The 144179-nt window shown below is 37.9% G+C and overlaps 2 protein-coding genes across 12 annotated transcripts; one reads left to right on the top strand and one right to left on the bottom strand.

The window, feature by feature from the left end:
* Window positions 1–23359: 23359 nt before the first annotated feature.
* MKX (mohawk homeobox) lies at window positions 23360–82144 on the bottom strand. Of its 3 annotated transcripts, none has more exons than XM_088789391.1 (7): window positions 81957–82144; window positions 81378–81524; window positions 80010–80169; window positions 72145–72298; window positions 71378–71713; window positions 26036–26069; window positions 23360–25930 (listed from the first exon to the last, which is right to left on the bottom strand). In XM_088789391.1, the coding sequence occupies exons 1-7, from the start codon at window positions 82142–82144 to the stop codon at window positions 25744–25746; spliced, it is 1206 nt and encodes a 401-aa protein (XP_088645517.1). In that variant the 3' UTR covers window positions 23360–25743. The 3 variants fall into 3 exon arrangements, with proteins under 3 accessions (XP_088645517.1, XP_019587104.2, XP_088645527.1); XM_088789401.1 differs by having other exon boundaries at window positions 25789–25925; XM_019731545.3 differs by lacking the exon at window positions 81378–81524.
* Window positions 82145–83154: 1010 nt separating this feature from the next.
* On the top strand, window positions 83155–113282 carry LOC109447310 (uncharacterized). Of its 9 annotated transcripts, none has more exons than XM_088789406.1 (5): window positions 83155–83629; window positions 92975–93264; window positions 94254–94343; window positions 98849–98890; window positions 104314–113282. In XM_088789406.1, the coding sequence occupies exons 1-2, from the start codon at window positions 83155–83157 to the stop codon at window positions 93154–93156; spliced, it is 657 nt and encodes a 218-aa protein (XP_088645532.1). In that variant the 3' UTR covers window positions 93157–93264; window positions 94254–94343; window positions 98849–98890; window positions 104314–113282. The 9 variants fall into 9 exon arrangements, with proteins under 9 accessions (XP_088645532.1, XP_088645539.1, XP_088645548.1 ...); XM_088789413.1 differs by having other exon boundaries at window positions 94260–94343; XM_088789422.1 differs by lacking the exons at window positions 98849–98890; window positions 104314–113282 and adding exons at window positions 83872–84231; window positions 96311–98775.
* Window positions 113283–144179: the final 30897 nt, after the last annotated feature.

Genomic DNA, 144179 nt, shown 5'->3' on the forward strand with positions numbered 1-144179 from the left:
TATATATATATATATATATATATACTAATTATAATATACTATAATATACAATAGTTTATATATTAATAGAGCATTATATATTATATACTATATTATAGCATAGTATTATAGTGTTAGTACAGCTATATAGTATCTATCTATTAGTATATATGCTAATTAGGATGATAGGCAGTAGTGAATGCTAAGACTTAACACTGGAGCAGGGATAAGAAAAGAAACATCAGGATGGATGGAGATACAGTGGGACCTCGGTTTTCGAACGTAATCCATTCTGGAAGACCATTTGAGTTCTGAAAAATTGGAAAACAGCCGACAGCTCGGCCTCAGGATCTTGCATTCAGCGGAAGCCGCCTGACATGTTTGACTTCCGAGGTGTGTTTGAAAACTGAAGCATTTACTTCTGGGTTTACGGTGTTCGTAAACTGAAATGTTCCTCAACGGAGACGTTCGAAAACCAAGGTACTACTGTAGTTGAAATTTTAGATAGGGTGGCCAGAAACATTTTTACTGAGAAGGTAATGTTTGAATAAAGACAAGGACATGAGAAGGGGAGCATTTTAATAGAGGGAACCATTAGGGGAAAGATATGAGGCAGGAAGATGCCTGTCAGAGTCATTGGAGAAGACTTAGCAATGGGGAGAGCAGGATGAGATGATTTCAGAGAGTTTATGGGGAAAGATCATGTAGGGCCACTAGGTCATAGTGAGGACTCAGGCGTTTACTTTATGTGAGCTGGGAAGCCATTGGAGGAATTTTGGGAAGAGAAGGGACATGATGGGACTTAGCTTTTAACAGGATCATTTTGGCTTCTGTTTTGAGAATAGACTGAAGAAAAGGGAAGAAGCAAGGAGACCAGCTATGAAGCTGTTGTAACAATCTAGATGAGAGAGGATGGATGTTTCCATTAATTAGGATGGTAGCAGTGGATGTGGTGAGAGACTAAATTCTGATTTATTTTTAAGGAAAAGCTGATGTGATTTGCTGACCATTTGGATACAGGATGTATGTTGAGGTAGTTTACTTTCATTCCTAGTTTGTTGAGTGTTTTTATCCTTTAAAGGGTTGCATGTTTTCCAAAATTTTTGTCCACATCAATGGAGATGATCATGGGGATTTTTTCCTCCATTCTGTTAATGTGGTGATTACATTGATTGATATTTTTGTGTTTAACCAGCTTTATATCCCAGGAATAAATCCCACTTGGTGATGGTGTATCATCATTCTAATATGTTACTGGATTTGGTTTGCTAGTATATTTGGGGGGATTTTTGCATCAATAGTCATCAGGGATATAGGTCTGTAGGTTTCTTTTTCTTGTAGTGTCTTTGGTATCAGAGTATTACTGGCCTTATATAATAGAATGAATTAGGAAGTGTTCCCTCTTCTTCAATTTTTTGGAAACATTTGAGAAGGATTGACATTATTTCTTCTTTAAATGTTTGGTATAATTCACTAGTGAAGCCATCTGGTGCAGGGCTTTTCTTTGTTGAGAATTTTTTATTACTGATTCTATTTCCATACTAGTTATAGGTTTCTTCAGATTTTCTATTTCTCATGAGTTAGTCTTGGTAGGCTTTGTGTTTCTAAGAATTTGTCCATTGATATGTGGGATATAAAATTAAAAGCAACAAAGGAACAAGACAAACAAATAAAGAAATAAAAACTCATAGACACAGACAATAATGTAGTGGTTACCAGAGGGTAATGGGGGAAGAGGTGGGTAAATGAGGGTAAAAGGGGTCAAAGATATGGTGATCAAAGGAGAACTGACTCTGGGTGGTGAACACACAATGTGATATACGATGATGTATTACAGAATTGTACACCTGAAATCTATGTAACTTGACTAACAATCATCACCCCAATAAATTTTAATTAAAAAAAAAGAATTTGTCCATTTCATCTAGTTTATCCAATTTGTTGGCAGTTAATTTGTTGTAATAGTTTCTTAAAATCCTTTCTATTTCTGTAGAACCAGAAGTAATGGCCTCACTTTCATTTTAGATTTTAGTAATTTCAGCCTTATTTCTTTTTTTCTTAGTCATCTAGTAAAATTCTGTCATTTTTTTTTATCTTTTCAAAAAGGTACAACATTTGTTTTTTTTTTATTTACTTTATTGTTTTTCTAATCTCTATTTTACTTATCTCTGCTCTAACCTTTATTATTGTTTTTTCCTTCCACAAGCTTTGGGTTTATTTTATTCTTCTTTTCTGGTTGCTTACGGTATAAAGTTAGGTCATTGATTTGAGACCTTTCTTCTTTTTAATGTAAGTGGTTACAGCTATGTATTTCCCTCTTAGCAGTGCTTTTACCATATCTAATAAGTTTTGTTATCTTGTGCTTTTGTTTTCATTGTTCTCTAAATATTTTCTAATTTCCATGGTGATTTCTTATTTAACCCATTGGTTGTTTAAGAATGTGTTGTTTAATATCCACATATTTGTGGATTTTCTAGTTTTCCTTCTGTTATTGATTTCTAACTTCCTCTTGTTGTGGTTAGAGAAGAACATTTGTATAATATCTATCTTTTTAAAAGTCCATTGAGACTTTTTTGTGGAGTAACATGTGGTCTACCTTGAAGAATGTCCCATGTGCACTTGAGAGAATGCACATTCAGTTATTGGGTGAATTATTCTGCGTATATTTGTTAGGTCTAGTTAGTTTATTGTGTTAAGTCCTCTATTTTCTTGCTTATCTTCTGTTTGATTGTTCTAACTATTATTGAGAGTGGGCTATTTTCCACCTGTTATTGTAGAACTGTCTACTTCTCCCTTCAATTCTATCAATTTTTGTTTCATATATTTTGAGGATCTATTATTAGGTACATAAATGTTTATAATTCTTATGTATTCTTATTTTATTAAAACTTTTATTAACATATAATTTCTTCCTTTGTCTTTTGTAACCTTTTTTGATATAAATTCTATTTTGTCTGATGTTAGTATAATCACCCCAGCTCCCTTTTAGTTACTATTTGCATGGAATATGTTTTTTTATCACTCACATCATGAATGTCAGTTGATACTTTTGTTTGATTAAGAAGAAAGTGAGGCAACATAAAATTATGCCAGAACTTTACTTGTTTAGTAATAATGTGAGAGATTTCTTTGTTGAATTGGAAAATAGTTTTAAAATACTGGAGAATATTTCCCCATATATATTTGCTATTCATAATGTAACACTAAAAGACACAACACTGTTAATGTTAACATTAAGAATCTGCATTCATAACATTTTTCTTCCCATTTTCTTAAATCGAGGCCAGATCAGAAAACTATTTTTGTAGTGAACCACATAGTAAATATCTCGGCTTTGCAGGCCATACTGTCTCTGTTGCAATGTCTCCAGTTTGCCATGATAGTACAAAGTAGCAAAAGACAATACAGACACACTTCTATGTTCCAATAAAACTTTATTTATGGATGCTAAAATTTGGATTTTATATAATTTTCACATGTCATGGAATATCATTCTCTGCAGTGAAATGTTTGAACTAAACATTACTGACCACTCTTCTAACAGCACACTGCCCCAACTATTCACATTCTTTAGTACCCCTCCCAACCAATTTGTAGTTCTTCATACAACTTAGCACAAGATGAAATTATTTTGTTCACTTTTGTTTTCTTGTTTACTCTCTTTCTTTTCATATTAGAATGTGAGCTTGATGAAAACAGAGAGACCTTATAATTTAGCTTCTTATCGCCAGCACCTACAATAGTACCTGGCATCTAGTAAGTGCTCATAATTATTTTTTTTAAAGAAAGAATGAAATTTCAATAGTAAATCCATATTCACTTTACCATGACTCTCATTCTAGTCTGTGTTTTTATGAAATAGAGCCAAAGAACATTTCACATTACAAATGATGTGGAGACTTCTCACTCCATTTTGTTCCTAGAAAAGCTGCAAAGAGCCATGCCCTGAGAGCGTACTCATGGCTGCAGGAGGTCCTATGGCTCCTTATAGAACGAAAGCAGTGTTTCAGCCAGGGCAGCTGTATAAGGCAACGCTCTGTTGGAAGTTGGTTAAAAAATATTTGCGAGAAATGTTTTCCTTAGTGTTCACAGATTAATGGAAAGTTGTTAGTTTAAAGGTGCTGTACAAGGCCAGTCATGTTCCTCGAATGGGTCCTCTATGAAACAGCTCTAAATGAGTTTCAGTCTCTCTGGGGACTTTTTTGATAGAGACCAAATTTCACAGTTCCTGACGTGGCCATGTTTGCTCAGGGAGACAGTCTTGTTTGTCCTGCTCAGCAATTGTGAGGCACAACTTCCTGAGGAACCAGCCAGTTCCATGAAGAACTCCTGTGTGTTCAGGCTGATGCTTCTGCTGCCCTCTTAATGTGTTTTAAATCTGTCTTCTAACTAGGTGGATCAGCTGACCTGTTAAACTGAATAGGTATCACTATAATACACACTCTAATAAAAATTGTCATCTTTAAAACTAACCTGTGTCAGCTCTAGGAAACCTGCGGGCCTGAGATGGCTGGTGGCTCGTCATGGTGTTCTCGGAGCATTTTTGTAGGGTGGTCACAGGCCCAGTATGAGTGTGGGAGATGACACGACACTGACTTTGTACAGACCACCAACATACCTCTTAGTTCCCTGGAACCCTGTCCCACCTACCTAGAGCTGCATTGTCACGGGCACTCTGGGCGCCTCGGTTGCCAGCCCTGCCCCACAAGTCGTGGAGGCCTTTTGCAGCAGTGGACAGCTCATGATGGCCTGGGGAGAATTTGATAGTGAACAGTGGCCCAAAACCTGCACTGTAGCCACTCTTGGGCAGCTCTCGGGGATTTGCGAACCTGAGGTAAGTGGTGGCTGGCTGCGATGTTCTAAGGATATTTTGTGAAGTGGTCACAGTCCGGGCACTGACATAAGAACTGAGTCTGCTTTAACTTTGTAAAAACCACCGGCCACATCTCCTGACTGCCTGGGACTCCACCCTACCTTCCTAGTGCTGCATCACTGAGGGTATTCTCAACACCAGGTCAACCAGCCTGGCCCACATATCTAAGGAAACTCTTTCAACGGCTGGACCTTATGGGCAGCTGGTGGGTGGCAATAGGCCTAGGGGGCCCTGGACCTTTTGATAAGCTGCCTCAGGCCCACTACTGGTGGCAATCAGCCTTGCTTCACAGTGAGGTCACCCACACAGGCCTTCAGGTCCAGCAAAGGCAGCAACTAACCATATACAGCGTTGTGGCTCCTACCACATTCCGAGGGCCAGTAACAGGCAAGGCTAAAAGTGACCTGCATGGGAGCCCCTCCCAAGAGACACCAGAAACAACACACCCAGAGGCCAGCTTAAGACCACAAAAGAGCACCACCTGGTTAGTGCACAAGCAGCACACTCCAAGGGGGTCTCAACAGGCACAAGAGCCCACAGGGGTGAAGCCTCCTCTGAGGGTTCAGCCCCCATACAGCAGCTCATACAAAGTGTGCACAGCCAATCTTCACAGTAGGTCAGCCTGGGAGTCAAGCCCACCACTGACATGCGAAAAACAATCAAGGCTCAACTACAAAAGGGGAACACACACAACACACTCAAGGGACACACCTGGAACACATGCATCGGAGATCAGGGAGACTGCGCCATTAGACCACATAGGACACATACTATACAAGGCCACCCAGCAAAGACTGAGAGACATAGGAAATCTACCTAATACATATTAGGTTGGTGCAAAAGTAATTGCAGTTTAAAAGGTTAAAAATAATTGCAAAAACCACAATTATCTTTGCACCAACCTAATAGAAGCAAACACAGAGAGACAGCCAGAATGAGAAAAAAAAGAAATATGTCCCAGGTAAAAGAATAGGAGAAACCTCCAGAAATAGAACTAAATGAAATGAAGGCAACCAACCTACCAGAGACGGAGTTTAAAACACTGATTATAAAAATGCTTAAGGAACTTAGTGAGAATTTCAACAGAGATAGCAAGCATAAAGAAGGACATAGGAACCATAAAGAACCAGTCAGAAATAAAAAATACAATAACTGAAATGAAGAATGCACTAGAAGGAATCAATAGCAGATTATATGAAGCAGAGGATCAAATCAGTGATTTGGAAGATAAGGTAGCATAAAACACCCAATTGGGACAACAAAAAGAGAAAAGAATTTAAAAAATGAAGATAAATTAAGGGACATGTGGGACAACATCAAGTGTAACCACATTTGCATCATAGCACCAGAAGGAGAAGAAAGGGATCAAGGGATTGAGAACCTATTTGAAGAAATAATGACTGAAAATTCCCCTAACCTGTTGAAGAAATAGACAGACAAGCCTAGGAAGCACAGAGAGTCTCAAACAAGAAGGACGCAAACAGGCCCACACTAAGACACATCACAGTTAAAATGGCAAAGGTTAAAGACAAAGACAGAATCCTAAAAGCTGCAAGAGAAAGATAATTAGTTACTTAAAAGGGAGCCCCCATGAGACTATGAGCTGATTTCTCAACAGAAATGTTGCAGGCCAGAAGGGATTGGCACAGAATATTCCAAGTAATGAAAAACAATGGCCTACAACCAAGACTACTCTACTCAGCAAGGCTATCATTTAAAATTGATGGAAAGATAGAGCTTCCCAGATAAGAAGAAGCTAAAAGAGTTCATCACCACCAAACCAGTGTTACAAGGAATGTTAGAGGGACGTCTTTAAGCAGAAGAAAATAGAAAATAAAGATAAAAAATATGAATAATAAAATGGCAATAACTATGTACTTATCAATAATCACTTTAGATATAATTGATTAAAGGCTCCAATCAAAAGACAATAAAAAACTGAGTGGATAAAAAAACAAGACCCATGCATATGCTGTCCATAAGAGACCCACCTCAGATTCAAAAACATACACAGACTGAAAGTAAAGGGATGGAGAAAGATATTTCATGTAAATGGAAATGAGAAAAAAGCTGGGATAGTAATACTTACATAAAACAAAACAGACTTTAAAATAAAACTATAATAAGAGACAAAGAAGGACATTGCATAATAATAAAGGGATCGATCCAACAAGAGGACATCACTCTAGTAAACATTTATGCATTTAATACAGGAGCACCTAAATATATGAAGCAAATATTGACTGACATAATAAAGGCAGAGATCAACAGTAACACATAGTAGGGGACTTTAACACCCCACAGACACCAATGCACAGATCATCCAGACAGAAAACTAACATGGAAAGAGTGACCTTAAATGACACATTAGACCATATGGATTTAATTGATATTTTTTAGAGCATTTCACCCCAAAGCAGCAGAATATACATTCTTTTCAAGCGCACATGGAACATTTTCCAAGATAGACCATACAAGTTCTGATAACTAAGTTCGCGAACTCATCCTAGAAAAAGTGCTACATACTTCATTGCTGAATATCACTATGGTCACCTTCGAAGTACTCCCCTTGAGAAGCTATGCACAGAGGCCAGCGCCTAGTCCGCCCTTCAAAACAATTTTGGAACTCTTTTTCTGGAATGGCCATCAAAGCTGTCGTCATATTACACTTGATGTCCTGAATGTCATCAAAATATTTTCCTTTTAATATTTCCTTTATCTTTGGGTAAAGAAAGAAGTCATTGGGGCCAGATCAGGTGAGTAGGGAGGGTGTTTCAATACAGTTATTTGTTTACTGGCTAAAAACTCCCTCCCAGACAGTGCTGTGTGAGCTGGTGCATTGTCGTGATGCAAGAGCCATGAATAGTTGGCAAAAACTTCAGGTCATCTAACTTTTTCATGCAGCCTTTTCAACAGTTGCAAGTAGTAAACTTGGTTAACTGTTTGTCCAGTTGGTACAAATTCATAATGAAAAATCCCTCTGATATCAAAAAAGGTTAGCAATATTATTTTGACTCTTAATTTGAACTGAAGGAACATTTTTGGTCATGGAGAATTGGCTGCCTTCCCTTGTGCACTTTGACGCTTTGTTTCAAAGTCATATTGGTACACCCATGTTTCATCACCAGTGATAACATGGCCCCAAACATCATCTTGCCTGTCCAAAATATCTTGGCAAACTTAGACTCTTCTTTGCTTTTGTTCATCGGTGAGCTCCTTTGGGACCATTTTTGCACACACCTTTCTCATGCCAAGATTTTTAGTTAAGGTTTTCTTAACCGTTTCTCTATTGATGTTTACTTGGTCTGTTATGCTTCTCACAGTCAGCCGACAGTTTTGATGCACGATTCGACAAATTTTTGCAATGTTTTCATCAGTTCTGCTCATTACTGGCTGCCCTGACCTCTCTTCATCAGTGATGCGTTCTCTCCCCTCAGAAAAATGTTTAATCCATTTGTACACTGATGTTTTCTTCATGGCATTATCCCCATAAACTTGGACTAACATGTCCCTGATTTCACTTCCATTGTTGCCAAGTTTAACAAGAAATTTAACGTTTGTTCATTGCTGTAATTCAAGCTCAGGCATTCTTGTGATGGCACACAAAAACACGCAACAACAGTAATGAACACCACTCAGCAAGACACCACCACACGTCGACACGAACACAGCTCTGAGACACTGATATACCAAAGTTACGAAACCTTACTGAGCTGTTTGTACAGTGCTGCCAATGTAAGTGCACGGTGGTAAGTTTGCGAACTTAATTGTCAGACCCTCTTTTAGCGAGAAGGTTTTCTTGCTAAAACATATGTCATGCTGGCTGGCATGCATGTTTACTGGATGGCCATTTCCATCAGCCTAAGGTCTGAACATGTTGGCAAGTAATGCCCTCCACAATCTGGTGCCACACTTCTCAGATCTTTCAAAATGCCCCTATCCCTGCTCTTCAATTCTCCACCCTCTCCTCCTGCCACGCAGGCCCATGGTTACACCTGGATTTCTTGCACTTTAGGCCTCTGGTCATGCTCTTCCCTCTACCTTACAGCCTCTCTTTCCCTTATGCCTCCCATATCCAATAGTAGCTTGACTTATTTCTGTTATTTCCCCCAGGTCTCCCTTCAGGGATGCCCACACAGGAAGCCTTCCTAGGCCACCACCACCCCACGGTAGACAGGGTGCCTTTCCTACTTGCGTCCTCTGCAAATTCTGCCCTTCCCTGTCAGGGCCTTCCTTTGTCCTCTCTATTTGTCTATCTTCCTGGGGGGCAGGGACTGTATCCTCTTCAGTTTGTGTCCTTTGAGCCTCACAGAGTCTCTGGTTTTGGTGGCTTAGCAGCAAGTAAATAGAAAAAATCTCAAAGTCCGTGAATATCCTGTGTGCAAGGTCAAGGATAGATGGCCAGACAGAGAAGAAACACCCCCTTCGGAGTCATTTTGGCCAGTATAAGGGAGACTTAGCCCACAGCTCCAGACATAAGCAGGCATAATAAGGGCTTGGGAACCTGGACAGCAGCATTGGGGGGTTGGGGGGGGAGGTCTCTGCAGAAGTGCTAAGGGTCTTCTGGCAACGTATTATCTTTTAGGATCTGGGTTAAGGGGGAGTGTGTGGCTTGGGGAGCCCCTCCAGGCTATGGTCAGTGGTGGGCATTATACAGCTTCTCAGGCAGCAACATCAAGTAGAAAGCCAAGCTACAAGAGGCTGGCTGGGCTGAGAGGCTGACAAGGTGGCCATGCCATGTAGCAGTCAGTGCAGCCGTGAGGCGAAGCTGCTCCCAAAGAGCCAGAGCTGCACCCTGATGAAGTGGCTGGGGACCCAGGAGGAGGCTCAGATTGGAGCCTGGTAGGGCAGAGTCACCAAAAGCAGACAGGAGTTCCACTGCCAGGAGAGCCCCAAATCCTTTCCTCATTTCCCTAGTTAGTAGATCGTGCCAGCTTAGGATGTAAGAAGCCTTCCATGAAGAATCCTTTTGGCAACAATACTAGGCCTATATAGAACCCTCATTGTTCAAAAAAGAGTAGAAAGGAAACAAAAGCAGCCAACAACATGAGGTCGTTTTTTTCTGTTTGCTCTCAGATCCTCACACTATGATACTGCTCTGTATCAAAGGCTTTTTTGCTCTCTGGAGGGTGGGAGGAAGGGGAAAGCCAGGATGTTCTCTCTCTGCTTTAGAAGGCCCCTTGGCATGGCCACGTCTCCCCTGTGGCTCCAGCTCCACAGGACAGGACAGCCTCCTCCCCTTAAGGTCCCAACCCGGCAAACTGGCTGCTGAGGTGCAGCGTCTGCCAGGTAGCCTGGCTCTGGGGCTCTACCAGTACCATTTTTCTCATGTCTCCAGTCTCGGAGGCTGCCTCAGCATCCCTGTTTAACCTCTCATCTCCACCATCTCTATAGCCAATTCTCTGAATATAACTTCCCTGTTTAAAATATCCAGAGTGTTTATGTTTTCCTATTTGAACTCTAACACTTATGAGCCTAGGAAGACATTCTCTAATATATAAAGGAAAACATACTCAGAAGGCAGAGGAACATAATTTTATAAAAGATTGCAGAAGAAGGAAGTCAATTTTAGATAGCATCGGCTATGGACTTAATAAAATTTAAAAAAACATGGACTCTATGAAATAGATTAAAACTAGTCATCAAGATTTTTCTTAAAAAAGCTAAATGAGTCAAGGAAGGAGTGCTATAAAATGCAAGATAAAATAAAATATTTGAATTGCTATCTTGCTTAATATCAAATTAGTAATATGAAAGATAAGCTTAAGAAAGTTTGAGAATGCAAAATGAAGAGAAAAGGAGGAAAAATATTCTCAGACAGTTTTGGAGGCCAACTTTGTAAACTTAGTAGGGTTCTGTATTTTGGTAAATACAAGGTAGAACATTTTTTTACCAAGTCAAGGGACCTTTGGTTAAATTTTTTTTAAATTGGATTTTAAGCAAAATATAAATGTGCATTATAATTTGTAGCATGCCAACAAATTATATGGGGAACCACAGGCAAGTCCAGAGAACGAAAGAGGAAATTTCTTTTATAGAGGAAAAGGGGGAGTTGGGAGGGGTTGCTTTGAATGAAAGTCCATTACAGAAAAGCTGGAGTTCAGGGTTTTGGCCACTTCTCATTGGCTGAGATGTGGTAGCTTCTCATTGGCTGGCTTGTTGCTAGGCAAGGAGAAAATCTTCCTCTTGCAGGGGTATGTAAAGTCAGCTTTTTCCTGCTAGGGTTTGTAAAGCAAGCTGCTGCAGTTACGTGGGTGAGAACTCCTCCTCAGGGCTTCCAACTCAATTTGAACGACATTTTCCTTTATTTATTTTCACTTGTTCTAGTCTAGCCAACAACCACGCCTCACCTCTCCCCTGCACCCTCCTCCACCCCCTTACCCCAGCCAGAATCTGCAATTAGGGTATGCTGCCACAAGGTGGTGCAGTACTGCAAAATCCTTCTGATTAAAGACTGCCAGAGCTCCTCTCCCTCTGCAGCTCCTCACGAGAAAGGGAAGGACCCTCAGACAGAATATTCGGTTTACTGAGTGACCATGGCCATGAAGAGCAACAGTCTTGTCTCTGCTCTCTGCTCAGGAAGCAGGTCAGATCACTGACACTGGGGTTCCAAATCACCAAGTGGGCGCGTGACCAGTTTGACTTCTACCCCTGCCCTAATTCTCAAACCAGGTGGGCTGGTTTACAAGGGTTTCACTGCTAGAAGCAGGGAGCAGGTACAGGCACATAGCAAGATCAGGGCCACCAGAGCTGCTGCGTGGCACAAATCAACAAAAATGAAGTCCCTAAACAAGGTTTAAATTTAATTCTATTGAGCGAAAAGTTAGTAATTGGCTGCAAATGTTTTGGGAAGGAAGAAGGAGATCATTAAGTGAATTGGCCAGGAAAAGGCAAGAGAAATACCAACTTCCATGATGAATTAAGGCCAAGACACTCAAATTAGTGTTAGAAGGGGACTTTCATTTTCTGAGAGAAACTCCAGGTCTGTCCCTGCCTTAGGCCCTCCTTTGTCATGCTGGCCTCAGGAACTCATTGTACCTTTAAGACATTCAAACCTAAACATTGGCAAAAGCTGTTTTCCTTGACTCCCTGAAAAAAATTATTTAATCATGGATGGGGATAACCAAAGGGAAATAAAAGTAGAAAACACTGAGAACAGAGGCAGTCTGCCTTGCAAGGTAGAGCTTGCAGCCCAAAGATTATAGCCCCATGTGGGATGCCTGAGTATCAAATCTAGCCTTGTTCTGAGACTTTCTTTTCTCAGTCTCAGTTTGAAAATGCCATATTTAACAACCACCGTTCCGGAGCAGTGTCTTAGACACTGGACCTTGTGCTATCCAGACCAAGAAAAGCTGAACCTTCTTTCACACCTAGCTTGGTCCATGCTCTTGGTTCCAATTTCCTTTTCGAGGCTCACAGTTCTTTGTCAAAGAAGTTGGCCCAAGAATCATTCCATCTTTCCAGGGAGACTCCACCTACTAATGGAGGAGCAATCCAACCCTTGTAGATTCAACAGTAAAACCGTACTGACACACATGATCCTGTCATTTTCATTGTGTAAGATACCCAAATATGGTAAAGAGGAGTTTCCAGAAAGAAGTTTTCAAGCTTGAGGCATTGGATGTGTGTGTGTGTGTGTGTGTGTGTGTGTGTGTGTGGTTTGTTTTTACCACCAGAACACTGACTTCGACTCAGAGACAAATTGCCAAGTAGCTACATAAAGAGGAAAAAGGAGAGAGAAAAGGAGGGAAAGGAGGAGGCGGGTGGGCAAAGAATTGAAGAGAAATAAGGAAGTAAAACAAAAGTGTGAGGCCCCGTTGGAGAAATTGTGTGCTTGTGTAGGATATTTCTGAGAAAAACAGCGGTAGAAAAAGAGTGAATGTAATTCCAGATACTTTAGTGCAGCTATACTTTGAACTAAGAGTGCAGTGCAGGAAGCAGTCAGCTCCATTCTGGTTTAATGTGATCAGGAGCCTTCCCTCTGGGATGAGATGCTAAGTCCACTGGCTCCTTTCTGAAAGGCCTTAATGAGCCAGCCTGATGCTGAGGCTGTTTCTCCATTGGTCAATGGCAAAAGTATGGAAAATTCCAGACAGTGGATAAACAAAAACCTTCCAGTGTATTTGGCTTTGGGGTGCATGATATACGATGGCAGAGTTTTCAGTAGCACATTTCCTTCCTAATGATGTTTTTCTTAGGCTAATAGGCAGTCCCCTTCATGCTCCCGCACATTTGTGGCTCCACTGGCCCACACAGCCTCAGAAATTCTGACGCACTGTTTCTTGCCACCTTCACCTGCTCATGAGAAGTTTCCTTGGATGATTCTGAACAAATTTAAACAGATAAATGCAATTAAACTCTACTTCCTCTGTTTCTTGGAACCTGGAATTATTTGTCATGTCTAAGTAAAATAACATATTTAATACATTCGAGTATATTGGCATGTTATCTCTCTCCCTGTGTCTATGTGACAAATGCTATTTTCTGAAAAATCTGAAAATAAGCTTTATATGAACCAGGGGCAGTTCTAACTGGGAGTCACAGGGTTACACATTCCGATTACCTGAAAGCAGATTCACTAAACATCAATTCACTTAATGACCAATTTCCTGAAATAACGAGGATTTCTCCCAAATTTTAGTTTTGCCTTAGCTTCTGCACAGGTCTCCAACCCTGCCCACCTCTCCTGTCACTACTATTTTGTATACAATTGTTTCCAGGACCCCCGCAGATACCAAAATCCAGGAATGCTCAAGTCCCTTAGTCAGCCCTCTGTATCTTTGGATGCCTCATCCGCGGATTCGATCAACCCTGGATCAAACCACTGTGGGGTGAATCTGCGGATGTGAACCCGAAGCTACAGAGGGGAGACTGTACAAATGGGAGGCTTTCCTATAACTACACAAGCTGGCTTACTTTCTTTTCTACTCTAGCAGATTTAGCCCCTGGCCTGGTATTAGTTTTTTTTTTTTTCCTCCCCCAGTAGTATCTGACCCTGCCTCTATAGTGTTTTAGAAAGAGGAGCAATCCTTCTTTAAACCCTGTTCACGGCCTTCATTATTGTTGATTTGTGCCATGCAGCTGCTCTGGTGGCCCTCCTCTTGCCACGTGCCTGTACCTCCCCCCCCCCCCCCCCCCCCCCCCCGCTTCTGGCAGTGAAACCCTAGCTCGTTTGAGGATTTAGAGCAGGGGTAGAAGTCAAACTGGTCACCTGCCCACTTGGTGATTTGGACCCTAGTCTCAGTGATCTGACCTGCTTTCTGAGCAGAGAGCAGAGACCAGGCTGTTGCTCTTCATGGCCATAGTCACTAGGTAAGCCGAATACTCCGTCTGAGGGTCCTTCCGCTTCTCATGAGGGACTGCAGAAGGAGAGGAGCCATGGTGGTCTGTGCCCAGAAAGGTTCTGTGCCAGCATGGAATTGGGTGAGTTTTTTTGTTAAATCTCAGCTTGTATTGGTTGGCACTATCACACCCACCTTCTCACTGCTGGGAGGACCGTTGAAGGGAGTGTCACTCAGCGGGGTGACTTGGGGTTGGAGTGTTCACAGAGGGGGAGGACGGGAGAGAGGAGGAAGGACCAGGAATGGAGAAACTTTGGAGGGTGAAGGAGAGAGATCCACCAAGATACAGGCAAAAGGCCTCAGCATCCTGAGTGAGGAGAATGGACCCCAGGCAGGACCCTAAGGGTATGCTTTTACTTGCAGTTCCCTCAGAAGAGGTGTGTGGAGGAAATGAAAATCCTGATTTTACTTCTGGATTATATATATATATATATATATATATATATATATATATATATATATATATATATAAAATCTCTTTAAAAAAAAAACACAAAACCAACAACCATGCAGACAATTTTAAAGTCACAATTAACCGGCATTAATTACATTCACAATGTTGTACAACCATCACCACTATCTATTTTCAAAACTTCATTACCCCTAATGAAACTCTGTACCCATTAAGCAATAACTGCCTATTGCCCCTTCCCCAACACCTGGTGACCTGTAATTTACTTTCTGTCTCTATGAATTTACCTATTCTAGGTACCTCACTTAGGTGGAATCACATAATATTTGTCCTTTAGTGTTTGGCTTATGTTACTTAGCAGCATAATGTCTTCAAGGTTCATCCATGTTGTAGCATGTATCAGAATTTCATTCCTTCTTATGGCTGAAACACACTTGCTGTCTCTTTTTAACCACTAGATTTCTCCCACTTTGGGTATCTTTGAAAAAACACAGAGTACTTGATGAGATGCATGAAGTCATTTTCCACGGAGGTCTCCTCCCCATAGAACTGACCACATTCGACTTTTCGAGTTGGGTGAACTTGGGAGAATGATCTGGCAAGGAGCTAAATAGATGGAGAAAGATAATTCGGTACTCAGTTAAATCTTTGCCTACACCTGAAAGGGAAAGTAATGTCCCTAATTTGTGGTTATTTACAGTAAGCACTGTAAATCAAGCAAATGCCATGAAGTGCCAATAAAAATTTTTAAAAATCAGCCTTAAATAGCTAAACTCTCAACAGCAGCTCATAAAGTGAGGCTTGGCAGTTGTTAGGTAGTTATGGTTAAATTGACAGTCCTTTGGGGAGTTTAGATATCCAAAAAGCAGAGGTAGTTAAGACTACAGTGATAAATGGCTGGGCTTGTTGGTTGAAGAGATTTTATAGCACACATTTAAGCTTAACCGCCTGTGAGAAAGTGAACAGGAAATAGAGGTTATCACTTCTTCATAGCCACTGCATTCATTATTGACTTCAGGGGGTCTTGTGACTCACTGGGAAAAGCAAGAGTGAGGCTATTTAAAGGAGGAAATCATTTCTAGGTAACATGATATTGTCAAGCAGAGAGAGAGAGAAGGAAAGGTGAAGAGAGTTGTGAAAATCTAGGAAAACTACAAAAAGGAAAGTAAAAAAATGAAATAGAACAGAAAAATTTAAGACCACAATAAAGAAAGATATTAAGAATATAATTTCCCCTGACACTATTGGTAGAAGATGGTAGTACAAAATTATAGTATCTTCTCTAGTACCTCCCACCAGTATCAACAAAGAGGCAAACAGAGGGCAAAGGTCCATCTTTGATAAAACTTGGCTTGGACACAACCACAAAATATGAAGAATGTCTGTTGTGTGCAATGACATTTTGACCAAATTGAGGGATAATGTAAAAGTTGATGCATACCTCTCCAAATGTCAAGCAAGGTATAAATTGTTCTAAAAGTAGGGGAACAAAATTCTAAAATAGCCAACTAATAATCTCTTTCTTAGAAAGACAAGCACTTACACCATGAGCAGACCACAGGAAAGGGGGGGTCAATCCCAGTGGGAGTCGAAGGGGAGTGGAGCTGTGAGATTGAATCTGTCCTATCAAGAAATGGACTAGAAGTGAGCCAGGCCTGGAAAAGGGGACAAAACAATGATCTGGTTTATAACTGCAGACCTGAGTCAGTTGAACAAAGAAGTAATCTGTGAGAGTGACCATATTTCACTATGAGCCTCTTCAGGAGACCTGCCCATCCTGGAGACGGAACTTCTGCCCTCACACAGACACAAAGCAGATTTAGGAAGAAATACGAGCATGGTGTTGTTCTTAAGCACATACCTGGACTGGAGCTGCCAGGGACACTGTGCCCTCCCTGCTCCCACACCCATTCTTAAGCAAAGAGGAAGTAAAAATGAAAAACAAACAAACAAACAAACAAACAAAAAACGGGACCTGAATGCAAGTCTCAAAAAGGAGGAAACCAAGCATAACAAGGAAAAGCAAACGAAGAACCTGCATGGAAAGAAATTTTCCAGGAAAAGAAGAACATTTCTGACAAATATTACTCTACATACTCAAAAAAGCTAAAGAAGAAATACAGTTTGAAAAGCAAGTTCAAAGAGGATATAAATGATATGACAGAGGATGTGAAAAGGGAGCCTCCTGAGGGCAGGAAAGAAGTAGAAGATAATTTAACAAAACAAAGCAGAGCTGTGAAACAACAAAAAGGAAATTTGTTAGTGCTAAAAGTAGGTATGAAAGACTGACACAGGAGCTATAACCAGAATTCTGTTATGCTCTATTAGTACATCTTATACCCAACACCTAGAAAGTGCCTGGTATATAGTATAGGGACATAGTAAGTAAAAATTGAATTAGTGAATATGGCAAATGGGCAATATTGAGGATGAGAACAGAAAAAGGGAACTTAAATAATTTGGATATAAGAAATTTTTTCCTGAGATAAAGTAGGTTTCGATCTGTAGATGCAGAAGACACGGTATGCTCCAGAATAACCCTTAGACACATCTGGCTAAATTACTGAACTTTAAGCATAAATAAAGAAGTTTATGCAATTCAGGCAAAAATATTACTAATGTTTCGGTGGGAAGATAAGGCTGGCACCAGAGTTTTCCCCAACATTATCCAACCAGTCAATTAGTAGTGCAGCAGTAACAAGAATTCTGTGGGCGAAAACAAGACCCCAAACCTGTACCTATCTAGGCTATCATGAATGTATAAAGGAACAGAAGACAGCTTCAACCTGAGGGAACACAGCCTGTATGAGCTCATCTTTTTTTCTAAAACAACAACAACAACAATAAAAACAAATAATGACAGCATCCACCCAATCAAAAGATAAATCAAAATAGATAAACTCAGGAAGGGGACATAGAATATGAAAGGATTCACACTAAGTATTAAACCCATTTCAGTGACTGCGGGAATAATGGTTTCAGAGAATCATTTAAGTAGCATAAATACTGACAATGTAAAATTAAAAAGAAAATTCTTAAAAACAACATGTGGCAGTGAGAGGAAGTATAAGAGTTCTAGTCATGTCCTCATTCATACTGAGGATTCAACAGATAGTACTTGTGTATAACTCAAGTGTGTAACTCAAGAAACAGAGATTGGGAAAATGGCAGCCCACATGTGCATCACAGCTGCCCTGCCCTTCACTGCTTCAATTCAACTCCTCAGGGAAGCGGCTGTTGAGCTGTCAGGCAGAGCCTGTGGAGTTGAGGAAAGACTTGGTCCTGTGACTGAAAGAGAGCAAGGGAGAGGGAGGAGGAGAGTGAGGGGGAGAGGGGGAGTAGAAAAGGAGGAGGAGGAGGAGGAGGAGGAGGAGGAGCAGGAGGAGGAGGAGGAGGAAGAGGAGGAGGAGGAGGGGGAGGGAGGACAGGAGATCATTTGTTTGTTTCCCTCTGTCTAGACTAGAACTTGGAGAGTGGTAAAGGAGAGCCCCCAAGGTTAGCATGAAGCTTGAAGTTTTTAGAGAAAGTCTGGCTTGTGAAAATACAGAAATCTCTGAGAAGAAGGCAGCAGAGACAGGGTGAGGTCCTGACCCTTGGAGTGCTGTAGGATGGCTGAGCAGTCGGCAGAGAGTTCTTTCTACTTTTTGCAGTTATGCAGCTTGGAGAGGATGCCTTCAGGCATGCTGATGGTCTGCCTCCTGGTCACAGGGGCTGAAAGTGTCTTCCCCGCCCCCCTACTCAAAGGCTTTCCACTGCTGAAGATGGATTTGGGCCTCAAATGAAGAAAGTCTTGAGTATGCAATGAAAATTGGTGTCATTCAGCCAGAGGGAAATAACAAACATGATATTCAGAAGAGGAGTTTCTACTGAGACAACTGTTGGAAGAGAATTATTATAACTTAATAATCAACAAACAGACAAACAAATGCATTCAAAGAGATTCAAAATATTTAGAAAACACTTTCATGAAAGATACTTGCTACACACGCAAGTGCATATACATCTGATAAAAGACTCATATCCATAAAGTATTAAGGAATACTTCAAAATCAATAAGAAAAAAACAGAGAACCCGATACAAAACTGAGCAAAAAGCTTAAATGGGCACTCCACAATATCTAAATATTCAATACATATTAAAACCACAAATTAAATGATAATTAAATATTAATATTAAATAATATGAATATAAGGAATTTTAATATTAAAAACAAAAATTCAAACCACAATGAGAAGCCCCTGCAAATCTACCATAATGGCTAAGACATTAAAAACTGGCAATTTTGTGAAGCAGCTAGATCTTTCATACAGTTCTTGTAGAGATGTTACATCTCTACATATGATATGGAACATATTTTCCTATGCTTATTTGCCATCTGTATATCTTCTCTGGTGAGGTTGTCTCTGAAGGTCTCTGGCCCATTTTAAAAATCAGGTTATTTTGTTATTGCTGAGTTTTAGGAGTTCTTTGTACACTTTGGATAACAGTCCTTTATCAGATGTGTCTTTTGCAAATATTTTCTCCCAGTCTATGGCTTGTCTTCTTATTCTCTTGGCATTGTGTGTCAGACATTTTTATAATTTTAATGAAGTATAGTTATCAATTGTTTCATGTATCTTGCCTTTGATAAGGTATCTAAAAAGTCATTTCTATACCCCAAATCACTTAGGTTTCCCCCTATGTAATCTTCTAAGAGTTTCATAGTTCTGTGTTTTACATTTAGATCTGTAATCCATTTTGAATTAATTTTTGAAGGATGTGTCTAGATTCATTTTTTCTTTTTTCATGTGAATGTCCAGTTGTTCCAGCACCATTTTTTGAATAAAAAACAAACTATCTTTTCTCCATTGTATTGTCTTTGCTATTTTGTCAAATATCAGTTGACTGTATTTGCATGGACCTATTTTTGGGCTATCTGTTCTAATCCATTGCTGAAATTGGGTATTCTTTTGGTAATACCATACTGCCTTGATTACTGTAGCTTTACGATAAGTCTTGAAGTTGGGAGTGTCAGTTCTCCAACTTTGTTCTTCAATATTGGATTGGCTATTCTGGGTCTTTTGTTTCTCCACATAACTTTAGATTCAGTGTGTTGATATCCACAGAAAAACTTGCTGGGATTTTGTTTGGGATTGCATTGAATCTATAGCTCAAGTTGGGAAGAACTGACATCTTTGACCATATTGAGTCTTTCCATCCATGAACATGAAATATCTCTCTCTATATATTTAGTTCTTTGATTTTTTTAATCAGTTTTGCAGATTGTCGATATGGATCTTGTACATATTTCTTTAGATTTATACATGTCTTTCTTTGGGTGGGGGGGTGACTAGCTTGTTTTTAGGCCAAAATATAATTTTAGTCCAGTGGATATAAGATTTAAGCACACAAAACTACTAAAAGCAGAATAATACCATAATACTAATAGCAGAAGAGATGGATGAATCTCCTTACAATCTTTGCACTATCTCTGTACCAGGTACTATTATTACAAGTGCTTTGTACATAATAAGGAATTTAATCTTCACAACAACACTAAGAAATAGGTATTATTATGATCAGTATTTTACAGATGACAAAACTGAGGTTAGATAGGTTAAGTGTCTTGTCCAAGATCGTGGAACTAGTAAGCAGAAGAGAGAAGATTGGAACCTCAGCAGTCTGGCTCCCGAGTTTGTGCTCTGAAATACTATACTACACTTTTTCTATGATGGCCAAATATATGCAGCACCCTCCCATTCACCCTGTGTATATGCACAGATGATGTTTAAGCTTCTGAATTTAAAAAATATAATGCAAAAAATATATTTAAAAACACAGGAAGATATTGGTAACATATTATAGACAAGATACTGAATTTTAAAATGTACAAATAGATCATACTAATTAATAACAAATAGAAGAAAGGAAGGAAAAAAGAACGAAAGAAGGAAAGACATTAACAAGCAGTTCACTGAAAAGAAATACTAATGGCCAATAACCTTATGTACAATTTCACTCATCTTAAAAAGTATAAGTTAAAACACTGATGAGATATCATTTCTTACTTACCACATTGTCAAGTATGGAAAAGTTTAATAATTCTCAATGTTTTGACCAAGTTGTGGAAAGACAGACACTCACACCCTACTGCTGGAAGTATATAAATTGGTAGAAATTTTAAATGTTAATTTGGCATTGTCCATCAAAATATTTCAGGTACTTATCATTTGGGCCATTAATGCCACTCATCGCTAATTAAATACCTAGGTATTTATTCCACAGAGGTATAAATGGCCTAAGACATATATGCACAGGATGTTCACTGCATCAGTAATTACAGCAGTGCTATTCAACATGATTTGCCTGGTGATGTTACTAGTCTGTGAGGAGATTAAGGGGTCAGAATGTAAATCAATTATACTTCTAAGAGCACTGTGAGTTCAGGTGAAGATTTTTTTTCATAGAAAGATTTTCCTGATTAAGAAGTTTGTTGATTTATATTCTGGTGCAAGCTCCTTATCTCATTGTGAAACAGCACTTTGAATAGCATTAGTTTATAGTAACTAAAAATGGGAAATAACCCAAAAGTCCATTAAGGGGGTATTTGCTACATAAATTATAAAAAGATCCCAAAATAAAATTCTATCTAAGTCATTTAAAATAATGAAAGCTACCTATATAGAGCTCTGATACATACATGTACATGAGGGAATGGAAAAACTGTTGCAGAGCAGTCTGATGAATATAGTAAGAAGTGCAAGATGAACAAGTACAAGTTTGGATATGCATAGCGTTTCCGTCAGCATACACACGACATTGTTAACCATGGTTATCTTTGGGATGTGGGATTGGAATCATGGAGAGATGGGCCATGGGGCTTTTTATCTTGTACTCTTCTATACTGCTTCCCTTTTTCCACAGATAGCATAAGTTACATTTATACTTTTTGAAAACATGAATTAAAATGTGAAATTTTTTAAAAGTCATGAATACAAGTCAGATTAGACTCATCGCTAATTAAATTTCCAGAAACTGGCTTTGGGCTGAAATTCATTTCAGAAGACTTACTGAGACAACCTTTACGTGAATTTCCATGGCGTCATTTTTACATAAAGATGTAAAAACACATCAGTTTGTTTTTCTAAACTCAGAAATCTTTTTTCTCACCTTAAAAAAAAAAAAGTTTGTTACGGGCAATGCACACACCTCTCAAACCAAATTTTCAGTCCACCTCTAAGATGTGTCTCAAAGCTAGGAGGTAGTGCAGTCAGGATTCTTTCCCTGCAGTGTGACAATCAGTCACCTAATTCTGATCATACCTGTTTCAAAGAAGTACAGGACCAAAGATCCTTTGTACTTAAAAAGGCCAAAGATGGTATATCATAACATGCATTGGACAAAATCTAGGGGTCCTATATGCTTCATGGAAACCACAATGTATATTGCCAAAATTATGGGATATTAGAACTTTTAGAGTCATCTGGAACACATTAATAATCGTTAACATTTGTACAGTACCATGCAGTGTGCAAAGCACTTTTGTATCCACTGTCTTACTTAATCCACACACCAGATCTTTGGAGTAAATTTCACAGATCAGATTTTATAGATGCAAACTCTGGGTATTGAAGGCTTATATGTTTATTCCCAAAGTCACTAAAGAGTGAAGAGACACAGCCAGGCTGTGCCAGCCCAGTTCTGACCACCACTCCACACTGCCCTCCAAGGCATGGCCAACCTAAGCCGCCCCAGACAGAAGAGTCTGGACAGCTTGCTCGTATTCTCTGTGTTTATTTGCATGATGTTGTGCCATTGAGCTGGATGAGTTTAAAAGCAGACCATGGCTGTTGCCACTGTTTGCTAAACATTGCTACTTGGAATAGGCAGAGAATACATACACTGACTTGAGCTCTTAGTCATCTTGACCAGTTTCAAGCAGGACGAAGAGAGGGAAAAGCGATTCTTGTTGATTTGAATGAAGGAAGCTCTCGCACATGCTGTGTTTTCTACTGGCGTGCCTGTTCGTCTCTGTCTTTGTTTTACTTTATGCTTTTCTCCACGAAGTTCAAACTAATAATAAAATGATCTTCCTTGAAGATCTTTCTAACGCTGATACCAACTTTCACCCTTTCATTGCAGTCTTTCATGTCAGATATTTGTTTCTTTCCCAAGGCTCCTCATTAACGTACCCATATCTCATATTCTACTGCATTTCTACTTTCTTGCACATAAACCCTATATAGAGGAATTATAATTATATCTATTTCAAAAATGCTAGGCACTCTGGTAGTCACCTTATAAACTGTATATCATCTGTAAACCTTATAGCAAACTCTACAAGGTTTAACACATTCCTCTCACTTCACAGATGAAGAAACAGGAGCCCACAGTGTCTGGATCTTACAGCAGTGAGTGGCAGAGCTGGGGTGCAAACATCGATCTGTCTAGCTTCAAAGCCAAGGTTCTCTCCAGTACATAGCACACAGAAATAATGCTTATTGTCCTAGTTACTGAAAGAATGAATGTATTTTGTGAAAATGTACATTTTAAAGTTATATATTTTAACAGTTAGAATCACACTCTCTTTTTCTCAGCTCTTAAAAGATGGGTTGGTGGTCTGAGGTGATGAAATCAAACCTAACACAAATGCAGCACTCTCATATCATACCCCTTACCAAACTAAGGAGAATTATGGCATATAATGGGCCCCTCTGTTCTGCTTCTTTCTCCACCTGGTCAACTCTCAAAGGAAAATAAAATTCATATGATCATTGAGGTCTAGAAATTAACTTTTATTTTAAATCTGTCAAGAACTCCTGGAAGTTATTAATTTTATTGAAATGATTACATATGGCAAAACAAAGCATAGAGGTAATTCTATTTCTCTACAACATAAATTATGAGTTAGATTCTCAGCTGCTGGCTCAGCATTGTTCAAGATTCTTTTAAAGGATGACTTCAATTTCCAGAAAATGTTAAAGCAGCAAAAGAAAAAATAAATTAAAATTAATTGCAATTGGAGATATTGCCAAGGATGTGTTAATTATAAAATCTTCTTGATGTGTTTCTAGGCCAGACTCCAAGCTTTGGTATTTAAAAAAAAAAAAAAAAAAAAATCATGTGAGTAACTGTCCTATATTGGCTTGTCATCCATAGTTTACAACATAGAACAAATTTGCTGATTCTTTTAAAAAGATGGCAAAAGTGAATTATGACTAATTCAAATAAAAAACCAGCATCCATTCATCTAACCAAAATAGTCAAAAAAACAAACAAACCAATTTTATTAAAATATTTCATACCAGAATAACTTATAATAGTATGAAAAAGAATGAAGTACTTGTCTTTAGTTCTCATTGACATGTTACCATTTTGGCAAAACTATTTTATAAAGATTCAAAAGTTTTTTTTATCATGGATCTGTAACTACTTAAGGATGTAAACCAAAGGAACTCATACTTCATCTGATCATACAGTCATAACTTACATATCTTGCTTTGCACTTACTGTTACTGCAAACAGCAATTTAGAAAACAAAGTAAAAATATATATATATATACAAAATATTTTATATCAAATTCTCTTCATTACACTAAATAAACCCAATCCCCAAATGCTTTGTTACATGAAAAAGTGTCCTACAATTTATATCAAGATTGGTAATGTCCATATATCAACTAGAGCAGCCTTTGGTTTTAAAAGCATTTTGCAAAATAAAGAAAAATGTCACCACATGGCTGCACTACTGGCTCTCATTCACACTCACAAAAATGCTTTCCAGTTTAAAAAAAAAAAATTACAAAATAGATTACATACTCAGAAAAAAACATCCCACCATAAAAGAGTCAAATCCTTTTTACTTCTCTGCAGCACATATACGCTGTTATGCTTGGCGTCTCTACTGTTTATCCAAGTTTCAAGTCTCCCCAAGCTGATTAGAATATTATTGTTTGATTGAAAAACATATTCTTCTTTCTCGATATTGATTATTTTCACTCAGTGATAGTCTAATTTAGAAACAAAATGTTCTTTCTTTTAATGCACGGTTTCACTTAATTTTTACTTTAATGTCCTACTTGGCAAAATTCAGAGACTGTTCAATGTTTTGTTTTCCATATGTTTTAAATTTAGAAATCAATTTTACGTGTGTATATGCATATTCACAGAGATACATTTCTTTCCTTGTCTTGTTCTCATTGCAATATAAATTGCCCATCAGCAATTGTAATTTGAAATGAACCAAGTAAAAGGTTTTTAGCCATTCCATATGAAAAACAACTTCCATCACAAAAAAATACCAAACAGGATTATGTTTTAAAACTAAACTATGGATTTAGTTCTATAAAGAAAAATTTCGAATTACCTATATAATAAATATTTTAGAAGTTCAGCAAAACTTGAGAAAAAGAAAATCCAAATTAATTCTAAAGAGCACTGCAGTGTTTTGCAGCAGTGCTTGGAAAAAGTTTTTCTGATCACATTGTGTTCATTGTGATTTTTCTTAAATATACACATCATGTGATCACTACACCTTTCATTTTGGAAATTTGTAACATATCAGATATGCAGGCAAGATACATGCATAAAATTCTCACTGTCACTCTATAAAGCACACCGAACAATTTTAAATACAGAAATAGTTTTTTTTTTGTTTTTTTTTGGGGGGTTTTTTTAAAGAAACGTTTCATTTGGGCTGAATAGATTTCCAAGTTTTAACATGTGAATTGTTGAATACATTTCAAGGGCTTTCGGCAATTATGGTTTCAGTCCTGGAATGGACAAGTCCATCTGGAATGACAAACACAGACTAATAAGCCTTACGGGCACTGTCATTTTGAGGCATAGCTGCTCTGCTGTGCCCACGTTGTAGCTTATTTTCGGGAAGCAAGGCACTTACTGTAATGGCAATGCAGACACTGTATGCATAGTTTGAGTAACATAAAATAAGTTAATACTTTTGATTAAAGTGAGTTTTTTTTTTTTATAATTTATATGTCTTTTACAGAAGCAATTAAGTGATATATTTAGGATATTTAAAAATAAGAAGAGGTTTGAAAGGGAGTCATTTTCACTCCTGCTTTGGCTCTTAAGATGAAAATTTATGAAAAAACACACCAACGTGAAGAATAGCCATTGATCTGAAAAGCGACAACTCTTAAAATTGTTGAACCAGTGGCACTTTGACTGTCTTTACTTCTGCTATATGTGACGACTTCTGGATGATGCAGCTGGTAGTTCCCTGCAGTTTGTCTTTTCCCTGTGCAAGATTTGTTAAGGCCATAGCTGCATTGATCTCCTTCCAGTATGTGTCATCCTTGTTTGGTCCCTTTCTATTAGCTGCACTGGATTTAAGCAAAACAGAGAGAAAATGATCAAACTCACTGCAGTGTATGTAGAAAATGCTACCACTGAAAAGCATAAAAGGCAAATAAAATCCTATTGCTCACCTGTCACCCTTATTGGATCCATTTTCCAGAGTGTCTGTAAAGAAAAGCAGAAATTCAATTACTTTTCTTTTTCTCTTTTTTCAACCTCAGGAATTTCATCATTAATTATCTGAAATAAAAGTTCATCAGAAAATATAGTTGAAAATTAGGTTTGTTTTCTTTTTTGTTGCAAAGGTAGTTAAAATTAAGGTACAAAAACAAATCTCTTTGCAAAGAACCAGTAATATGATGAGAACAGGAAATAAAGAAGGAAAAGTAGCTTTCATAGATATACAAAAATCTGAGCTCAATTTTTCTGAGAAATTGGGCCTTTTCATGAGGAAGCGAATGGTATAGGGAAAAGAGTGCTAACTGTACCTGGGGCCAGGTTCTGGTTTCTCCCCACCAGTCCTGTGTCCCTTTGGGCAGATTACAGTGCTACAATGTTTGGGGTGCAATTTCCCCAACTATAAAGTAAGGGAATTCCTAGACGATCTTCAGGGTACCTCTGTCTCAGTAGTCTATGATTTCATAGGAATCAAACCTCCATCTCAGAAACAAGGCTGGCAAACAGTTCCATCTCGCTAGTGAGCAAATGAGTAACAGACCCAATGCTGACAGCAACACAGGGCTTCCTGGCATAGTACAGCAAGTACGCACCAGTCTTCAAGCTCCAAATGAACTCCTTAGCCTGCTGCTGCAGGAAATGAAAGTTAGGGTGCAAGCTTTTGCTTACGCACTCTCACCTTTGGTTTAGATTTGTTCCCTCACTCAGAACACTAATGTTTACCAATACCACATCAATATACAGAAAGATGAAACGGGTTACTGATCTTGATTAACTCTTTGACGGAAAGAATATGGCATTGGGAACACAAAAACAGACAGGCGGAGGGAAAGAGGGGCTACCAGCATGGCAGGGGAGTGGGGACAAAGGAGAGGGGTTGGGAGTCCCCATCGGCCTATGACACTCCAAAACTATGTATCGGTTAAGTCACCATCATCACCACCATCATTGTCAACAACCACCGTTACTTGAACAGCTATAGGAAGAGGTGCTGTGCCGCGTGCAGGAAACATGAAAAACGCAGTGTTTGCCCAGACCATTTTCTAATTCTGTGGCCTTTGGAAAGCTGTCTTTTCCTGCACTCAGTCTTCTCCCTTTCTTTTACCACCCCCAAACTCAATATTTCTGAAGGCATGTTTTTTTCTCTCTGTAGTGCTCAAGGCTAGGTAGGCCATGCAGCATAATGTCTAGCTCTGGGCTCTACGAGAGTCATGCAACTGGAAGAGACTTGAAAAGAACATCAACATGATCATAATATAGTCCAACCATGGCAAAATTTCCCAGGGAAGACATGGTCAAGAGAAAATATCTACATAACGTGTAGATTAGGCAGCTAAACTGCGATGCCCTCTGTGAAGGAAAAGAATCAGGAGTCAGGCCTTACAGCGTAGGCCAGAAGACAATAATGGGTTATTACAAGCTCTTTGCACAACCTTTCACCCAGGGACCCAGGGACCCAGGGAGCTTAAAAAAAATTTAAAAAATAAAAATAAAAAAATAAAGCAAGCAAAAACAAAAACACTTAGTAAAAAATGACAAGGTTGTTAGGAAGAATAAATGAGATGATGTATGTCTGGCCCCAAATGGAACAACAAATGTTAGTTCCTCCTTTCATTTTAGGAATCCTTTGGGGAAATATTAATAATTGGATCTGTGAGTGTTGGCTGGTCAGCCTCTGGATTTTCTGGCTCCTACTAGGTGGACCTGGATAGTTAGCTACACCTCTGCTGCTTTCAATAATTTTGGAATTATAAAAGTACTCATGCAAAGGGAGGAAAAGAATGACAGCTTGTAATTTACAGAACTCTGATAATCCTAGTTTACAGATCACTTCCTATGTGCCAGGCACTATTCTAAGCACTTTGTGTCTTAACTTATTTAGTATTAGTGACTCTGTGTGTGGACAGCATGTCTCTGTGATGTCCATTTAATCATTCTTTGTTTAGTGCTGTTATCTGTAAATCTTTACTCAGTAATGACAGAGACAAGGCGCTACCAGAACACAAAACAAGTCAAGGCCTTTGTTTAGGAGGAAGAAAGCCAGAAACATTGGACATTTTACAGAGAAAAAAAATAAAAATAAAAGAGTTAGGCCTTTGCTCAATTTTGCCCACAAATTGCAACAATTCTGTTGCCAGAGTGAAGCAATAGGTTATGGAGATATTTATTCAATGGAAAGACTTGGCAAAAGCAGAATAAGTTCCATGAAGCTTAAATAACATTAGGGAAATAACGAAACATAATTTAGAAAAGACCATGTAACTGATGCTCTGGCTCCCAAACAAGCAGTCTCACAGGCACGGGGGGCCAGAATCAGACTCCCTACCTGAATGGTCAACCTGAGAGTGATTAGTGCACAGGCGACAAGACGGAAGCCGGTGGCTACCAAATAAGTGATGGGTTACAGAGCCCAGAGATGCCAGAATGAATGGAGCCTGCCTGTGGAAGGAGAACGTGTCATTCACCGTTAAGGTCCACGGAGAGCTTCTATTTGAGACGAAGAGTGAACTTGGAGGTCCTGCACCCCCATGAAAGGCTGGATACCGCTAGTGTCCCCCGTGGATGCCTCCCTGAACTCCTTCCACCAAGAAACAAGTTTACTGCAGCCAACTGTGAGATTATAAAATTCTGCTTACTCGTTGGGTGTCTGTGTTTTACAGTTTGGTGCCTATGAAAATACCTTTGAAGTGTAAAAACACAGACTCCAATCCCTGATCGGGTATTCCTAATTAGTTTCACAAATTTCAACAGTGTATTCGGCAGTCTTCAAAAGACTGAATCCTGTATTTTAAATCTAAGGCAGACAAATACATGCAGTGTCATCAGGTATAGATTCAGGTTCCTTTCCCAGCAACAGAAGAAAAGTCCTCGCAAAAAGTAAGGAACAGAAGAAACATTTTGCTTCTTCATCAATCGTCAATGCTAAAACAGCGTTTAACAAAGATTTGTCAAAGATTTCAAACGAACAAGAAAAAGCTGACTACTACTGCTTTTGGGGAATCTCTGTGTCCAGGGCAGTTTTGGTTCGAAACGTAAATTGGTGTTAGGAGGGCATGCTTTCCTGTTGCTGTTATTGGGGGGCTGCCCAGTGTCACTAGGACATTATGCGTCCAAGAGCCACCTCCTGCAGTGTAGTGTGTTCTAGTTCCCAGAAGAACAAGTAGAAGGAAGAGAGCAAACAGGGGCCCTTTTACTCAGAAATATTTGTGCTTTTGTAGGAAAGCAAAGGGCTATGGAGATCTGGCAGTTTGGGGAGAGTTTTTTCTATTTGTTGTGCTGAGATGAAATTTGGGAAAATGCCCCAGTTATTTTAGAGAACTGGTATCATTTGAGGGGAACTCAGAAAATTTACAATCTACTCATATTAAATAACTGTATTAAATGAGAAGATTTTTGTTTTTTCTTATGCTCTTTTCCTTTGAAGTATAAGCTTGCTGGCCCTTATCTGGATCTGTATTTTGTGCCTTTTCAGCCTATAGACTGTGTTCAAGGAGCAGTGTGTATTCACCCATCACCAGGGCTCAGGGGCTTACTTCTGCCCACCTCAGACAGGTGGTCTCCCCAGCCCCCTCCAGAATGGGCACCCAGTAAGTAGCTCAAGAAACAATCTGACAGGAGAAGGAAGGATTCTGAATGTTGCCGAAGAGAGGGAAATCTTAAGTCTGAGCTAGAGCAGACGTTTCACTGCCACTAATTAACATGCACAGACTTAGGGTATGACTGCCCTACGTTCTGCTCAGCTGTGGCTCTTACTCTGCGAGTAGCTTGGCTCAGCGTCTCCGGAGTCTGAGCTGAAATGCGTTTTTACATTCTAAGGTTCCAAAAATCAGCTACACTGTCAATTACCATAAAAGCAACTGGTTGGCAGGAACAACTTATTGAACCAGCCAAAAGAGCGTGTTTTAAGACCAAAAAAGAAAAGGAAAGAAAAAAAAAAAAAAGAGGTGCGTAGTTAGGAAAATCTTGAACGCTGTAAAACCCAAACCATGTTGAAACCTAAAGTGGGGCTATCCTCGGTTGGGACATGTGTTTTCTTATAAAGTTAAGTAGAGAAACAATTATACAGAAAATTTCAGTTCTACTGCAACTCGAGATGGGTAAGCTCAAAACTCTATGGGCAATGTGTCCGGTCAACTTTGGCAAATGCAATTTACAAATACATTAATTTTGGTAAATATTCCTGAAATAAAAGTTATTGTCATAAAAGAGACAAAAATATGGCCAAATCTTTTGCTCTGAGATTTTTTCCCCAAAAATTTAATTAATAAGCCCTAAAGTTAGGAATGTTTTTAAATGTTCCACAAAATATTACTCACACCACTGAAATATAAATAAAATTAAGTATGATTAAGAATATGAATATTTTTAAATTAAATAATCTAAAAATCGTACACTATATGTTTCCCTAAGTTAAAATAAAGTCAGAGCTCCAGATGCTTGACAACTGTGTTTCCTCACCCTTGGTCAGTTTGGGGGCCATGACTGGTGACAGCAGGTGTGGACAGCCAGGGTTTAGTTCCAAGAGCCTCTCAGACACCCGATCAGTTGCTGGAGGCATTTACATACTTGGAACAAGTGAGATATAGAACAAGACTCTGGTGATTTGGGCAAATAGAAAACCTCACTGAAGATTCTGAAATACCGAATGCTCCCAATTTGCAGGATCTTACACCAAATGGATGGAGTGATCTCCGGGGCTCCCTGCTCCCATCACCATGGTTTCTCTCTACTTCTGCACGCACTAGATGCAGCCTGAACTTGCACTCCTACAGATTGGATCCACTGTGACTTTATGTTTCTTTTCTTATAAAATTAGCATTTGTTGTTTTTCTCTAATAAGAAAATACAGGTTCACTGCAGAAAATCTGGCAAAAAGTATAAAAGAGAAAATAAAGGGCATTTAGGATTAACTCATGTTAATATTTGGATATATGGCCTCCTAAGCAAGTTTATATACATTTTTTAAAAATGAGGTCATTCTGTATATGTTTTATAACTTGCTTTGCTCACTGAACTTTCACTTTAGCCTTTCCCTTTGTTAATCAATAATAATCTACCATTTGGCATTCCTGATGGGACAGTGGATTTCGTCTATGAAATAGAAACAGGTTGAAAGAATTCAAAATCCAGCTCCACCCAGTGTAAATGTGAATATTGAGAGACCCCAATGTTGCAAGAAGGGGTTATCTTTAAAACAATTACTAAAATTGATCGAATGCTTCTTCTCATGCCAGGGATTCTACAAATGTTATCTAGTTAAATGCTTACAACATCCCTGTGAGAGAGCACCCATGGCCCTTATTTACAAAAATGACAGTGTAGGTTAGAGCAGTCCAGGAACTCGCAAAGGACTCAGTTAGGCAGTGGGGGCTATGAGGCTCGGCTCCCTGTCAGCGGACTCTGAAGGTCGTATTTTTAACTGCTGTATTCCATTATCCAAGTGATTTCTGTTGCTAAAGCCACCTTCAAGGACCCTGGCAAGGTCAAATGCATTGTTTATATATAGAAAGCCTGTGGAATGATAACCTATCAAAAATCTGTTAAACACTTTTTCTGTTCTTTTTGCTAGTGTTTTAGACCATAGAGATACAAAGAGACATTTTTTTCTCCTTATGATTTAATTTGTAATATCAAAACATCTGTCCAAATCACAGAATAGGGAATCTAAATAAGGTCTCTTGAGCTCTTCCTCACACTTTAATTAGAATGTCATTTTCATAGACGTGATATCTGTATAATCACTCTTCAATTGCCTGAAGTGAATTACTGCTAAATGACTCCTAGACAGCTGTTGCTGCATCACTTTTAGAGAAAATTTTTGTGGTCATTTTCTCCTTAGGGTAGTTAGAGTTTTTGAATGAGTAAAGATAAATCATTCTAATTTTTCTCAAAAAGGAAGGGGAAAGAAAAACCACCCAATAAATAACCCATACCACTTATCTGCTGATGACTAAACTGCTTCTTCTAGTTTCACCAATCAAAGCAGTGAGTTCCACTTTAAAATTTCACATGACAGGATGAGACTGCAACTAACGCTTGGTGAGTATCCAGGTTACTGCTCTCAGAAGCGTTACTGGAGCTTCAAGCTTTCTGAGTAGTGAGAATTATACAATGAAACCCACCTCATCTTAATAGATGGATCTAGTATTTTTGTGCGTTTTTTTGCAATATACTAGCTAAATTATTTATTCTGGGGCCTTAAAGAATGAGTGGTTTCCAAGATCATTTCAGAGTTTGAAGGAAAATCTTTTCCAAAAATGAAGCCAGTGTTTCCTCCAGCCATGACGTCCAGCCCCCGGCCAAAGACTCTTTTCCTTCCTGCTACCTCTCACACGGGCTGGCCCCTCCATGGTGAATGATGCCGCCCAGATATCCTGATCTCCAGGATTGCTACCTTCAGCAGCCTTTCTGTCAATGCCTTATCCTCTCCATCTGCCAGGAAATAAAAATTAGAAACCATGCTCTTCTATTTTGGACCAATAGTGACGAGTTCCCTGGTCAGGATGGGGGTAAGTTGACATCCCAAAGCTTTCAGGACAGGCTATATTTCAACTAATACCACCACCAACAGCACATCTCTACTGTGCCTGGAGTAGCCATGTCTGTGGATAAACCTGTAAAAGTGCTCTTTGGTTCCTTATCAGTTAGAGAGCTATAGCTTTGATGGCTTTCCTTATTATGCGGAGCTTGAGGCTGGTGGATCCTTATTAATTCCTAGCTGTATCTTTGTTCTGGAAAAATGCAAAGCTATTCTGACTTCATCAGTCTGAACTGGAGGACTAAAGGTATAGAAAGTGGAATTTGTAACTTGAAAGAAACTTTTCAAATAAGCAGAGTACAACCCAGTTATAACGTCTCACCTTCACTTTCAATCTTTTTCACTGAATATATTAAATAGTCTTAATGCTACGTTATTCTGCATAGTCTCGTCTACCAGGATTGCGCCACTGTGATCTCAAAGGCTCCACCGTCCCAAAGTCTAAAACTTTCAGTCTGAAACTTCACTTTGAAGATTAGAATGTGGTCTACGGGGAGGAAGTTGTTGGTGAGTGACCAAAAGGAGGTTTGGAAATATTGAAGATTCACATTTCTATTATTAGCTTGTAGTTATGAACTATGAGTGTGGTCTGGTGTGAGGCACGAGGCAGCATAGTGCAGTGGTTGGGCCCCAGATCTTGGAACCAGACAGCAGTTGAACCCATATACTATCTGTGTGACAGCTGGCCGGCTGCTTGCCTTTTCTGTGCTTCAACTTTCTCACCTATAAAATGGGGCTAATAGTACTAGATGCATAGGCTTGTTATGAGCACCACATGATTTAATATTTTGTAAAGATAGTTTGAGCACATATATCAAGCTTTACGTAAATCCTTGTGAAATAAAAAAAATTAACCTTCTCTCTTACTTTTGTTTTACATCTAGAATACGGGGTTGAATGCAGTCACCAGAAAAATAAGTATTGTTCAGAGACTTAATATGAAAACCATTATGTAAGGATGAAATATTTTTACCCTGGGCACAGCCCATCAGCTCAGATTAAAGGATTAAGTGTGCAGAATCTATCATCTTCAAAGACAAAATGGCTTTTCTGACGCTATGCTGTGCCAAAGTACCGCAACATGCCAAGACAAACAGCACTGGAGCCACATTAAAGAATATCTACTCACTTTAAGTGTCTGATGGGTTTTGTGACTTCATTTTCTCAAGGGGAATTTTGGAGATGTTACCCAAAATGTTTCATCCATGAAAGGTAGGTTTCCAGCCAAAGTCTCAGAAAGTGACTTCCTAACCATGCACGAATAACTGCTGTGTGTGCCTGTGTGTTGCAAGGAGCATTAATTGTTATAAAGGCTTTCCTTTTTACATACAAGTTGGGCTACTAGTTCTGAAACTGGATGGACTTTGATTCTTAGCTGAAGCTTCATGAGGGCGATTTCTCCCGAGATCAACATAATAATAGCTGCCACACTGTAGTTCTAGAAGGTCAACTTGTTTAATAAATATAGAACTGAGTAGTATTAAATTACAAAATATTAATAGGACTTTCTTCAGCAGAAGGCCTTTCAAATGAAAAATATGTATTTGTAATAATCTAGAAATTGGCTGGAAAGTCTGGCTCCATCCATGTGTTTTCAAGCTCTTCAGTATCTCTGAAAAACCATCAAAAAGTATTTTTCCTTTGATATATGAACTGGCTGACATTATTGCCATGCTTTTCAAATTCTTCAAATTACCATCTCTAGAAATGACATTTCAGACTTGGGAATCTTGGTGTTAAACCTGTCTGACTGCATTAACACCAGAAATGACACAGTGAAAGAGGATGTTCACAAACTTCTTGGATCTTTCAGAACAGTAGCAAATGACAATCTCCCTACTCACAGCTCATCTGCTGTATTCATTAATAGAAAAACACATATTTTAGACACAAGATGAACAGTATTACCCATCCTTCTACATTTCAAATACATTTCAATGTTCTTAACACACTTAAACTGTTTTAACTGTTACTTGGCATGTCAGTGTTCTGTGTTCACACATGTCTACATTTAAAGGTTCTGAGATTTTCTGCTTTTAATTTCAGAAACCGTCATTTAAAGTCTAAACCGGGGTGGGGAGGGACTTTGAAATAAAAATTGGGAAGATTTTTGTTGATAGCAATTGGATGGCATTCTCCTCCAGCAGCTCAGGGCATAAGTGGCATCCACCCTGGACGGGGCGGCCTTCCATTGCAGGGCACACTCCACCCACACGCTGAACTCAGACTGGGACAATTTAGACATGACAATTCCCCTAACTGTCCATCTTTGGGAGGTGGGAGGAAACTGGAGTCCTTGGAGAAAACCCACACTGACAAGGGGAGAACGCGTGAGCTCCACACTAACAGTGGCCTCAGCTGGGAATCAATTTCTTTTTTATGCTCTGTTTTGTTTTTCTTTGTCATCAGCACTATAACAAAATAACGTTGAATGAAAAACAATGTTATTCGAGGACCGGCTGTACTAAGTGTAAAGCTCTCGGAACTGTGCTTGGCACATAGTAAGTGCTATAGAGTTATGATTCTTGAAGTGAAGACGTGACACTCAGTCATTCGTCACTAGTCATGGATCCACTCCAAATTCCATGGAGGTGCTAAGCCCCACACAGGATTTCTACTATCGCACCCTAGCCTCCAACCCATCTTCTGAGGATGCTGCAGAGAAGAAGGATACAATTCACAGGGGAACGTCTCAGAAGGACAGATTCCTCTCTCATCTCTGAGATTGTGATTATGTAGGTCACAGAGATGGTGAAGAATAAGCTCCCAGGTGATCTGATGCAGATGGTAAAGGGGCTGCTCCATGAACAGAACTGTGGTGGAGCATTAGAAGTAGACTGCTCTCAGTAAAGAATTCCAGCATGCTGGAATTCCTGGGTGTTCATTCAAGGGTAGCTGCACAAGACAGTATTTCTATGCTACTTATCAAAAACCATTATGGATTTCTAATATTCCCAAAGGGTCTAATCACAGTCTTAAGACTGTATTTAATGAATCACATTACTGATTCTCCCTTCGTGTGAATAGCAAATACATTTATACATTTCCATAGGGAAATATTCTTCAGAAATGGGAGACTCCAGGTTCAATAATACTTTGTATTGTGTATGTTTGCTTAAATATAATACCACTAAAAACACATTTTTTGGGGGGATAAAACACTTCACTTTACTTGCATTACTTTCCCCAGTTATTACCATTTTTACTATGCTATGACATGTAATTCAGAGACAGTCATTACAAACACAAAGTTGAAAATGAAAAAAAAAACCACACACACCAAGATTTTCATTGTAATACATTACAGACTACTTCAGAATAATCAAACCACCCTCCTTCTTCTAATTGGAACAGCAACAGTAATAATATACTGTTATAAGATCTGTTTTCTGTTTTGAAAATAAACACGTTGGCCCAGCTCTATATTGCTATGATGGTGGGGCCTTTTATTTTTGTAAGTCTTGTATTTTTTTTATCTTTCCTTTGGGAAAATAGGGTGACATATATTAATCCACACGGGGTCATCAAAAACTAATTATTCAACCTAACATAGAATTTTTTCTTTCTAGGGTAGCATAATAAGCTTTTATAAACTAAAGTAAACTTAGTTTCTGCTGCCCTTAGTAGAATATTTTATTCAGGCCTGCTTCAGAAAGAACAGAGCATTGTTTTATTATACATCGACAGAGTGATGAGGTTTTACAAACAGTTTTTTAGTTATTTTTAATCTGTTATTTTTACAGCAGCCATGAGAGGTGGCTGGAGCTATATGATCTCTAAAGAGGAACAGGAATACGGGGTGCAGAACCACCATGCAAACAACGTGGCCACCACCAATACCAAAATCACCAAAACAGAGTGCACTGGTCATGATGTTGAATCGAGCTGTGAAGGAGGATTGAGGGGGTCCTGTCTAGGCCTGCTGATGGCTTTGCTCTTGAACAACAACGGAATGTCAGAAAATCTGGGACCGAAGGGCTAACAAGAACCCAAACGCTAAGGTAGTAGTCTCGAAGCCACCTAAATAAAGGTCCAGGGACAGGCTGAGAACTGAGAATGACTCTTGGCCGGGTGTCTGCTGGAGGGTGAGCCGAGCTGGTCATTCCCTTGAGTACTCGGGGTCACCCTGTGCTGCGACCTCCATTGCCAATGGCCACGCAAAGTAGACATAGCAAGTCTAAAATAATAAGGCTCCAGAACTACAGCCTTAAGAAAAGTAATATTCAGGACAGGTATTTCTGTGGGCGTCATACGCTATTAAAAATATAGCGCTTAAACACAAATCAAAGAAATTATAAAAGAGAAAGCAAGCACCCTTATGATCTTAGATTTACAAAAATACCTGAGCTCACTGACTACCAGGAAAGAAGAACAAGTATAATATAGAGAAAAGATTTTGCAAAGCCATTTCATGGAAATTTAGACATAAAAGAATGGCATTCTTACATGATTTAAATATATTTAAATGGCAAGCGGCTACTACACATATGAGTATTGTCTTATAAATGTCATATGCTATTATAAGTAAATAAGATACCTTAACGGCAAAAGAGAAAATATATTTATTTTAGTCATTAAAAATTATTGATTTAGAGAGAGGGACAATGAACCTAATAATTTGTTTTGAACTAAAGCAATCCTCTGCTAGTTCTTATATTTTCTATCCTTTCCCATAGATTTTTATGACTCTAGAGAGAAATTTAATATTTTAACAATCAATAATAAAAAACACTTTTAAAATAAATGGGGGCTGGGGGGCAGAAAGCTGTGCAAAACAGAAAAGAAGCAAAAATGGCATTTCCAGAACAAACCAGATCCATTTATCAACACGCTTGGTTTTGGTGATATACTATACATACTCAAAAATGACTTAAGAATCACATCCTCCAATTTAAATTCTCTCCAGATGCCCAGAAATAGATGGTGAATGAACAATGAGAAGATAGTAGTTACTGCCTTGAATCAAAATATTAAACAAAACAGCCTGGCTCTCATAGATAAGAGTAAACAAACTACGTATTTTCATCATGGAGGCACAAAAAGTTGCCTTTTCTTTCTTTCTTTTTTTGGGGGGCTGGGGCTGAGGGTGGGTAATAACAGCCAGGAAAATCATACATTCCTTGTAAGATTCCCAAGCTCTTGTAGGCATGTGGCTTTCTCCCCGTCCCTAATAAGATGTGGTCGTTCTGGTGACTTTTCCACACTCAGGACGTAGAAGCAAGAAGGGTTGATATAGGCCATCTGTGGATTCATGGGCAGAATAGTTTCTCACAAGAAACCAAGAGCTGTGAAGGTCCCCGAGCCTAGGAACCTGCCACAGCACCACGTGACATCCTCTAATACTTCAGCTGTCTATGCACTTAGACACGTACCCAGGTCATGCCCAGTACGAGGGAGCCAATCTCTACTATGCATACGGTTTGCACATGGGTCCAAGGCCAAGGGAACCAAAGGCATCTACCTACCATAGGAGGAGAAACATCCTTCCCAGGCCATCCACAATGGGAGCCGAACACAAGACATTATGAAACACACATGAAGAAGTGAGCCATTGTTTCAGGCCTCGGTGCAGCATTTAATTATCCAGCCCTTAGCATAAGACAAGAATAAGAGGTTGGGAAGGCAGAGTTGGTTGGGAAGGCTTTTTAGAAAAAGTGTTGCTTCTGTTTTACAAACTCTGAGTAGCTGGATACATTTTCCAGCTGATTTTCAGCTAATTTAAGAGATTTATAAAAATCATCGTATAAGATAGATAGTTTATTAGACAATGTAATATGCAAACTCTTAGCTGGACAAGAACATGCAGGAAAACTACTTTTAAAGTGAAAGGAGCAAGGAATCTGTATTTGTGCTGACTTATAAGAGCTTGTAGGAGAAGAGTAAAGAAATGAAAGATGAGTGATGATGAAAAGACTGAAAGGTGAAAATACAGTAATTAATTATTCACATGACTAATTATCATAATAAAAATACTTGGAAGGGATAGGAGAAGATACAAATAGGCTCAGAAATGGCAAAACAGAAGATTATTTTTATACTAAAGAAAAGAGACAGTAATGGGAGTTCTGCAGGGTAAGTGTTGGAAGTATCTATCCAAAGGCTGCTTTTAGAAACAGGAGTCAGAGTTTATGATTAATTGAAGAATTATTCAAATGGAATTCCACAATAACTTTAGTAGTCTTTACGGCACAGAGAAAGAGAATAACCAATTAGTTACTCAAATTCCTACAGCTGCTTCTAATGGGATTTGTGCCCCTTTTGGTTTCTCTTGAATTGAGAAATGAAGCACACCTGTTCACTGCAAATCAGCGCAAACTGTGAAGGGTGGGTTTACTTCATCACAGTTTATTCCTCCAACTGTAAGGTACACTGGATAGAGGCCAGAGCGCTTGGGGTCTGAATCCCAGTTCTGCTGCTAATTAGCATGTGGTTTGGGGCAGGTTACTTTATCTCTTTGAGTTTCTTTCTTTCTTTTTTTTTTTTCCTAATCTGTAAAATAGATACACGAACACAATGCACAAGAAGGACTGTTGTAGAAATTAGCAATAATTGCTGTAAAACACCAGGCACCCAGTAATACTCAACAAATGGCAGCTACAATCATTCCACGATTGCACATACTCTTTTTTGTAGTAGGAGCAAACTTTGATGAACTTTGAAGATTGACCTTGGAATGGAACAGATAACGAGTAACACAACAATTAAAAACAGTTTTTGTATTGAATTGTCTTAAGTTAGGTCAGGGGCAATCATGTTATGTCTATGATGCTCGGGTGTGGAAAATTCTCAAAAGAGCAAGACGGCGTATTATGGAGGCTTCAATTTTGCAATGGCTTGAAGAAGGTCACTGAAATTGCTTAGTAGCCATAACATGAAATGGAATTTCGATGAGAGTGAGAATAACATGCATTCTCGTCTTCGATGAGTGAGAATGAGCGTACCAACGCAAATTCCAGGTTTATGTCAGCAGCAGGTCTTTTGCTGTTCATTTTTGGGGTTGGCACATGCAACCGCTATTGGACTGGCAGCTTACGCATGTTACCCATACAATCATATAGGTATGTTAGAGTGTTTTCTCTTAATTGCTTGGAGCAAGCTTTAAATGTGAAGGTCCTTTCTCAAAATAGAATATAGCACTTGGATCTAGGGGAACAGCTTTGGAAATTCTCGTTCTTAAAAGCTACTTGTTTAACCCTTGTTATCAAGAATTTTCTAGGAAGATCTAACTAGCTGGTATACCTATGCTTTTCATAAGGAGTAAAATAACTACTTAGGACATATATTACTTAAAACACCTTCATTGTATCACTGCTTTATCCTAAACAACTGCACTTGGTATCCTTAAATTCTCAGATTGACTGAAGCAAGAATATGTAGATTATTTCAAATACTCCTGATATCTTACAAAGAAACGGACAATTATGAAAAAGTTCTTTCCACTGCATACAGAATGGTAAGAATAGTCAATTTCCCTTGGAATATTTTTTGACATGTTTGAATTCCTGGCATTTTTATAATGAACAACCACATTACAGTGAATCTGAACTTATCCAAGTGAAAACCAAATCATCTTTTTGTAAGTATCAAAAGGAAAATTACACTTTGTACAGAGCATTTTTATCACCCTTGCTTTTTGGGGCATAATTAAGGGCCAGGTCAACTTAACACAATTCATGGTGACGATAACAATATTTGTTGAGCACTTTGCAAGTTCATAAATGCGCAATTAATCTCATTTCCTTTTTGTGCTCATTTATTTAATTTCCCCATTTTATAATGTGGAAATTGAGACTCAGAAAAGCGTCCAAGGCCAAATTGTTAGTAAACAATAGGGCTAGTACTAGAAACCAGAGCTCCTAATTTTAAGAGCAATAGAATTTGCTCTTCTCCATGTTGTCTGCATTGACTTATTCATGGGTTCATGGGTTCATTCAGCAAACCTTTATTGAACACATCTTACATAGCAGGCACTGTGATAGGCACTAGAAATACAAATGGACTTCATCACCAAGCAACTGTTGGTTTGGTAAATAAATAACAACAGTGTGGTAAGTCCTGGGCGAGCGTAGACAGGAGCGCAATGGCAGGGGGAGGGGGTAGTGGTCCCTGGGGGCAGCAGAGAAGAGGCCCTGGCAATTGCTTCCAGCAGCAAGCAGCCTCTCCCATTCATGCCAGCATGCCCAACTAATGATATCCTTCTCGGAATGCCAAGACCTGGAAAAGATGGGAAAGCACGGGCCTGAGGTAAAGACAAGCAGGAGTTACCAAGGTGAAGGTGGGGAAAGCATTCCAAGGAAAGAAAACAGCTGTATGAAAGCCAATGTCATGCCATTGCACGATTCCTCTGGAAAACTCTTTTTGGCGAAGCTGAAATGAATGAGATGTGTGAGGGGGCCGTTGGAAAATGAACCAAGAGATATTAGCCGAGGCCAGACATTGAGGGGTTTATGGTTTGGGCTGTCAAGCGAAGGAATGTGAACTCTATTTTGAAAGGTATGGTCAATGTCTAAAGGATGCTTAACAGGGATACGATCAAATTCGGATTTTAGAAAGATATCTCTTGTCTTAGTGGAAGATTAGATTGGAGGAAGCAGGCAGGATCATGGTAAGAACCTAAGAGAGAAGTGAGGGGGGTGGTGGGTGGGAGGTGGGAGATGAGGGTAAGGGGGATCGAATATATGGTGATGGAAGGAGAACTGACTCTGGGTGATGAACACACAATGGGATTTATAGATGATGTAATACAGAATTGTACACCTGAAATCTATGTAATTTTACTAACAATTGTCACCCCAATAAATTTAATAAAAAAGAAAAAAAAGAAAAAAAAAAGAAAGTAGCAGTAGGGATAGGAAGACAAGCTTCGAGAGATATTAAGAGGGCAGACTTGTTGAACGACTACATGGGGTTTGGGAGTGGGAGGCAGGAGTTTGTAAGATCTCTCAGATTTCTGCCGTGGATGATTGAGTGGATGGAAATGGCATTCTCGGAGTTAGGGAAGAAAGCAGGAAGGGCAAGTTTCACTCTCGAGGAGGCGGCCCATAATGAGATCGATTTTGATATGTTGAGAGTAGGGGGGCTTTGAGGACCTTCAAGAATGGATGTTGACCTATTCTTACAGATGTGCGATGTTGCCCTTAACAGAAAAGAGAAAGCTGCGTCACCGGATTATTTAGCAACATACTTAGAAATATTTTCATGTTTTCTCCTCATTCATTTTTATGTGGAAATGCATCAGATACAGAAAAAGGAGGTATACAAAGAAATACTTCAGGAAGAAAGGGTCTTATAGGAATCTAACTACAGAATAATACTTAGCACATAGATCTACATAGTTTCCCATATGCTCAGCTAATATTATTCAACATGTAATTTAAAAAAAAGTGTAAAATACCAAAGTCTTGAAAGATGAATTACTTAAAAACCTTTATTAGTTACACACCCTGAATACATACTGCATTTACTCTCAGAAGGAAATGTACACCCAAAGGGTGAAGGGGAAAGAAATAGTTTCCTTAAGTGAAGAAACGACAGAGTGGAGGACCTATCTGGCTATTAGCCAGTCAGAGGATACTGAGAAGCTAGCAGTTTCAAGGCAAATCTTTCCTAATCCACCTTTTACCAAAGTTCTCACTTCAAGTCCACCTTTTGACATGAAATATTTATTTAACAGGAACTTCATCTGAACTACGAAGTGCCCTTAAGAAATTTTTAATATTGGATTCCATATGAGGCTAAAAGAAGATGGTATTAGGTGACTGAAAAGAAACATGTATTTTTAAAAAAAGAAGAAGGAAAAAAGGCCTTGTGGAAAGCATAAAGCGGTTAATGAGAATTTCTATTGAAAACTGAAAGTTAGTGACCACACAAAGTTTCCTTCCGATTGAGGACAGATGCCTCTTCAACAACGGATAAATCAATAAAGTTCATTTTCTAGTGGCATTTGGAACCACAATTTTAATCTGTTGAAATGGCAGGAAGACAAAAAACAAAACACAAATAAACAGAAAATGGTTTTCTTTTAGAAAGAAACTGCATTTAATTGGCTTCTACCCTCGAAGTTTATATTCAGCTTCCTGACAGGGGGGAATAACTCCCTCAGGAAGGTGGCCTTTTGTTGGGTGCGTGCATGACGTTCATTTGCCTTGCATCTAAAAATTAGAACATAACAAGCTTCTAATCATCAGTTGTTAATGTGAAACAAAAAGAATTCTTTTTTCCATTGAAAGCAGATTGTAGTAAAAAAAAAAGCAACGTTCTCCAAGGCCATATGCTGTTGGCAAAGCTCAAAAAAACCTTGTAGTCCAACGTGCTCATGTTCAGCTGTGTTTACTTAGACTTAACTTGACAAAGTCTGCCTCTGATTACACTGAGCAGTCATCTGCCCACAGATAAATAGATACTACACAAACTTGGAGAAAATGACATTTGGCCTCCATAATTTTGGAATAATTTACTCTGTACCCTCAACTTGAAACACAAAAATGATCCACAATATGTTTTTGGGATTGAAACATAAATATTTCATTTAACAAAGGGAACAGCCTCCCTGACCTTCATGGATTTTAGGTGATTTACTAACAAAGTATGGTACTACTTTGGAAGGTGTGGAGTAGCTCGGCAACAGGCAGTTTCAGGCAACATTTATTTCAGTCTTTTCAATAACCATCAAGATTTCAAGGAATTTCTGTAAATAAACTGTCACTTAAAGAAAATAACTTTCCATCAATTTTTGCAACAAGTCTCCAGAACAGAACATGCATATAAAAATAAGAGTTAGCTAAATTATTTCCAGAGACTACATCTTGGAGTAATGTTTACACTATCGGTAGAGAGCAAAAGCTCAATGTTTTACCACTATATCTTACACTAAATGCAAAATTTTGCTTTTGGAGTAATATAAACCATTTCCATGGCACAGAGTCTGTTCCCGATTACCCAAGAATTGATTCTGGCCCATCGTATTTACTTTACTTGCTGTTATATTTACATAACAAAAGATATACATACTTTCCAAACTAAGATTGTTTCAAAGGTGTAAGTACTTATATTCCCCAGTGATCGACCTATAAACCAATCAATCAACAAAACTTTACTGCACTGCGCTAACAGCTGGTAATACAGTAGTGAACAAGAGAAAGATGGTCTCTGGCCTCTGAAGTTTATCTAATGAGAAAAATAATAAGTGAACACATACTGTCATTTTCTAGGTTGCTCATTTTACTTTATACAATTATGAGGAGTTTTCCCCCACTGAAAGTAACATATGTTCTTCCCTGACTCCTGTTTTATTATTGAATGTACTTAGGAATGGAGCCCTTCGTTTGGAATGGTGGGGTGTGAAGGGAGCCGTGAATATTCTTCTCGGCGCTCCCTCTAGCTGTTCAAGTTCTGTCTGTAAAGTGGTTAGTTTTTATTGATTCATTTAATGCCTTCTATTCTAATTTACTAAATTTGCTTTGATAAGAGCTCTGTAAAATGAACTAATGTAAACGATGGTACTGCTACTTGTGGAGCAACTGCTGCTTAACTTTTAATAAGCGAGGGTTTCCAAGAGCCTTTCCCTCAAAAGAATTGAATCTATTGATGTACCTTATGCCACATTCTCCCATAGTTTTCTCTTATTATGCATTTACTTTGAGATTCACAAAAGATGATTATACATATATAAAAGAAGGAATATGTTTTCCAGTGTGCGTGCCTTTAAGGTCAGCAATCAAATCCATCACATGGGCTGGAGAACATTGTGGCCTCGTCATGCCCGTCTCCACGAGAGAAGACATTATGCCCTCATTAGCTTTTAATGCAAAACTGCATCTGCAATCTAGACAGGGCAGATTCCTCACATTTGATGTGTAGTTAGAGAACTGAATCCAGGAAAATGAGTTTCAACCATTTCTCCTGAAGCCCAGCCACATGACAAAGCCAGAGGCATTTCCAGAGCCACTGATGTAACAGCAGGCCAAGTGAAGAAGGCTGCTGCTGCTCGAAAGTTAACTTTCACAGCTTAATACCGAGGTCCTATGACAGCTGTCTAAAAGAGGAAGGTAAGCGGTGTTAGAAAACATAGGGGACAAATGACCATACATCTTACTTTTCAAGCATGGAGTGAGAGGGCAGTTGATAGATCAAACTTCAAGTAATGCAAACCCTTTAAGAAGCAAAGCCACTTGTGGGTGGCTTCTTACAAAGGAAAAGTCAATTTGTAAACCGTGTCAGATTGGGTCAAAACATAACTCTGCACAGAAACTAGTACGGAAGCTCATCTTTAAAAGGGACTACAAAAATCCTACATGCACTAATCATGTCACATTCAGTCAAGGCTATCGGGAGGCCGTGTTATGTCTAAGAAAGTCAGAAGAGGCATCTGTATCTCAAAACACGCAATTTATTCTCCCCAACACAGAATTTAACACAGAAGAAAATGTTAGTTAAGGATCACTGACCATAATTCGTTTACAGGAGATCCGCGGTTGAATCAAACTTATATCTCCCTCTCAATGTTAACCAAAGTAGGAAAAAGCAAAAAAAAAAAAAAAAAAGAAGAAGAAAGAAAAGCCTTAAAAACCCCAAATCTTAAAAAATTTCCTGGTTTCATTTTTCCCAGAATTGAAACACCACAAAATAACACCACCTCAGTGCACTCACTTCCAGCTCAGTCAGGAAGTGCTGAGGTACATAAACATTTTTTATTTCACTTTTTTACAAGAAGGTGACCAACATTTTCACAGCATTCCAAAAAGCTCCAGGTTTGGAATACATTTTGGTTAAATGTCAGCAGAGGAATTTGCTCATCGTTCAAAAAGCACTTTTTCTTTCCAGCCTTGGAATATATGTAGAAACTGTATTGTGAATGGAATTACAAAACGGCTCAGAGCCACAAAGGGAAATCCATTTTATAATCCCTAAAAGAGTTCTGTAGGAAAGCATTTTGTACAGAAGGAAATAGGAATAAGATGGGACATTTATATAGCACAGCTTATCAAGTGCTTTCACAGTCATTATCAATAGCTCTGTGAGGTAGGTAGTTTTCTTTCCCTCATTTTATAGATACAGAAATAAACCAAAAAAGTTAGATGGTTTATCTAATGTTTCTCAGTTAAGTCAGTGGTAGAGAAAAAAAACCTGAACACACATCTTCAAAGTCTAAAACCATAAACTGAAGGCACTGATTTAAACCCAAAAGCCAGCATCATAGGTAATGGGAAAATACTAGGTCCGAAACAAGATAAAAATGTGCCCTATTGTCACTGTTATTTAACACTATACTGGAGGTACAATTCAATGCAATAAGCTGGAGAAAGAAACCCATGGCAAAAATTTCAGAAAGGAGGTAAAATCATCACTATTTGCAAATAATGTAATTGTATTACTAGAAAACACAAGAAAGTCAACTGAAAAACTACCAAAAATGACAAGCAAATTTATGGTGGTAGCAGAATACAATATTAATATATGGAAATTAATGGCTTTCTCAGATAAAAAACAACCAGTTAGAAATATGCGATGGAAGAAGGGACTCAACCAAACAACAAGCAGATAAAATGCTGAGGCATACATTGAACAAGAAGTGTGCAAGACCTATTTTGAACATTTGAAAACAGTACTAATGGTCACAAAAAGAGATATAAACAGATATACAAAGTTTTTGGATAAGATGGATCTACAGCCTAAAAAATACTGGTTTTCTATGGTAATCATAAATATAACAATCCCAATACATAAATGTAACACAATCCCAATAAAAATAACAAAAGAGGCTTTTTTAGTAGATAAGTTGATCCTTAAGTTAACATGGAAAAATAAACAAGCACTAATAGCTAGAAAATTATGAAAAAGGAAGAAGCACAGCCAGAGAGTAAACATATTCTAAAGCTTCAATAATTAAAACTGTGGGACTAGAACATGAGTAGAAAGACAAATCAATAGAGGAGGACAGAGAGATAAGATAGATTCAACTTAAAATGTGGTATTTCCAACCAGGGAGGGAGGAGAAATACAGATTGATAAATAACTGGTATTAGATAAAAAATTTAAGGGAAAATAGATACAAGATTTAAGGGAAAAACTGAGACCCATAGAAATACTAGAAGAAAACTTGGGACACTCCTTTAAAGTTTTAAAGTGACTAAGTTCTATCACTTAAAATCTAGAAGCCATTAAAAAAAAAGATTGATAAATGTTATTGCATTTTTTAAAATGCTATGTGGGGAAAACTCAAAAGAAAAAAATCAAAGCATGTATAATCAATTAAATGGGAGAAAATATTTGTTACTCATAAATATCAAAGGCTAATCTCTCTACTCCATAAAGTGCTCTTCAAATTAATAAAATATTATCAACAAGAGAGTCCATAGCAAAAAGAATATGAATATATATACACAGAAAAAATGGAATTTTGTGACTGGCTTGTTCCCCTTAGAATAATGTCTTCGAGATTCATCTATTTTGTAGCATGTGCTAGAATTTCCTTCCTTTTTAAGGTTGAATATCATTCCTTTTTATGTACATACCAAATTTTGCTTATTCATTCAACTGTCGACAGATAAGTTGGGTTGCTTCCACCTTTTGGCTATTGTGAATAATGCTGCTATGAATGTTAAGTGTGCAAATATCTGTTCCAGTCCCTGTTTTCAGATATTTTGGGTATGTACACATAAGTGGAACTGCTGGATCATGTGGTGATTCTATTTTTAATTTTCTGAGGAACTGCCATACTGTTTTTCATAGCAGCTACGATATTTTATATTATCAGCAGTGGGCAAGGGCAAGGACAATTTTCCTACAACCTCACCAATACTTAATTTCTTTTTTTTTTTTTCTTTAATAATAGCTATCCTAATGGATGTGAAGTGGTATCTCATTGTGGTTTTGATTTGTATTCTCTGATGATTAATGATGCTGAGCATTTTTTCATGTGCTTATTGGACATTTGTATATCTTCTTGGAAAAATGTTTATTCAAGTCCTTTGTCCATTTTTTAAATTGAGTTGTTTTTTTGTTGTTGAGTTAAATAGTTTACCCTTTATATAAAATGGGGGAAAATAAGAATTTACATTCATATTTGGTCTAAAATATATAAAGAATCTCTGTAAGGATATTTTAAAAGTCAAATATTTTAAAAATGTGCACTATTGGATAAGTCACTTCTGGTCCTTATCACCTTAGTGTTGTAAAATAAATAGGTTGGACTAAAATATTTTTATAGCTCTAAAATTGTTATGAATGTTGTTCATTATAGCCTTATTATACCTAAAGAATAGAGCAACACAGAATTTGAAGTAACATTATTTTATCAGCAGGTATATCATATGTCTCCACAGATTCCTTCAAGAGCCCATTCAGGCCTAACTTGACAATAATTCTTGGCATTTAAAGATTCTCTGATCCTTAACATGCACAACCTGATCCAGAAAAAAAGAGTTACCCCCCTTTATATTCTGGATTTTCCCTTCTTCCTCAGCTCTCTCCTTTCTCAATCCAGTCAACTTTTCCAATATCCTTTCCCCCACACCACAATCAAATGTTTTTCGCTATTTCTCCTCTAGATTTTCTTTCCTGTTACTCAGTGTTTCTTCTGTCTTTCTGTCTCTGACATAATTATATTTCTTATACCTGGATGTTACCATATTTGCACTTTCTGTCTTTCTTCTGGATTACTGTCTCTCAAAAGCAAATTCTCTCTTGATCAAAATAGATTTATCTGATACATCATCAAATATTAAGACAGCCCTTCCTTCCCAGGAGAGAAATTTACATATAATTTGCTTCAAGTACCCAAATTTAAAAGGTTGTGGTTAAAATAAAGAGGTGAATCAAGAGCCTTTTGACCTTGGCTGATTCTTTTTATAAAGGCAGAAAGGACTTGAAGAGACCAGTCTAATCATGAGAAGCTGGTTAGAGAAGACACAAAACGTGTCCGAAATTGCTCCTTTGATTTAACATTCTGGTACTGCGTCCTCCACTTGATCAATCGGAGAGTAAGCTTAGGCATCAGGGAGCATAGGAGGTACTCCAACGCTGGAGAGCAGCGTGGGCAGGGCCCAATTTCCAGTTTGAGGATTTCTACCTCTTCAACAAACTTCAGAACTCTGGTGGGTATAATGACATTTCTGGTCTATCCCTAATGCCCTATCTCTGCCAGTTTCTTAATGCTTGTGTTTACCAGTGATACATGTAAATCTCATCGTGGGGCTGAATAGGGCGTTTCCTTCACTGGGCTGAATAGTGATAAATTCTGGCCCAATATCACTGCTTTCAAGTAAGATTAGAATCTTTTTTTGTACTGCCTGATCACAAGTAAGAAGAAAACAACATAGGCTAGAATACCCTGGAAACAGAGGTAGACCTTAAGCAGCAGAGCTTTGAAATCACAGACCATCACCGAAGAGGAAAGTTCCATCATTGGGAAAGAGAATTCATCTCTTAGAATAACATAGTTTCAAATTTAAATCAAATGGAAGAAATCATTTAAAAGATTCCTTTTCTAAAATCACCATCCACTTTTTCATACCATTTTATGCCACTTTCTAGTCCTACATCATGTTCTTCACTTTTCCTAATAATAATCATTTTCTCTAAAAAGAACATAAGCATGAACCAAAGTGTTTTTTGATGGACTGATTTTTTTCCCCCTGAAGCTTTGATACCACTCTCAGTTTCTAGACTGGTCATATGAGTGGAATGGGCTCCTGAGCCCAGACATCACCTCCACACCAGCCATCCTGCCCTGGATGCAATCCTGCAGTGGTCATAAGAGTGCCCGGTGCCTAATTGCCAACTCTGCTCCAAAGAAGAACTCCAAGAAAGTTCTAAACTCAGTCCCTAGAAGATTAGAAACTTCAGAAGCTATCTCCAAATGGGCTTCCAAACCTGGCAGGGATGATGGTTGGGTTTTAGGAAATCGTTGAGACCCCAAAAATTATAAACTGAAGAAAATACACTGCCATCGAACATCACAAATGCCGTATAAGAAAGGAGAAGGTTCTGAACTACAAGGCTCCTTCAATCTGCTTAGCATCTTGGTGGGTGGGGTAGTGCACGAAACGTGGGCCTGAACAAAGTTTGAGATTACACTGTGATTATCTTACACTGTGAAAGAACTTGGAGATTTGGAGGCAACTGGGGATCTAGGAGGTGAGTAGGAAAGGGTGGGAGGGGGAAGTGTGGAGCCAGTGAGATGCTGTGAGACTGGGGACCACGTAGGGCACAGCAGGCAGGGCAGAGTCCCATGTGCAGTAGCTAAAGGACACTTAGGAACAAGGAAATGTAGTGCTCTGTATGAAGTTATGTGAACTGCGTGATGTATGGTTCTCCTTTTATCCCCTCCAAAAATTTCCACGTAGTCTGCTACATGTACACGCCTTCTGAGAGTGGGGGAAGCTTCTGGCATTTGAGGAAGGGAGTACATTTCATATCTGAATCAACATGATGAAGAACAGGATCCACATGTGTGGGATGGCGATGTGACTGAACGCACTGTAGAAAGTACACGGTGATGTATGCTTTGAAAACAGAACCGTCAGGCATCAACAGAAATCTTCTGAAGGGTTCAACCTTCCATACTATGAATCAAGTGCCCAAGAGAATCCTATTTAGACCTTGTTAACCCCAAGAAGGAGTATACTTGCCAAAAAGGACTCTGTGATTAATTGGGTCCAAATTCATAATCAGAGTCTACCAGCCATTGTTTACAGGGTGACTCATACACACTACATTTCAGGGAAAATCCACAGACAGAACTCCCAAGTCTCTTGCACTGCATTCCTGCCCTCTAAGCCAAAATTTATACGGGATTTCCTAGAATTCTATTTTGACCAATGAGCTGAGACCTGCCCCACCCAATAGGAGCTGCTAAACTATAGCCTCATTTGCATCTTTACTGACCAATCAGTACAGTTCCATAATGACCAATCAGAACTCAAGATTTAGATCAATCAGAACAGTTTATTGAACCAATCAGATTGTGCAAATTTGAACCCTTCATTTGCATAAAAATGGACCCATTGGACTAGAACAGGCATTTTCTCTATATAAGTGTACCTTCCCTTTGTCTCTGTAGAAGGCACTTAATGTTTGCACCAGCACAAAGGCTGTGTTTCCCAGTTTGCAAACTGCTCACCTGAATAAATTTTCTCCTTTTACTGCACCCAGACTGGGGCCTCCTGCTGGCACTGGATTCCTGCCAGTGACTTTTTGTTAACAATCTAAAGGATCAGAGATACCGCTGCTGTCATCTGGGTTCCACAAAAGTGTGGCAGTGAGGGGAGGTTTCTCTGGAGAAAGATCCAAAGCTTTTCATCCAATTTTCAAAGCAGTCCATGCAGAAAAGGAGGAGCAGCTCCAAATAAGTTAAGAGTCACTGTTTTGGAGAGTTCTACTCCATAAATGATTTTTTTTTTTTGAGTACACTTAACCAAGATGGAAAACACAGTAAAATCGAGTGGAAAGAACCTGAATGAGGAGCTGAGACACTCAACTTCTCTTTCTGGCTCTGCCACTAAGGAGCTGGGCATCAGTGGGTCACTCCCTCCTAATCGCGAGAAAGTGGGAATAATTATTATTTTTTACCTCACGGAGTCATAATCAAGATCAAAGAAAATAACAGATGTTCATGTACTGTCTACAGTATGCAGAGCAACACAATGTATTATTAGATCTAATGTGGCATGAGATTTGCTAACCTAATACCAGAATAGTAAGTACAAAAATGATCTTAGTAAAAATATTTTTACAATTCAATCATGGATATTATCCCTTTTCTTGCCATAATAAACAAAGACCTTCCACTTTAAGGGTTATTTTTATCAGTCATCCCACTTTTGGAGTTTCCCTTTGTTCTAACCTCCCTTGACAATGTCTATTTTGTGTCTTTCCTACTGCCTCCCTCCTCTGTAGGCCAGCGTAACAAATTTGTGCGAAGGCAGAAGAGTATTCGCTGGCTTTTTCTATGCATGGCAACGGGTATGACATTTGATCTCACCCAGGGATTAAGTCATTCATGAGCAGAGCCCAAAGGGAGGAACAGCTCCAAAAAAACAACCATCCTTGCTGGTACTACAACATCCAAAAACTCAGTCGCTTCTGCTACAGTTATAATTTGTAGTTTGTCTGGCACTGAGAAATCTCACTGCAGTCTCTGTGGTTTAAATAAAATGCATCTACAGCAGCTTGGAGCCATGTTTTAAAATGTTCCATGTTATTTTAGTTCAAGGACAAGCTTTTAAAATTAAAAGAAAACTGTGGCTTTAATTACTGATTAAAAGCGAAAGTTTGTGTGTGTGTGTGTGTGTGTGTGTGTGTGTGTGTGTGTGTGTTTAAGGAACGCTATTAAGTCCCACTTTTGGGGAAAGCATTTGAAATTTTAAAAAAATTTAATTCTTCTCCTGAAGTAACAATCTTCATTAATATAGGAAGATCAAACTGAGAGCATACACTCATACATAAAGACAACATTTTTGTGGTTTTAAAACTATTATAGTCACAGTTCACCCACTCAGTATTATATTTTCCAGTGAGTTCAGTTACATTTTATGACCAGGATGCAATATTTTAATAGGCATTACTGTCAACACAACGACGGACTTTAAAAAAGGCAGTTGATATTGTTGTTTAAGAAAAACCCAATATCTTAGAATCTAAACTTATGAAACACAGAAGTTCAGTTACATTGTTCATACAACAAAATAGTTCACTGCAAGATTAAAATACCAAGCGTCTGCACTGTCCTTAATATGTGATTCAATTTAAATGTAAAGTTTCTGGAATGTATCTGTTCTGAAATCCAAGGCACCATTTTATTTTCTGTGGATTTACATAGAGTGGCCCAAAATAGAAGTCTTAAGTCAAATACACCACCGGGGCAATAAATGAAGGCCTAGACCCTCGGCTCCAAACAAGTGCCACCTCCTCTTCCGTCCTCAGCATTCCGGGGCCACTCGGGAAGCTACAGGAAGGAATCTGTGATCCTACTTGTTTTCTCCACTCATCTGCTTCCCCCTATGAGTGGAGAAGAAGGGCCCCACCACCCTTGTTCTGTGCGATTGCTTAATCTACCTTTACCACATTTTTGGACTCCATAACTCTCAGAAGGATTGCTTTAGGCAGATACTCATCTCCCTCTGGCCACTGTGATGTCCCTGGATTCCTCTCCTCTCTACAGATATGCTCCATGCTCCCTCCTGGAAGTCTGAGACCGGAATGCCATTGCCTGTCCTACAGAAAAGGTTCCGTGCTAATGGCATCATCGCCAGCCTCAAATGCCCACACTGGGACTCAGAAAGACAGGATCTGCAGTAAGATGAAGGAGGCGAGGAAGTACATTCTGGACAGAAGGCTGTAATCCAAGATGAAGGAGCCACAGGGCTGATCCTAATCTGGAATGAGGAAAGGATTACGACGGCCCAGAGGAGTCCAGGAGGCTCCCTTCAACCCTCTCGCACATTCCATCACAGAGAGATTGACAAGTTCTGCTTTCAAAATACCCTGTCAGTAATGGGGACAATCATGGTACTGACTTTATGCGGTTATTATGAGGCTTGAGTAAAAAAACGCAAGTCAAGTGCTTGGCACAGTACCTGGTACTTGATAAGTGCTCAAATGGCGACTAGCTATTATTGTCATTATTACGCTCTCGCGTCAAGTATTTTGACCATGCATCTTTTTATCACCTCACAGGTATCAGCTGTCCCGAGACAAAGGCCTGCAGTTTTTGACTGAGACATGGCTAACCATTATAATGCTCTGGAAGACTGAAGGACAGACAGAGTACCAATTGGGATGGCTGGGGACTGAGCACAGAGTAAGGTAAGTATACCGTATTTCCCTGAAAATAAGACCGAGTCTTATATTAATTTTTGCCCCAAAAGACGCATTAGGGAGTATTTTCAGGGGATGTCTTATTTTCTCATGTACAACAGTCTACATTGTCATAACATACTAAATGCATCGGTCTGGCTGACGATCTTAACTGGGGCTTATTTTCGGGATCAAAAAATATATATACAAAAAAAATGTGTACTAATTACATAATCACTTGTACCCAGTTTGCACCTCACTTTCCTAAGAAAATTACTGCTTTTAAGTAATTATCACAAAGCATTACAAACCACTTTCACTTTGTCCCCCGTGTTAGTGATTTGAAAACATGTGCTGCTCTTTCCTTTCTCTTAGTTGCCCAGCAAATTAAATGCATCCATCTGGCTGATGACCTTAACTGGGGCTTATTTTCGGCGTAGGTCTTATTTTCAGGGAAACCTGGTAGGTGCCTTTGAAGGGAGATAAAAAGAAGCCAGCAGGCAGAAGACTTAGAAAAGGAGATGGAAGGATGATCTCTCAAAGGTAAACTACCATCGATGTGAATTTCCCCATGTTTGATAAAAGTAAAAGATAGTGGCCACGAACAAGGTTTTAGAGTCAAATGAGTCTGAGTTTGAATGGTTCTGCAACATCACAGCTTATGTGGGTGAATTCTGCTACTGCAGTTTGTTCTCTCATTCTCAAAACAAGGATAGTAATACATACATCACAGAGTTCTTATGGGGAGTCAATAAAATAATACACGCAGGTAAAGCACAACGCCAGGCACATACTGAGTGCTCAGTGAAAGGCAGCTGTTGTTACTATGTGTGGTAAACCTCCATCAAACCACTGGGAACCTTCTAGCCATCTACCTTAGAAATACATTGCCTGGTGCTGGCCTGCATGTTAAGATTCCTGCCTCACAATGTGATAAAATGTATGTAGCTTAAGGAAAGTAAGATTAACCAAATGTACAAAGAGAACATGTATATATGGAGTTGGGTTTTTTTGTTAATTATGTAAATAATTATGTAAATATCAACTTATCAAAATATTTGGATAAGGTTTGATGACTCAGTTTATGGATTACCCATATCAAAAGCATTTAAAGCAGTATAGTTTTTATACTTTATAAGTAAAATATCACACAAATGATGATACTTATTCTTTAAACATTTGAGGTTGAACAGGCCAAAGTTCATCTAAAAATTCCCCTGCTAAGTGACGTCTGCTGGGATAGGGAGAATTTTGGCCCCATGGCATTTACCCCTAGTGTCACATCTGTGAATATTACGTTACATGTTAAAAGTGACTTTGCAGATGTAATTAAGATTACCAATCAGTGGTCTTTAACCTAGGGAGATTATCCTGGATTATCTGGGTAGGCCCAATGTAATCACATGAATCCTTAAATGCTAAGCTTTCTCCTGGCTGGGGGCTCAGGGAGAAGGCAGAGAGATTCAAGTGTGCGAAGGACTCAATGTGATGGTGCGAGTTTAAAATGCAGGGGACCAGAGAAAAGGAATGGGGCACCTCCAGAAGCTGAGAGGCAAGAAAATGGGGACCTCGGTCCTGCAACCACAAGGAAATGAATTATGCCACCAGCCTAAGTAAAATTGTGAGTGGGTTCTTTCCCAGGGCCACCCTGTAAGAACCCAGTGTGACTGACACCTTGATGTCAGCCTAGTGAGACTCTGAGCAGAGAATCCAGTCATGCTGTGCCAGCCTTCTGACCTGAGATAATAAATGGTGTTGTTTAAAGTTGCTAAATTTGTGGTAATTTGTTATGTACCCATAGAAAACCAACACACAGGCATAAAAACTATCCTTTGATTTATAACCACAGTCATCAGTTTTGAATCTGTCACGGTTAATTAATTAGAAAACAACACACTCCATTCCTGACTGTGGCATACAAACTGTCCATTCCTGGCAACATATGTGCCATGATTTCAAGCTCGCCTTCTGGCACTTCTCTCGTTCTTCTAAGTTTCAGGGGCTTCACTTAATATTTTCTTAAAATAAGTGCTTGGATATGCTGCTGCTTATTAGCATCTCCAACGAGGGTGTACAAGATCGTCAGAAAAGAAAACCTTTCAAATTCGTATATTCCAGAAACAGCCTTGTGAAGAAATATGCAGCAATGATTGGCTAAGAATTAGGTCTGGATATCTGCTGTTCAGCTGTCTGCTCAACGGCGAGATCAACTTGTGATAATATGAAAAGCTCTTGACCTCATCAGGATGATTTTAATTCAAAGGTGTAGCGAAGCATTCGCTATATAATCAAGGGAAAGACCCACCCAGGATAACAGGTACTGCCTAATACGATGACAATGAAGTCACTGTAAGCCAAGGGCTCTGGAAATGTTAGATGCAATAAAAGGGGTGCAATATCTAGGAAAGATATTGGGAATAGTGGCCCATTTTAAATTCATTACTGTAGAAACAGCACAATTTCCACATGTTGACAGCTGGACAATCAAGCCTATCCCTGAGGGAAGAAAGAAAAGTCATAGAAAAGTACTCTGTGGTCAGTCCACCACTTCCAGAGACACAGAAATGCAGCAAAATATTCAGTTAGCTCAGCTGCAGTCAAACAAACCAAAGAAGAATCTGGACAGCAGAGCCCTGAACAAAGACAATGCACTTTATTGTTTAAAAATGAAAATAGAGAGAAAAAGAGAAGAGGGAGAGAGGCAGGGAAGAAGGCAGGAAAGGAGGGAGGGGAGAGAGGGAGGAAGGAAGGAAAAAAAGAGGGAGAGAGAGAGAGAGAGAAAGAAGAGAAAAAAAGAGATTAGTTAATTAGGAGATAGCCAAGATATTTTGATATTTTTGAAATAAATTGAATATGCAATTTTAATGTGTATTAACGTTTTGAACCATGATAACCCTTTCACTCCCACGATATATTTTATTTTGATGTATAACTTCAATTAAGTATATTTGTAGCAGTAGCTAAAAATTATTAAAGTAATCTAAGTATGGAAGGGTAATAAAAAATGAAGCATATGATTATTTAATGCTCCATTAATTGATAATTTTGCTTGAAGGAAAGATTGGCAAAAAGAAATGGAATTCTTAACTCCTTGTTTTTACTTAAAAATTCCCAACACTATTCACTCAAACTAAGAATTTAAGTTTTCCACTGGAAGGAAGAAGAAGAAAGGTTACTTCTAGCATGCCCTGCCACATGCTTAACTACAGAGTAAAACAGTACTAATTTGGATTCCAAGCACATTTCTAAAGTGTAGTATTTATTAGGTACACAACTGTCAACTGCCACTAATTACTATATTATATTATATTATATTATATTATATTATATTATATTATACTATACTATACTATATTATATTATATTATATTATATTAATTAAAGGCATTTTTATTTAAATTATATTTAGCTTTTCATATCAAGCACTGTAGTTCATAACGTGTCATGTTTATGTAGAGGAAACCTATTAGGAATTTTCCAGGCGCTCCCATGTTCCAGTCTGTACACAATTACTCTAAATGTATTATTCTGCTATTCAGAATCCTTTTATAATTCTGAATGTGTGCAAATTCCCACCAATAACTATTGGAAAAAAAGGGAAAATTTTTATAATAAAATCATTTACTAAAAGTCTATATTACAGAGTTCCTTTAAGATGATGCACTGAATAAGCTTTATTTATTTCTCTCTCAAAATCCCATTAAAATTACAGAATGAAAATTTAAAAGCAAATAAATAGCTAGCAATGCTTGAAAGCAATAAAGGGTACCATTGCCAAATCAGAAAAGTTGAGAAATTCATGAAAGATGAAATGCATATGGCACCAAGTCGGTGGGGAAATCAAAATAGAATGATAACTCAAAATAGGTGGACAGCAAGACCATGGCACAGTGTGAGCTGCTTCTCCCAACAGGGCACATAAGATAGTCCAACTCAGTAGTTCACAGATGACGAGTGGGCCATGAAGGGAATCATAAAGGTTACAGTTAAAGGACAAACATCAGGAGAGCTAGGTCACGCCTTTGGTTCTGAGTTTATAGAATGCCTCTGGGTCAGCTGACCCCACGTCACAGCTGTTACAAATATTCTTTGAGCAAGTTAGGGACCTGTCTAAGGAGGGATCCTAGCAAAGGCAGTGAGGCCATTAAGTGGTGCAGAGTAGATTCAGGTAACTTCTGATCTATACAGATGTCATGGCTGCTATGAAAAAATGGAGCAATAAGAAAACAAAGATGGTTTTGGAAAATAAAAACAAGATACCAAAACTACAATGGAAGGCGCAAAGTTGAGGACTAAATTAGTAATCTGGAAAGATAAAGTTAAGGGAAGTATTTATAATATAGAGAAGAAAAATGGAAAATGTGAGAGGAAAAGTAGAGAACCAAGAAATCCCAGGCCAAGATTATTTCACAGGTGAATTCTTTCAAACCTTCATGATATCAGGAAGAGCTAATCCATACTTCATTTAAACTTGTCTGGAGTAGAAAAAAATGAAATAGTTTCCAATTCATTCTTCAGGACTAATGTCAAAATTGTGGAAGGAGAACATTTGGAAAAAAGTAAATAATAGAAAAATCTCACTTGAGAACTTTGATAAAAAATTACTAAAATAAAATGTTAATAAATTGAATCCAGAAATATATTAAATGAATAATATATCATGATAGAATAGAATTTCCCCCCCAAAATTCAAGGACAGTTAAACACTAGGAAATTTACTCTATATAAATAGATTAAAAGAGGACAACTAGATGATGGTCTTAAAAACTGTAGAAAAAGCACTTGATAAGTGCAATGGACTTTTTAGTTATGTGGGTGTTTGTGGGTAGGGGGAATCTCTTGTTAAACAATCGAGGAACGGAAGGCGAATCCCTTAACTTGATAAAGTGATTATACCAGAAACCTTCTACAAACATTATACTTAATAGTGAAATATAAGAAAAATTCCCTTTAATGCCTGCCATCATTTCTATTACTCAACATTGTTTTGGAAAACTTGCATTGTAAGAACTGGAGGGAGAGAAGAAGTGAAAGAGAGGGGAGGAGAATAAATACATAAAACTGTTACTATTTGGAGGTTATACGCTTGCATATACTTTGACAATCCAACTAGACATAAGAAAAATAAACAAAACCTAACAGATTTCCTATATATCAGTGATAACTATTATAAAATATAACAGACAAGAAGCCATCCACAATAGAAACAATAAGGATAACAAAATAAAATATCTAGTAATTAACTTAATGAGAAATATGTAAACCCAATGTAAAGAAAACTATAAAACTTCATTGTGTCATGAAAGACGATCAGAATAAATGGATAAATATACTATGTTCCTGAGTGGCAAGACTTGATATAATAAGGACAAAAAGTATTCCCCAAATTAATATATACATTCAATGCAATCCCAAATTAATTTCCACGGGAATTTTTAAAATAGAACTTGTCAAACTTACTCCAAAGTTCAACTGGAAAATTAAATTCAAGAGCCTAGATGAGAATATTTTTTAAAAACTGAAAGTAGACATACCCTGCCATATGCCAAAATGTACCATAAAGCTACAGTCATGAAAACAGTGTGCTATTGATATAGGAATATTTTTTAAGTTTGATAGAATACATTAGTGTCTAGAAGTAGACACACATATGAAGGAAGTTAGTATGTAATAAAGGCAGCATTTCAAGTCAGTAAGGAAAGGTGGAAGTACTCAGTAAATTGTGTTGGGATAACTGGCTATCAATTTGGAGGAAAAATAGAAGTCAGATCATTACCTCACACAATTTACAAAAAAATTTTTAGGTAGATTATGAGTATATAAATGTACAACTGAAATAATAAAAGTTTAAAAAAATGTAGACGCAAGCTTTTAACATCTTGGGAAAGGTCTCCCTAAAAATGACACAAGACATAAAGAATCTATTGAAGATTGAACCAGGTGCCCTCTCCCTTCTAGGCCTCCTAACCCAGGAACTTCATCTGCCACCAAGGGAGCTTAACTGTTGCCATGCTCCCCAATGCTCCTTTGAAATGCTCTTTGTCTTGCTGCCCAGAGCCCAAGTTCTGTTTCTAACAGCGATAATAAGGTATGCATTTAACTATGACTTTCTGTAAACTGTGGGCTTCCTTCTCTCTCTACGCAATTCACAGAATCTCAGATTATTCAGAGGTAATAAGGTCTTTATGGTTTACCTTGTCACAAACCCTCATTCTACAGCTAAAGGAACCGAGCCATTGGTTAATAAAGGGACTTGCCTTAGAACACATACCCAATTGCTAGGAATTCTGGCTGAATCTAGAGCTCCTGATTTCTAAGAGCTTCCTGCTATTTCCACATTATAACTTCCTGTGGCCTAATCTACATATGGGCAATTTCAGGTGAGACGAGGAGGCTGACTGGAGAGAAAATTTGGGCCCAGCAAGGCCATTTTCCAAACCACAGATGAAGCAGCAAAAATTTAATTAAATGTAATTAAATTACAGTCAAAACATAGATTATATTTGTATTCCTTCAACTAAGCCTCTACCCAGACCTTTATACTATCTTTTTAATTAAAGCATGTTAGAGACAGGCTGAGGTCAAACAGAACATAGATTATTTGCCTTTATGTTTCTTCTCTGAGCTTCCTAATAACATTTCACTGAGTGTGTGTGTTAGGGGGTGGGGATTAATATGTCATGAAATCATAAAGTTGAGCTTTTTTATATTTTCCTAATGAAAGGAAAGTTATTGTAACTATAAACTAAATTTTATTGCTTCAATCATAGTAACCATGAAATAGCCCTCAAACACCTTTCAAGATAGTTGAGAATTACTATTCCAGATGATTTATGTTTATACTTTTTAAAGTCCATTTTAAGGAAAAAAAAATAAAAATAATTTTTTGAAAGAAAAAAGTACACAGGTTAGATAAACTGGAGACCCCGTGGGTTATGAGTAAATCTGAAGTGGTGCCATATTTCTGCAAAGGTCTAAAGTAAAGGAACCCAGGAGACACAATAAAAGTTAAAACAAGACCAGTGCACTACTGACAGGTTGTGAAAAAATTCTTTGATCCAGCTGCAAAGATTTAGCAGCTCAGAAGAGAATTAAAGGAGAAACAATACAGCGATAAGAAATGCAACCAAGACAACAATAAAAGGAAATGCGAAACACTAATAGCGCTCAACCTCAGCTGCAAACAAGTGAAGGATGTGTGGATTCTCAAGCAGCCCCATTACCGAAACCATCTAGCTTTGTGCTGGGCAAAGACATCACAGCAAAGGCACTTGGCACGGAGCAACTCCTGGCCACGGATTTTGCGTTTAGAAATGTAAGACCCAGTAACATTTAAGGAATTCTCACTCTTGCCAGATAGCCATCCTCTTGCCCTGAAGCCATGTGACAAATGATCCTGAATACCACTTGGCCTTTTCTGCATCTGTTGTCTAAATTAGTGTAGAAACTGGAAGGAGAGACTGAATTTTGGCCCTTAGCAAAAGGGTACATTTTAGTGTCGTAATGACAGTCTTGGCAGAACAGGGCATTCTTACTTGAAATGTCTCTGCCATACTGAGAGCTTTGTCCACCGTAACCTGAATCTGGCTCCATTGAAGGGACTATCAGTTCTAAATTTTAAATGTACAGGCAGTGATGTAAAAACTTAAAGAGCAAACTGTTTCTTGGAAATCACACTTGATGAACAGTTGTCTCTGACCACCTTTCAGTGCTTTTAAAAGGCTTTATTTCCATTTGCTTTTTTTTTTCATTTTCATTTTAAATTGCCAAAATATTCCTCTCAAAATTACTACTTAAAAAAATTTATTGTCTTTATTTAAAGCCTGATCAAAGGAAAAATTTCTTTTGTGTACTATATACTGGGGGTGCCCCAAAGAATGTATACAAATGGACACTTTGGTCAACGTTGCTCAAGCAGTAGTTCGCCATCATCATAAGTGTTTAGACGCTGATGGTAACCACTCTAAGCACCTCTTGTAATTGCAGAAGTCAAACGGGACTTGTGTTCATCTTTTGTTATTGGTATATATTTAGTATTACAATTTTAATAGTTTTGTCCTTTCTTAAAATGTGTATACATTTTTTGGCACCCTCTGTGCAATATATATTATACTATAATGGTATCAAAAAGGGAACACATTCTTTCTGTCAAAGAAAGAATATAATATATTATACGTGCAATATATATTATATTATAATGGTATCAAAAAGGGAACACATTCTTTCTGTCAAAGATATCCACCTTAGTCACTGTATCAAAGATGCTCCAAAGCACTGCAGCCAGTGGGCAAGAGGCAGTTTTTAATCCTCTCTGCAGTCCAGTGATTGCAGAAGACACAACATGCAGTTGAGAGCATCCTGGCCATAGTGCCATCACTCAGGTGCTCCCGAAATCTGTGAAACAGTAAAGTCTAAACCTCAATTTAGTTTTTTCTTGGTACATTTACTGAAGTGCCTCACCTGAGGAAATGCTCAAGATAAATTCGACATGGAAACACATCAATGTATCTTGCACCAGAATGCCCTACTGGGCATGACAAATAGTTCAGGACTAGCTCTTCTGACTGGGAAAACTCAAAATTGTTCGAAGTGGATGAGTGATGCTGTTTAAAGCTGTGTCTTATCTATCTTCCCAACACCACTTTCTAATTGGGTTGTTATCATCACTCATCTTTTCTGTTCACTTTCAGGTTCACTCAATGTCTCCAGTGTGCACAAGGTAGAGGGAAGATACCACAAAGTAGTTATTTTCAAAAGCTACTTTGTTTACTCAATTATGTTCAATTTCTATTACTTATTACTATTATGCAACCACACACACACACACACACACACACACACACACACACCATGAGTATTAACTGTTTGGCATTTTCTGCAAACCATTCCTATATCCCTAGGACTGTAGGATACCAAGATGATCCCGAGGTACTGTAGGCCTATTACAACCTGTAATCTATCAATGTGTGTGAAGACCTTTCCACTGCAGCCATGAAAACAGAAACTTTTTAAAAATGTACACACACCTAGCCTAAATTCTCAAAAGCTCAACACTAATGACTTAAGTATGTTTTAAGTAAAAGTCAAGTAAGTACCTAAAGTTGCCCAAAGCAATTATACTTACTGTACCGGAGATCAGTATTACATCTACAAGCAAATCAAGCAACTCATATCCAAAACTCCCAAAATTTCGATGCCTAGTAAAGAGCCTAAAACAACTTCCTAATCTGCAAATTAAGGGACTAAAGTAGAGGATCCCTTAAAGTTTACTACTGGATTTATAAAACTCTTGACGATTTCCCTCTTTAGTACAATGAAAATGAGAGAAATTGGGTAACAAACCTGTCAAAGAATAAAAGGAGAAAAGAGTTGTTATGCAGCTGCTATTTAAACATGCCATTCTTCGCCTAAACTGAAAACCAAAAAACGTTCAAATTTTGTGAAAGAAATTGGGCAAAGTGAACTAAATTATTATTTTTTTGCTTCCTCAAACCTCACAATTATAAGTGACATAATTTCTAACAAAAAAACAAGAACACAAACTTCCCAAATTGAACAGTACCAAAATTCTGGACTAGAAGTAAACACATATTTATCCTGAGTAAAAAGTCTGTTACATCAACAAGACAAATTTTGACATAGAAAAATACCTTTTTAATTTTAGAAACAAAGTAGGGAGGCAGAAGGGAAAAACTAACTGTGATGAACCAAAAAAGAAAGAAAAGAAACCACTTCCATGTTCATTAAATAGACTGTCTTGTTATTTTCACAGACAGTCAAACCTTTTGACATCCTTTTCAGCACCAGACTGGAGAGGTGTCAACAGATGTTATTTAGCCTTGACAGTGTGTAAAGAGTTTACAAACCTAACTAAATTTAGAATTAGAGGGAGTTAGGCACTTATATTCTTCATACATAGGAGAAGGGGGGAAAAAGGCCCTTTTATGCCAGCTTTGAGTTTGGCTTGAATTTTTATGACTTATTTAGAAGCCCTAGGGAATGAAAAGTCTCTGAATGGAAATACTGACACAGTTTTAAATATAGTGACATGAACAGGCACTTCTATGAGATTGCACCAGGATGTGACTGACCACTGTCGCAAATTTGAAATGCACCGGGTATCAGAAAATCAGTTACAATTGATTGAATTGTAGAAAGTGATGCTGAAATATAGAAAATGCCCCTGCAGAATAAAAATTTCATGTTGATAAACTTGTTTTTTTACAGGAAAATATGTAAAATGTATGGGTTCTTTATTCTCACATGAGGAGGAGAGAAAATGAAACATTTCTGCATAAACTTTCTCCAATTCTATCATATGATTAAAAATAGTCATTCTTAAAAAGTCAAAGCTGCCGTGTAAACCGGAAAGTGAATGCAGCAGAAGAGTTTAAATTAATGGGTCTAAATCTATGCTTTGTTTCTTATGTCTCACCTACAAGGTAACGTGCTAAATAAAGATAGACAAAAAGTATCATTACTTAAGCGAAATCAAAGTCATTAAAGCTCCATTTGTTTTTGTCTGTCAGCTATACTCTTTATTCTTTGTTGGATTTTCTTTAAACTAGCTGTTTCCATTTCTCACCCTTGCATGTTCTTGAAAGTCACTCTTTTACTTGAAAATCTGTTTCGTTTCACTTAATACTAAGTTTTTATTTTGAATATCTTAAATGTCTCATAATTTTAAGCTTCATTTTGTTTAATTTTTTTCCTCTGGTTTTAACTTTTTTGTATTTGCCTTTTCTTTTTGACCCATTTAAAGTTATTTAGGACCATTTTCTTTCTTTTATCATGTCGACAGACACAGATCATCATATACATATGTACATTAAAATGTCTTTTATGACTTAAGAGGCAGACAGACTAAATCATTAAAACACTAACTCATTCATTTAAGAAACAGTTACCGAGCAAATCTGTGAAAAACTCTGTACTAAGTGCTAGGGGGACTATAAAAATGAATAAAACACATTGCAGTGCCTCAAAGAGCTTTTAATACACACAAGGCAGTGAGAATCAGCACAAAAGAGGAGAGAATATAGCTTCATTTCAGAAAATAGTTTGTTTACATTCACACAAACATGAAATCAGTATTATATCATTCTTAGGTACCACACAGCGGAAATACAACATAAAAGAACAAAAACGTCAGGATCAAACACAACCCTAAAAAATGTGTAGATTTTCTAAACTGAGCTGCCATACACTTTTGATTTGTTTGTAAATGTTGAATAGGGATGTAAGTTTCAGCATCTACATTTAGCTTTTTCAGGCTCTCACATAACAAATAACAAACAAAGAAAAGTGAATGAAAAGCTAACCCCTGAAGGAGCCAGCAAACTGCTCGTGCCAATATTTGTTCCCTTGTTTTGTTTTTGTTTGTCATTAATCTCTCAGTTTTTTTTAATATTAGATGTACCACTTATAAATTTCATATAAATTTTGCAAGTGACTCCATAAAAAATATGTAATTTTCAAAAATCAAGCTCATTTGAATTTCAGAAATAATCCATGTGAACTTGTTTTCCCATTGTCATCACTGATAAATATTTAAGAATCTCCAGTGTTTAGAACAATGCTTACATTTTTATAATTCTATAGTAACCCCATGCCTACCCAAAGGTCAGAATTTCTATAAGTCTCAGTTATAAGATGACTGCTTTGAAATAATTAGAAAAGATCACTTTTTAAAAAAGGCTCTCAGAAAGACATTCTTTATTCATAGGAGTGAGGGGTAGGTTTAGGATTGTGGTTAATCCTACAATTACTGATTTGAAGGGTGGGAGAGCATAAAAAAGCACCAGGAGGAGGAAGTTTAGAGAAGGGAGAGGATGTGGATGCACAGCCCACGTGCTGTGTTTAATATTGTATCCGTAAGTTTAGGAGAGCAGAAATCCTACATTTTAAAAACTGGTACTTAAATTTCTATCTGGAAATTTCACTTATGTGGAATACCTCATTCACAGATGGTGTTTGAAAAGTGAGGTATTTTTGTAGTAAAGATACAAGACAAGAAATTGGATAACCTTTCAAGTATCTCTTAAATGTCAGTAACTGGGCTGCTGATAGAGGGTTTTATGATTCTCTGCTGGAGTACATCAACAGTCCTTGGCATGCCAGGAAAAGAATGCCTGGAATAATCCAAAATGGCACAGCTTAATTCTTTCACAAAAACCAGGAAGTGACAAGCACAAAACGAGAAACAGAAAAAAGTGTCCAAACCAAAGTAGACTTACTGGTCAACAAAACCCCAAAGAAAAACCCAGCATATACAGTTGACCCTTGAATAATGCAGAGGTTTGGGATGCCAATGCCCGTGCAATACAAAAATCCATATACAACTTTCGTCTCTCCCAAAACTTAACTCTTAATAGCTTACTGTTAACTGGAAGCCTTACCACTAACATAAACAGTCAAGGAACACATATCTTGTATGTTAGATGTATTATATACTGTATTCTTACAATAAAGTAAGCTAGAGAAAAGAAAATGTTATGAAGAAAAACACAAGGAAGAGAAAATATATTTATAGGATTGATTGAAAAAAAAACCACATATCAGTGGAGCTGTGCAGTTCAAACCCGTGTTGTTCAAGGGTCTGCTGCACACAGAAACACACACTATCCTTAACAGCTGGCTCTTGTGGAAGTCCCCTCTTGACTGCCACGCAGCTTTCTTTAAGCTATCCCCAAATACAAAACCTAAAATTGATGAAACATAAATTAGGAGTGATTATTCTCTGTTCAAAAAGATCTACCAAGGCGTGTCTTTAAATCTTTCTTCCGCTTCATTCAACTATAGTTTTTTTGATGAGTCGCCTAGCACAAAGCCCAGAGTTCCACTGAGCCTAAAAGAGGGCCTGTGGACAGTGGCTCTAATAAACATTTTTGTATGTGGAATGAATGCATGAAGGAGTACCTCATATGTGAATGGAATGTATCCCAGAAAAGTATCTGTTAACTCAGTTGTTTAGAACTCTGAGTGTATTTCTCCAAAGAAACTATGCCATTAATTAAGATTAAATCCAAGACTAACTCAATGGTTTATTGAGCTCATGAGCATACCTGGGTTTTACTACCAGTGATACCAGCTTAAATATAAGAAAAGATGAACTAGTACCATTGGCAACAACATGGATGAATCTTGAGATTATTATGCTGAGTGAAATAAGTCAGACAAAAAAAGTCGAGAACCATAGGATTTCACTGATACGTGGTATATAAAACTGAAAACAACAAAAGAACAAGACAAACAAATGAAGAAACAAAACTTCATAGACACAGACAGTAGTTTAGTGGTTACCAGAGGGTAAGGGGGGAGGGGGATGGTAGATGAAGGTAAAGGGGATCAAATATATGGTGATGGAAAGAGAACTGATTCTGGGTGGAGAACACACAATGTGATATACAGATGATGTATTACAGAATTGTACACCTGAAATCTATGTAAATTTACTAAAAATTGTCACCCCAATAAACTTTAATTTAAAAAAAATTTAAAAAATTGAAAGCACATGAGTGTACAGAAAGAGAGGGAAAAAAGGCCATCTCTTCTTTTGTGGGTCATCATTAGCCAAGAAAAAAATGTTTGGAAATGGTGTTTAGCCTTTGTCATCCTCCCCAAATTTCTTTCTACTTCCTAGTTTCTCTTTCTTCAGTAACCGAAATACCTCATTCTCTCATTTTGCTCCAACTGTGGCAGCTGAGCCCAAATGGACTCAGTATCCCATTTACCAAATAGATGACTTCTTTTTTCTCTTCTTTTTTCATGGATATTCATGTCAGTCAAGTGGAGGGGAAGCTAATCTGACTAATTCACACTAACAGAGAAAAGAGTCCCATCTGCCTATATGTTTTGCAACACCAGATTTGTATGATTAAGAGGTATTTTAGACAATTTAACAAGATGAAGTTTAAACATTCAGTCTTGTGGGAGCAGGTTAAATTTATGAATTAAATTATATGACGGTAGAGCAGTGGGGATCAAAAGTTGATCATTTGTGAGCTGCAAAAAGAAAAGAACAGAATAGGGACCTGTCCTCAAGCTGAGCAATAGGAGAAGGGAAATCCACACATTTAATTTCAAGACTTGCCTGATCTCCCCCATTGGTACACTTCTTAGAAACCTCTCCTCTCTCCTTCACTAAAGAAGGAAATGTAATAGGCTTGAGCAAATCAAATTCTATCCAAGTTAGGAAAGGCTCCAGTGAGGACTTACTCTGTAAGGTGGCACAGATGGCAGATGGCTCCTTCAGGGATGCTCCCATCTGGAGACTATGAGCACTGATTCAACAGAGATGGAGGTGGATATGATGGCTAGAGTCCTTATCCTGATACCTTAGAGCAGGCCCCTCTAGGATCTAGAGGCCTGTAGGTCAGTTTGTGATGGGAATTCACTCCATCAAAAATCTGAAAATTGTCATCTGTTAACTAACATGATGAAAATCGATTGTAACTTTAATTTAGATGACTTAATTCAATGGACGACACTGACTAAATTTTCTTCTTTACTTAATTGTAGTTAGAAACAATGACCTTAATAATTATGATCAATGCTAATGTTATAATTGCTGCTGTCAGAAATGTTTTTAACCCATATTTAGTGAGAGCCTACTATGCCCCTGAAAAAAGAACACTTTTCCCCCCACACAATGCAGGAGACTGAGGATTACAGTGAAGTATTTAATATCTACATAAAATCAATGAAAACATGTTTGTATCTACTCTGATGGTATCTAGTAATAATCTTCAATTGGGATTACTATTTTATAATCTACCAGGTGTCTCCTTAACACAAACAAGTGAAAATGAAGTTCAGTGATACATTATCCTTCCACACACCAATTCTTTCATTTGGCTTTTTGATTCCATGTATTTAAAGAAATGCATCATGAGATAGCAACTCTTTTACAAAAATGGATGAAAAAACTGGATATATTTTTTTAGCATAGATAAACCAATAAATTGTATTTAAAGGTGGTCAGTTCTTGAAAAAGAATTTAAAAGAAATCTTTGTACCACGATAGAACTGGGACGAGGAATGGTGTTTAATAATAGTAGACTTAGAAGATATTTAGGTTAGGAAAGAAAGATATAACCAGAAGGAATTGAAGGAATCCAGAGTAAGTCTGTATGCCAGAGAAAACCATAGCAGTTGCTCAGAAAGTATTTATTGAAGTCCCCTGTTCTACTATTTATGCATGAGTGGTAACCCAGCTACAATTGCAGCAATGTTGACACTCAGTTCCCATAGAAGATAGCCATTTATTGTTTTGATCTTAAATTTAGCAGACCAGTCTTACACCACCAGTCTTTCTTAATTCTCCATCCACAAAACCAAAAAATGTATCCTGTTCTTTTAAAGTTTATAAACATGCATGGAAAACCAGAAGTTTACGTGTCTAGGCTGCTTTCTCGCTGCTTGCATAACTAAAAATTAGGGTTTTATTTAAAAATAGAACTTGGCAAATGAGGGGTCCATTGGAATGCATTAATAAAAATAAATGGCCAAGATATTTAACTTTGAAAAGCATCAACTATACAGGCATGTTATTCCAGCTTTGATTTTTCATTTTTTTTTATTTTGTCACCTCTGAAAAGAGCATGCATTTTCAGAAGACTCATTACACTGGGTAAATTTCAGAGACATGACCTTGCTTTTATTGAGCAACATACAAAAATTTATAAGAAATTTAGAAAAATAGACCTTCAATCATTCCACTTCATCAAAATTAATTTTCATTGTTCCAAAAATCTTTCTTGTTTCTGTCTGTATATATTTGTATTACCATAATTGTATTCAGGGTTACCACACTTTTAAATTATTTTTCACTTAACATTACATTATTAATATTGCTCATGTTATTTCATAGTCAGTATCAATATAAAATTTTTGAGTTTTATGCTCTTAATCTAGTTTGTGGTTACGATCACATTTATATTTTTAAAAACTAACATACTTCCCATATTTTTGTATGTTTTAGAAAAATGTATAAAGCATGGGAATTAATTATTCTTTCATAGTTTGAAAGAAATCCAATGAGTCTATCAAGTTGTGTTTTGGGAATTAGGTTTACTAAAAACCTTAATTTTTCCTGAATTAGCGGTGATTTAAAACTTTTATTATTATGAGTTTATAATTTAATTTGTGTGGATAATACCAACTCGTGTGGATAATACCAATTCATTTCATCTATGCATTTACATACAGGTTGAATCACCACTAATTCAACAATTGTGAATAGTGTTTCATCACAATTTTAACAATATTTTTTGTTTAGTACCTATATAGTGACGGCTATGTCTCCTTTCTCATTTCTAACTTTAATTTGTGTTAATTTTTGCTTATTTCTTTGACTGCTTTCAAAGCGTCAACTCTGTATTTATTTATCTATTTTTTCAGCTTTCCATTTTACCCTTTTTTGTTTTTTTATTCTTTTTTCAATGTTGATTTATTTTCCTTTCTATGTAAATTAACATTCATAAAGCTTTAAATTACCTCCAAGTTCTGCTCCGGCCACATTAGTTAAATGTTTGTATGTAGTTTTAAAATTTTTTGTTATTAGCTAAATAGTCTATTATTGCATCTTTTACTTCTTCATAGATCCAATTAATATTTACAAGACTATTTTTATATTTTGAACTCTTTGGAGTTGTTTTCATTATTGGAAATTGGAGATGCAAACAGAAAAATGAGGTTGATTTAAGTCTTTAAAAATATAGTGAGATTTTTTTTTTTTCTGATTCCTCAGAGATAATATATCTTAAACACATTTGTAGACACTTGAAAATCAGATTTCTGGCTAAACAGTATGCAGGGTATATTAAACAGACCAAATTTATACGTTCCTTTATAAGGCTCTGTTGGTTACATATCAAGCTCCTTCATATGCTGAGGACTAAATGTAGTGACACTTGTGTGCTATTTAGCATAAGGCCTGGCATACCATAACTAATCAATAATTGATGGCAGCATGTGTAATAATAACAGTAATAGTATTAGTATGTGTAATAACAGTAATAGTCTAATGCTAGTTATATTAGTATTTGTCATAACAGTAATAGTCTAGTAGTAGTTAACGTTCCTCCTACTTGTGCTCAGCTGCATTACTGATCTAGAGAAAAATAATGAGCTGCATGTCCTTGGTCTGCATTTTCTTATCTATGGCATAATGTGGCAGGACTAGATGCTTTCTGAAGTTATCTCCAGCTCTAACATTTCTAAATCTCATTTGTTGGCATTTTCAGGACCCGGACTCTATCTACATCAGAAGTAGTCCCTCATATCTTTTGTTTTGAAGCAACTTGCTCAAGCACTCGTTATGACCAAGGCTCTCTGGGAACTGAAGTCAAGATAGAAAAGTTGACTGAACTCGCTACTCCATCTGAAAGTTTTATACCAGTAGGAGTCAATTCATTATTTCTGGAATGAAAGTAAAATTTTGAATGCTATTTATCAGCCCTACTTGTGCTTTCCAGGAATAAAAGTAAAATTTCCAAAGAAATTTAAGCCAGTCCTATACTGTTCCATCACAAAAGTCTTGGCACCCATGCTAATTTGTGCTCCTTTTCCACCATTAATGGCAATCAAAGAATTTAAGAGAAAAGATGGGATACAAAGTATTTGCATGGCTGGCTATGGAATCCAGAACATTCCCCCATTAAAATTTATTCATAAAGGCCAATATATATATCCTCTAAGCATGCTTATCATTAAGATTAAAAATTATTATTAAGAATGAAAATTCTTATCATTACTAAGAATGAAAATTTCCCATGATCAACTAACAAGCATATCCGGTAATTAAAAAACAAAACAAAATCTTTAAAACTTAATTATGGGCGATATGTGAATAGTCTGATGCAAAAGCAATAAAAATTATGCCTTTAGACCTGTCAAAATAAACCTCTCTGCTACAGTTTTAATGGTTTTAAACAAGGTATCACAAAAAAAGCAGACTTACCTGTGCGATAGACAAAGTTGCCTTCGGTTTCTGATGACGAAGGAGACACTAATTCTTCCTCAAATTCATTAGAACTAAAAGAGCCAGAATGGTTTCTTTGCCTTGTCTTTCCCATCATGGCAGCATTTGTGGCCATGACATGTCTCAAAGAGTCGTTAAGGTAACGGTTCAACAAGCTGCTCTTGTATTTTGGGGGTGACACGTAGTCCTCATTGGCCCGTGACTCTGGCCTCACTCCAGCTTTTATGACTGAGCTTTCACTTTTAATCACAGGATGGTGAACTGGATTATTATAGCCCCCTTCATTCATGTGGTTTCTTGGAGGGTTTTCTCCATCTAAGTGAAAAAATATCGCTAGGTAATACTTGCATATACTTTTCCCTAGCCACCCAACTGTTATATTTAATCATTAAAAATGCATGCAAAGAAAGAATATTTAAAGTGTATAAAATTATCTCAGATATTCAAGGTTAATTTTTAGGCATAGCAAAGGTGGAATCTATGTAAGCTGTCCCTGTGGTATTTTAATTTTAATGAATTTCACAGAAAATGTTATTCTGACACACAATAAATCTATAAACAAGAGGAAACAGCCATAATTCTGTTGGTCATTTATAGTATTGTAAAAGCAAAGTTACCTCATGCAATAAAAAAGAACCGTTATGGCACCATCATGTTTTGTGGGATTGACCTTAAAAATAGTAATTGAGGTGAACTTCTTATTACAGAGGCAAAGTCAAGAAAGCAGAATAAAAATACGAACAAACCTTCGGAACACGAATCATCACTGCTTACACTAAGCCGTTCAGCATTTCCTTGAACATACTTGTTGTACAACTTTATTCTTAAAGCCCAGCTTAAATCTGGCTGTCGAACAGTATTCTTAAGCCGACGTCTTGCATTAGCAAACCAATTTGACACCTAAAAAAGTATTATTTTTCAATTAACAACATATAAAAAAATTCCCCATCACACAATTCCCATAAGGAACGTAAGCCTCTCTCAGTATCTCTGATCATTCAATACCCAGAATGTAACAGTGTTGGACATTCATTCCATTCGTTCACTCATTCATTCAACAAACATGCTGAGCATTTACTAGAGATTGAGCGCTTATTGTATTCTGGGAATAAAAAAAAAAAAAATGAAGAGGCCTTGCCATCAAATTTTCAGTCTAATAAGAGAGGTAGGAGAGTATACAAATAACTGTAATATAGGAAAGAATGTGAAGAATGGTTTAAGAGGCATTAAAACAAAATCATTCAGGAGTCCAAAGGAAGGAGGTGTTATTTTTATATGCGACTAAAGACTCCATGAGAAATTTAAGGTAGGCTTTGAAGGAATATATCATGTATAATGGCTAGGGAAGTGTGTTCCCAATAAAGAGGATACTGTAACAAACATAGGTCAAATTCCAGAGACGTGATGGGTAAGGAATTGGGGAGAGTCACCGAACCTGTACAACCATGAAAAGGGCAGTGTTATTTTGAGAAAGAAACGGGATCTGTTTAAGGGTAAAATGATGTGTTTGTTTTGGGGAATGTTTAATTTGAGGCACCAGAAAAGTATACAGGTGAGATGTGCAGCAAGAAAATAAAAATGGTACCTGACACTTAAGGGAGAGGAAGAGCAGATTTGGGTGGAATGCACAGAGGTGACAGCTGAAGTTGTGAGAGGACACAGAATGATAAGCTGGTCAAGGACCAATCCCTGGAAACCTCCATCGATTAAGGAGGTAGAACTACAAAAGGGAGCTGGCAAGACAATCAGAGCTAGAGCAATAAGACACGTCGAGGGAGGGAAAAAGCCAAATAACACCGAGCTTTAAGCTGAAACGCACATGCTTCCAAAGAAATGAACACTGCAAATCAAAGTTACTTCCATTGGTTTTTATAAGGTGCTGTTGGATTTCTAGAGGCTAAAGTGGTACTTGAAGTTTCTCTTAAAATATCAGGCTATCATCACAATATACCGTATATACTGAAAACTTGAAGGGCTGATATTTACCTTTAAAAGGATGAATTGTGGAAAGAGAATTACATCTGTCTACCAATTTGTTCCAGAACATGACCCCACATTACCATAATGGTTTGTGTGGCAATGCTTGTACTGGAAGTTCGTTTTTTCCTTTTTTTAGATTTATACTATAAATACACAATTTTGCATATGCTCAAGCCCCAATTGTTGAATGGACCTGTGGTGATTACTACCTTTTAAAAAAACAAAGCTACAATATTTTTCTCTTTGTCCCCATGGATAAAAATGGTAGTTTTTTCCAGTTTACATATATATACAAAATATGTAATGTTATATATATCCACATATATATTTATATATATTCAATATTACCTATTACTTCCTCTGTATCCTAGCAATGATAATTGTCTGCTTAAACTTATGTGCAATTTCACCCTGGCATTTCAGAAGACTTAAGTCTTCATCAACCCTTCTTCCCATCAAGCTGTGCTATTATTATGATGATTCAGTACCATTTAAAGTTCTCAGTCTTTTCCAATCTCTACAGACAGACAACTTCTGGGACTATTCCTTCAACAAATATATATCTTTTATATATAAAGCTCCTGTGCTTTAGCCATGATGGTTCGTGGTAGGAACGGATAGACTTTGTCCCCTGGACACACAGTAGGACCAGCAGTGAAGAACTATACATAATTAACTGTGATACATGGGTGGGTTATCACTGTGGAAGCACAAAATACCTGGTCGACTTCTTCACATTTCTCAAACCTCCTCCTATTCTCCAAGTCATGGCCAAAGTGTTGGTCCAAGTCCTTGTTACTGTTACTACTAACTAGGAATTCAGGACATTCTTTTTTTCAAACTTCCATTCCACTTGAATGGATCTTAACCACCATCAAATTCAAGTTGATGCACCATTATGATTCAATCACTTAACTTCTTCAAATCCTCATTAATGTCCTGTTATCCTATAACTGTGGTACGGTAGAAAGAGACCTGGGTTACTGTTCTGAATTTGCCAAAAACATGCTGTGTGAATTGAGGTAAGTCACTCACTTTTCTGAACTTCAAACCCTTCATCTACAAAATGCATTAGATGGTCCCTAATATACTTGTCACTCTAAAAATTAAGATCTGTGAATATAGCCCCCATTCTCCTCCAGCAGTTAATTCTCTTTATAGTTGATACTAATCTACCTTCTGCTCTCGACCACTCTCTCTAGCAATCAGATGTGTGTTTATGTCCTTCTCTGCCCCTTTCACACATAGAGGACACATCACAACTTCCTCTGTCTATGCCACATAGTTATTAGACTCTAAATCCAAAACCTTTTGTTACTTTCTTTACTAAACATCACATAATTCTGTTAAACCTTAAATCTTAGCTAACCTTAATTCTTAACTAAACTTAAATCTCAACACAACTATTATACCACACAGTACAGTGTAAAATCCAATTCTTACAAAACTCTTCATATTTTTTAAGAAAATGCAATACAATGGCCTTCTAATTTCAGAAAACATTAACATATTATAATTCTAATATAGAAAAATGGGGACCTTTAAATGTCATGCTGGAATGACATTTAAACTAGCTTCTCATATGTAGGGGTCATATCCTTTTTTATGTTTTATATATCCATAGTATATTAATTATATATTAAGAGACTTTCCAGAAAGGTTTGCTATGCCTAATATAGGCTGTTTCTAAATTGATTTCATAAGTTTGACGGGTACCCAATCTGCAAATATACTCTGCCAGTATTTCATTACTAGAAATTTACAGTACAGCCAAAGGACTGCTTATAGTCTGAGGTGTTTAATATGCACTTGCATTAAGTTGTGCGAACAACAGACAAATAGTTGGTTAACAAATTTGCATAAATATTATTTTACAATTTTTTTTTCCCCTGAGGAATGAATGCGAACTCCATTTGTTTCACTGAAGGTGAAAATATCAGTTCAGGGTTTCTACCTTTAACCGACTATAGGTTCCTTTAGTTATTATTCAAATTATTTTAAAATTCTATTTTACATAAAGCAGGACTCCTTACCAAGAGTTGGTTCTGGAACAGCATTTTAATGTCAAACTCAAGAGTTTTAAAAACACTGTATTTTATAATGAATGCTTGGAGAACCAAATATCTAGAAACTGGAAAAGAAAATGAAGTAATTTTCATGCTACTTTAACAGACGTGTTTACATTCATCATATTGACTGAGCAATCATTACAGTAAACCCAAAGGGATATGCTGGCATCTGTCCATCTGTGAACATACAGAATTAACACACTTATTCTGAGTTACTCAACTGAAATATTGAGCACTTCATTTGCAGACCATGTCGTATAACACTTGGAGTAATGTAGAAGGACCTTTCTAAGATTTTGTTGAATATTTAACAGTTGCCATAATCCTTGCAGTTAATAACTGGATATATATCTCAGAAGAAACTCTCATACCAAGCAAAAACAGAGCTATGTCAACAAAGGAGGCAAAGTCTTGCAACAGAGCAGTTTTAATCAAATCGTGTATGGACATATCCTAGAAATTTGAAAATTCTGCTACTGTGTTTCCCCGAAAATAAGACCTAGCTGGACCATCAGCTCTAATGTGTCTTTTGGAGCAAACATTAATATAAGACCCAGTCTTATTTTAATATATTATAAGTCCTGGCCTTATATAATATAATAAGATATAACATAATGTAAGACCGGGTCTTATATTAATGTTTGCTCCAAAAGATGCATTAGAGCTCATGGTCCTGCTAGGTCTTATTTTCAGGGAAAAACGGTATAAGAGGAGGAAGCATTAACACCCAATCATTAAATTGCACTCTGTATTGTAATCATGAAAGAAATCATCCCAAGGAGACATATCACTTATATAACCCAGAAAAAATATAAATATGTGTAAAAATATATACACACATAAACAATAGAAAATATTAAAACCAGATACAGCCTCCATCTGCCCTTTTAAAAACTCTCCAAAGGCAATTATTCCTTGGTGAGATCCATTTCTTACAATAATACAAAACCTCAACCGTATACCACTTTATATTATTCCACAATAAAACTGTTTATATTTTGAGAGCACAGAGTATATTTTTATAATGTTTGAATAATGGCCAGCAGGAATAAAGCGCAGTGGAAAATTTTGGTTGGTTAAGAGTCAAAACGTGCGCGCGTGCGCGCACACACACACACACAAATCATCTCCCTGTTAAATTTATAAAAATACTTGTATCTCATTAGGAAGATACCAGATTAATAATGCAAATGAGAATCAAACACAGTTATAGCACATTAAGACAAGCTGACAAGTCTCGTATGTAGAAAAAAATTAAGTTGCGCACATAATTCTTTCTGCTTCATTTTTTCAGGGATAAATAAAGTAGGTGCTCATTCATGTCCTTACAGTTTCTATTTATCAGAAAAAGTACCTTTTGTGGTCCTAAAGATATTTCCTCCACTAAAGTTTTGGCTTTTTGTTTAGGTTTAATGAAGACTGATGACCAGATTGTATATTCTCCTTATCAATTTAAGAACAACAAAATAAGACAAAAATGCTTCTCATGAAAAGTTTGACAGCTTGACACACAATGAAAAGGAAAATGTTAAATGCAAAAAAATTATCAAAGTATAAGATAGTCTTGTAATTAAGGAATAAAAGTTATGTTAACAGCTTATTAATATACATCATGAGAAACATAAGAGGTGTTGCAATAAACAATAAATACGAGTTTGGAACCTGAAATAAGGGGACACTCCATATTTGTTTATAGACATAAAAATATGACATATTTCCAGATATATTGAAAATAATAAAATCAGTTATACTCTTACTTGTTTTGTAGAACCATCACATAGCATTAAAGATAATGAGCTGCCTTCTGTGTATTCCTTACAATGGAACGGATTTTAAAACATTCTCTAGTTTTAGGAAAGGTATTTTGGAAAGCCAGTAGCAATAGAAGTGGTATTTCCCTGATAGAACCTATCTACTCTATAAACATGTACGGATAGTTCACTATATGGAAAATACTGTGCTGGTGTGGTATGGGGGTATGAAGATGAATAAAACATAATCACTCTTCTCAAGAAGCCTGAATCCACAGGAGAAATTTATTCAGTGGGAGAACCTGACTCATTAAATAAAGGTCTAATTTGCAAGGAGTAAAAGCTTTATTCAGACCAGAGTTTTGTATTTTCCCCCCAGAAGTGTAAAGTATTTATATAATGTATTTGGTTTCCCATAGTCAGAATTTGCTTTGATGTTTTATATCTGACTTTTACAAATTTCCCATATATAAACATATAGGTAGGTAGATAGATATGTGTGTGCATATATTTATATTTCTTACATAGATATCCCTTATGCCTAATTGAAAATAACTGAACCCAAATAAGATTATATATAAGGTAACTTGGCTGTACTACACATTTTGATTTTTTCCATTTATCACTTTAAAGTTCCAGAAACCAACATCATTTACTATAAAATTGGGAAATCATTAAACAGGTATCACTTATTATTATAAATAATTACTTTTGCCCTATTTTAAAATGACATAATTTTGTGCATTTTTATTTTATGAGCATAAGAAAAAGAAAATTTAATAAGAAAAGTTTTCAGTTCATGAATGAAAACTTCATGTAAATTAGAAAAATGTAATAGCCTTACCAAAATCTTAAGGCAAAAAGAAGTATTTGCGTTTGCACTATCATTATAGATAGAAAATAATTCAATTCTGTATTAAAATTAAAACTACTTGTATCGCATCTCAACAAAACTATCGCACATGAAAATTTAAATGTCTGCTAATAACAAATATTATTTTTCATAATTAAAAAAGTGTTCTAAATATATCATAAGTATTTTTTGCTTTTATATGAAAGGTGGCAAGTATTAAACATAGAACTACGTAATCAACTAAAATAATCTAATGTTTTATTGTTAATATTGTGAAATATTCAAATAGCTCTATAAATTAGTGTATTCTCAAAATAAATAGCATACCTGTTTAAAAAGAAATTTGAACATATGCATGTATTTTCCATAAGTCAAGTTTTTCTGACTGGAATAATTTATTTAGAAAGTACTTATGTAAATCACTGAAAGTTACATAGTTTTATGTTAAGCAGATATTAAGCCAAGAACACTAAATTAATTTTCCCCTCCAGTGCTGCAGCAAATCACTATTAATACTATTGCTTGTTAATATAAAGCAAAACAGATGTTTTTCTCTACAATTGCATTCTGAAAATAAGCAGAGAAATGCATATTATACTTTTAATATGCCTGAACACTAGTCAACTTTCATGCTCTGTCATACTTTTCTTTAATTCTTAAATGATCTTCTTAAACACTCTGGAAAGCAATTTATATATTATCTAATAGTTAACTATTGTTTTTTATTTTGGAGTTCTCCCTTACTATAAAGTTAATGGAATGACCAAAATTTCATAAATGCAGTGATGTAGTGCTACTATAATATGTGAAACTTCTCAGCGCATTTTGCTCCTCCTCTTCTTTCCGAATACATGTGTTCTGTTTGCATGTATAAAAGTTCATCTCACCATATTTATTAAACAAAACTGTGGTCTGTTGGAAAGAGCATTTGATATGGAATTACATTATTTCCAGGCCTCCCTCTATCCCTACTAACACTTAACCTCCACCTGTTTTGGTTACTCGCATGTAAAATGCTGACAATAATTTGTATACCTCACCAGGTTCTTGTGATTATGAAATAAGATTATGTAGGGGAAAAGCTAGTCAAATGCAATGTTCACTGGAAAAGAAACAAACTTGCGCCATCTCTCTGCACTTGACAAGTAACCCAACCATTTGAAAATTCCCTCTTCTTTATCCTGGAAAAGATACCATCAGGGAAATTTTATGGATTCTAGCTAATGCCTAGGATGCTTCTCCTTAAAAAAAAAAAAAAAAAAGGAAATCCAAACCTTCTTCTTGCCCCTTCAACCCACCTCCTACCTGTCAGTAATGGTCATTTTGAAAGTTATCCTGTACTTGACCTGTAATATGGGGGCCCTTATGTGGGTTGCCTTTCTGTATGGTTCTCAAAGTATGGTCCAGGGCCAGCAGCTTCAGCATCACGACCCCAGAACTTGTTAGAAATGCAAATCATGCCCCCCCCCAGCCCTACTACTGAATCAGAAACCCTGGGATGGGGCCCAGCAATTTGTTTTCACAAGCCCTCCAGGTGATTGTGATGCACACTTAGGGTAGTGATTGTGAAAATCACTTAGGGTAGTCCTATCTGTATCCATCTATATAAGGTCCACGAGTCCAGATTCCCAGACACCTTCTCATAACTCTGCATTTGACTTTTCACTGCCCTCCCTAACAGAACACCATGTGATCCCTCCTGGACCGAGCATTAGTACTGACCTGATAGATAGGCTTGAAAGGAAACCCAGAAACTTCCCAGAACACAACTCTGCTCCTGTCCTGTGCCAACCCCTCAGCATCTTCAGCAGCAGGAGCCAAAGCATCTGGCCAGCCTTTCTCTGTTCCATCCTTCCCCAAGGCCTGGCGCCAGGCGGAGATCCGCACAAACATGAAGTGTGCCCGCTCCTCACCCTGTTGCCAGGAGACGGATCAGGGGCTTGATGGACCCGGATTACCTGTACTAGCGTCATCTGCGAGCCCAGCGCCAAGAGTATCTTCTCCGTCTTGGTGGGGTACGGGTTGTCACGGTGTTTGTAAAGCCACTGCTTGAGGGGCCGCGCCATGTCTTGTAGGGCCTGCCGCTTGTGCCTCACCTTCCCGCCATTCTGCCTAGCCCTGGGACACAGTGAGAGGAGGGGTCTTGGTGAGTGGCGCCGTCTGGACGCTGCCCGCCGGGATCCCCCACGAGGGGAAGCATTTCAGCGGCCGCAGAACCCTCACTTGGCACCCCAGGGCACTCAGCCCAGCCGCGTACACCCGCCTGGCGCGCCACAAGGGTGAAGCGAGGGAGCCACACAATTTCTGGGCGGGAATATCCCTTCCTAAGCATCTCTCTTTGAAATGGTCTGGTTGTCGCAGGGGGGTCCTGTGGCAGTGAGGGATTCTAAGTTTATCTTGAAACAGGGGAAAAGCCAGTAACCCGAGGTTAGAGGTTTAGTGACGATGGTTAAATGATTTGAAGGGAAATGTTATTCAAGCTACAGATCTGTACGGCAGGACCGTCACCCTTCCCTAGCCAGTCTGCACTGCGCCCTTCTCAAGTGGCCCCGGCCTCGCCGGCCAGGTAGAGATCACTGCCGGCTCTTGACCGTTCTTTAAGAGAATTCACGCCTGCCGCTCAGGGCTTCCGGTCGCCTGTAGTCAAAGGATAGGTCGCCCACTGGACGGCGGCAGTAAAGCAATGGATGACGGCCGGCCCCGTTGCCCTGGTTCTCTTCGGGCTCTCTCCAGTTTCCTTTGATCCTCTGGGAACAGGAGAAACTTTCCAAAGGAAGGATTCGTGGGGAAAGGTTGTTGAACCTAAAAAACACGCTAAGGGTCTTTTCCCGATATAAGGAGAGTTTAAAAGTATGGAAAGCTCTGTCCCATTAAGTAAAAAGACCTCGGGAAAAGCACAGGAGAAAGAGACATGCTGCCCGGAGCCGGGCGACGGGCGCTGCGCTCCCAGGCGGCTCCGGGAGGTGTCGCCGCGTGGCCGCCCGTGCGCCAAGCCACTCCGGGAGACTCGCACGCCTGTGCCGCAGTCTCCCGGGCCTTTGCCTCTTTAAACACTTTGAAATGCAATTCCATCCGAAAGGACTGGTAGTAACATTTTGACGAAACCTAATCTCTGTTTTACTAACCAGCAGCGCCACAGAACAAGCAGCTGATGCAATCTTTCAGGTGGAGACGGCCGGGGCTGCCGCCCCTCCCCAACCCGACGCTCCGGGAGCCGCCGGGAGGTGGCCCGGCTAGAGACTGCCGTCCACGCGTCTGCAGCCCGAGCATCTGGCCCACCCGCGAGCTCTCGCTCCCACCCCCACCCCCCGCCAGCAGCTCCTCACCCTGCTAAACCGAAATCCGGCACGGCAGGCCTGAGGCCTACCCCTCCCGGCTGGCAGCGAGCCCCAGCGAGCCGCGCGCGTCTACGGCACTCTGCGAAAAGCCGACCTTCCCAACACCTTGGCGAACCGCGAGGCGGTGGCGAGGCCCTGTCCTGACAGAAAAGGGGAAGTCCACGGGGCTGGCCTGACCTGGGAAGCCCCGATTGCTTGGCCCTACCATGTTATTACGCTTCCTGCTCAAGCCTTTCTACCTGGATCTCAGCCGCGCGTCTGCACCCGCGGTCCGGAGAGGGGCAGGTAACCCACCACCCTGAGGTCCAGGTATGGGAGGACTGCGGGGGCAGTCCCAGGTGTCCTCAGTTTCCAATACGCCTCTTAAGAGCTGTCCTGACGAATCGATCCCCCCATATTTTGAGAAACTACTACCTTATAATGAGAATGCGCAAGACCAGGAGGCGGAGACCTGCTCTTCCGGGAAACTCCGCGCCCCTACCCCGCCGACCCCGGTTGCCAGCGCCGTTCACCGGCCCAACCACTCTGGGCTGCGCACTGGCAGGAGCCCCAGAAGTGTGAGCATACCCGGTCCTCCGGTGTCTCAGGCCGAGGTTGTCCTTGAGGGGCGGGCCCTCCGAAATGCCCACCTCAGGGCGGGCGTGGGGACTGTCCAGGACGCCGCCGTAGGGCCGGCCGCCCCGCTCCCTTTCCGCAGCGCCGTGGTCCTCAAAAAGCACGGCGCCGCTGAGCTTGTCGAAGACGATGGTGTTCATGGTGTGGGCTGGCAGAGGCACCCGGTGCAGCCGCAGCGCCTCGGAGCCGGGCCGCCAGGAGCTCCGCAGGGCTCAGGTTCTAGGAGATGAAGGTGCATCACGTTACTCGCTGAGAGCGCTCACACCCTGAGCGATCCGAGCCCCGAACTTGGCCGTGGCGCAGCGGCTACGGAGTCTTGGGGAGGAGCAGCACTGCCTCACCTGAACGAGGGGATCTGCTCCTCTCCCTACCCGGCTACACCGCTCCCCCCTCACTTACCCCCACCCGCACTCTCGGAGGAAAGGTCCCTGCCCTCCTCCTTGACCCGACGACCGAGCCCCCAAGACACTTCAACCAGAAATGGTGTACCCGCAGCGGCAAAGGAAAGTGATTCCTAAACAAGCCTTCCGGCTTTGGTTTTAATCTGGAACAAGCACACTCCAGATAGCGGAACGCGATTGGTGCGGGGCTCCGCGTTGTCTTCGGTCACAACGGAAGACTAAAGCCTCTCCAAGCTCCCACTCGGGTCGTAAAGACGAGTTGGAAGAACGGGAAATTTTAGAGTAACATGAACGACCGTATCCGCAAGCCCCAGTTAATGAGTCCCATGCCGTACCGGGATTTCAGGGATTTTCACGTCCTCTAGATCCTGGGTGGTTTGGCTGAACCCCCTGCGTCCTTATTCCGGCTAAGGTCCCTGGGGTGGGGTTGCGGGCAGGCAAAGTTAGCAGACTGCAGTGTTAAGTGGAGTCAGGGACAAATGCACCACATAACCCTCTCCCCCCGAAGTCTTCCTACCATCCCCCAGCCCGCTCTGGGAAGCGCAGTATCCCCGCAGGTCAAAGGCGCGGGAGTCCCAGAACCCCTGGAGCCCGCTGTCAGTAAGATCCTCTTCCGCAGCGCGGGTGTGAGACTCGACCTCTGAGCCCTTCCACACCCGCCCCTTTCTGGAGTCTCGGGGAACCATTTCAGAGGCTGCAAAGGTGGTAGGAGTAGAAGAAGGCTTCGTGGTTCGCGCGCCGCCGGGCCTATGGCTGCCACAGTCGGGAAAAGCCTCCAGCTCACCTCCCCGCACCCGGCGGCCGGGAGCCTCTGGCCGCGGCGCGCAGGCGTCAGGGTCAAGTCCGCGCCGCCGAGGAGCAGCCGAGTGACCGCCCCGAGGCGCGCCGCCGTCCCAGCCCGCCCCATCTCCCCGCCTCGCGACTCCCGGCAGCTGGCGTTCCTTTCGAACCACCTCCGCTCCGTAGCCAGCAACCCTCACCCCGCCCCGCCGCGGCGTGGGCTGCCACCCCCCACCCACTTACGGATACTCTGCCTCGCCGAGCGCCCACACACGCCAACGCCCCCCGCCCCGCCCTCCGGCCACCACAGCAGCGGCCACGCGCGACAATTTAGGGCTATGACCACAGCGATTAAACGACGGCTCCCGTACTGTCAGGGAGGTGAAATCAGACCTCTGCTGGCGGCCCTGCGTTCCATAAGACTGAGTCCTTCCGCGCAGACAGGTACGTATCTGGGGTGTAGACACAGCCTCCGCGATAAGTGTGAAAGCAAATTTCTGTCCTCTCAGCCCCGGTTCTAAGGTCAGGACTCCCCTTGTTTTTTCTTTTTAAATCCGTGCGCTTCGTCCTTAGCGTTCACGCTGCTGCGTTTGTAAAACACACCCCTTCCCAGCCCCACAGTTTCCCCCACCCCAGCCTTGTCTTCCTAGATGGACTGGTGTGTTTTTGTTTTTGCTTTTTTCCAGCGAATCCGCCCCGAGGTGTGGCAGAGAGGGCCCTTCCCCGGCTGTCCCAAGCCCACACAAGAGATACCGTAGCCCACACAGATAACCCGCACGGTCTGGGTCTGCAGGCAGCAGGCGCGGTGTGAGGGGGGAGGCAAAGGTCCAAGAGCTGGGTGCTGACGCAAAGGGTCCCGGGGGCGTGCGAACAGCCGCTCCTGAGCCTCCCGGGAGCCCACGCACTGTCCCCCACACCTCCTTTCGGCTCCTCAGCTCCCCACTTACCCTGATTGACTCCAAATTGTCGTTTGGAGAGCTCCCTCCCTGCGGAACTGACCCGTCCAACGCCCGCGAACAATTTTAAAGCAAAGGAGGCGCGGCCAGGTGGGCTCCCAAGCTCCCAGCAGACCCGCGGGCCAGCCTTGGCCGCCACCCGGGCGCGTCCACTCTGGAACGCGGAGGGGGTGGGGGAAGGGCGAGGGGCTCCGAGGCGCCAGGGGCCAGAACGAGCCTCTCATCCCACGGCTCCGGGCGGGACTCGGCTACCCGAGGGCTGTACCTTGGACAGTGGGGCCGGCAGCCGGCGGCAGGGCGGCTGGCTCTCCCGCGTCGAGGTTAGGCGCACTCCCATCCCCGCCGCATGTTCTCCGCGCGGGCTCCAGCGCGCTCACCGCCGCCACCGCCGTGGTCTCGGCTTTATTTACCCAGACGGGCGCGCGCGGCCCGGGAACAGGAATACCGAGGCGTTCTCATGTTTCCTGACTGCCTGGCCCAGCCGGCGAACATCCTGCGGGCGCGGTATCCACGTTCCCGGGCCGGCGAAAGGAAGCCTTCGCGCCCGCCCGGCCGCCGGGACGGCAGTTAACCCTCGCAGAGGAGCTGCCGCTGCAGGCGCCGCGGGGCAGCCCCCGGCCCTCCGCGTCCTCTCAGGCGGACCGGGCTCCCAGCTCCGCCAGCCTCGCAAGCGCGGAGCAAAAGTGTCTACTACCTTCGCATATAGGGGAGAAATGGGAGAAATCGCAAGTAGCGCCGGGCTCGGGCTCTGCGAGCTAGGAGGCTGCGGTGCAAATCCCGTGTCTTAGCTGGCCCAAGTGTCGGAAATTTCACCACGAGTGGCTGGGCGGGAGAGACCACTACAGCGCGCCCTTTATTTTCCTCGCGATTAGCTGGAGTAAAGATAGAGCTCGGGTTTGTGCCTGTATTGATTGAACACATTGCAGAAAGCGCTTGAGTCCCGGGAGCCTCTTTTCTGGTGTCACTGGGCTTCTGAGGTCCTAGCTGTCTGAAAGCCAGACACACATTCATCTTCTGGGTCCCGCGCTGGAGAGGCCGCCCTCGCCTCCGGGCATAGGGTTGGAGAGAGGCAAGGTTGAGGCGAGGCGAGCTCAGGTGTCCAACCCACGATGACCCAGGTGTGGAAAAGAAGGCGAGTTCAGGGCCAGGGGTGTGTACGAAGCAAAGTGAATAGAACTTTAGAATTCCCGAGCGGGGACACTGTGTAAGGAGATAGAATAACTATCAGATTCTTTTATTGATGATGCTTGGCTTCCCACCATCACCCCAAATAAGTAGTGAAGCTGTGGTTTCCGTGCAACTGGAGGCTCAGAGCTTCTGGCAGCCTAGAAGACCCTCCAGGCGAAGAGCACCAAGACGCCCGCGTTCTCGGTGCGGGCCCCGCTGCTGCAGCGACACCTTTCCTCTTTTTTAAAGAGCGAAAGTAGATTTACCCAAACCTGAAAATCATAACATCATTTGCCCTTTTCTTTTCTGAAAGTGGCTGGACAGCACTGGGGCAGTGGCCCACCCAAGCGTCTTTCTTTATTATGACCTAGAAGTGGTTAAAATACATACTAAAACTATTTTTTTCCAAGGCTAATCAGATCCCCAAATTTTCCACTATGTTATCTCCCAAAATACTTGGCAGCAAACCGCACAGTGGCACAATCTAAAGCAGAAAGGGACATAGGTTTAAGTTTCTGCGCATCACGCATATAAATATTATCATTTGACCGTTTCCTGATGTCCCTGGTTCTCTTTTATTATATAACTTGAGGTTGCAGAGCACGCATCTTGTCATTGGCGCTGCACTTGACTTGCTATGATGTGGGTTCAGTGCAGACTTCAATCTACAGACCTCGCTGTAAGGACTTCCAGTCAGGTATACATCATCAAGTTTCAGTCACAGACTTGCAGCAAGTGAGTTACACAACAAAATCAGTTCTAATTGTTAATTTATAGGAGAAAAGAGCCTTGTTTCCTTTTATGGTCTCTATGACTGATGGTTTTCCACAGACGTGATAATGAAATCAGCTGTAACTCGCCCCTCTGGCATACATGTTTTGGTCAGCTGTGCGGGATAAAGCAACAGGCATGTATGTAATTGCTTGCAATTTCACAATACCTACTCTACCGACTTATGGAACTGTATGCTCTAATATAGGCTAGTGTAAGACAAATTTTGTTGTTTTAGTCTTGAGTGTATTTACACAATTTTAAAACACATTTAGAGAACTTTGATTTAAGAAACACTTACATGTAAAATTTGTTTTCTTAAAATCTGATATAAAATATACAGAAAAAAACCTTTCCGCAAAGTGTTTTTTATTAAGTATAGGAATAATATACACCTTAGTCTCACATTAAGTCCCTGAAAAATTAATATGTGATAATTCCTTTAGTCTCTAGCTTAGTCATTAGAATACATTTAAAAATGAAATTGTGTGGAGAATCTCTCTCTAATATACAAATGAGCATGTATTTTGTGATAGACCAAAATTTTATTTTTGCAAGTTTCATTCTTTATGCAGGAGTGAAATATCTTCTTCGTTTTAATCCACCATTCAGATACATTTGTCATTATCTTAAATGTCACATTTTCCTAAAATGAATTTTACTTGCTATACTCCAATCTCAGTATATGAAATGCTGTATTATAATCTGCAGAAATAAAACTTTCAGTTTTAGAAAGTGTATGTAGTTTGTGGGAGATGAGCATATGTAGGGGGGAAAAAAACCTTAGGCCAGAAGTCATAAGACTTGAATCCTAATCTTAATTCTGGTTAATTTGATGTTGATTTAGCCTAAATTTACCAAAGTGTGAAATGAAGATGATTAAGTTTTCCACAAACTTGCCTTACACTATCATTAAGATATTTTTTAAATGTGAAAGCTAAGTATTGCTAAAGCTAGAAAAATGTTAAGTAAGAACATTTGGCAGAAATCTAAATCCATTCTATTGGACTTCGAGTGTAGTTATAAGTAATTTTTACTTTCTATAGAAGAAAAAAAGAAGACTTCATTTTTAGCATTTTGATATTTTAAAGGAACCTAACATTTCAGAACAAATATTGGTCAAATTTTTTGAAAACAGTGATTGCTTTTAAATTCTTTTCCAGTTATTACTTATAGGCAATGAAATAAATTACAAAGCCAGGGAAAGACTGTCACTTCCCATTCAAATGGTATAAAATAGTACATTTATGAACAAACAGCAACTTCGCCTTACGCACTTGGCTAGTCAGACATGTAGAGATACATATTGGAGTAGTAAGTGGAACAACCATAAGAGGTGGTAAAAAACAGTTGCAGAAACATTGTGAGAGAACTAGTACAATGGGTGGCTCCCAAATATCTCACAAAGCATTTTGCTTTCTTTATACTTATATTGCAGAATAAATTCTCTCAGAGAGGGTCTTCTCCATACATTTCACTCTCAAGCAATCAAAGAACAGAGTGCAAGTAAAAGTTCCTCTTCAACCAGTTCCACCAATCACATTTCTCAGAGGCAGCCACCAAGAGGTGGTCATTGCTGGTTTGATGTGCATTCTTTAGACCCTTTCCTATGCATTCACGTACACAAATACAAACAAAACATTATGCTTTTGTTTTAGGAATTTTTTTAAAAAATAAATGAGATCATGCTTTATATAAGTGTATACACACATAGAGGAGTATTAAACTAAAACTTGCTTTTTCACTCAATGATTTCATAGAGAACTTTCCTAATAGTACATATAAATGTAATTCCTTCTTTTTAACTGTTATGTAATACTCCATCATCAATTTCACCATTCCCCTATGAATGTTTCTGTCTTTCCAATTTTCACTGTTATGTTTATAATAGTCAAACATTTCTTGTATATGATTCTTTCTGCACATGTGTAAGTATTTCTCTAGGAATAGTTACACAGATGTAGAATTGCTGGGTAGAAGGAAGCATGATTTTCAGATTTGGATAGATACTTCCAAATTTCCCTTCAACCTACACCTCCACTAACACATGAAAATCCCCATTTCCTCACATGCTTCCACAGCATTGCATATATTCAGTCTTCATAATGCTTGTCTATATGATGAGTAAAACAATGTCACATTGTTTGAGAATCTTTTCATTTATTTATAAGCCATTTTTATTTAATTGAAGAAATTTGCTTATATCCATTGCTTACATCTTTATTAGATATCTTATAATTTATAAAGATTCTTTGTATGTCATTTTTTCCATAATTTATACATTGCAAGCATGTTACCTGGTCTAAAGTCTGCCTTTTACACAACTTTGTCTTTTTTTTTTTTTTTAAAGATTTTATTGGGGAAGGGGAACAGGACTTTATTGGGGAACAGTGTGTACTTCCAGGCCTTTTTTTCCAAGTCAAGTTGTTGTCCTTTCAATCTTTGTGGAGGGCGCAGCTCAGCTCCAGGTCCAGTTGCCATTGCTAGTTGCAGAGGCCAGAGCCCACCATCCCTTGTGGGAGTCGAACTGGCAACCTTGTGGTTGAGAGCTCGTGCTCCAACCAACTGAGCCATCCGGGAGGTAGCTCAGCTCAAGGTGCCGTGTTCAATCTTAGTTGCAGGGGGTGGAGCCCACCATCCCTTGCAGGACTCCAGGAGTTGAACCAGGAACCTTGTGGTTGAGAGCCCACTGGGCCATGTGGGAATTGAACCGGCAGCCTTTGGAGTTAGGAGCATGGAGCTCTAACAGCCTGAGCCACCGGGCCGGCCCTGCAACTTTGTCTTTTGCTTTACAGAAGGTTTAAACGTGAATATATTAATAGGTCAATAAAGCTGTCTTTTCCTTTATGAGTTCTGGGTTTTGTGTCTTCCGTACAAAGGCTTTTTCTATATTTTCTTCCAATACTTTAAAAAGTTGTTTTCACTTGGCTCTTTAATCCTTTTGGAATTAATGTGTATATGTTGTAAGGCAGAAATCTAATCTGATGTTTTTCTTCTCCAATTGAATGGTCAATTATTCCTATGGCAATTATTAAAGAGGTTTTCCCCATTGATTGGATTGGAAATAACATTTCTCATATATGTGGTGAATTCCTTTCCATATGTAGGTTGGTCTCACAAGGCTTTGAGAGATGTTGCAAAACACCGATAGACTGTAATATATTTACAATAGACTTAAAAAATTTTAAACCATCTTTGTCTTGTGCTCCAAAGACTTTTCAATATTATTCTGTTCTAATTTCAGAACATGTCAGCTATCAAAATAGTAATGTACATTGCCTGATTATGGTTGTAATTTAGAAGGTTAATTCAATACTGTTCTATGATGAAGCCATTTATTTTGTCCTTGTCTTGTTCAGAAGCAGGAGAGCCATATTCTCTAGAGCACGGCCCCACAAAGCTTTTTGAACATGTCACATGATAAAGTAATCATTGATCCCGAGCAATCTAAGGTTATTTGGAAAAGTGATGACTCCCTGTATCCATAATTTGAAAAAGTAAAGTGCATCTTTCTTCTTGCTCAATTTTTTATGGAATGGGAATTCTTTTATTTATTTATTTATTTATTTATTTATTTATTTATTTATTTATTTATTTATTTTCACAAAGCAACCAGCCAAGATGAGAACCATTGACAGAGTTGTATATTAGTCAGATTCACTCTGGACAAAAGTGCAAGTACTTTGTCACTACCATTTCTAAAAAACAGGAGCTACATATAAGTGCAGAAAATACAAGTGATAAGTAGTTGGTGGAGCTGAGATTCAAGTGGGTTAGAATCATGTGCTGCTTCATAGAGCTTCAGGCAGGAACTAAAGAATCATGGAGCTCCAACACTCCAACTTTTCCCTTGATACCAAGTATCTTCAGTAACCTCCAATTACTGGGTCTCTACCACTTCCAAACGTGAAAAAAAATGCACTATATACTGGGGTCCCGAGGGGAAACTGGAGAACATTTTACCCTCAAAACGTGCATTGAAATACTGGAATTCCTTCTAGAAGATTATTCTAGCTTAAACATCAATTTGTCTTCACTTCAAAAATTGGCCATTTTAATAAATAGTCATATAGTGAAGACTTTTGACCATAGGTTAGTATGACTCTCTGTATTTTGAACTTAATGGACTTCAGGTACTTAATAGATTTTAAAGATTTAACTACCCCATGTACTTCGTGCTGTTTTAAGCTTTTGGTTGACCCTCCACTTCACCTCAAATCCATCCTTCCTGTTACATTTTCATCTTCCCTGCTTTCATCATGTGTAGGATATTTGAATAAACTCACCAAAGGAATGAACGTGAGCAAAAGTGATGCATGCAACTTCTGCTTCACATGCTTAAAAAGAAATTGTTTGCCCTTTTTTTGAAAAATTTCTTTGTTACCAAGGGCTGAAACACAGTGACCCACATCCACTGATTAGATAAAAACCAAAGAACAGCAGAACCACAAGATAAAAGGAACCTGGGGCCTTGAGTGGACCACAGGGTAAGAGCTCCCCAACTTAGACTCAGCAAACTTTCTCTGTAAAGGGCTAGATAACATTAAATGCTTTAGACTTTGTGGGGCATACTCTCTCTGTTGCAGTTATTCAGCTCTGCCATTGTAGTGCAAAAGCAGCTCTAAATAACGACTTGACTATGAGTGAATACTTGATTTGAATGAACAGATACTTGACTATGAATGAATCAATGAGTGTTGCTGTGTTCCAATAAAATTTTGTTTAATAGACTGAGATTGAATTTTATATAATTTTCACGTGCCACAAAACATTATTCTTTCTTTGATTTTTTTTTTTTAAAGCCATTTATAGATGTGAAAACTATTCTTACCTCAGAAACAAAGACAAGAAGAGGGTAGATTTGACATGAGGCTGTGTTTGCTGGCCTCTGACCTGGACTACTGAGCTCTGGACTGTTACGGGGGACAAATAAACTTCCCCTTATTTAAGTCACTGTATTTTGGAGTTTTCTGGCTAAAAGAACTCAGCCTGAACCCTACATAATTCACGCCTATCCAAAGATGATCTTAGTTACCACAGATGGGCTTAAGGAAAGTGCTTTTTAGATGACTAGAGGCCACCACAACCAGGGAGAACTGGAAGGAAGATAGAATGAATAAGTGCTTTCTCCCCTCTCTCCCTGAGAACATGTTGCATGTGTTCAGAAAATCAGCCTAATTAGTTTTACAATAATTTTTGATACTATGTTTTTGGTAGTGGTTTTTTTGTTTGTTTGTTTGTTTTTAAGTTATAACCACTTTTTTTTTTAAAGGTACGATATACCTTTAGGCATAATATTGTTTGGGTTTTGATGTTTATGTTTTTTGTAGTCATGGAAAATGGTGACTAATTTTTAAGGATTACTGTTTTTTTCTGGCTCACTCCCTTCCTTCCAAAAAACCCACACGATTGGAACTACTTTCTCATTGTTTTCTTTTTAAATAATCAACAATAAATATTTATAGGGCACCTGCATACAAAACTATGTGCCAAGAACTGCATTGAATTTGATTTAAAAGGTACCATCCTTGCCTAACTTACAAACCTGTTAAGAAAGCGCAGGAAAACAAATGTACCTCATCTAAAACGTTTTAGGGTATCTGATATAAAGATTGCTTAAATTCAGTAAATCTGTAAATCATCTGTAGAAATAAATGCATGAGGGAGCTTGAAGGCGATAGAACGGCCATTTTATGTGTCTGCTACAAATTTTGTAACCATACTACCGACATCCTTCCCGAAAACATGCAAAAAGAGGTCATTATTTCAGAAATTTGAGCCTGATTGAAAAACAGCATTTTCACCTCTTACATCAGACTTTTTTAAGTTTTATGCCAAAAACCTCTGGGTTTCAAGACAGATTTTTAGGGCTTCCGTTGGGGGAAAAAATACAGTAAGAGTAAACACACTGAGGTTAGTTCATGATCTTCTTTCCTCCTTCCCTACCCAGGTCTTCCTTGAACCCACCTTGGTTCCTCCACTTTTATGGTCCTCTTGAGGAAAAGTGCAGGAAGGGGGGTGGGGACTTTGGAGGAGAGGAGTTGTGAATAAACTTGCCATGTGTGGCGGTGTATTGATTCTTGAGGCGTATACAGAGAAGCATCCACTGTTCCCCAGCACGAGGAGACGAATTCTTGCCCAAGTATGCCACAGAACTGCAGGCAGCTGGTGGGGAGAGGTCAGGTCTGACCCTGAGTAATTAGTCATCTCTTTGTTTTGATATTCACTGGTCTTTATTAAGTGTGCTCTGATGCTGTAAGCTACCACAAATCCTAATTTAGAAGGGAGTTTGGGCTAAGAGAAAGGGAAAAGGAAAAAGGTGTTATTCCAATTAATTGTGCAACTTAAATAGCCCAAAGTCTAGGATTAGCAGAGTCTTCCAATATCCAAATGTCACAGTTTTTTTCTTGGGCCTGCAGTACTACTCAGCTCAAAACATATGTCCTCCCAGACGTCTATAAATAAAGACATAATTAAGGACATTTAAAAAATTTGCATAACATGCACAGCACATACTATATTCCCACACGCTATTCTAGACACTTAACCCATATAATTCTCACAGCTACCTTTTGGGGTAAGTACTCATTAGAACCCATTTTGTAGAAAAGGACACCTAGGCACAGAATTGCCCTAAATCACAAGTTGGTAACTAGTGGAGCCAGGATTTGAACAGTCAGGCAGGCGCCAGAGCTTGTGTGCAGAATCAAATTATGTCACCTCTTTAAAGGTACACAGGAAGGAGAGAGAAAAAGAACTTTAAACACTTGACCGCATAATTGTAGGCACAGCTAACTATGTATGTAGTTGCACATCTTTTGGTTCCTCCCTTAACAGTAAGAAATTCAATGCTAATGTGTTAATTTTTCCTTCTGTATGTGACCTTTTCGCTAAGTGGGGAGCAAATGGAATCTGTGTCGCCTGGAATATGATGACATCACACAGCCTCGACATCATGGTAAAAAGGCCGTACTTCATGTTAGTCTTCATGTGTGGGTTCACACTCAAAAGCCAATAACTGCTGAGTCTTCTGCGAGTTCTTTACATCTGGAGAACATCCTTCCCACTGGGCAATGAAGTGGCTCAGCAATGAAAAACAACATGCTTTGGAGTCACCCCAGCTATCCTGAAATGTTGCTGTATTGCAGGAGTTGGCACATCATGACTGTACGTGGCATATCTCAGGTGAGGTGAATACCAGTAGCTTTGAAGCCTAAGGAGATGAGAGTGGCCTCTACACGTTCACAGTCTTCTTCTTGTTGTTTTGTCTCTGTTTTGTTTTGTTTTGTCTTCTCTTCACTTGTTATAGTTGTCAGGCCTGCCTCTAACATTTGTGTAACTCATGGCAAGAGTACAAATGAACGCCCACATACTATATGTCTAAATATTTAAAAGTTACAAATCAAGCTATTAATGGTCTATAATTGTCTATAAATCAAAACACTGTTGAATAAAATACATCCCATCCTTCTATCTTGACAAATATGCCATCCTAATGAAAAATGGAAAACTGTGTAGTTATAATTTTTGTTGGGAAAAAAAATCAAAGACAAATAACTTTAATTGTTATTGCACATGTCTGGATGTTTTGTTGTTGGGCTGGCATTGTTTAGATGAGTAACAAAATGACAGATATGTAATTCATAATTTATTATGGATTTTATTCCATTAAATTTATTTTTCTTCTTTTCAGCAAAAATCACTAATTGTGTTATTATAATCAATATTCTGTCATGATTTATGTTCTGAAGGATTACAAATAAAATGTAATTCTATTCAGGGGGCCCACAATTTGAATAAATTTTCATCAAGAATGTACATTAAACCAAATATAGAAAATTTTAAAGTTAAACTTATTTTAATATACATTGTTTACAAAATGCTATTTTTATGCTAAAATACTCAAAGGATACATAAAGTTAAAATGGGAAAGAAAAATTATAATTAATGAATATAAGATTTTAATAAAACCGAACTCATTTAATTTTTTAAAAATTAATTTAAAATATTTTATACAAATAAAATTATCTGCAATGCTAGTGTCCAATGCACAGCTGGTTGTCACTGTGAAGTATTAGTATCAGATTTCATGAATGGTTTGTCTAGATCTACACCTTTACCAATGGAGGAGTGATATGCATTGCTTACTATTGCAAAATGCTCTTTTCTGCCAGTTGCAGCTATTGCAAAGATTCGCTAAATATTGAATACCTCAGAACCAAGAAAGTGATGCCAGGCCCCACTGAGACACAGCACGGCATGAGGTAAGGATATATTTTATTCAGGGGACGTGCTGAGTTGATTAATTTGTCTTTTCTCCCTGCTCTTGGAAACAGTGTTCACCTCCAGTGCAATTAGTAGCACATCCCAAACCTTTACAACATTTGGATGTGATCACCTTTTACCTTGAGGACATATGGCAAATGATATGTAGAAGCATTTCCGTGAGCCCTGAATGCTGTTAGTCACAGAGCAGATGTTTGGGTTTAAAGTTGCACTGCATCCTGTTGAGTGTTAAATCCCCAACTACAGAGGCACCATGTGTTCTTTAACACATTTAAGTGTGTGTGTGTGTGTGTGTGTGTGTGTGTGTGTGTGTGTGTGTGTGATGTAGGTCTTTTAAGGAGAAGGGTTTAGGGCAGTGGCACTTTGCCTGGGTCTCAGGTTTTACCGGTTGTTGGGAGTGTTTTTAAAATGTTTTGTGTGTATGTATGTATAATGTATGCATTTACATTTTTACTTATTTTAAAAAGTTTATTAAATTTGATCACTCTGTTAATAAAAATGAAATCACACCTACCAAAGCCTTTTTACAAATTTATCCTCTGGTGATCTCAACAATGATTAACACATACCACAACACCTGAAGTTGCAGAAAGCAGGGTCACTTTTAAAGCCCTCCCAGGTAACATCCATTTTTAATAGGGGCGATTATTACAGCATCATCCTTTAGAAAATGATATCTTCACTGAGGGTCAGAGGTTTATATTAGGTTGGTACAAAAGTAATTATGGTTTTTGCAGTTATTTTTTAAGGTCAGTTTGGCAAATTCTTTCCCTCAACAAGACTGACGAGGAGACCGCTGGTTATGGGCACTGTATATGGCATATGGCTACAACTTAAATGCCTTATTCCCAGGCACTCGGGTTCACCACAGAATGCTTTTTATTTCCTTCCATGCCATGTTTTTTAACATGGTGCCTATGAAGCACCTTCAGGTAGGTCCTTGTTAAAAATGCAGTTTCTGGATGGTCAAAGTCAGGTTTTCTGGGCTTAGGCCCTCTGGTGCCGCTGACACAAATGCTTCTCAAACCAGACTTGGTGAAAAAATAGTTTAGAACAATGGCCCTTAAGCTTTTTTTATTGTACACCCTTATCAGTAAAAATATTTTGGGCTGGTGGATCTAATATACAGTCATTTAATTTTAAATGGTATATGTGTACTACTGTGCTAATATAGCATGTAAATTGTAAAACACACAAAAACAGAAAGTCTTTTAAAAGGCAAAGGTGAAATAAATAATATTTTAATATAATTGTGTTTTATCTATTAATGATATATAATATCATTAATGATACAAAATATTTTTTGCTTTCACCAACATACCATTGTTAATGAATAAGTAATTATTAATAGTAGCCACAAGGCTATTTTTAGTGAAGGCACTGTAATTTGAATTGCTGCATACTTTTAAAAAATCTTGGTTCAATATGATTCAAAGTTTGGGACTCAAGTTCACATTCATTAGAGACTTTTTTTTAATGCTGTCATCCCTAAAAGAGATAATTCAAGACAAGACAGACTCACACAGAAGAGGTAGATTTCTGACTCTATGTACTACTTGTTTTTAGCCCCATCCACAAATTATATGAAGGGTTTGGTTGAAGTTTTGCTTATAAATTTTCGTTGATATCAATCAGTTCTTGCAAATTAGTCACAAAGTGTTATAATTTTATTTTCAAGAAAATGACTTTAATAATTCACTGAGATTCTTTGAGAGATTTTAAAATAGATTTAAAAATTCCATTTCCAAGTTTCTGAAGTGTGATGAGTTTCAGTAGGCAATCCAAGTCATTTTCAGGAACAGAATCACACAATGATGGTACATTTCTAAATCATGAGTGTCTTTTGGAAAGCAGTTACTTTCTCAGTTATGGTTAAATGTTATCTTTGCCTGAAGGGGGCAGATTAAGAGTGTTTTATATGTTTTTTATTTTTATTTTTAAATAGCTAAGGTAGATTTCCATTGAAAGACACATCCTCTACAAGATGAACAAATGACTGTGGCTTAAGGCTGAAGTTTAGGAGAAATCAAGGAAATGGTGAAAATCTTAAGACTGCCAAAAAATGTGCAAAGGCTAGATAATGGTGGGCTGGTATTTTGTGCCCACTGCTCTCATTTTTATTCTATAAGAAGGGAGCAATCATAAATGCCAATCACTACCATCACTAATTCACTGTGGGAAGAGTTGGGGCCTCTGGGATGACTCTCAGCCCATGTGACTGGGTGGATGTGGAATCCTTCATTGTGAGAGAGAAAAATAACAGTAACAAGAGCTGATAATTATGGAACTCTTAGCTGCCAGGCACTTTTCTCGGACTTTTATGTGTATCACTTCATTTAACACAGCAGAGTCCGAGTATCAGCCTGTTCCAAATGAAAAATCTGAGCTCAAGGTCATGAAGCTATTAAGTAATGAAGCCAGGAGTCCAGCAAGTTTTGGAGATGATGATGACCTCAGTTGTGGACATGGGATGTTAAACTGCTGGTCTGGCCCTGAATCTACTGATTAAGACTCAATTCTGGCTTCCGGGTAAGATGGAGGAGGTACCTGAGAGCGTCTGGGGGCTGAATACTCCACACTCAGGAGACAGACCTCTGTCCTGCTGAGGTTGCCCTCTCCAGTCTTAAATCTGCATACTGAACAAAGGCTGGTCTTGTGAAGCATTGATTTCCTGAAATCTACAGATTTCTTGGCAGGAATTCTCTGTCTGGTTGTTTTAGATATCATTTATTGCAGAATATGATTCTTTAATTTCTGGAACATATAGAGATATAATATTAGTGGTTGGGGCGTTTTCTTGGACTCTTATAAATATTAGTTTGTGTTTTCTTGGAGGGCTTCCTCTGAATGAGTCAATATCTAAGCATCCATTCTATTCCAGGCATTGGGCTAGCCTCTTAAGATAGAGTGGTTTCAAAGACTTGTCCCTTACTCTCAGGGAAATTACAGTTTAGAGAGAAACAAGTAAGTGGGTAGGTCGTTGATATAGTGTGTTGAGATTGTTTATAGGACAATAATTTGTCCTATAGGACATTGTTTATAGGACAATATAGGATTGTTTATAGGTGGAGAGGTGGGAGCTGGAGAGGAGGCTTAATTCATTTGCTTATCGTAATACTTGCAAATGGATATCACATTCTCCTTCTTTCATTCCTCACTTCTGTCCTTCCCCATTTTCCTCTTCACAAATTCCCTTCCACCCACCTCTCTATTTTTTCTTTCCTTCCTTTAAAAAAGAATCACTTTTTTTTAATCATCAAAAGATGTATTATTATTAGTAAACAAGAGAGGGATAAGCAAATCTTCACCAATAGTCCTTACCTAGGATTAAAGGTTCTCTATTTAAAGTCATCTAACATTATTGCAGTAATCAGTGTTAGGTACCAGAAAAGTCTAAAACTCTAATGTCATTGAATTATGGCACTCCCACTCTCAACATATAATTATTTTAGTTTCTTTAATAAAGAAATATGTTTTGTTACAAAAGTACATACATGCCTTGAGAAAGCTAGAAAATAAGCAAAAATAAAAGCAAAAGCACTGTATTCCTCTCAATGGAAATTATCTTTAATAACTTCATGTTTTCAGATAACATACAATATATATATGTATTTTTGTTAAAATGGGATAATACTTGGCAAGTTGTTTTGTATTCTGATAACAATCTTTACCTTTACAAGTCAAACTTTAATCTAATAGTCTATCCATATTCAAATTTTCTCAATCATCCCCAAAGTACTCTTTAGATCTAGTTTGTCCAAACTGTAATCTAATCCAGGTTCAATCTTGAATCTAGTTGTTGTGTCTCAGTTTTTTCTATTCCCACACCATCTCTAATCCCACCCCAACCCCCAACGCCCCATGACACACTGACTTGTTGAACAGACCAGACCAGACCAAGGAATCCAACAGAATGATTTATCTTCTCAATTTGTCTGGGTTCCTTCTGGTGCTGTTGAACTCTACCCATCCCCTATATTTTCTTATGATGAAAGTAAAATCTAAATGTTTTCTGGATTCATGTTAAACGTTTTGGTTAAAATATGCCACAGGTGATGGTAGATACTTTATTGTGTATCAGATCAGGAGTCAAAATATTTGATAGTTCCACCATTGGTGGGGCTAAATTTGACCACTGAATTAGGGTGGTGAAAATCTGATCCCTCCGTGAACTTACACTTATGTTTTTCTCCTGTGACTAGAAAGAAATCTTTGTGGTATTACTTTGGCACTCTGTGAATGTCAGATTCCCCATAAATCATGCACTTGCTCCTTTTAACACTAGTTGACAATGCTTGCCTGGGTCAATAATTTTCATTAGGGATTGACAATGATTAAAATCTAGTTCAGCCTTTCCTTTACTCTTAATAGGTGGCATTCTTTTGTAAAATAAAACTTTCTCTCATCAAATGTGTTGTTGTTGTTATTCAAAATAAAGTCTTACTGGAAAGGCAAGATAAATGTGTGATTTTTTTTCCATTAGATATGTGTTCTCAAAGGAAGGAACTTCAAACGATGATGACATGTAAGTTGGGGAAGGGCTTCTGTTTTTTGAGTTTTATTATCTACTCATGGATACTCATTGATTTAATCAATGCTTCTACATCTCTGCAGCATTTTTTGGTCTAAAACATTGTAAGTTGAATAATTCAGCATCAGTTGTTTTATATTGCAATGTTATTTAAAAGAGACAGAAACAGCTAGTTCTACAATTTTATGAACATTTTGAAAAAATGAGATTTTCAAGACACTGGAAATCCCTTTCATTACACACGAAGAACCCCTCAGTCCAGAGAATGCCCTCCGCCTGCCAGTTGTGGTGTAAAGTTCACTCTGTCAGCCTCACATGATTAAAATGATTTACTCTTGGAAAATGGATTTTCTGAGACTGAAAGAGAAGTACCATTTCAAGAACAGTTCACCTGTGCCCTAATCAAGACAAGATGTCTCCATTTGGGGATTTTTTCTTTTTTATTTATCAATATGTATATTGATCCTTAGATTTCTTTCTTTTCTTTCTTTAATTAAAATTTATTGCGGTGACAATGGTTAATAAAATTACATAGGTTTCAAGTGTACAATTCTGTAATACATCATCTATATATCTATTTGTGTATTCACCACCCAGAGTCAGTTCTTTTTAAAAATAAGTTGATAAATAGCTAATTGTTGGGGAAATTGCATAGTTCATTACATAACCTATACATGAAAAGAGCTTTATATTTGTTTGGTCATTATTCTGTTCTCTAAAATAAAGTTAAACTCAAAAGGAAATGATAATGATAAATGGGCATGAGCAGGTACATGTGAGCATGTCAGCACGCACACGTATGCAAACACACTTACACACTGAGAGATATATTACTGAATTGTAGAGTGACCAACTGTCTTGATTTCAGCACTGAAAATCACATGTTCCCGTAAGCTCTCCAGTTCCAGGCAAACCAGATTGGTTGATCACCCTAAAATTGCCAGATAAAAAACAGCATGGAATCCAAGCAACAGATCTCTGATGAATCTTCTTGTTACTGACTCAGACACTTACCAAAGCTATTAATTCAGATATGCATTGATATGTCAAACTTGCAGGAAAATAACTTTTTTTGGTACATAAGGATACGAGTTCTAAGAAGTATCAGGAATGCACTAAAAGTCTCTAAAACTGCCAGTATAAAAGTATCTCACTACCTATTTTTATTTCAGAAGAGGTAATATAATTGCCAATATTTCTGAATATTTCAGCCAAAGCTTTGAAAATGGAATGGTGTAAGGTACAGTGTTCGAGTTGTTTTTCACTATGGAGCTTTATTTATAGTAAGTAATGTTTACAGAGACTGTTCCTTGAATGTTAAGTTGAAAGGGACCTTGAGAAGTTATGGAATCTGTCTAGGAACCTTTCCACATCCAGTCAAAGCCATGATTAGACCATGATGGGACTCCATCCAATATATTTTTAAATGCCTCAAAGAAGGGGATATTCCATTATTAATTTTATATTATACCTAAAATATTTTTTCTGGTTGATACTAGAAACTGTGAACAGCTAGGAATCATTCTCTGACAGAGGTTAGAGATTATTTTTTAATTTTCTGTCAGTAGTTTAATGAAGAAGCTTTTAAATCTTCTTCAAAGTTTGTATTTTTAAATCCTTAGTTAAATTTGTGGCTCTCCTCTAAATCCCTGAAGTATAGATTTGGTGTATTAACCAAGCAGGGCTGCAAGCACAGGTCTTTCTTTGGGAGAAAACAATGTCTGCTTTGTAATATAAGGCTTTACATTTTAAAAATTATAGCACTCATGAAACTTACATATTTGTAGTGAAAATGGCATTATTTAATAGCCTTGTGTTGCAAACCCTTAATCAATTGATGTCTCAAGATATAAAACCATTAGTTTTCTTTATCAGAGTTTAATAGAATCTAGGATTTCCCAATAGTTCTATAGATATGGCATCTTATTGTGAGGATTTATGACTAAAATCTCATTTTTCATCCTCAGGACCAGAGAAGAGCCTAATCCCCACATGCTTTCTAGTAAAAAGAAATGCTTTGAGGCCATAAAAAGGGAAGAATGTTATCCTATGAGACATATAGTTTAATTTTAGGGTTTTTGTTTTGTTTTTTTCTGGTTTCCAGATCTTTGACCTGGACATTTTTGTGGGTAGTTTAGGAATACAGAATTATTTAATTTAGGTGGTAAGTATTGTTGAGATTGAAAGAGCTCACAGAAGTTAAAGGGTATGTGCTATTTGATGTTGGTGTAGAAGGATTGAAAAAGCATCATTCTCAAACTTCAGTTAGGATTGTTTGTTTGAGAATGATGCAAAGTCACCTGGGGGATCTTATTAAAATCAGATTCTAATGCCGTGTGGCCCAAGTTCTGTATTCCTAACAAGCTCCTAGGTAGTGCTGGTGGTCCAAGCACTTTCAACAGCAAGGTTGTAAAGGGCACGACTATAGCTTAGTTCAGTCTTTCTCTTCTTAACCTAGAAAAACAAATAGAACCCTATGGGATACTGGCATCATAGAGAGGGGTGAGGACATGGGTAGGGATGAAAAAATGACCTTTATGGTATTATTGGTATAGAGAAATATTTGTAAAACTAATTAAGAAAGTAATTTCTATTGCACAGTGGCTAGAATGTGGATATAAATCTGAACACTACATACAATGACAGCTTAGCCTGTAATTGCTGAGTTGTTTTAGTTATGAATTAATTCATACTTTATAACTAGATTTTGACTTGTTTTACTTCTCTTGAATGAAATTCATTTTTCTCTCATATCATGAATATAACAAATTGCTTTCGACAAAGAAACTTCATATACAGAAATTTGGTATTGCAAATGCCATATACCAAATAAATGTTCATATTTTGTAACTAAAGTTGACACTTAGATCCTTTGTACCAAACCCCAATAGCCTTACTTCATGTAGTACATATTTTAATTCATAGTCATTTATTAACTCAGCAATAATTATTTATTGAGCAACTCCTTATTCCTTTACAGTGCTTTCTGAATTTTTTGCCCTGATCTGTTAGGATTGTTTGTAGCAGAAAAACCCCAAATCAAAATGGTAGTATATAAACCAAAAACAAGATAATAGTGTACTTCTTTCTTTTTTTTTTTTTAAATTAAATTTATTGGGGTGACAATTGTTAGTGAAATTACATAGATTTCAGGTGTACAATTCTGTAATACATCATCTATAAATCCCATTGTGTGTTCATCACCCAGAGTCAGTTCTCCTTCCATCACCATATATTCGATCCCCCTTTACCCTCATCTCCCACCCCCACCCCCCGCCCCCTTTACCCTCTGGCAACCACTAAACTATTGTCTGTGTCTATGAGTTTCTGTTTCTCATTTGTTTGTCTTGTTCTTTTGTTGTTTTTGGTTTATATACCACATATCAGTGAAATCACATGGTTCTCTGCTTTTTCTGTCTGACTTGTTTCGCTCAGCATTACTCTCTCAAGATCCATCCATGTTGTCACAAATGTTCCTATATCATCTTTTCTTACTGCCGAATAGTATTCCAAGATGTCAAGGATCTCATCACCTTCTGTCTTGTTGCTTCCCCAAAGCATGGCCTTCCATCCTGAGATTATTACCTGGTCCAAAATGGCCACTGGGATTTCAGCCATTATGATCACATTCCAATCAGTAGAAAGGGAGAACAGGAGAGAGAAATGCGTGTTTCCTCCATCTCTGCAGGACTGTTTTTCTATCCCCTAGATCACATTTAATCACATGGTGACACTTAGCTGGAAGGATGGCTGGGAAATGTAGTCTTTATTCCCGGTGGCCATGGCCCATCTACAAAATTGAGGACACTATTACTAGGCAAACTGATCTGCAGGCCAAATCTGCCCACAGCTTATTTTTGTAAATAACTGTTTATTAAGACATAGCCATGCCCACTCATTTATTTAATTTCTGTTTTTGCTTGCAAACTACAATGGTGGAACTGAGTAGTTTTGAAAGAGGTCGATGGCCCACAAAGCCTAAAATATTACTGCCTGGTCCCTAATAGAAAATGCTTGCTGATCCTTGCTATGAAAGAAAAGGAGGGACAACCCACAGTCTCTTACATTTCTTAGACTATTTTTTTCTCCTCTCTCATCTTTAGCCAAGTGAAGCTCAGTTATAAAATCAGCAGCCTATACAAAATGCTAAAAAATAGGGTATTAGCAAGAGTTGTACATATTCTGGTACAGGATGTTAGGGAGGCCATTTGAGTAAGATGCTAAGATGTTCCCACATAGAACTATCTTTTTCATTACCTTGTTAAGATTTATAATTGTTTGCCATTTGGGTCTTGCATCAGTCTGGGCTTAATTGATGCAAACAGAATTCACTCTAGCTAGTTTAATCAGGAAGGGATTTATTACAGTACATTAAATCACATACAAAATCAAGAGCTTAAGAGTAGGAGGAAAAGAGGTGCTAAATAAGTAAATGCTAGATAGAGTTTTCAGAAATGACTCCCTAAGTATATTGCAGAGCAGGACAACCAAAAGGGCTTCTATCTTGTTCCTGATCCAGGAGCTCCAGAACACCACCACTCTGTGCTTCAGTCTAGAAATGGCATAATTAAGAAGCCACCACTGCTGCTGGCTCCAGAAATATGGTTCACACGAGCAGCATGGATGGCCTGTACCAGGTCTCTGACACCCACTGGAACATCTACTAATACTGGAGTGAAAAATTTCAAATATCTCTATGAGGAGGCCTGCCAGAAGAAACAGCAAAACTACAGAGGCAAGGCCTCTACCATACTTCCAAAGGCCAAATTTCACACAGAGTAAATCTGATTTGTCAAATCTAAATTGCATTTAGAATCCAAGCTGCAAGGGAGTCTGGAAAATGTAAATCATAGTTTCCCAGTCTCTGTAGCACGAGAAGACTGACGAGAAAAAGGGTGGAATGGATGACGGGCACCAATATTTCATGTCCTGTTCTAGAACTCTTGTTCTAGAACACGAACTCGACATCTGTATGTGATGATGTCTTTTTTCTTTTTTTTTTGACTCTGACAAGTCAGTATGTTAATCTATCAACAGTCTCCCTCAACTTGGTCCAACCATGAACATTTTATATTCTCAGAAGTATACCAAAATCAGGCAATCGTATGTTTGCCATAATTTTTATGATTGGATCAGTGCCTTCATACATATTTTTGGCCAGAACTCTTTCATCAATAAAATATCCCTTGGAAACATACACAAGTAAATAAGTAATTAGCTGCTCTCATTGAAGCAGCAGTAGAGGCTTATGGTAGAAATATTTCCTAATCTTTGTATATTGCAGGTGCTCACTTATGTCTCCCAGACTCCCATAAATGGGGACCATGTGACTGCATTCTGGTCAATGGAACGTGTCACTGTCAAACTGGCCCTAAAACCCACCTTGAACTCTCCATTTCTCCTTTCCTTTATTGCAGCAACAGCAGAGACCTTATGTTGATATAGTGGCCTCACACAATGGTGATAGCTGGACCTTGGATTTACGAGATGGAAGAGAAGACCTTTGACCTGCACTGGCATTTGTGGAGTGAGAAACAAACATTTGTGGTATGAAGTCATGGAGATTGTATGTCATCACAACAGAGCCTGTCGCTTTTGATACATATGGGCCTGAGGTCCTATAGTCACCACCTCTCATCACTCCACCTCCAACCTTTTGCTGCATCTTCTACCCCTGCTCCCATCTCCTAAGGCAACTCCTACAACTATTTCTGGGGACCAGAGTTTGTAAGCTATTACTTTAGACTGTTAAAATACCCTCCCCTCTAGTTTTAGAATTTAAAAGACTGTATAAAAATGAGCATTACAATTACAGATAAAGCCAGGAATGACTGTAAGCAGGGTGGGAAGGCAGGCACTGATCTTCTCCCATCGCACTTCATTGAGAACAGTCCTGAATTTATGTTTTACATATAGAACATCCACTGCTCAGAAAGAGTGCAAAAACCATTCTTTTCATATTTTTAAAGTTTTATATATGGAGTCTAGTTTCTTTTTCTGGAAAAGGCATTGTTCGTCAAAGTGGTATAATTTGATATCATTTGAATCTGACTTTTCCATAGAAATGATGTTAAAATAGGGACTAAGCGTGAAGACTAAAAGCCCAATTTCTGAAATAAAAATTACCACAGATACTGTATTTAATGAGGCAAAATAGTATATTTGATTAGCATATTGAAATAAAGTTATTCCAATAATTGGGAAGATATATTAAGCAATCACAGAACATTGTATTTAATAAGGAACATTACCATAGTATACTGTAACCAAACAACCCATGAAAAGGAATCTCAACAAATAGGTCGCAAAATTCAGGAGGTCTTCTCTAAAAGAGTGACAGGGTTTTAGGGGAAACTTTGGTTACAGACCTATCTCATGACTCACTCAGGGATTTGATGACTTTCATCAAACGTTACTCTGTAAAGTTCAGGCATCAGAGATCAAGCAGTTGATCTTCTTGATATGTTGGAGGTTGGACTAGGTTTCTGCAAACTTCTTTGGGATCCAGGGTGTTCATGCATGTCTAGGGGGTCAGGGGCAAAAATGTGAATGGACTGAATGTGGATCTCTCTGTTTTTACAAAGCGAGCTTCTCATCTGTTCAGACTCAACCTAGATACCACCTCCTCAGGAAGACCTTCCCTGATCACCTTCTCTAAAATAGCTGTGCCCTCTTCCCCCTGTCAATTCCCAGACCTCTCTTTACCATATTTTCTTCATATCACATGTCACTAATTGAAATTGTTATGTATTTTCCTATTTCTTCACTAGCGTATAAGCTCCATGAGAGGAGAGCATTTATTTCATACCACTGTATCCTCAACAAATATCATATTGCCTGGTACATAATAGGCACCCAATATTTCTTAGGTTTCCCTAGAGATTATTATTAAGTATCATGTAAAATGCACATTTCGTTCAATTATATTCCTCTGTTATTACACAGGAGCACTACTGATGGGGTGGTAAGGCGTTAGGGGAGGGGAAGCATTCTGTAGTCCTGGGATTAGGTCTCTCTCGGTCTTTTAGTGAGACTGTGCCCTGGGCTGTGACCTTCACGTGAGCTTATCAGTGTCTCCTCCCTGCCCACACCCCCCACCCCACCTTAGGTATGACAGATGTTTAGAATGGGATAGAGTGGGGTATTTCCCTTCCTCCAGATCAGTTATGCTCTGATATAACTTCCATAGTTTAGGCTCTTGAAACATAGTTTTATTGAAGACAGGTCTTGTTAAGAACAGTAGAATACTCTGGGAGTATTTAGAACGGCTATTTTCCCCTCCCTCAGACCCTCCTCGGAGTTTTTAATCCTCAAACTTGTCCACATGAAACCTCCAGAAATTTGCCAATTCCAATGTAGGGTTTTCTACTCTGGCATGGTTCCTGAAGGTTTCTCCTGGTAGGATCCACCTGTCTGTCTCTATAGTTTTGGAGCAGAGGTTTGCCCTGTGACCTCCATCCTCTGATGGACCTAAAAGGAGTTGTTGACTTTCAGTTTGTTCAGCTTTTTTTCTTTTGTGTGGATGGGAGAGACAACATCTAAGCTTCTTACGTGCTGGGCTAGAAACTGGAAATCCTTCAATATTTTAAAAAAATAACTGAATAGATGCTATAAGAATGTACAGCTATCAGCTGGTTCACTATGATTGTTTGTTCTAGTTTTGCAAGTCTGAATTTTATTTTAACCAATCGCATCATAACTGTACAGGAATAGATGAGTTTCCATTCGAGTGAATGGTACCTCTCAAACCTCATGACAATCCCTGATATTTTTTTACTACAACAGACTGTTTGCATAATACAGAGAGTAGTACATGTAAGTTATATTACCCATTAGTCAATAACTCCCTAACTGAAAGCAACATATTCTAAATGTATTGATGATGTGCTATAGACTAAGTGGCAATAACAGATACTACCAAAAGTCACTGGTTCAAACATAATAGAAGGGTATTTCTTTCTCATGCAAACAATCTGGAGGGAAGTGGTTGCCCTGTTTGGGTGGGCAAAAGATCATGGAAAGACCAGGTTCTTTCTGTGTTGTTACTATGGTGTCTGTCTAGCTAAGTGGTTGAAACTGGCTCAGCTGTTTGTCTACAGTTCAGCCTGCAGAAAGGGATCATGAGGGAATCTAGAGAGCAAGCAATTTTTTTTGAAGTGTCTGATGTGGAACTTGCACAATCACCGCTGCTTACTTTCCACTGGCACAGACAGTCCAATGGCCAACTAGCTGCAAGGGAGGCTGGGAATTCAATCTTAAGCTGTGTGGCTAGATAAGGGAGGATGGACTGAGGATCAGTTAGTGATCAACACTGTGTGACTCTATGTGTGTATAAAATGACCTTGCTTAGAAGTTTTAAATGCATTTTGAAGTCTGACAAAAGTACCTGTGTTTACTTTTGTGATATCAATACTAGTAACTTTCTCGTCTTAAAAGTATGTTCAAATGAAAATCTTACACAAAATACACAGAAGACACTCCAGGAAATGAACCTTAGTATTTTGCTGAGCTTTAAAGAGAATATGTAATCATGGTGCTGGCTGTTTAACTATGAAGGACTACATATGATCCAAATATAAAAGTGTGTGTGTGTGTGTGTGTGTGTGTGTGTGTGTGTGTGTTTGTTTCAGGTGAATCAGTTTTAACATAGTGTTCCATTTGAAAAAAATATATACTCCAGCAGCCCAAAGTAATTTACAAGGAATTTGAATATTCTATGTGCATTTCTCAAGAAATGTTAAGGAGATCGATGTTATAACCTACAACAATACTTTTTAAAATACTTTCTCTCTTCCACACTTCTTGCATACCACATATTTGTTCCAGAGCCTTCCCAAACTCCCTCATCTTGACATCCACCTTTTATGGCTCTTCTATCTTCTTCCTCCTGCCTTCACCTCAAGCTCTTTCTTCTTTAGACCAATTTAGAATTGAGCTTCTTTTTATAGTTTCATTTCTGCTTTGCTCATTACCTGGATTCTCCACAAGAAAGAACCCAGGGCTGACCCAGAAAGCCAAAATCTTTTCCCCTTTTTTCATGCAACTCTGGCCTGGTAGCTCTCCCTGTCTCCTAATTTCGCATTACAAAAATACCAAGAACTGAGACTGGCAAAGAAAAAAATGCCTCAGATGGTGGGGGAGGGTAAAATCTGCACAGACAGGAATGGGGAGGCTATGAATACTTACACATTAAAATGTCTTGTTTCCATCACACATATATCATTAAGAGCTCAAGTGAGGATAATGTGGATGGCTATAACTCCAAAACAGATGGAAAAGCTCTCAGTTTAAAAATATCCACAAAGCTGGATTTATGCAGATGTTCCACCTGAAGGCAGAGCTGAACAAATTAATGCTCACAGTGGACTAAGAAACTCTAATCTATAAAGTGAAAAGGGAAGGGAAGGAAACTGAAAATTATTGAGCACTTACTCAAGTATTGTGTTAAGGTCTTTAAACAATGTCATGTCATTTAAAACCCCCAATAACACTTCAGATCAATGTTCTCAGCTTGGGGATCTACAGACCATATTCTCACTAGTACCCGAGTGGTGAGATTTTAAAATGCTGTGATTTGACATCAAAAATAATATTAAATGTTCAACACTATGTAGTATAAGTGACTGACAGTAAGATTTTGATTGCAGAGGCATCCATCTCAAAGACATCCATCTCTAATCAATATAATCAATATAGTGCCAGCTGTATTATACTCCTACAGCTATACAATTGGATAAGGAATCGGGTGGCCCCCACCCATGATGCTCTTGGTAACCTGGATAACTGACCACTTGAGTGATCCTGCTTTCCCTTTCCCAAGCCCTAATTCCTGCTCTTATATTTTAAATTCTCCAATAAAGAGTGAACCCACAAAACCCTAGGCACCCCACCCTTGGGCTCAATAAAGTTAGAACCCCAAGTCCACGCTCCCTCCCTCTCTCTGGGACCTATGAGTAACAAACATTTCTTTTTAAGTTCCCCGATGGTTGTTGCTGAGATGTGTCTTGCAATCATAATAAGAACTACAAAGGCTGATCCAGCCACAACATTGGCTCTGGTTGAGGGAAATGTGTGTGGGGCCTCCCGCAAGTAATATAGGCCCAGCTGAGTGCCCTCAGACGTTTGTAGTCAATGTCCATAGGCTGAGACCACATGAAACACATGAGCAAATTCAGGATCATCAGGAGAAATATCTTATAATTTTATAATAATATATATCTTATGATAATCTTATAATAATCTATTTTATAATATTATAATATGTCTTATAATAATAATACTTATAACCAAAGAGTCTCATCGTAGCTCATTGTGCTACTTTAATTGAGGTAAATTAATGAGATAGGCACAAAGGCAGATTTAATATGTAAATGACACACATATGACAAGTAGAGCTCAAAACACCTCATATTGTTTGAAATGAGTGATGGTTTTGCAGGAGCTCCAGTTCAGAACAGGACTAAGAGATGTGAGTTATCACCTGCCGTATGATAGTAAAGTCATATTCTAAAGGATGCATCATGGCGGTATCATATTAGTATTATGAGCTATAGTTTGGTATAAGCAAAATGATACCACATTGTTAATGCTGTTTCTTTGAATGTTGTTGTTTTCATGAGTATTTTAACAAATTTACAAATTTGTGTTAATTGTTATCAGTATGGTAAATGGGATTATTCTTCCCAGTTTTTCACTTCCTCTCTAGTATAGATTTATACAGCCAAGCTTGTGTCCTGTGACTTTGCAGCCCCTGTCACTAGAGAAGGCAGACTGTTAGAGAAGGCTGGAAAAAAGGCAACGTGTGTGACGTGGCGGTGAGACATGAGCAAAACTGTCCCATTTAATAACATGCAGGCAAAAAAGTACACAAAATGAACTCGTGGCATTGGACAAGGACGTTCTGGGTCGAGTCAGAATGTCGATAATGTGAATAGGCTGCAATTTGCTGCATTTGAAAAGGTACAATGAAACACCGATCAGCTCAGAAAAGAATTGGCCAGTTTATAAGGAAAATAGAGAGGGAATGTAGACAGCATAGAAATTCCAGAAGCTGTAGGGTTGGTAAATAAAATTGTTTCTGGTTTCCAATCAGTAAATGATAAAATTGAAAAAAAACACCTTGGATTGGAAAGACCTACTATAATAGCCTCACGGAAATGAGAAAATCCTGGCATGATCCAAGACAAACCTCAAGGCAATGTCCAACTGTAGGTACCTTTACTTGGACAAAATGACTTTTAGAAGAAAAGTGATTCACTAAGTGGTCCCACTGATGCCTGATGCACACAATGTACTTGTAATTAAGTCTAGAGAGACGTGCCTCACAAATTTTACAAGTGTGGCTTTTGGCACATGGAATTGCTAGTAATTAACTGCATCAAAAACCAACAGGTTTTTAAGAGCTGTGTTTTTAAAAGTACAACCATGCTAGATTAGAAGAGACTGACTTTGAGAAAGATAAAAGAGCTGTGGGCTCTCAACTACAGTAGGAGCCCAAGTAGGTGAGAGAGCGGCTCAGATTCGCCAATACTTTCTTAAGATGTGGTCAGGAAGGATGAGGGAAAAGGACGGTCATGTGTGAGGCACAGTGGGGACACGGGAGAACAATGGACTGGAGCTTCGACCCAGGGAGCAGAGCCAGGGTCTAAAAAAAATAGAAAAAAAAAAGGAATGTTTCCAACCCCAGGGGAAAAGTGGTCAATACTTTCATAATAGGATTTTGGAGTTCTTATGGACCAGTGACCACTATATATCTCACTGTTATTCCTTGTCCCCATTTCACGATTGTATGTTGGCCTGTAGGGGACAGATTTTTTTTGGTCTTTTTGTTTATAAAATAGCTGGCGCAAGAAGAGCCACATCTGGCCCCAATGTAGAGCACAGATCATGGAACTTTGAGCCTGATGCTGTGATTGGATGAGGCTTTGGCATATTTTGAGGGCCAGTGGGGGAATACATCATGTCAGGGAGCAAAGTGACGTGATGTATTCTGTGACACAGAATTCTGTGAGGGATATGGTGCTGAACTATCATTCTCCGTTTTTCACTGCCTCCCAGTTATAGATTCATACCTCCATGCTTGTAGCCATGAGACTTTGCAGAACCTCCATGAGAGGAAGCAGCATATATTTCACTGCCCCATGGAGGCTGGACTTAGCTGGAATGTTAATGAACACAACACAAGATGAGGCTTTAAGTGTGTGTGAATGATTTGGTTTGGCCTGTGGGGTCCTGTATACATCATTAAAAATAACCCACCCCCACCCCACAAATCAACCAACCAACAACAAAAAACCACCATTTTCCAGGTAGTTTCCAATCCCAGAACGTAGACCTGGGGAACAGACTGAATCTACTTGTAACCTGGTGCTAATCCTCACCTACCCCAGCTGAGACCACTGTGAATAAGGGAAACAAATATTTAATTTATAATTTACTGAAATTTTGGGGGTTATCAGTTATGCAGCATTATTTTCATACTAGTTGACTAATAAAATTGATATAAGAAGTATAAGCATAAAGAATTTACACCTAGTTTTATGTTTATACATATTTCAGTTGTATTAAATTAGAAAACATTTCAAGACATTGAGTCAACACTAGGGTCCAGTTGTTTTTAAAGGTCTCCACATATTAATCAAATCTTGGAAACCTTGCCTTAGAGAGTTCTGATTAACCCCATTTTATGGATGAGGAAACTGAGGCAACTCAGAGAGACTAGTGGCTTCTTTAAGTCATAGGGTCTGACTAGCGCCTGCCTGACTTCAACATGACAATTTTTCTACTCTATGTCTTGCTGCCCCTTTTTATTAGTTTTAAGTAGCTTCTTTTTTGTTTATTAAATTAAAATTCAATGTAAGGGCATACAGAGATCAAAGGAAAGAAAAAAATGTTTTCTAAAAAGAAAGATAGAAAGGAAAACGATAAACTGCCAAATTCAGATGATGAAACTTGGCAGAATAACTATAAGCAAAACTCTGAGTGTCCAAATCCTGTCAGAGATTTTCACCATCAAAGGATTGACATATGAAGCTCATGTGTCACTACGATTAACAGGCAAGAACGGTGCTTTCAAAATACTTCAAAACTTGTGACCATCCACCTATAAGATGGATACTGACATCAAAGTATGCAGCCCCCCAAAAAAACAGCACTGGAGAATCCTGAAGAATTAGACCTGGAATGAAAGGACTTTTGGAAATAAAACTGCAGATTACAAAACAAGTAGATTCTTTTAATGTTCAAGAGAGCTTTTCTTCTTTAAATTTTCCTCATTGGAGCATAATTTGAGTCGTTTCAGATGTTAATCACATCACGGAGGGGGAAATCCCTCCAGAGTATAATTTTTTCATGTGGCTCAATGTTAACAGGCCTTTTTAAACGTGGAAGAAACTCGTAAGCTGCTTGGGATAGTTTTCACAAACTGTCCACAAGACGCGCCATTCGGAAACCTGTTGTCAGTCAGGCTGTGGTGAGAGCCTTCGCTTCCTTAGATCATTGCCTCCTTTGGGTGAGGAGAGACGCTAAATGCTACAGACACTTCAGCAGCCTCAACTCCTCCTTGTCTGTCTATGGTTGCTTTCACAGAGACAAGATGATAATAAGAATATGTTGTTTATGAGCATTACTTCCCCAGAGAACGTTGTGGGAGTACTAAAGTGGCAAAAAGAAGAAAAGGGAAAACTACTACTTAAGCAAAGGAGGAGGTTAAATCCTCTCCCTAGCCAGCCACCTCTACCCAATTTCCTCACTTTAGAAAACTCTATTTCCAAAACATCTCAAAAGATGCCCACGTTTTAATTTATGGGCCATCTCTTGGATAAAAGTACTCAACTCTTACATATGCACAGTGGGACACAATTGCTCTGGAAGCAGTTTTGAATGAGAGAAGGACAGTTAATCCATGGATAGGCAATGTCTTCCAGGAAAAAAAAAAAAAGGCAAAGTGGTTTAGGCTGGGGAGGTGAAATTCCTTATAAAGGTGGCCCTTTAGATTCACTGTCCTGGGAAGGTCACACTGTAGTTTGAAGGTTCTTTCAGCGAATCCAGTGTTCTTGATTATATTGATGGCCTCTGGGGCAGAGAGAGCAATTGTTTCACAAGAGCAAGTTTGTTCTGAAACATTGTGAGGAAAATAACACTTCAGACAAATCAAATTGGCATCAATGAAAAATCATAAATTTTTAATTTCTTCGGACAAATTTGAGACTCCAATGGTTATTTTAATTACTGATGAATGGATTGCTTGCTCTTTCCATGATCATAGAGAGACTACTTCATTTTCCTCTCTTTCTTTTCTGCATTCCTCAACTCCTTTCCTTGGAGGACTGATGCATCCAATTCTTTGTGTCATTGGGATACAGATATAGAAAAGGAGAATAGCAAGTTTTGGAAAGTGTGAGGATATGTCTTACTCGCAGTGTAGTGTTTGCAATAAAAATTCTTTAAAAAACATGTTGAGTTTCTAAGATGTTTGAAACAAACTGATATGAGCAAAATGGGTATAAATGCCTATTTTGTCAATATTGAAATATATTGGAGTTTATTAATTGAATGAAATATGAAAATACTCTCAAAAACTTCAAGTAACATGTCTAATTTTAAAAAATTGGATTGGATTTTTTATTTTCTCTGATATTAAAGTTAGATGTGAAGTGATTACACTTACTGTTAGATACCTGAAAAAAGTGTGACATATTACTGATACATAGATCTGACGTTAACACTGAAATTTGATATAGTTATGTCTTATGTAGGACACTGTACATACCCTTATCTTTAGTAATTTATTTTGGGTAGGTATATTAGATTATTTTTGTTTTAAAATTCTTTTAAAATCAAGAAAATTATTTTTTAAACAAGAGAAAAATAACCAAATTTAGTTACATACATATGTGTGGAAACCCCACATACATGCACGGTTCCAGGAAATTTATTCTTTACCAAGTATTTTAACAAACTTATTTGTATAAAAAATAAAATTTTCTCATTAAAATAGAAGAAGATACACATAACTGGAAGCATATACCATGTTCATGGATAGGAAGAATTAACATAATTATAATGTCCATACTACCCAAAGCAATTTATAGATTCAATGTAATCCCTATCAAAATACCAATGGCATTTTTAACAGAACTAGAACAAATATATGGAATGATAAAAGACATCAAATAGCCACAGCAATGTTTAAAAAGAAGAACAAAGTTGGACGTATCACACTACTTGATATCAAACTTCACTACAAAGCTATAGTAATCAAAACAGCATGGTATTGGCATAAAAACAGACATGTAGATCAATGGAACAGAATAGAGAGCCCAGAAATAAACCCATGCCTATATGGTCAGTTAGTTTATGACAAAGGAGGCAAGAATATACAATGGGGTAAAGACAGTTTATTCAATATATAGTGTTGGGAAAACTAGACAGATACATGCAAAAAAAAATTAAACTAGACAACCTTCTTACACCATGTACAAAAATAAACTCAAAATGGGTTAAAGACTTAAATATAAGACCCCAAACCATAAAATTCCTAGAAGAAAGCATAGGCAGTAAACTCTCTGGCATTGCTCTATCTTCTTGGGCAAGGGAAACAAAAGAGAGAAAAAAAAAAAAACAGATGGGACTACATCAAACTGAGAAGTTTTTGCACAGCAAAGTAAATCATCAACAAAATGAAAAGGCAACCTACTGAATGGGAGAAGACATTTGCCAATGTATCCAATAAGGGGTTAATATACAAAATTTATAAAGAACTCATGCAACTCAACACCAAAAACCTAACAATCCAATTAAAAAATGGGCAGAGGACTGGAATAGACATTTCTCCAAAGAAGACATACAGGCGCCCAATACCCATATGAAAAGATACTCAATGTCACCAATCATCAGAGAAATGCAAATTAAAACCATAATGTAATGGTTGTATGAGATGTCAAAGGGGTAGTAGATTGGAGGAGGGGGGTCATCACTTTGTGAGGGGTATAAATAATAAATGTCTAACTATTACATTGTTTTGTACACCTGAAACTAATGAAATAAATAAAGTAACATAAAAACTTTAAAAAAAACACAATGAGATGTCACCTCACACATGTCAGAATGGCTATCATAAATAAATCAACAAACAACAAGTGTTGGTGAGGATGTGGAGAAAAGGGAACCCTTTGTGCACTGTTGGGATTGCAAATTGTTGTAGCCACTATGGGAAACAGTATGGAGTTTCCTCAAAAAATTAAAACTAGAACTACTTTATGACCCAGCAATTCCACTTCTTGGTATTTATCTGAAGAAATCCAAAACACTAATTCAAAAAGATATATGCACCCCTAAATTCATTGCAGTATTATTTACAATAGCCAAGATATGGAAGCCACCTAAGTGCTCATCGGTAGACAATTGGATAAAGAAGTGGTACGTATGTACAATGGAATATTTCTTTTCCACAAAAAATGAAATCTTACCATTTGTGACAACAAGGATGGACCTAGAAGGTATTATGCTAAGTGAAATAAGTCAAACAGAGAAAGACAAATATATGATTTCACTTCTATGTGGAATCTAAAGAACAAAATAAATGAACAAACAAAACAGAAACAGACTCATAGATGCAAAGAACAAACTAATGGTTACCAGATGGGGTGGAGAGATTAAGAAGTACAAATTGGTAGTTACAAAATAGTCATAGGGATGTAAAGTACAGCATAGGGAATATAGTCAATAATATTGTAATAACTATGTATAGTGCTGGGTGGCTACTAGACTAATCAGGGTGGATCACTGCATAAATTATATAAATGTTTAACCACTATGTTGTACATCTGAAACTAATATAAAACAATATTGAATGTCAATTGTAATTGAAAATAAATTTTAAAAATCCCAAAACTTTATCATTAAAAAATTTCAAATTATTCAGAGGTACATACACAACATTCAAATCTCCCTGATAACAGTTTAACACTTTGGTGTATATTCTTCTGGATGTTACACATACACCCATACACAAATGGATTTTCAACAAATATTATCAGCCCCCCCCCCCAACGTTTTTCTATGTCAGTATATAAAGTATATTTCATTTTTCTAAGCAATTATATAGTATCAATATGTACTAGAATTTATTTTAACTATTCCTCTATCATTTGGGCATTTAGGTTATTTCCAATTAAATTTATATTACAAATAATACTATAATAAACTATACTTGATTAGACTTGGCACATTTAAAATATTAGTAGATGCTATCTAATTATCATTCAAAACACTACCAGTTTATAATTATATAAAAAATAGACAAGAATTTTTCCAAAATTCCTTTGGAGTTTTGTACAAATAATTACACCATTAACCAAAAGAAAGAAATTTAAACACTTCCTTTCCAGTTCTTACACATTTTTTTTTCTTTTCTCAACTCATTAATTGAATGTGGAAAGGAAGTGGTAATATCCACCATCCTTGCCTTGATCATATCTTCAGTGAGACCATTTTTATAGTTTTGCCAGTGAAAATGATACTTACTGTAGGCTTTTGATATCATTTATCAGATTAAAAGAATTGTTATGAACTGAAGTTTTGTGCCACCCCTCCTCCCCCAATTCATATGTTGAGGCCCTAACCCCCAGTGTGATGGTATTTGGAGGTGGGGTCTTTGGGAGGTAATTATATTTAGATGAGGCATAAGGGTGGGGCTCCCATGATAGAATTAGTGTTCTCAGAAGAAGAGGAAGAAAGAACTCTCTCTCTTGTATGCCATGTGGGGACACTGGGAGAAGGTGGCTGTCTATAAGCCTGGAGGAAGGAGGGTCCTCAGAACCAGAGCATGTTGGCACCTTGATCTCAGACTTTCATCCTTGAGAGCTGTGATAACAGATTTCTGTTGTTTAAGCCACCCAGTCTATACTGTTTTGTTATGGAAGCCTGAGCTAACTAATATAAGAGTTTTCTTTGAACTCAAACAGGGTGTGCTCAGAAACAAGCAAACAGAAAGTCTAATTCAAAGGGGCTTAAACATTAAAGGCATTTGTTATCTCCCTTAAGAATGTCAGAGTTTCAGGGAATTCCAGGGCTGGGTAACCTTACAAATCCATCAAGGGCCTGGGTTCCTTCATCTTTTCTAATTGTCTGCACATTGTGTTTCCATTGAGGTATTCCTTCCTTTTCTCATGATCTTGAAATTGCTGCTGCAGTTCCAGGTATCTCATTCATATCACAACTTTTTGAGGCAGAAATGGGAAGGGATATTTGTGACTTTTGCAAAGTGAGGAAGTCTTTTCAACCCTCTGAAACATACTTACACTAATGTCTCACTGCCCAAAATTGAGTCCAGGACAATGACCACCACGATTAGCTTGCTTCAGTGAACACTTACTACTGAGCCTGGGAAGAAGTCCAGCCTTCTTGGCAGATTGGTTGTATTAGTTATGGTTGCCTAACAAATTATTCCCCAAATTTAGCAGCTTACATTTATTTACTATACATTTATTATCTCACACAGTTTGTGGCAGTGGAATCTGGGAATGGCTTAGGTGAGTGGTTGTGACTGAGGTAACCTTTAATGAGGTCACAGGAAAGTTGTCAGATGGGGTGGCAGTAATCTGAAGGCCTGACTGGGGATGGAGGGTCCAGAATGGTTCACCCACATGGCTGTTGGCTGGGGGCTTCACATCTTTGCTATGTGAACATCTCCACACGGCTGCTGATGACATGGCAGCTAACTTCCCCTTAGGGCACTACAAGAGAGAGCAAGGAGAAGACCATGTTGCCTTTTATGATCTAAGTTCCTAAGTCACACACTGCCACTTCCACTGTATTCTATTCATCATAAGTGAGTCACTTATTAGGCTCTCCCTCTTGAAGAGAGGAGTATCAAAGATTTTGTGGACATATTTGAAAAACACCAAAATTGCGATAATAAACCCAGCAAATTAGAACCTCAAAATAGAAAAATCAACTCAGGATGTAGCCCTTCAGCTAAGAATCACTTCCTTCCTTTACCCCAGCTACCCCCAGATGCTTTTCATACTCTTCTCTGGCTTCTTTTTTAAAATAATCGTTTTATTAAGATATAATTCACAAACCATAAAATTCATCCTTGAAAAGTGTACAGTTTAGTAGTGTTTTTTTTTAGCATATTCACAGAGCTGTGCAACCATTACTACTATCTAATTTTAGGCCATTTTCATTATCCCCCAAAGAAACCCTCTATGGATTAGCAATCCCTGCCCATTGTTCTCTCCCTCTCCCCCCAGTTTCCTGGGAATCACTAATCTACTTTCTATGGATTTGCATATTCAAAACATTTTATGTAAACGAATCATACAGTATGTGGCCTTTTGTGATTGGCTTCTTTCACTTAGCATGATGTTTTCAAGCTTCAGCCATGTGTTTGTGTGTGTGTATGTGTGTTGTTTGTTTATTTTGAACTTTTTTCAAAATATTTAATATGGAAAAATACATCTTGTCCCTTCAAAATAGGAAGGGGAAGCACTTTTCTGTGTTTTCCCCCCACCCCCACCTCTGCTCCCCCCTCAAAATGTGTTGCTTTTCAGCAGAACATTTAACTACTGTGGATGGTGAAGAATTCTGTGCCGGAGATTTCAAAAGGCACGTTCAAAGCTGCCAAAAGTTGGGTATGATTACTAAAGGTAAATTAAGCTTAAAGTAAGCACAACCATTTATTTTTAAAACATGATTTTATAGAGAAAATATCTGCCCAGAACTTACATTGTGAACTAGTTTTTTTTAAATGATAGAGGCATATTCAATGGTTTAGCATCACTTCTTAAATTATGCAAAATGACCATTACAAAATTCTAAAACATGTATTCTAGAATGTGTGAAAATAAAAGATCTTTGTTGGCAATAAAATAAAACTATATAATACTTCATTAGCTAGAAGACAGCTTCTTTGCAGCTGCAGTGCACAAATGAAGGTTTATTCGTTGTTAATTCTATCAAAACATTGTCACTTTTCTGGTTCTCTTTAAACTATCAATGCTGAACAGATTTCATTCTGGCTGGGTGAAATGTGGACACACGTTATCCAGGTTAAAACCCTTTCTTGTGTGTTTGTATGCAATTGAGAATTTATCCAGCGATGTGTTTTTTAGTTATGGTAAATTAACATGAGATCTACACTCTTAGCAAATTTTTTAAGTGTATAATACGGTATGTTTGTCTATAGGCACAATATTGTACTGCAGAGCTCTAGAATTTATTTATCTTGCATAACTAAAATTTTACAAATGTTGATTTGTAACTCCTCATTTCCTCTCTCTCCCCCCAGCCCCTGGCACCACCATTCTATTCTTTGCTTCTATGAATTTGACTGCTTCAGATTCCTCATAGAAGTGGAATCATGCACTATTTGTCCTTTTGTGACTGGCTTATTTCACTTAGCATCATGTCCAACATGGTCCATCCATGTTGTCATGTATTACAGGATTTCCTTCTATGGGTTAGCACTGTGGGGTAGAAAGAGCATAGAAATAATTGCAATTGCTTTAAAAGGCATAAACATGTGACTATGCTATTGTTACTTTGTTTTTTTATATCTGTGTAGTTTTTGATTACTATGATTTATTTCAATCAAAAAAGAAGATACTTGTTGGATCAGCATGATCTAGCAAGTTTAGGTATAACTAAATGGATTTTTCAGAATCTTGACTTCAGCTGGGCCACTTTTTGTTTTTAAACACTTTATCAAGGTAGGCATACATATTGAAACATATAGCATAGTACATATATTAAAGTCTACCATTTGATAAACATATTTATTTATCAAATGGTACACTTTAATATATGCACTATATATATATATATGTGTATATATATACATATATATATATATATATATATATATATATATATAGTGGAATATATATGTATGTATTTGCATCCATGAAACTATCACCACAATCAAGATAACATTTCTGTCACTCTCAAGTTTTCTCTTGGTCCTTTCTGTTCTTTCTAAATCCTTCCACCAGTCCACTACTGTTTGTCACTGAAGATTAGTTTGAATTTTGTAGAGTTTTCAATAAGTGAAATAATCAACTATATACTCTTTTTTTGTTTGGCTTCTTTCAATCAGCGTAACTATTTTGGGATCATCAATATTGTTGTGTTTCCAGTTTGGGGCTATTATAAAAGAGCTGCTATGAACATTTTTGTACAAGCCTTTGTATGGACATACGCTTTCTCTTCTCTTGAGTAAATACCTAGGAGTGGAAATGCTGGGTCATATGGTAGATATATGCTGAACTTCTAAAAAACTGCCAAATTATTATCTAAAATGGTTATGCCAAGCCACATCCTACCAGCAGGATATGAGAGATCTATTTCTTCCACATCATCACCAACACTTGGTATGGTCAGTCTTTTTGAGTTTAGGCATTCTCATTCTAATGGGTGTGTAGTGGCATTTCACTGTGGTTTTTAACTTGCATTTCCAGCTGGGCTACTTTGATGCTCTAAGGAGGCAGAATGATATAGTGGGATTATTGTGTCCCTTTATAGTTCTGTGGTGTTGGATAAGTTATGTAATGTGACTCTGTCCTTGATTTACTTATCTAAATAATAAAGATGATAGCTACACTATATAATTTAACAAAGGTGTTATTAACATTAATGGACACAGTGAATGTAAAATGCTTTGTAAACTACATAAGTATTACATATTATGATGATGGTTAAATTGTTGCATGATTTTTGGCAAATCAACTTATTTGAGGATTACTTTCCAGTTGTATAAATTGAGGGGCTAAATCAGGTGATCTCTAAATTTCCTACAAGTACAAAAAGGTTCTTGTCTAAAAAATATGATACTGATGTTCCAATACCACACATATAACACATTTATGGAAAAGTACTCCTTAATGTGGAAAAAATGATAGCTAAACATTAAAAAACCATGCGTACTTTGTAATTTCGTATTATTTTAGCTATGCCAGATTTTAAAATTCTGCCACAGATTTCTATTTTTCTGTGTTCTATGTGGAGATGGTTAGTAATAAGTCTTTGCTTTGTTTCTGTAATTATTCTGATCTAAAAAGAAAGCAATTTTAGCATTTATACATAAACTCATCTTCTGTATTCTAAATTCAAAATAATGTTATAGTTTCACTAAATATCATGCAGTCAGTTCAAAGAATTTTTGTAAACTTAAAAAAAAACTGTATCTGGCTATTCAGATCAAGAGTCAGGCCAAATTTTGGGATGATAAAAGGTCTGAGAACCACTTTTATTTGGATTTGTATATAAATGAAATCATTTGAGGAACACCTAACTGAAATTGAGAAGACCAAGGGAATAGCAGTATAGAGTTATTAGAAAGATGCCAGCTTCTTTATTTTAATAATGTTCTGCCAAACATCTGTTTTATTGCTTAAAGTCAGGTAAACAAAAAATATGAAGTTTGATAGAATAGCATCTCAAAGTTGATTTTTAAATTATTAAGAGATTTAAGAATATAGCTTGTGTCTAATCAGTGTATTTCATAGCAGTTGGCTCAAACACATTTATTCCCTGAAAATTTTGGTGACTTCATTGATGTATTATGATACAGTTTAACTGCATGGTTTGAAATGTATTCACAGTGACATGTTTTACCTTCAAGTTTTCTTGAATACATTATAATTCATCCATATTCCATAGAGTTTAACAATCACATATTAAATAGAAGAGAGATAGTAGAAAGTAGGAGCCAATTTCTTCCTTCATATTTTCTGGTATTTATTAAATTGAAAACTGACAAAGTTACATGATTTTCTCTCTCTCTTTTTTTTCACAGATAAAATCATTTTTATATTAAATTTATTGGGGTGACATTGGTTAGTAAAATTATTTGGGTTTCAAGTGTTCAATTTTATAATACATTATCTATATATTGCATTGTGTATTCACCACCCAGAGTCAGTTCTCCTTCCATCATCATGTATTTGACCCCCTTTACCCTCTTCTACATCCCTCCTACCCCCTTACCCTTTGGCAACCACTAAACTATTGTCTGTGTCTGAGTTTCTGTTTGTCTTGTTTGCTTGTTGCTTTCAGTTTTACATCCCACATGTGAGTGAAGTCCTATACTTCTTGACTTTTTCTGTGACTTATTTTGCTTCACATTATAATCTCTCTTGAGTGCTTGCTTTGGCAGCACATATACTAAAATAATCTCTCTTGAGATTGTCTCCCATTTCTGCTTAAAAATTATCTTTCCAACATTTTATTTCACCATATCATCATCTTTCTTTAGTTTCTATACTCCATTTCAGAGTTGGTATTATTGGATTTGTTTTTCCAACAGTTTTAAAATTACAGTGATGTCTTCAATTCTTTCTCCCTCCCTGTATTCACAACTTTGCAAGTGGGTGAAGTGATTGCCTATCCCTTACCACTGGAGCCAGCCAGATGACTTGCTTTGGCTAATAGGATGTTCGCTGACCCGACACAAGCAAAGTCTTGAAAAGGGTGTCTGTGGCTTGCTCTCTGACACCTCTGCCATTGCCATGAGAATATCTTGGGGCCAGCCTGCTGGAGGACGTGAGAAACATGAACAGAGCCATGTCCAGTCACCTGGATCAGACAATGGTTAGCTGGTCTCCAATTGTGTGAACAATCCAGCTCAGATCAGCAGAACCACTAAGCCCATCCTCAAGTCACCACGGATGCTTGTGCCATGAACACTAAACATTTTTCTGCCAGTGAGGGTTTGTGGCTGTTTGTTATGCAGTGTTATTGTCATAATATTGTCATAATAGATAAACACACATTAAGCCTGGGCCCCATCCCATTTCTAAATAATTTCCTTTGATGTACATATACTTTTAAAACTAAACAGAATGTGAAAGTATCAATAATTTAAATAAAACGCTGTAGGCATCATTTGGTCAGATTTTGCAACTATATCACTAATCTCCTGTATCATTGATAGTGAATGAACAGAAGTTTCATACTCAAGTTGTTTGACAAGATGGATTTACTAAAACCATCAGACCTTTTTTAGGGAGGATGAAAGCCAGAGACAGTTTGATGTTTTTCTGACTTAGAAAAAATTCAAGTAGATTTCTTATAGAAAAATGGAGTTTCATTGTTCGTTTGAAGTACAGTTAGATTGTACAGTTCTTAGACAGTGCTTGTCAATCCTGGCTGTATTGTAGAAGCACTGGGGCAAGCTCCAAAAATACGCATGCCCAGACCCCATCCCAGACCCACAGAATTACCATTTCTGGGAATGAGGCCCAGGTTTATATATTGTTTAACAGCTCTCCCAGATTTTCTAATGCACAGCTTAGGCTGGCAGATGCACCCTAAGAGGAATGATACATTATAGAGGAGATAGTCCTAAACATTTTAGACTGACCTCAAAAAATAGGCCTCTTACAAAAAATTAGCACCGAATTACTTCTATCGTCACAAAGTGCAGAACAGAGTGGGTATAAGACATGAAATATATAAACAGTGACTGAAAGGGCCTTTTATTCAACATAGATAGGAATTAAATATCTTAGGAACACTCCCAGCTTTTGTTTTGATCTAGCAATTTCTACCTGTCTTACACATAGTGCAGCACATAGTTCAACAATCTCTTAACCTTCCAAAGCTTCTAAGTAGCTACTGCTTTTTAAGCCTCCAAGTCTCTGCTTTCCCCAAGAATGTACTAACCAGGGCTGAAACAAGAAAAGGACAGTGTCTCCTGAAATCAAGATCTGGAGCAAAGATTACGGGTTTGGAAAATGGCAATTACGATTTCTGCCTCCACAACAAGTTGAGCTGCCGTTGGAATACTTTTAATGGGAGTATTGCTTGCTAGGATAAGAATTCTAGCTCCAAATTCAGACAGGCCTGGGTTCAACATCTGGTTTTATCACTTACTGATTTCAGTTTCATCACTTTAACAATGGGGTCGTAATGGTCACTTGCTCATGAAGTTGTTGGATGTATTAAATAATAAAATGCAGGAAAGTACCCCCACAGTTCTTGGCATATAGTAGTACTCAATAAATGTTACCTATAACAGGATAACAGTTTTAATCACTATTATGTTACAAGGTTATTATAGTGGGCAGCTCTTTATTATATTTAAGGCATTACATATTTTCTTAGAACTTCCAATGATACTAATTTTCTTTTAACGCAGAATAAATTTAATGTCTCTTCCACATGAAGAGCCTTCAGCTATTTAAAGATATGTATCATGTTTTCCATTTTGGACATTTTCTCCCTTCTTCTTCCCCCCTTCTTTGGGAAGACTGCCTCTGTTTCACTGCAGGCAGTCTTAAGGAAAAGCTAAGCCAAGTGTATTAGTCCAATAGGGCTGCCATTACAAAGCACCATAGACTGGGTGGCTTAAACAATAGAAATTTATCTTCCTGGGCTGGAAGTCCAAGGTCAAGGTGTCAGCAGGGTTGGTTACTTCTAAGGCCTCTCTCCTTGGCTTATAGATGGCCACTTGTATGCTCACATGGCATTCTCCCTTTATAGGTATCTGCTTCTAAATTTCCTCTTGTTAAAAGGACATCAGTCATATTGGATTAGGGTCCACACAATGACCTCATTTTAACTTAATTACCACTTTCAAGACTCTCTTTCCAAATATAGTCACATTCTAAGGAACTGAAGATTAGGACTTTGACATTTGAATGGGGTGGGTGTCAACATACACAATTCGGCCCCAACACTAGCGTCAGAGTGTTCTCCTCAGAGCTGGAATCCGGAGCATGGTGACCAAGGACGGAACATGGCAAGGGCAACTCCCTGTGTCAGGGATGTCCTGAAGAGTCTTTCCATAAGATCCTCAGGGCTGTCCTGCCTTGGTTTCTATCATTCATGAGACCTGGTCCTTTTGCTTTCTCACCATGCTATATGAGCAACCCTTATATCATGGTGATAAATTCATTTCTTTTTTCCTTTAAGTTTGCCAGAGTCAATATCTATTATTTGCAATAAAAAATTCTAATTGATTCATACACACATACATACATACATACATACATACATACATACCTCTAAGTCTGTTCTCCAAATGTGGACTCCAGACAACCGGTGCTAGAAGCCAGCACCAGCTCTTGGAAGTCTCTGTTATCAGAACCAACAAGTCCCCAATTTGAGTTGGACTTAAAGAAATTCTAATTGTGCAAGTGTGCCTCCAGATTTTTTGCTTTACAATGGATTAAATTATTTATAGGTTTAATATTAATCTGTTCAAAAATATGTGCTGTGAAAGTATTTGGAGAAAGGGCTAAAGGTTTTTTTTAAAATTCTGTTTATCACTGAGAACACTTATTAGAGACAAAGAACTTTTTGTTTTGCTAACAACTGTGATCCACGATGAAGACTAGAAAAAAAGTTGAGTTAGAAATAGTTCTAATGGAATACAAGTTCTGTGTGCAAGATAAGTGTTGCTTGGGGATGAAAGTTTACAACTGAAAGTCAAACCCATAATGCTTGATTTACAGGGGATAGCTGGTGACTCTAGCAGAGACTACTAATTTTACTCAATATCCATTTTCCCTTTTTACAAATGATATCAGACTATTTTAGCTCGGTACATGGCCACCCAGGATAAAGGTGACATTTTCCAGCCTCTTTAGCAGCCATATGACTGTCCTCTGTTGGGAGGGATATATGTATAAGTGATATGTGCATCTTCCAAGGTTTGTACCCTTCCTTTCCTTTTCTTCCTTGCCATAGACTTATTATGGATCTAGTGGGCTCTCTAGGATTATTCAGACTCCGGAACAGCAAGCACTATGCCAAAAGAGAAGGAACATGGACACCTGACGATGTGATGGTACCAGTGTAGATATTTGTGTGATGGAGAAAAATAATCTTTCTTGTTTTGGACTCTGTGTTTTGGTTTGCCTTGCAGCAGTATCTCTGTCCTGATATAGTGGCAATTAATAGTCTTCCTGTTCTTGATTAAATATTGGGGTAATAATAGGAACTGGGAATAGAATCAAATTATAGAGATTGGTCATAAGTTGTAATCAGTGTGCTCAGTGAACATATGTACAACACGTGTGATATTCAGCTTTATCACTTGTTTAAAGTGAGAAGAAAGGCCTCAACTTCAATAGGGAATGTTATATACTTAAATTTCTTTTAAAAAATGCCAATAAAGACTGTTTCCATGATTTCAAATGACTTGCTACAGTCACGTGTATTGCAGTCTACTAGATTTTGTTATTAGCTTATTTCTATCATTTCAGAACCAAAATAAACTTAATTCTTTACTATTGAAGAGAAAAGAAGAGGATTTCTTGAAGAAACAAAACTGTGGTGCCAACAGCTCTATCACTGTGTGTATGAGTCTTTTTAAACACTAAGTACTCAATTTTCTTCCATCTTTAGAGGAAAAAAAATAATGACATTATATTGGGTGCATTATAAAACCACATACATATACTGTGACAGAAGTGGGGATGCTTTCCGGAGTGTAATGCAACCAAAGAGTGAAAACTGTTTGCCCTGAACTCCCAACTCAAAGCGTATAACAGTCCAGTTTTGAGTTGGTATGCTCCTCGATTTAGTCTCTGACAGAATGCTGAAAGGAGTACTCAGTTGGAAATTTCTCCATAATTTCAATCCAAATATCCAGAACCATTTGTCAGAGCCATAAAACATTTTCTGCCCGTCGTGATGATCTATAATCATGAGTTAGAATTTTCTTATCTAGTAGAATGAAGAGGAAAAAGTAAAACCATTTGGACATAGAATGGTTACACTTTAGCTATTTATTTTTGAGATTGATGTAGATTTGTGGCAGGAAAAAAATTGCAAATGTTAAAATCCTTGTAACAATTACATATTTTTTCTTTAAAAATCCTTATGAATCTTTAAAATGATTACCTACAATAGAAGGCCCCTATGTACATCAAATATTCAGTAAGAGGATCTTGTATTCCAAAAGTTAAAGTTTACATTCTCAGATTCCTTAGAGTTGGGATTCTTAACTGAGGTCCATTTTGAGTGAATTTATGAATCCATGAGTGCACTAAAATGAGAGTCAAAATTTTGATGATACATTCCATAGCTTTCATCAGATGCACATAAGCACCTCTGACCCCAAATTGGATTAAGAGCCTATAAGCTATTGAATGATAGATACTAAATAAGAGTTGAATATAACCTGGCTCTACAGCATTAGAAGATGAAAGCAGCTTAATCCTTTGGAATTATAAAAGCAGAACATCTGTTGCAACAGTCAGTCTATAGTTTTCAAAACCTTGTTTTTTTTCCTCAAGCGTAGAAAGTCTTGCTTGCTCTCTGTGATACTGAAGCCAGGGTCTTACAGAGGCTGCTTTATGGAGAATATAACTCGAGATTGGAGTAAGAGTTTGATGTTTAGTGCATCAGTTTCAAAGTCCAGCTGTAAATATACTATAGTCGAGAGATGGAGCAAAATAATCTTTTCAAGCTTGAAAATATAATGATGCATAGCCAAATACTTTGAGCTGTTTGCTTGTTTAAGAAGAAATCTATTTCAAGATTTGATTACCGCTAACTCAGACAACGTTTTCATCACTAAGTCCTTTCAATTCCATATCATGTGTTTCAAATTTGGTCCGCATAACTTATTTTTGTTCTACTTTTCTGTCAAAAACAATGTGGAAATCCCAGGTTATATAATTGAGGTCTTGGAGAGGCACTATACATCCAGCCAACCAAAATAAAATGAAAACTATTATCATGAAACATGCTTAAGGAAGTCTATCCTTTGTTCTGTTAAGAGTGCCAACACTTGTGATCTTAGAATGAAGTCAAAGGAAACTAAAATGGGTTTTCCTTAATGCAACCATGTGCAAAATCACTCTTTACCATAACAGATGATCTGTAAAAATATTTGTGCATTTTTAAGTACCCTTGAGAAGAACTCTCTTTTCAATAAAATAATGTATTATTTTTATAATATACTCTGGAAACTGAAATCATTCTATCTATCTTATTTATTTGGGTTCATTATCATCCCCATTAGACAAGTCAAGTGAAAGATTCTGCAAATGCTCTCAGGGCAGACACTGTAATGCTAATTTCTTTCTTCCTCCTTTTTTGTGTCAGGTTGATCATGAAATTCATTTGAGTTACAGTTAGAAGGAAACTGTTGCATGGCTTTGATCTAATGTCTCTACAGGTTTTTAAATTCACATCTGAGGATATTCTAGAAAGAAGCCGTTACCATTGTGCAGAGTTGTGAAGATAATGGTAGCGTCCTCTAGGAGAAGGTCAGGTCTCCAATACCTGGACATTTAGATTTCTTTGTGGAGTGGCCAAGAAGGGAGAAGGGCACTCTCCCGATAGCCACCTCATAGAGCAAGGAAAGCATTCCTATGTGGGGTGGCAGTGCAGAAAGGTTGACCATTATTGGACTAGTTCTATAAAATTACCACAGAAATCCTTAATAAAGAGAAAATTAATAGCATATGGACTCTTGCTGAGACTTCATGAAAACACCCAGGGAAAGAAAGAACAAAGGGCAGTCTTCCCAATGTATATGGAAGAAGTAAAATGTTTTCCTAAATTTTTCTATCAATGTCAACATCTTGGATGGAAATATGCTGTAGAAGAAAGATTAGCTCCAGTGTGCTCAAAAAGAATTTTCCTTGCAAATAATCCTGTGTGTTTTTAATATGTCGGATTTACATTGTCATTCAGGTCTATATGGTAATTTTCAATGTGATTTTTTTTTTACTCATGAATTATTTAGAAGTGGGCTCTAAAATTTCTGAATTTATCAGTTTCTTGGCTATCTTTAGCTATTGATTGCATTTGTATTTTATTGCATTGTGTTTTGTTGAGTTGTTCTTTGTGGTCAAGTATATGATCATTTTTTGAAGATGTTCAGTATATGCTTGAAATGAATATGTATTTATTTATTTGTGGGACTGTATATATATACGGTGTATATATAAACATTGTATAGCAATTATGTAAAGCTTAATCATCTTGTTCCTATTTTCTTAATCCTTACTAAAATTTGATTTGCTCACTCTGTTTTTGAGAAAGTTATGTTAAATTTTTTTTTCATTACGCTCTATCATTGTAGAGTGCTAATCCCCCCCCCCCTTGTATTTCTGCTTATTTTTTGCTACATGTGTTTTGAGCCTAAGTATTTACGTGGATACTGAATCAGAATAATTATGTCTTTTTGGTGAAGTTATCAAGTAAAGCAGCTCTTGATTGTTAATAATGTGTTTTTTTTGCCATTAAAGTCTGTTTAGTATATTTCAGCTTTCGTTTGGTCACTATTGATATGGTGCTGTAATCATCATTGGTTAACCAACCAGAATCCATTTATCCCTCTTCCTTCCAACAGAACCTCAGTTTTGTTCAGGTAGCCAGCTCTGTCTCACACAGGTGAAGATTTGATGGGTCTAAGGGTGAATCCATTCTATTTTTCAGTTGATTGGTTATTGGGCATGAGATCCAATGCTAGCCAAAACCAAGTGTGCTTGTAGGTGGGGAACCTCTAGGAATATTTCCTTCTGAGTAAGAACCGTGGCCTTTTATTGCCACCTGAGTAATGCTGTTTATGGTTTAACACCTGGAATTGCTGCAACCATCTTGCTACAAGCCTAAAAACCAACACAGAGGATGTCAGAGCAGAGAGATGGAAAGAATCTGGGTCCTTCATGCAACCATTTCTTTTTGCATATCCTTTTAATTTTTATGTGAAACTTTTCTTTTCGTGCCTTATATAAACTGAGTTGCTTTGAACCCAAAGACAGGGTTTTAACCTCTTAAGAGGTATATTCATCCACTTACATTCATTTAATAATATATTTGCTCTTCTTTCATCTTGTTTGCTGTTTTCAATTTCTTTGCAATTTTTTTGGCTATTTAATATTTTGTTATACGTACTTGGTTTTATTTGATTTTTCCTTATAATTTTTGAAAATTACAATATTTTTTCATTCTGCAAGTAGTTATGTTTAAATATAAAAATTCTTGATGTTCAATGCCAGTTTTGTAAAAGTAAAAATTGATGCAATGAGCAAGAATTAAATAAATTACTATACATACAAACAATGCAATGTGTGCAAGTAATTGCAGTGGTAATATTTATATTCACCTAGAAAAAAATTTAAGACATACTGATAGATGATGATAAAAGCAGCTTGTAAAACTCTATTTACAGTTGATCTTCAATGATTTCTTTTAGTCTATTCCCATCATATTTAGCAGAAATTCTGTTATGTTTCTGTATATAAATTCCATCTTTTCCTAGTTTCCACAGCTAGTTCAGGCTTTCTCCCATTTTTGTATTCCTTTAGTCCTATAATTGGCCGGAGGGGCAGTGTTAGAATTTGGGTTTCTACCTTTCCTGTAAGTCTTGTTCTTTTTTATAGTGTCATGTTTCATTCATTCATTCCTTCAATAAATATCATGTCTGCCTATTAGGTGCTAAATATTTAAGCTAATTATAAGGCTACATATTTAAGCCTAAATATAAGATTGATTACATAATCTATAAACTAAAAACAAAAGGAAGAGACTGGTAGATAGAAGGTGTCCAGAAAATAAAGGCCCAATAAGGTAACTTTGACCATGAATAGATATCAGAAATAGTCTCCCACTCATGAATGTGGTGTGTTTCAACTAAGTAGAGTAGTAATTAGAAGAAAGTTCGAGGAAAGTAGAAGAAGTTAGTAAATCTGAAGTTGTTTTTAAGGTGTGAGTCTTACTCTGCAACTCAGAAAAAAGTTCTGCCACTTTGCTACTTTAGAAAACCAATAGCCTTATTCACTACTGGTGCCTCAGTTTCCTTTTCTGTAAAATGGGACTGAGTGAATACAGGTAAAATGGGTAACAATGATACAACTATTATATGTTATAATGATATTATATATTACATATATAATAAATGATATTAATGTATTATATAATATTATATTAGGTATGTGAGGCACTGCTATAATTTTTCATATGTTAGCTCCTAATCCTGACACCCTAAGAAGTAGGTGTAATTATTCTTGCTTTGCAGGTGAGGTTTAGAGGCTGCCTGTAAACGTTTTCTCTGAGAAATAAAAATGTTTTTTCTAGAAATTGCAAAGAACTCAAGACTCGTAGAGAAAAAACTGAAATTATCCTTTACAGAGCAAAAATCAACTGTTAATTAAGAGCATAAAAGTGTATCACTCACATTTATTCTCACCAATTAAATGTCATTGAAATTAAAGTAGAATTTACTCAAACATTAATAACATATGGGACAACTGAATTTGCATGGAATTGTGTTCAGCTTTAGTGAGTGGTAAAGACAAGAGTGTTTGACTCTTTCAAAGATTCAGTGTGAAAGATGAGATTCAGACCCCACATATCTAGTGATTATAGTAACTTAGAAGGTAGATGGCTGCACAGCAGCTATTCACACTTTCTATTATGTAGAACTGTTGCTTTTCTTTAAGGGAGAAGGGAGAGAGATCCAGGCTAAATTCATCTAACCTGCCATGATTGCTACATAAGAGCCTTGTTTCTGATTACTTGTCTGTTTATTTACCCAAACCAGTGCAGACTAGTAAAGGAGAGTCTATTCCTGCTATTCTTCCATAGCCTAACCTACCCAAGGCAAGCATTTTACTGGCTCCCTCCCTCCACTGCCCACTTTCCACACTGAGTACCAGCTACATGGGTTGGGTAAGATGGAGCCCCCATGTTCCAGTCTTTACATGACCCAAGGACATCAGCATAAATCCATCCCTTTACTTGGTTCTTCATGGATGGACACACCTAGGTCTAAACCAATTTATGTTGTCAATATCTGACTCAGTTCAAACAGCAGGAAGCCCAGACAGTTTGCTTAGTTCCTGGCAGAAGATGTAGTCCTCTGAATGGTGTGGTATGAGGAGATGAGATTTGGAATTGCTGCAGCCATTTTGCAACCATGAGGGAACCTATCTGACAATAAAGCTAACATTCCGAAGAGGACGCAGCTGAAACAATTTCAGAAAAATAGAATTCAAACTCTGATGAAACTTTATCTGAAAATCACTCTACCTTCAGACTTTACACTTATGTGAACCAATACATTTCCTTTACTTTAAAAGTAATTTTGAATTAGGGTCTCTGCTATTTGCAACTGAATGCATCTTAGTCGATGCTGATTATGGTGCCAGGCAACAGGCTTGCAGAGAAATGTATGAAGTCCAGGACTGATTACTTAGCCAAATGGTAACACAGTCAATAATAACTTGGGTTTTATAAATACAGGTGATTAACTGCTTCCTGATGTCTTTTATGTCCACCCTCCGCTGTATGATCTAGCTCACTTTTGATGTAGTCCCTACACGCTTGTGTCCCTTCTTTGTGTTCATCCTTGGTGATCTGGCTGGACAGCTTTTCTCCGTTTTCTAATTTGCCTTTCAGAACTTTGCAGAGTCCTGCGCTGCCAATTTGGCTGGCTGTTCCCCGTCCTGTACTTCCCATATAGTTTGTTCACCTGCCAGAATTGTTTGTTTAAAGAGCATCCAGCTCTTCTGGACTCCTTTCTTCCCATCAAGTCTTTTTTTTTTTTTTTTTTTTTTTTTTTGCCAGTGCCCTAAACTTGTTGAAATTTGCTTTCCCAGAACTGATTATTTTTTCCTCATCAGCTTCTTTTCTTTTCCTTAGGAAAGGAATGTTTTTTTTCATTATTATTATTATTACTTTCACAGAAGTTTCAATTCTTTTTTAGTTCATTATTAACTCTGCCATTGTTGAAAATTTAGTTAGAAAGGATCTTTGCCTTATGATACATTTTTTCTAACCAGTAATTATCTCCAGTGTACTTGAAATGTATTTCATGGTTTGTGGTTGATGCATTTTCTACAGTAAATATCAGGGTAGTTAGAAACCTGTCTGATCAGCACCCTGGAGTATTAGGATGCCTGTCTTCATATAATTCAGTGTGGGATAAAATAAAATAAAGCAGATGTAAATATGTCTTTATAGTGTTTGCTTATCTTAAAGTCACTATAATAACACATTTTGAAAATTAAACATTAAATTATCACCATAATCCCAGGCGCCAAAATAATGACTTTTATTTTTTACACCCCCCCACCGACCCACTCCCCCACACACTCATACACTAGTATTATTTCCATGTGTCCTCGGGAAGGAAAAAACCCAGAAGTTTGAGAGGTTGCTGCAAAATTCTTGTGTGGAGAGAAAAATATATTTTTATTAAAAACAACTTAAATATTATTTTGATTGTGGAAAGAGAGTCCTTAGGAGTTGTGCTGGCTGGGTTCAGGGTGAGACAAAAAGAATTAAATAGCCCTGATAAGAGAAGCAAGAAACTGTAGTAAATTATTTGCTATTAATAAAATGGCTGTAATTATTCCCTGTCCCACCCCTACCTTGACACAGGTACACTGCTTTGCAAGGTGACTTCGTAGCTCCCTCCATCAAGTGGAGAACGCTGACTTGCTTTGATTATTAGAATGCAGCTGAAGAGATGGCGTACCTGTTGTTCCTAAGAACCCTTGGGTGCTTCTGATTGTTTTCAGTGAACCCAGCCCAACTTCATGTGAACAAGCCCAGGTTAGCCCACTGGGGGATGAATGACTGCATGGAGCCAAGTCAATTCAGCCCATTTGTCCCCGTTGAGGCACCAGGTTCATGACAGCCCAGCTACTAAAAGCAAAGCCAACCTGCCACGGACAGCAGATACATGAGAGTACCCAGCTGAGTCCAATCCAAATTGCTGACCAGCAGAATCACAGGCTAAATAAATGCTTATTTGGAATGGCTTTTGAATCAACAAAAGCTAACTGATACAGAAATATTTAAGTCTGCAAGGATAGCATTGTGGGAGAGAAGAGTAGTGCTGGGAATGGGGTGAGGCTGTGGGAAAGGAAAATAAGTGGTGAGGGAGAAAGAGCCCAAGGCAGGTGACGTCAGTGAGAGGTTTTTGATTGTGATGGTGGCTGGGAGATAGAATTGAGGTTGGCATTACAGAGTAACACTTCCTTCAGTCCTACCCTAACATTCTGCAAATGTCTCCTATTCACATTTGCCTGGGATGAGTGGTATTTTTCAGAAACCAAAGAAAAGGGGATGAAAGGAGGAAGGAAAGGGAAATAGTTGCAAGTGGTGAGACTTGAGAGAATTGGAAATTTAGAGGAAGCAAGCAATGTCCAGAATCATGAGGTAACTCGGAAAAAATATGTCCCACTCAAGAATTCCTAGACATAGTGGAAGAGTGTTGAGTTTTCCACTCTATGTTGATTCAAGCCAATTTTATCTAAATCGTAGTGGATAAGGTCACACTTCCACAAACCAGAGAACTTCCAGCCACTAGGAACAGACATTAGGTTGTTATACAGATTTCCTATCTACTATACATATGCTGTGTATTTTGTTTCCAAAGGGTAAGCTGGCTGCCCAAGACAGTGTGTGGCACACCAGTTCAGCTACAACAGCATCAGTAAGAAGTAATTTTCATTGCTAATTTTTCTTTTAAAACATCTGGAATCAAAGGAGAAACCGACTCATCAACCAATGTAAATAGCCAGGCAACAGCAAAGCAAGTATGAAGTTAAAACTGAATTCCTGGATGTATTTGAGGTGAAGGGAGCAATGCAGGCAAGATGTGGAAGCAGGATAGTCCGGCATATTTGAGGAAGAGAAACAGTTTAGTTTGGCTGATTACAGTGGGCAATACTTTAAAATACCATATGATGTATTTTTTCTCCTTAGTATTCCCAGAGTTGGTTTTTTTGTTTGTTTGTTTGATTAGTTGCTTGTTTTTAAAACCCTGCAGGCTTCCCTCCATTAAGCCAAGAAGCTAAAGATGATTTTTTTTCTTTTTTTTTTTCTTTTTACAGGGAAAGGGAGCTGGAACACTGAACACAAAGAAGTCCTTGCTCAGCTTTGAGTTTCAAACTAGGTTTTGAAAATCTGGTCTGTACATAAATAATAGTCTCAAAAAAATTAGACTTTCAAACAGGAGTGGGACGTTTTCTCACGCCTCTTAGAGCAGAGTTTTTATATAAAGAATCAAAGCTTGGAGGGTTCACCTCAGAGAAGGATGAAGAAGAATAGAATTTGAAAAAGTTCCTGCTACACAGACAAGAGTGAAACACCGCTGTTTTGGGAGGAATGCCTGGGAGTGTAAGGAAGAGAAGGGAAAGATGTTGCCCATGAATGCTTGGCCTACTCAGGAATTTGAGGGAAATAATAAATATTAGAGAGAGCCTGGAGGGGGTTCAAGCCTCTCAGAGGAGTTCCAGTGTCAGCGAAGCGCCACGTCTGGCCTAGCTGAGGAAAATGTCTAAGCTGGTGAACTCAGGGCACCCTCACAAGTCCCCATGCACAGCTCTGTGGTGCTGGGAACGCAGCCAGCACGTCCTGCAAACCCCGCCCCTCCCCGGGAGGACCCTGCCATGCAGGGAAGACCCACCTGGATGACAAAGAGGCAGGGGTTCCCAAGTGAAACTGCAGAAGTGGGGGCTTCTTGACTAGGATCCAGGGAAGATAACAGGTGTCAGTACAAGAATTGGCACAACACCCAAACATCAGCCACAGGGCTGTGGTCCAGTGACTGGGAGAGACCACGCTCCCTGCAGCACAACAGGGCAGAGGAGGCTGGTGATAGGACCATATAACTTAGGTGGAGGTGTCCCCGTGTCCTCCAGGACTTCCCCTGCCCACAGGCGCCAACAGGGGAAGGAGGTGAGTAGAGGAGGAACACTTGAGAACAGGGAAAACTCTGTAAGCTGTAGGAGTTAACCCAAGGGAGCTATTTTAAATCAAGAGAGGCTGGACACTTTTAATTGGCAAAGTCAAATTTTTCAACCATCAGTGGAAAGACGTGTAAAAATGAAAGGAAATTACGTAGATTTTTGCACATCTGAGTCAGCATATGTGATTTTTTTTTTTTTTTTTTTTGACCGAAGTACATGTTGAATATATTTGAAGGAGAACAGTGAGAGAGAAGACAGGGGAGGTAGTTTAAAATGTCATTGAGGGAAGGGAAATCAAACACAATCATGTCAAATCTCCTGATCTCTGAATAGAAAGGCCAGGACTACATCTGATAATCTAACAATAAATTGAAGGTTACCTCTTGGAGGACATTATGCTGAGTGAAATAAGCCAGTCATAGAAGGACAGATACTGAATGATTCCACTTATATGAGGTTATCTAAAATAGTCAGACTCTTAACATAATAACTTCCAGGTCCATCTACGTTGTCATAAATGGTAAGATTTCATTCTTTTTAATGGCTGAATAATATTCCATTGCATATACCGTGTTTCCCGGAAAATAAGATCTAGCTCGACAATCAGCTCTAATGCCTCTTTTGGAACAAAAATTAATATAAGACACGGTATTATATTATATTATACCTGGTATTATGTTATTATATTATATTATATTATATTATATTATATTATATTATATTATATTATATTATATTATACCCAGTGTTATATTATATTAAAGACCTGGTCTTATATTACAGTAAAATAAGACCGGGCTTGTATTAATTTTTGCTCCAAAAGACACATTAGAGCTGATTGTCCGGCTAGGTCTTATTTTCGGGGAAACACGGTATGTACCACATCTTCTTTATCCAGCCATCCACTGATTGGCACTTGGTTTGCTTCCATATCTTGGTTACTGTAAACAGTGTTGCAATGAACATAGGGGTGCATATATCTTTTTGAATCAGTGTTTTGGATTTCGTCAGGTAAATACCCAGAAGTGGAATTGATGGGTCATAAGGTAGCTCTATTTTTAGTTTTTTGAGGAACCACCAAACTGTTTTCCATAGTGGCTCCACCAATTTGTAATCCTATTAACAGTGCATGAGGGTTCCCTTTTCTCCACATCCTCACCAACACTTGTTTTTTGTTGATTTATTGATGATAGCCATTCTGACAGGTGATATCTCATTATGCTTTTAATTTGCATTTCTCTGATGATTAGTGATATTGAGCATCTTTTCATGTCCATTGACCACCTGTATGCCCTCTTTGGAGAAATGTCTGTTCAGGTCCTCTGCCCATTTTTAATTGGATTGTGTGGGTTTTTCTTTGGTGTTAAGTTGCATGAGTTCTTTATAAATTTTGGATATTAACCCATATCAGATGTATCATTGTCAAATATCTTCTCTCATTCAATAGGCTCTTTTTGTTTTGTTGATGGTTTCCTTTGCTATGCAAAAGCTTTTTAGTTTGATGTAGTACCACTTGTTTATTTTTTCTTTTGTTTCCCTTGCCGGAGGAAATAGATCAGAAAAAAATATCACTAAGAGCAATGTCGGAGGGTTTACTGCCTATGTTTTCTTTTAGGAGTTTTAAGGTTTCGGTTCTTACATTTAAGTCTCTAATCCATTGTGAGTTTGTTTTTGTATATGGTGTAAGAATGTGGTTTAGTTTCTTTTTCTTTCTTTTTTTTGTTGTTGTATCTGTCCAGTTTTCCCAACATCATTTATTAAATAGACTGTCTTTACCCCATTGTATGTTCTTACATCCATTGTCATAGATTAAATGACCATAAAGCCATGAGTTTATTTCTGGACTTTCTATTCTGTTTCACTGATCTATGTATCTGTTTATGCCAGTACCATTCTGTTTTGCTTACTAAAGCCTTGTAGTATAGTTTGATATCAGGTAGCATGATATTTTTAACTTTATTCTTTTTCAAGGTTGCTGTCGCTATTCGGGGGGTCTTTTGTGGTTCCATTAAATTTTAAGATTATTTGTTCTAGTTCTGTAAAAAATGCCATTGATATTTTCATAGGGATTGCATTGAATCTACAGATTGCTTTGGGTAATATGGACATTTTAATGATATTAATTCTTCCTATCCATGAGCATGGTATATGCTTCCATTTATTTGTATCTGCTTCAATTTCTTTCTTAAGTGTCTTATAGTTTTCTGAGTACAGTTTTTTACCTCCTTGATTAAATTTATTCCTAGGTGTTTTTTGTTTGTTTGTTTGTTTTTGATGTAATTGTAAGTGGGATTGTTTTCTTAATTTCTTTTTCTGACAGTTCATTATTGGTATGTGAAAATGCGACCAATTTCTGAATATTATTTGTATCCTGCTATTTTACTAAATTTATTTATCAGTTCTAATAGTTATTTGGTGGAATCTGTAGAGTTCTCAATATATAACATATGTCATTTACAAATAAGGAAAGTTTTACTTCTTCCTTTCTAATTTGGATGCCTTTTATTTCTTTTTGTTCTATGATTGCTGAGGCTAGGACTTCCAATACTATGCTGAATGAAAATGGTGAAAGTAGACATCCTTGTCTTGTTCCTGATCTTACGCAAAATGCTTTTAGTTTTTCCCCACTGAGTATGATATTATCCAAAAATGAAAATTTCACACAGCCAGAGTACAGGGAATGTCCATTTGAGCAGAATCTGCAGAGTAATTCTGCAAAAATGGACCATCAGTCTTGGCTAAAGTACATCTGTCTCACACATCTGTCTTGCACATTCACGATACTCATAGGCAGAGAAGAAAAGACTCTACTTTCCTTTGCACCTTCAAGTTTGTTGTTTTAGCTCATAATTAGTTCAGTTTAAGAGAATAATCCAAATAAATTGACCTCAGAGAATACAATGTGTTAACTTGTCTTCTGTTTTAAATCAGTGTCAGCGGCTGTTTATTGCTTCAAACAGGACAAAATAATTAAGGTGATCCCTTAATGCTTTACACCTTGCAAGTGAAGATTTAGGAACGACCATCAAAGCTTTAGAAAGCAACACATTTTCTTCAAAGCAAACCCTGGGTCTAAATGTGAGATCCTCTCCCAGTATACACAACATTCAAGCAAGATGAGGTCTAGTTGGGGCTACCCTTTCTCTTCAATGGAGGGGAAGACTGTGCAGCAGCAGAGAGTGGCTTTTGCAAGCCATCAGGGAACCAGTCTCACCATCTTTATGGGCCTGTTTATATGGAAGTTTGAATTACGTCCACAATGCAAATTGAGCAAATTCTCAGGGCAGGTTCTGCCAAAGAAATATTTCTCACAGCTCCAGCACAAAGTTTTCAGAGGGCTTCAACCTGCTTTGCTCTCTAAAAGTGCTAAATTAAATACAGGAGTCACAGAAAACTCACATTTGCTCTTTAGCACAACCTAAACATCACATAGTGGAACTTATGAGAATTATGTACATTTTTTAGGCCATTTTGGTACTAGTAGTGGCATAGTTGTAGGACCTTACTATTTTTCCAAAAGTATGACTATACCTTCTGAAATGCCTAATTTGCACCCACTGAATCACACACTAGGAGAAGTTGGCTTATACAGAATTAAAAATATACTGAAGTGACTGAAGTAACTTGAGGGGATTCTTTGTCTATGAGTCAGTGACTGAAAGCTGTTGAAATATTTAACAGAGTCCCTTCTAGAGAGCCCCTGTGTGAGCATATCTCAATTCCACTGACCCTTCTGGTAAGCATGCCCCAAACCACCTTTTATTATAGATTTGAATAGTTACATTTTAAAATTAACTGTACCCAATCCAACAATTCTATTCCTGAGTATAGACCCTAGAGAACTGAAAGCAGGGACTCAAACAGATAGTTGTACACCCATGTTCATAGCAGCATTATTCACAATGGCTGAAAGTTGGAAATAATCTGAGTGTCTGGAGGAATGGACAAGCACAGTGTGGTGTATCAATATACAATGGAATATTATTCAGCCATAAAATAGAAGGAAATTCTGATCTATGCTACAATATGATGAAGACATTATGCTGAGTGAAATAAGCCAGTCACAAAACGACAAATGTTGTATGATTCTACTTATATGAGGTTCTTAAAGTGGTCAAATTCATAGAGACAGAAAGTAGAACAGTGGTTACCAGGGGCTGGGGGTGGGGGGGAATGGGGAGTGACTGTTTATGGGCAGAGAGTTTTAGTTTGGGAAGATGAAAATGTTCTGAAGATAGATAGTGTTGATGGTTACACAATATATTTAACATATACTTAAACATGGTTGAAATAGTAAATTTTATATTATGTGTATTTTACCACAATAAAGTAGTTTTTTAAATCCCCAATATAATGTTGACGGTGGTCTTCTAGACGAATTGTATTGAATTCATATAAATTTTAACTTTAAAAGCCATCATGCCAATAGAAAGAGCATGATTCTGAGAGAACTGTCAGGAGAGCAAAAAGCACTAAGATGAAATGGCTGATGGTCTGGCATAACCCAAAGAAATAATGAAAACTTACATAAATTGAAACAACAGTACTGATAAAAGAATCCTTAACCTAACCAAGTGGATAGACTACGACATGTCCAACCTAAGTACCCACAGTACACGTGACAGGTGAGCGCTTGAAATGCGGCTCGTACAACTGAGCTGTACTGTAAGTATAAAATACACACCAGCATCAAAGATTTAGTGGAAAAGAAAAAGTGACATATCTCATTAATTTTTATGTTGATTAAATGTTTAAATAATATTTTAGATGTATCAGGTTATATCAAACATTAAAAATAATTTCACCTGTTTTTACTTTTATAATACAGCTACTAGAAATTTTTAAATTACACAGTGGCTTGTCTTATATTTCTGTTGGACAGCGCTACGCTAGATGTATACCAGGGTGATTCACGGCATAACAGCATAGAGTTCATTTTATGATCATGTGCTCATTTGCTAAGGTATGAGAGTCCAACATTGTTTGTTACTTTTAAGACTCTGTAAGTTCCGCAAATATTTTCTTAACGTTTTGTCTCATACTTGCTCCTTTCTTGTCCTATTCCTTAGTCTTGGTCCCCTACAACTTTATACGAGGCCCAGTAAAACATGTTTATTGATCTCATTTCCATTCCTATAATCTATTCACTGTTCCCCTACCAGATTAACTTTTAGGAAACCCTTGTATGTATTTTTTCCCCATGCTCAAAATCCAGTGACTATAGTCTGAGAACTTTGTACATTTTAGCTTACCTAGAGATTCTGAATCAGTAGTTTGGGGGTGGGACCCAGACTTGCATTTTAAAGGATACTTTAGGCTGGTCTTATGTGGAGGTCTGAGGATCACTGGCCTAGGACTAAGCTCAGATTCCTCAAAATAATTTTCAAGGCTGTTCTTACCTTCATAAACTGGTTAGTCCAATCTGTATAAGAAAGAAAGGGAAGGAAACACCTGGAGAAGAAAAGAGGACTCTGTCCTGAGCAGCTTTGATACCGTGTTTCCCTGAAAATACGACCTAGCTGGACAATCAGTTCTAATGTGCCCTTTGGAGCAAAAATTAATATAAGACCTGGTATTATGTTATATTATATTATTATATTATGTTATATTAAAGACCTGGTCTTACAGTATAGTAAAATAAGTCCAGGTCTTATATTAATTTTTGCTCCAAAAGACTCATTAGAGCTGATTGTCTGGCTAGGTCTTATTTTCAGGGAAACACGGTATATAGACCAAGATAGTTTTGAAATACACATATGCCCCTTTTCACAAATTATTTTCTTTCATTTTCTATTGATTAACTCTAGGCATCTTTAGGAATGCTAATGTCAGGACTTAATCAAATAAACTCTCCTTCTAATAGATAAAGATTATGAAGGCAATAGCTGGCTCACAGAATCATTCTGATTTTTCTACATGGTTACCATTACGGGCTATGTGCCCCCACACAAATTCATATGTTGAAGCCCTAACCCTGATGCGACCGTATTTGGAGATAAGTCTTTTGAGGAGGTTAAATGAGGTCATAATGGTGGGGCCCTAATCCATAGGTCTAGTGTCCTTATAAGAAGAGGATGAGACAACAGAGATTAATCTCTCCTTGCATGCACACAGAGAAAAGGCCATGTGAGGACACAGCAAGAAGGTGTCTATATGAAAGCCAGGAAAAAAGGGTTCACCAGAAATCAACATGCCAGCACTTTGATCTTGGACTTCCAGCCTCTAGAACTGTGAGAAAATAAATGTCTGTTGTTTAAACCACCCAGTCTGTGGTTTTCTGTTAGGGCAGCCTTAGCAGACTAATGCGATTGCCAATATTTAAAATTTGAGAGGTTGCCTGTAAAATCTAAATTTCTATTGAAAAGTTATAAGATCTGGCAACAGCTTGCTAGAGATGAGTAATAATTTGTCTGTACTCCAGTTCTCCACAGTCTTCACCTCTCTCTTCTGTCTCCCAGACATGGAGGTTAAAGGTCAATAGGCAATTGTATCAGTATTATTATTTTTTTTTTCAAATCTAGTTCTTTTCACTCACTTACATTACTTGCCTGACCCTCGTGGACATTTAGGTTTATAATCATTAATGTAATTACTGACAAAGGTCAGTTTTCTTTCCAATAATGAAAAAGGATGTGCATTTAACTATCTACACTCTTTTGTCTGAATTCCCTTTGTGATATATAGTCTTCCTTTATGAGCAACCCAACGAGCTATAGATTTTTCAAGCCTATATGAACCATACTGATATACACTAATGTACCTTTCAAACATGAAAATAAATTAGAACATAAATCTAAACTGCAATGACAAATCCTAACTCTGAACATCATGGGCCAATTATGTAATTTGGAAAGGATGTCTTTTATCAACTAATAAATCAGGGTGGCATGAACAGGCAAAAGAAAAGCTCCCTTTTGTCTTGACAGATGTAAATAAAGAATAAATTACTTTTACTTCAAAATTTAAAAATAATGGATTGGGAGTACAAGGATTCCATCTGTTACACGATTTCAAGTCAGCCATGACAGTTGTGCATCAGAAACATATTGAAATATTTATTAACTTTACATCTTGCATTTATAGAAATTAAAGTATAAAACATTTTATTAGCCAGAAAAGGTAGTAACCATTTCTCAGAGAAAATAGGGGCAGAAGCTGGAGACATAGAAATTAGAGTAGAGGGAAAAAAGGAAATTAATTGCTAAAATGAGGGATAATTAATGTAACAATTAGAACATAAAACAATAGCACAAAGAAGAAAAAATATGATGCTTTAAAGAAGAACAGAAATCTATGAACATGTACTATATTTACTTATTGGTTGTCACATTTTGGTTGGGGGTATATATCTATTAGATTAATTCAGGCAAAAAATGTAAAGAGACAGTAAATCACAATATTGCTTGTCTTAGGTACATATAACAGAATAAACAAATGGATCAAAATCATTCTTTTTTCCCCCAAACAATAAAATTGTATGAAGCAATCTATCAATGATCTTTTGAGTTATTTCATTTTTCTGTTTTGTATGCTCTTGGAATAGAAATCTTAACTGATAAAAACCAAATGAGGAAATAGTCAAAATTTATATATGTGACAGTTCAGTATGTTTCAATGATATCGTCCTATGATTAGTTGTAGTTGAAAGCTATTACAAATGTATATTTTATAGATTAAAAATATTTTATCATATTTTAGATGTTGAAGCTACAATTTTTTGGTTAAAAAAACTCATTTATTTTATGTATGGGTTCGGTATCCCATGTGTAAACTGAAGGTCTCTCTTTTAAAGTTAGTATTAGGAAGAATATCTGCCTTCGAAGTTTCCAAATAATAAAAAAGTAAAATTCATTGAGTGTTTTTATTTTATTTTTTAAAGATTTTTATTAAAATATATCTAACATAAAATATTATATTAGTTTCAGATATACACCATAGTTTATTCTGCATTTATATACCTAAAGAAGTGATCACCATGATAAGTCCAGCAACTATTTGACACCATACTATGCTATCACAATATTATTGACTATATTCCCTATGCTGTATATTACATCCCATGACTTATTTTATACCTGGAAATTTGGATCTCTTATTCCTCTTCACTTTTTCTGCCTTTTTAAAAATCTTCAATTACAGTTAACATTCAATATTATTTTATATTAAAATGGTGCAAAAGTAATTGTGGTTTTTGCAATTATTTTTAACCTTTTAAACAACAGTTACTTTTGCACCAACCTAATGTTAATTTCAGGTGTACACCATAATGGTTAGACATTTGTATAATGTAAGAAGTGATCCCCGACTCGTCTAGTACCCACCTGGCACTATACATAGTTATTACCACATAGTTGACTATATTTCCTATACTCTACACACCCATGACTATTTTGTAACTACCAATTTGTACTTTTTAATGCCTTCACCTTTTTCACCCTCCTACAAACACCCTCCCATCTATCACCCAGATAAATCTAGTACCCATCCAACACCATAGTTATTACAATATTGTTGACTATATTCCTTATGCTGTATCCTACACCCCCATGACTACTTTGTAATAACCAATCTGTACTTCTTAATCCCTTCCCCTTTTTCACCCATCCCCAACCCTC

The sequence above is a fragment of the Rhinolophus sinicus genome, chromosome 1 (genome assembly GCF_057876585.1).
Source record: "Rhinolophus sinicus isolate RSI-liver-muscle chromosome 1, RSI-T2T, whole genome shotgun sequence".
NCBI lineage: Eukaryota > Metazoa > Chordata > Mammalia > Chiroptera > Rhinolophidae > Rhinolophus > Rhinolophus sinicus.

Coding starts and splice junctions, on each gene's coding strand:
- MKX (XM_088789391.1), bottom strand. CDS start 82,144: ATGAACACCATCGTCTTCGACAAGCTCAGCGGCGCCGTGCTTTTTGAG. Junction 81,525..81,956: donor CTGAGACACCGGAGGACCGG/GTATGCTCACAC, acceptor CTGTCAGGACAG/GGCCTCGCCACCGCCTCGCG. Junction 71,714..72,144: donor TGATGATTCGTGTTCCGAAG/GTTTGTTCGTAT, acceptor TTTTTCACTTAG/ATGGAGAAAACCCTCCAAGA.
- LOC109447310 (XM_088789406.1), top strand. CDS start 83,155: ATGGCTGCCACAGTCGGGAAAAGCCTCCAGCTCACCTCCCCGCACCCG. Junction 83,630..92,974: donor GAGTCCTTCCGCGCAGACAG/GTACGTATCTGG, acceptor CTTTTCGCTAAG/TGGGGAGCAAATGGAATCTG.